General features: G+C 36.6%; 2 protein-coding genes and 1 pseudogene across 7 annotated transcripts in view; all 3 read right to left on the bottom strand.

Annotated features, from left to right (window-relative positions):
• Window positions 1-12,104, bottom strand: part of LOC148940670 (xylosyltransferase Oxt-like) — a 72,210-nt gene extending 60,106 nt beyond the window's left edge. For both annotated transcript variants that reach the window (XM_089104980.1, XM_089104981.1), the window contains exon 1: window positions 12,020-12,104. The gene's annotated coding sequence lies outside the window, so the exon portion shown is untranslated. The remainder of the gene's footprint in view (window positions 1-12,019) is intronic.
• A 14,641-nt stretch (window positions 12,105-26,745) lies between these two features.
• Window positions 26,746-77,402, bottom strand: LOC148940668 (facilitated trehalose transporter Tret1-like). 5 transcript variants are annotated; one of them, XM_089104866.1, is made up of 8 exons: window positions 77,384-77,402; window positions 73,182-73,262; window positions 54,278-54,556; window positions 50,083-50,205; window positions 48,109-48,232; window positions 45,125-45,298; window positions 31,004-31,138; window positions 26,746-27,708 (listed from the first exon to the last, which is right to left on the bottom strand). In XM_089104866.1, exons 3-8 carry the CDS (start codon window positions 54,446-54,448, stop codon window positions 26,819-26,821), a joined length of 1,617 nt encoding a protein of 538 aa, XP_088960992.1. In that variant the 5' UTR covers window positions 54,449-54,556; window positions 73,182-73,262; window positions 77,384-77,402; the 3' UTR covers window positions 26,746-26,818. The 5 variants fall into 5 exon arrangements, with proteins under 5 accessions (XP_088960992.1, XP_088960991.1, XP_088960993.1 ...); XM_089104865.1 differs by having other exon boundaries at window positions 77,324-77,393; XM_089104867.1 differs by lacking the exon at window positions 77,384-77,402 and adding an exon at window positions 76,288-76,306.
• LOC148940669 (protein GVQW3 pseudogene) lies at window positions 59,966-60,268 on the bottom strand (annotated as a pseudogene).
• Window positions 77,403-144,179: the final 66,777 nt, after the last annotated feature.

The following is a 144,179-nucleotide window of genomic DNA, read 5'->3' as shown; positions in this document are numbered from 1 at the left end:
CTCGTACAGGCTTCTATCAATGCCATTAAATCTCGCTCCGTATGTAAAAAATAATAAAAAAACCCACATCTGGCTAATTGATGAATTTTAGACATACAAAATTATAGATAGAATGAAAAATAATAAGTAATCCCTGTTCATCACATTTATAGAACATCCCTCAGTATATTCTTGAAGACTATACCTTTCCACAGAGCTTTTGATCATAGTGTTCTCAACTTTTTTAGGATGTATGGAGCGAGTGGGAGCTCACAGAACGTGAGGAGGAGAATCTTCTAGCTACATGTGCAGAGAACGAGAGCATCGAGATTACACCCGAGGAGGAGGAAGAACTTCTCTGTACATATAGAGCCTTCGAAGGTACCGATGAAGATATAATGGAAGTTCATTATACTGAAGATGGACTTTCATATACGTCAGATGATCTGGTACAGCGGGGGCCTTCAGGTCATCTTTACATAGAAGACGATGAGCGGTTGGCCCCTAGTTTGCCTACAATGAGAGTATGCGGCGATTTATTTGAGGACATGCCCCCTTTAATCGATATAATGGTCAATGATGAAGAAGATGAGGTTCAATTACTTGAACCGGAGGTTGAGTGTATACCACCTCCTCTGGTGAATATAGTGTTAGTAGAAAATAATGCTGATGATGATGATGTTCAAGTAATTGAGTCTGACATCATATATTTAAAGAGTATTATAAATATTGATTTAACGAATAAATTAAGGATTAGAATAATGATTTTATTTAAATAGCATGGACAAAAAATTAAATATTGATTTCTTAAGAAAAAAATTACACAGCTAACTTCTACGACTTTTTTTTATCTTTGATAGAAAACTTGGCTGTGGACTGAGAACACTCTATGGGATGATCTAGTCAATCTGAACTATTCATGTACTGAATTCTGTGCTGGTATTCTTACTCTATACATAACGAGTATGAGAAAATTAAAATATCAGAAACAAATTTATTGCATGATTATGGTATAAAACTTATCAAGCATATCAAAAATGGGATTTATCGTAAAATGGTATATGAGAACACTTCCACCAAGGTTTCCGTTGTTTAAAATCCGTTTCGTAGAATGACCTCTTATGTTGTCTCTTGAAGGGCCACTTTTTCTCTTCTCTTGGAGCATAATCATCATAATAATCCGAGTTATATCTTGCACTATACACATTTTTCTTTGGGTTTTCACTTCTGTCTTTTACGTTATAGAAAAAGCCCTCTTTTACCAGTCTCTTCTTTTGATCTTCCTTTTCTATCATATCAATCCTTCTTTTATCTGAGCTTACTTGCACTTGGTCTAAATTTCTCTCCATGTCACATATAATTTTTCTTCTCGTTTCCTCCTGTTTCTTCTCATCTGTCTCTGCCTCTAAACTGTCTAAACAATCATTAGGTTGATGTGAATACTCAAAATCATGAAAATGTCCCTTACAAAAAAAATAGTTTTAATGAACTGATATTTCTAACTCAACTTGTTCACTCATGTTATTACACTGCTAACTAAAAACTCCTTTGAATTCTATTCACAGACTAATAAAACTATAGCAAAAAAACCCGTTCCTTATATTCCCACCACCACTGATATGTAAGCAGCGCCTCTGATTGGCTGAGAAGGGGGATGTATCCGACTCGCTGATTGGCTGAGAAGGAAACACGTGATCTAACTGTTCCCGGGAAAGTCATAACATTTGGCTCGAGAGCAACAACAACAAATACTATTTCTGGACACCATGACATTTGCGATCGATTACGCAATCATTTTCTTGGAAATTCAGTTCCCCCTCGAGTCCTAGATCAATAACATTGTTTCCCGTTAGAATTCAATGCGCATGTGCAACCTTCGTCCCGGAGTTATTACACATAGAAACATCAAATAAATCGACCTTGGAAAAAGAGGTCATTGACCCCATTAACCACATGTTCTCCCTAGGGAGGCTATACCCATATATGGTGTTAAAAAAAGTTGTAGGTGGCAGCAGGGGTGTCGTCCCGTGTCAATAGGGTCACTTCTACTCAGATGAGCAAAAACTGGCACTTCCGTTGAGTTATTCACCAGCCTTCACGCAGATAGCCATCAAGAAATTGCACCAAACAGCAATAGAACTGTATTTGTTCAGCACTCAGCAGTCGGCGTGAGAGCATCCCGAGGAAAAACATTTCTATCACGTAATAACTATCGATTTGGCTCCACCCCTGGACTTGTGTTGTTTATTAGGGACTGTGACAAGGTTGATGTGATGGTGAGTGGTGAGAAACTGACGAAAAATGCGGTTTGGAACTTTGCTGTTAGTGCGATAAAAGATTTTTTCTGCACAAGTAATTCTCAATGTCAAGGAAGTGTTGTGGCCCTTGACCGGGATAACGAAAAGTGTTGTTGCGTGGTCTAAGAACACAAACGACATTCTCGATATAATTGAAGTACTGAATGGCTGCGAAGGGAAAATATCTCCCTACCGTGCTTTGTTATTTTTGAAGATGAATTCAATCTGACACGGAAATAGAATCAACAGTGCGGAAATTTTAATACCTTTGGGAAACTAACCCAAAGCCTGTTGGAACCGTTTTATCTGCTACTGCAACTAGCACAGTTAACCCGAAACCGTCATATGCCAAGGACGTAAAGAACCCACCGAAAGGTCTTTCGAACCTGAGCTCTCGGAAAACGTATCTTAGACACTGTGTTTGGCCAAACTGTTTCACATATCGTGGATCTAAAGATAGGGAAATCAAAATGGAGAGTAGTCATAATCAACAAGAATGCTGCCGAATCACTTGCAAAGGCAGTGGGTAATAGTGACTCGATCCAACGTGTGAAAGAGAAGATCCCAGCGTTTGTTAAACAATCCGTCACGTTCCCACAGAAACTTCTGCAGACAAACTTGGCTCCACATTATCGAAGTGTGTAAACGCAGAACAAATCGGTAGTAGTGGTTCCTTCAAAATAAATTTTGACAGAAATAGTCATCTGTGCGAAGCTATCAACTCTCCACCAAATTTTGGGTTTGAACAAACTGCCTATTAAGGAGTATAAATTCCTTCCAATCCAATGCTACAACTGTCAGTCATATGAAAACGCCGCAAAATCTTGCACTAATCCACCAAAATGTTCCGAATGTGCTGGCAATCACTCCAGCTCCCAGGAAAATTCATATCAAAACGCTGTGAAATGTGCTATTTGTGGCTCGTCTCGGCACTCGTGCTACAACTATAAATGTCCTGTGGCCCAAAATCTAAGTTCTAAGTAATGACTGCTGACGCTCTGCAAGCGGTCTCTTGTAACTTTAAGTGGCGGAGTAATCAAGAATATCACTATTGGCATTCAAGAGATGGTAGAGCGAAAAGCCAGATTGATTTCATCACCATGTGTCGCCGTTGAAAGTCGATGCTGCTAATAGTAGATCATAAATTGGAAAAGATAAGGGTTCAAAACATGGGTCATATAATCTCCTAGTCAAGCTAGATCTAAAGTTACAACTAGCAGCGAGCACCAAGACGAAACCTCCACGGTTTCGTAGAGACGAAGATTCAAAATCTTCGTCCAAGACGAATATTCGACACCAATCGCTTCGATGATCCTAATAAAAAATAAAATTTCGAAGAAAAGAAGACAACTAGGACAATTAACAGCCAGTGAAAAAATTAAAAATTATGCAAATATTTCGGTCAAGACCTCCGCTTGACCGTCCTCAGTGAAGAATAAAACTGATAAAATATAAAAAACCAACCCTTAAAATAAAAACAAAACTAAAATTGGACGACCCTTTCTCAGTAACGGTGAAAGGGTAGCCCTTTCACCCTTTCACCGTTACTGAGAAAGGGTCGTCCAATTTTAGTTTTGTGTTTTTATTTTAAGGTTTGGTTTTTTATATTTTTATCAGTTTTATTTTGCGCTGAGGACGGTCAAGCGGGGGTCTTGACCGAAATATTTGCATAATTTTTAAATGTTTTCACTGGCTGTTAATTGTCCTCGTTTTGTTCCTTTCTTCGCGATTTTTTGTTATATCGTGATTAGCCAGTGTGGTCTGAGAAATTATTGATGATCCTAATATACGGCAGCTATTCAGCTTAGTTATCTTTAATCGCTTTTAAGCTCTCCAAGTGCAAACGACCAACGAGCGAATCCAGAGGTTGGATGAAGAGTGGGTGACCATACGCAATACAATCCACGAGGCTGCAGGAGCTCCAATAGGATACCGCAAAAGACAATCCAAAAAAAGGATGTCAACACGCACAGTCCAGCTGACTGAGCACAACCAACATATTTCAGACAAAAAGTTGGAGTTGTTCAAGGGTCTGAGAAGACAATGGCACCAGTCGGCTAAGAATGATAAGACCCAGTACTTGGAGAATATCTTCGAAGACATGGATGCCGCTGCCTCCAGATCCGACACCAGGAAGATGTTTCAGCTCCTAAAATCAATTAGGAGTAAATCACTTAATCATAGTAGTATCTCCGTCGATGATGAAAACGGCAAGTCACTCTCGAAAAAATCCGAAACAATCCATCGCTGGAAGGAGTACTTCGACAAACTGCTTAACTAGCACCAACTCTCCACAACAACGGGTCATAAACAGCACAACCATTACCCAAGCCGCAGCCCTGATGACATATAGGAATCCAACCCACCCGGCAGTATCTACAAAGACGTGAACGCGGCTTCTTCCACGTTGGATGAAATCCGAAAGGTGATCAATTGCCTGAAAAGTAATAAAGCCCTTGGTCAAGTAATAAAGCCCCTGGTCCCGGTATCCCGGATAAACTTTACAAGTATGGAGGGACAGCACTTGTCAGAAAACTCCGTAAATAACCTGCCGTATATGGGAAGAACAGATGGTTCCACAGGATTGGGGAGACTCTATCATCCTTCCGGTCCTCAAAAAAGGGCTAAAGACAAAATACAGCAATTATCGTGGGATATCCCTCATCTGCATAGCTGCTAAAATATTTACCATGAGTGCTATATAATCGCTTTCGTATCAAGCGTAACGTCAAGACAAGGCCCAATCAAGCGGGATTCTTTCCAGGCATGGGAACAATCGACCAGCTATTTGTCTTCAGAGAAATCCTTGAACACAGGGCAATACACCAGAAACCGACAGTGTCTATATTCATAGATTTTATTATAAATTTTGACTCTGTTCTAAGTGAAGGAATATGGAAGGTCATGTCGGTAGATAGAGTACCAGACAAGATAGTCAGACTTATTCAAGCATACTACCAGTGTACACGAGCTCAAACTCCGATAGGTGGAGAGCTCTCCTCGATGTTCCAAATTGATTTTGGTGTCTGACAGAGATGTATACTATCTACTGTCTTATTTGATTTCATTATCCACCAGATCACGACCAGACTAATGACGACCTTCTCAGGCATTGAAATAAGTCCTAATTTTGTGATATCTGATCTGGACTAAGCCAACGATAATATCTTATTTGCTAAATCTAGTTGAGAAGCCCAATCCATGCTATCGAAAGTAGCTGAAGAATCCTCTCTGGTGGTTTTGAAGATAAGCTCCTCAAAGACAAGAGTCGTGGTATCTGGTATATCATCTCAAGACCCCCAATCTTGCTAGAACAGTCAACCATAGACGAGATACCTGCATTCAAGTACCTAGGCTATCTGGTAGACCAAAAAGAACATCAGAAATTCAGTCGAGAATTGATTCAGCAACAATTCAGTCTTCACCCAGTTAAACCACTCTCTAAGGAACCAGAAAAAAGTCCTTTTGAAGACAAGAATAAGGATGTATCAGGACCTCGTTCAATCTGTTCTACTATACGGCTGTGAGACATGGGCTCTGAAAGCATCCGATATAAAAGCTTTCAACGCATTCGACCATTCATGTCTAAGGATAATCATTGGCATCAAACTGCGTGATCGAGTCAGCAATGATGAACTCCGCAAAATTTGCCATCAACGCTATGATTTGGCCACTATAATCAAACAAAGCTCCGATGGGTCTGCCATGCACTTCTCTGCCCTCAGCACACCTTCGTCATTAAAGCCCTCAGATGTACGCCTCTTCCGGGATGGAAAAGTGACATTGAGGACAGAAGAAAATATGGCTCACCTGCACGACCTAGACCCACTCGGTGGCTTCAAGAGGTATGGACGAAGATATGATAAGTCCCGGGTCAAATTCATTGAGCCACTCACGAACGACCGAGACTCTTGGCTTACCATAATGGAAAAGCTACTGGACGCCAGGCAGAGCTGAGACGGTTGAGTCTGGCTAAAAGTGCAAGTAGGTAAGTACTATTGGAAGGACTGTTGTGCTGTAAAGATGTGGTCTGTGTACAGGAACATTTTCTTTCGGAACAAGCTGTTAACCTGCTTGAGATAAATGATGGAGTAAAATCATTTTTGGTCCCAGCAAGCCCAGAAAGAAGAGGCTGAAGGTGTTACCTTACTCATCAATAACAGCTTAAACTCCTTCCTTTGTAAAACTGAGGACTTCTTTATTGCTTTTAAGGAACACAGAATGGTTATCTACTAAGTGCATATACCCAAAGATAAGAAACATCTGAATAGGAATTTAGTGAGGCATGTGGGAAATTATTGGACTCGGTGAGCAGCTGTTTTAGCCAAGTCCTGAGCCTATCGTAGCCGGTGATCAAACTTGTGACTATCTGACAGGAATAACACTCCAGCACCAATGTTCCTAGCTTCCTGCGATAGTCTTAGTGTTGCTGCCAATGACCTGTGTTTTACGTACATATACAAGTTGGGCTCGAAATATACCCTCGATTTTATGCAAATCTTAGCCCAAGCCCCAGCCTGTGGCTCATCTCGCATCGATATAAGTGTCTTTGAATACAAGAATTTCCTGATTACGAACGCTTTTTGAGTCAGTCGTGCACGACCCGACAATCTTCCAAGTGGTGGGAAGTGGAGGGTCTAAACTAACTGGAATAAAATTAGTCGGAATGCTTACCATGCAGCATTAGACGGGATTCGTGCCGTCTTTAGAGTACCTTTCAAGTTATTACAGAGGCGTGCACTGATTTCAGAAGAGGAAAAACAAGGATATCTGAACATATATTGTGCCGAGATATCTCATGTTTTAAAATGTGCAATGATAGCTATTGTGCCAAGTTTGTAAGTTATAATCAGTGCGGAAGTTCCGAAGTGGTCTGAAACTCCTGTTCTTGGTGACGCGTGTGCTCGTACAAAATTCTGGAATCAGCTCTGGATCGAGTGTGTTCGTCCTGGACCTGCTGTTGTAAATCAAGTTAATTTACTTGTTAAGCGCAAGTTTGCCAAAGCTCTGTCTAAGCACAAATCTGAAGCTATCGATCAGCCAAGTTAATTAGTGAACATTGATCCAAATGCAGCGTGGAGATTTCTTAAGCATAAAGGAAATCGTAGTGGTTCCGAAGCTCCAATGCCAGAGTGTCAGTGGATTTCTCATTTCACTCCTGAGTTTTCCCCTCCCAATCAGCAGCTTAAAAACATGTTCAGCGAAGAACTAAACGAATGTCCGAAATTACCTGGTTCTGGCGTTGGTTACGTAATAATTATCAATAATCTTGCTGTCGCCATCCGTAAGTTATAATAGAAGAATTACGAGGTGTTGACAGACTTAGTGGTTTGCACCTTATCCATGGAAGTGACAACCATTTACGTCATTTTGAACTTTTGTTTCAGGTTATCCTTAATACCGATATTGTGCCTGATATTTTTGGTACGGGCATTATTACTCCTGTGATTAAAAAAAGGAAAACCCAGCAGAACGTGTGTCTTACCGTCCTATAACTGTTTCACCTATCCCGTGTAAGCTAATGGAAATGCTGGTTATTGATGATTCTTCAAGTAAATGTAGCATTCCTGATAAGCAGCCAGTCTGGCTTAAAAAAAGGGTATTGATGGCGAGCACGTCCATTATACTCTTGCTTACATTCTCATAAAAGCTGGTGAGATGAACGAGCGCAATTTCCTGGCAGGTCAGGACGTTCGGAGGGCATTTGAACCCAGAATATACGCTCAGCTATTACGTCCATTTGCGTTTCAATATTACCTACCCCCCTCCCCCGTGCCTTGTGATCAAATGTTTACCTTGAATTGCATAGGCCTAGCCTATATGCATTGCATTTTTCATGCGTCTCTCTTTTTTGATCAAATTGATTTAACGGTTTACCAAAACAAAAGAAAATTCAATACAAACATACGATTCAGGGTACATATTTGGCCATTAAAACGTGGGGTGTGTCGGGCGGGGGGTTGGGTAAAGTAAATTTGGGACGCAAACGAATGTTGTTTCTGGACTCAGGATGAAATCTCATTTGCCATTTAATCTAGAAATTTACCAAACAAAATTCTTACTTCATAGGCTAATGCGCAGCATATTTATATTAATCAAACCACCCCGTTTTCTTCCATTATCGTTCCCAATTTAACTCATTTCAAATAGCCGAGCATTTTTTATCCAATATTCAACACAACGACTCACATTAAACTGGATACCGTATCGAGTCTACACAGCATAACCGGTTTTTAATGAAATTAAATAAAAAACACAAGTTTTTTTTAACTGAAAGTAAGGGGCGACATTAAAACTTAAAACGAACAGAAATTATTCCGTATATGAAAGGGGCTGTCCCCTCCTCAACGCCTCGCTCTTTACGCTAAAGTTTTTCATTGTTTAAAAAAAATAGAGTTGTGAGAAAGTCAAACTTTAGCGTAAAGAGCGAGGCGTTGAGGAGGGGACAGGCTCTTTCATATACGGAATAATTTCTGTTCGTTTAAGTTTTAATGTTGCTCCTTACTTTCAGTTAAAGAACTTGTTTTTTTTATTTAATTTTGGAACGTTTTTGAAAAAATGCAGGTTTTGATCTTGGCTCACCGTACATGAATAATTAAAACAAAATTTGCTAAAAAAAATAGCAAAGGTGATTAATTTGCAAATTTCAAAATTTGCAAAATTTGCTAAAAAAGTACTAAAAAATCTTTGGCTTAAAGAGCGAGGTATTGACTAGGGGGTGAACCCAATCATAAATGTAATATTTTCTGTTCGTTCAAAGTTTTGAGGTTGCTGCTGTTGCAGTTGAAAAACTTGTTTTTTTTTTAATTTAATTTCTGATCTTTTTTTTAAATAATACTGGGAAGTCCGGGGTCCCCCTTCATTGCAATGTCCAGTTTCCCACTAGAACTTCCTTCTTGGATAGGTCCTCCTACATAACCCCTAATCCCAAGTACGTACGCAGGAATTTGATTGGAGGGGAGGGCAATTTGTTTCGGGGGGGGCCAAATCCTTCAAACCCATTATTCTGTATGAAAAATCAGAAAATTATGGGAAAATGAAAAAAATCGAGAGATTTCAGGGGGGCCCGGAGGCCCCCCTCTTCGTACGTCCCTGCCCGACCCCCCCCCCCACCAGGAAAAATCTCCCCTGAAAACGTCTGTACTGTATACTTCCCAATAACCAATACTATATGTTAACATTGGGTAAGTTCATAACTTTCAGCCCTCCCTCGGGGAACTTTGGGGGATTAAGTCATCCTAAAAGACAGGCTTGTAATATTTTCGAACATGCTGAACAAAATGGCTATCTCAAAATTTTGATCGGATGACTTTGGAAAAAAATGAGCGTGGGAGGGGGCCTAGTTGCCCTCCATTTTTTTTGTCACTTAAAAAGGGCACTAGAACTTTTTATTTTCGTTCCAGGGAGCCCTTCCACGATATTCTAGGACCACTGGGTCGATATGATCACCCCTGGAAAAAAAAACAAACAAACAAATAAACACGCATCCGTGATCTTTCTTCTGGCAAAAAATGCAAAATTTCACATTTTTGTAGATAGGAGCTTGAAACCTCTACAGTAGGGTTCTCTGATACGCTGAATATGATGGTGTGCTTTTCATCAAGGTTCTATAACTCTTAGGGGGTCTTTCCCCTTTTTTCGAAAATCAGCTAAATTTTCTCAGGCACGTAACTTTTGACGAGTAACTTTTGGACTAAACTTGATGAAACTTATATATTTGAAATCAGAATTAAAATCTGATTCTTTTGGTGTATCAGTTTGTATCAAAATACCGTTTTCTAGAGTTTCGGTTACCATTGAGCCGGGTCGCTCCTTACTTACAGTTCGTTACCACGAACTGTTTGATAAAGAACAGAAACAACAACAAACAAACATATTATTAGGGCGATAGGTACTTATCTGTTAGCCAGACACACTCGAGAATTTGGATCTATAAAATCAGACAGTAACTGGTTTATTGTTGTTTGTATACGGAGACAATTAGCTATGGCTGAGTGGAAAACTACATTGTAGCTTTATATAGATAGATATTTAGTTGGCATTTTGGTTAGGTTAAATTTTGCATGCAGCCCCGCTATACTTAACCCCCCCCCCCCTAATGTGCAAACATACAACCCAAATTATATATATCCTATCCATCTCCCAAGCGTCTCAGTTGTTTCAAGGTTTCAACCCCGTACCTGTAGCTCCAGGTTTTTCGAGTGTGTACTGGCTAACAGATAAGCACCGGGCTATATTTGGGTCCTCCAAAGGACTAGGGAAGAGGGGATGCATTGTCGGTGAATTTACAGTGGGTCACATAATTTAGCTAAGGTGAAAGTGAAAACGTCATTTGATGTCTTTTTTTATGTTCTTTCATAATTCAAGAATCGCTTCTGGGGCTAGTTGCATCTTGAGCCCTAAAAGGGGCCCCAAAAGTATTTCATTTTTGTAAGCCGAAATAATTTATGAACACTAGTTAAGTTATTGAAAAGTGGTTAAAAACATATCACTAGTTTATAAATAAGTTGTTCAAGAGTAACATATTCCAAAAACACTTATTTATAACAATTCAAACCTCATTTATTAGGCAACCCAAATATAAAGCATTTTCCCACCGTTTCAAGTTTTTTGAATGCCGTCGACAAAAATGCAGCTGAATTTTGCGATTCAAAACTGCCGTCGACAATTCATGGTATTCCAATTCAGGGTATATTGCAGATTAGGGGGATAGGGGTGGGTAAATTTCATGGTAAATTTGCAGTTGGTCATATAATTTAGCTAGGATGAAAGTGAAAACATCATTTGATGCTTTTTTATGCTCTTTCATCATTCATATAAAATACCGGTACTGGTGCATTATATCCTACACAGCGCTATAGACTTCAAGCAAACCAGAGATGGTGACCCGTCAAACGGGTATTTGCTACCTAAATTGATTGCATTGCGTTTACAATATTTAAACTGTTGTTTTATGGGGTTTAGGGGGGGACGTACCTAGGTTAAGTTACGTATTTAATATATGCTATGCTTTACCCCCCCCCCACACCTAATGTGCAAATATATAGTCCAAATTGTTTTCTAAACTAGTATATATTCATCCTATTTTATTTTATTTCATTAGCATTAACCAAACTTGACTTCTTTCGTGTGTAGGATATAATGCACCAGTACCAAAATACCTTAGGGGCCCCTTTAAGGGCTCAAGATACAACTAGCCCCAGAAGCAATTCTTGAATTATGAAAGAGCATAAAAAAAGGCATCAAATGACGTTTTCACTTTCATCTTAGCTAAATTTTGCGGCCCACTGCAAATTTACCACATTGTCAAGGTAACGACTATTACGATGGAAAGAACATAAAATAAGAAATCTAATTTCCACTTTTATTTTATGCTGTTTCTGTGAATAGACTAGGGCTATATATAGAGCCATCAGGGGGATGGAGGGTAATGTGAATTATCACAAACACGACTTTAACCGTAAAGAGAGCATACAACTGTCAGTCTAAAAATACCTCTCTTCGTGTTTTAGCATGTCTCTTTCTGGAGAGCCGCTACTCTGCGTATTGACCAGCTAGGCGTAGCTTCAGGCAGATGCGAGCGAATTTTTTTTTCTAGGAGGCAATAATTAAATCAAAGGAATTTTTTTTGTGTTTCTCAAAAGAAGTGCCCAAAAGTGACTTTGAGCCCCGCCCCCTCCTTTGAACATCCCCGGGTAGATCATGTACAGCCTAAATTCTAATACAGCTAAATCCTGATCTACCTTAGTATCACACACACATATTCCAAGATGATATTTTGGTAATGCTCAAACAGCATGTCAAATTAAACTGATGGCTACGTTGAACCATTTGGATTATGAAAACAGGTTTTTAACTAAAGTTTGATTGTAAGGACGAAGCTCAAGAATTTTTCAAAGTCGACCGACCACTTAAGCAAAAAAAAAATCTTACAATTATTTTTAGGAAATTATAACTAAGTACTCAAATAAACATCGATTTGTAAATCAGGGAGGGTATCATCCCTTGAACAATTCAAGGACGAACAAATTTTAAATTACAAGTAGAATCCAGATGTAAAGGTCTAAAATGACGTGTTATGGCCGCGCAGAACATATCATATTAAATACCTAACCTCTAATCACCTATATATATTAAATATTTAATTAAAATATCGGTACTTGTCTAGAAACCAGTAGTCACACGAGAATTGTATTGCGAAAATCAGTTAGGCATTACCCGATACTTATATGAGACGCTGTATAAACAAAGAGTTTCTCACTCCGGGAACTATATTCAAACTTTAGTTTTTAGGGGTTTAGGGGGAATAAAAGGTACCTATGTTTGGTTAGATTACGGATTTAATATATGCTATGCTTTACCAGAACTCCCCCCCTAATGTGCAAATATATAGCCCAAATTTGTTTCTGAACTATTATATTTTATCCTATTAGCATTAACGAAACTTCACTTATCGCGTGAGTACTGGATTCTAGATAAGTACCAATCCAAAATATCACTACATCGTAGTTTTTTCTCACTCAAAATAAGCAAATCATAACTGATTACGAAAGTCAAACCGGTTTTTGTAAGATCTTAGAGAGCGAAATTGAGTGTCTTCCGTATAATGAACAAGTGCCTTGTTAGTTACACAAAAAACACCAAAGAAGTGACGTTAGGTTAATCCCAATGAAATATACCAAGATATGATGAAAATGTTATACTTTATTAACAAAATTATGGAAACTACGGCAAAGAATTATGGAAAGCAGGCCGCACAGAACGCATTATATTAAAAACCTAACCTAACCCCTAACCACCTCTATACATTCAATATATGGTATTTGTTAATTATACGGAACACACTATTTTATACACAAATACTGAACACTAATTTGTAATACATAGAGGTGGTTAGGGGTTAGGTGTTTAATATATTGCGATCTGCGCGGCCTGCTTTTCATAATTCTTTGCCGTAGTTTCCATAATTTTGTTTCTAAAGTATTATATTTTCATCATATTTTGGAATATTTTATTAGGATTAAGCTATCTTCACTTCTTTGGTGTGTTCCGTGTATTTAACAAGTATCCTTACTGAATTTGCGATCTGAGATTGAACTTCCTTTTGCCACCGACTCAGGTCTGAATGAGCTAATGGCCCCCTTTCCCGAGGATCAGAGGTGGACAAAACTCATTTGTCTACGTAAGCCTGTGTCTGCGGACTTGATTCATTGAACAAATATATGTTTTGCTTTCGTTCTCTCCTCATCTCCGCACTCCGCAGTCTTTTGCTGAACCGGACGAAGCGTTCTCGTTCAATTTGGCTTTCAGACTGAAATACACCTCGGCTTCTAAAGAACTGTGTACGCGATTAGTAATATCTGAAACTTTTTGGTAATTCTGATATATAAATATGGTAGTTTTTCTTTCATAAACAGGGCATGCAACAAAGCGTTTAGAACTTGAACCTACAATAAAACCCTATTTCAGTCTTGCTTTACATTTTCCTTTTTCTTCCTTTTACTTGTGCATATTTTCAAGTATACAATAATATAACAATAGGTTACATTCAGATAGAAAGTTTTGCAAGCAAAGACTAGTTTAAACGAGGAAGTACTTTCCAACGGTTAGTTCGACCTGGAATTTCTCTCTGTAGGCCTGCCTTCAAGCCAAGTAGGCTTTGCCTCGATCCGGCAAGCGTAGGCTAGACCCAGGACCAGGGGATATTGAATTTGTGAGCCCTTTTCTAAATATTTCTTAGTAGGGTAGCATACATTGTTTTTCATCCCTTCTGGCACGAAATGATAAAAAGTAGAGCTTGAACCCAGATTTAGTGGAAAGTTTCCCTTCAATGGGCTTAAAACTTTCAAGTTTTACCTTCCCTCCTGTATAAATCCGTGGCACCGGATTCAATCCATGCATACACGGGATATTTTCTGGTCGTCCTCAGTATGTTTTTACGTTTCTTCCTCCAATTTTTTCACCATGTTTCCACGTAATAACTTTATGTTTCATTAAGTTTTTCATATATACATACACACATGTATATATATATATATATATATATATATATATATATATATATATATATATATATATATATATATATATATATATATATATATATATATATATATATATATATATATATATATATACAGCCTCCTTGTTTACAGCCCAAACTTTAAACTCCAAAAAACTTTTTTTGCATACTGGCCAATAGTCCGCATAGCGCAGGAACCGATCTCCTGTTTCTCTGCCTTCAACGGGGAGTAAAATATAGGGTCAAATATAGTCATCCGATGTAAAATATTAAAGGAGTAAAATATAATCAAAAATATAAAAGGAGTAAAATATAGTCATCCGATGCTTCCCCCCCCCAGATTTATCCAGTTATTCATTTGGAGCTGGGTCGCCTCTGGTTGAGTTTATATAATCACACCGCTGATAGAAGGACTCAAACCTCAGCCCTTACGGATACAGGATTTCAAGTCTAGCGCGTCAACTACTCGGCTAGTACGGCTTAATACGCTCGATACGATTATCCACAAGCGTAGCCAGAGTTTTGCCTGGGGTAAAAACGCAGAAATGCTTCCAAGCAGGATAGGGCTGTTGCCAGAGGCGTCACTAGCAAAAATATTTGAGGGTGGAACCAATGGATTTTACCGATTGGCTGGATATTGCTGTTAAAATTTTTTCCTTTGTTTTTTGTTTTATTACCGACTGAGAAAAACCTTCTTTCATCGATTTTATGTTATATATTCTCATCAGCCCGTTTAACCTATTAAAAAAAGGAACTGGTAAAATAGTGGCACTTCGCGCCACCATTTAACGACGAGCTGAAAACATTAAGGAGGCCTCCCTTTCCCTCCCGTATGTGATGTCCCTGGATGCTGCTACACATGCTGTACCCATTTGCCTTAAAAGCCGCTGTTGAAAACCATTACACTTCTCTCTTCCTGAATATGTGGGTAGAAAACAATATTAAGAGTGTCGATATATCTTATTTTTATCTTTAATGTTCGATTATAGTAATAATAAAAGTAACAAAAGAAACCTGATGGCGAAAGAGATGATTAAAAGAAATGGGGAGCATGGTTTCGATATCTGAGAATAACTATTAATTCAATAACTCTTGAATTCCTTTTCAACAAAAGCCCGTGTTTCCAACAACGGCTATACATCATTCCGCTGCACATGATTCTGGTAAGTTTTATTAAAAAAAATAACTTACGATTCCTATGAGCAATTCTAGATCCTTTTACTAGCTGTTAAGCACTGCAAAGAGGCTCGAATAGATTTCAAAACTAAAGAAACACAAATATCTGACAAATAAGTTTCATTCATCGTTGCCACCTTTGGGTTAAAAAGAAATGTGAATACCCAGCGAATTTTTCCCTTGCTAGTTCGCAAGAATAAACCTGGACAACAAAATTGAACTTTTTACGACGAATCCAGTTTTTTTGGTTAACTACAGTTATCCAACAATAAGTTTGAAAATTTTTAGTTTATTTTTATGACATTCCGATGTCATAAAAATAAAAGAAAAAAATTTTAAAACACTTACTGTTGAAATGTTATGGACTGAATTTAAAGTATAACCAAATCTTTCTAAAAAGCATAGTCCTTATGTAGTGATGTTTAAAACGTAATTTGTACCTAAGACGCTAATAGTTCAACAGAGAAAATCGACAAAACTTGCGTGAAAACTATCGATACCAGAGAAAGCCCGGTTTGAATTAAGAAAAAAAACGAGCAAGGAAACGTTTTGAGTCATAAAAATTCAATTGTTAAAGCGAAAATACCGAAATTCCACATGAAACGCATTTAAAAAAATGTGCATCTCGGAAACAAAAACAAATCCATGATTTTATAGTATTTGTTTTTTATCCAACAAGGGAGAAAACAAAGACCCACTAATTCGCAAAAAGAAACATTTCCTGAATGAACAGCATAATCTACGTAAAAGACGCGATGAATCCAAGCATGATTCAATTAAAGGATTCGATACATTAAAGGATCATTCGATCTCGTCTGTTATAATTTTTTTTTTGTTAGTGTGGCCAAACTATTCAGAATTGAGTGGGTGGTCTTTCCATAGCTTGCATAGCTCTGAAAAGAGATTCGAATAAACGGCAGACAACTAAAAGCCGAGGCCTACTTTCCGGGAAATCTTAGAAAAACAATTTAACTTCCCTCGTTTTGTGCAAGACATAGAGATATTCAGATTCAATGAAACTTACATCAATAAAAAGCGTGAATTTTGTTTTATCCATTGAACAGAGCAGAATTTTGTTATTAAAGTTCAGGGAAGAGCAGTCTCTAAAAATATTCTAGCATACCTGCTTAGAAAATATTAATCATCAGTTCAAAAGAAGAATCGTTGAATAATTTGACAACTTGGGAAGTTCACTGTTGTGCTAACTACCCAAGGGGAAAGAAAAGTAAGCAGAGGGGGGGGTGGAGAGTTGTGAGCAAGAGCTGTGGTACCCGCTGGGCTCGCCCCTTAAATTGCGGGGACAAGGTAGACAGCCTTCAACGCTTCACCTACTTTTCTCGCAAGGTAACCACCAGAAAAATATTGAATATATAATTCAGCCCTTAAATATCTGCCTAGAATTCGATATTATTAATTATCAAAGAAATTGGTGAATGTATTTTGGACTTAATCCAGATTAACGAAATGAAAACCGTGCTGGTATTGAATCCAGTTTTAAACTTTGTATCTAGATGCATGACAAAGGGTATTAAGACTGATATGTTCGTTAACAAAGGAATAGAGTATTTTGATCATGCCAGTATTATGGAAGCCAAAAAACTGCTGTGGACTTACTATGAGGTTGAACTCGGTTGAACATTAGCGGATGCAGTGCTCAGGCGGAGAAATAAGGAATGGCAACTGTCAGTCTCTTCGAAGCTGGCCGCAGAAAAAGTCTCGGCTGCCCTCAAAAGTAGCCATAAAATTGACAATAAACTTGTTTATTGTCTTGTTTACTTGTTTATTCCCAGTTCATCGGTATAGTGAAACGTCTCCCCAGCAACGTGACGGAGGACCTTCTGAAAAATCTGTCAAAAGACTGTGAAAAAACAATCAAGTGTGGCAATTCGCAAGCGTTTAAAATGTATTACCCCTCTAAAAGTGCTTTGTCCGCTGCTTTAACGAACCCGATTAAAATTGGTTTCGAACTCTTTCGTCTAGAAGAATTCCGCTTTTTGCCTCAAAGGTGTTATAGGTGTCATCATGTGGGGCACATAGCGGCGGACTGTAAGGAAGCTGAAACTTGTAGCCGCTGTGGAGATACTGGCCACACAAGCTCCCCTGAGAACCCTTGTCAAAATCCTACTCGGTGCCTAAATTGCAATTCAACTAGGCACACATGTTATTACTATGCCTGTCCTGATAACAGAAAAAACTTGAAAGATGGATCACGCTCCCAAAATGTGTAGTATTCTGTCTTGGAATATAAATGGGAAAGCACTTGAGAAAACAGTTCTGCTTGATACTATAAGCCTAACAAATGAAGTAATTTGCATACAAGAGCACCTGCTTTCCGAGGACAATACTAACCTGCTCAAGTTCTCAAGTTCACTCCAGTGTTTTATTCGGCCAGCTGAACATGTGAAATCCAGAGGTCGACTATCTGGTGGTTTAGCCACTTTGGTGAGAAAGTCTCCTTCAGGTTGAACTTTTAGCATCAAGTAAACGCTTCCTTGCTGTTAAATTCCGCTATGCTGTGATAATAAACGTCTATATTCCAACTAATTATAGATCTAGCCTCTCTGAAAGCATGTTCACGGCTACATCTACTCAGCTAAGCCCTTACGTCAAGGCTCAAATTCCTCGGAATAAAAAAGTTCTATTAATAGGGGACTTCAACTGTGACCTACTTAATACCGAATCTGAAAGGACTCAAATCGTTATAGGTTCCCTTCCTGATCAGTTAAATGTCGTTGATAAGGACAAAGCTTACACATTTATCAGTATTGCCAATACCGTCTCAAATATTGACCATATGTTAACGAACTTCCCAGTAAGTGACGAAGTAAAAGTTGCAGCTGATGGTTCATACTCTGACCATTTGCCTTTGTCATTGTCAATAACACTGGACTGTCCAAAGTTGTCGGGTCCGTGCAAATCCCAATGGAGAGCATACAGTGACTGGAAACAAGTGTCGAATGATCTCTTTGCGGCTACTTCTGGGGATATCCTGAGTCAAATAAAAGTTCCCTTCCATCTGTTGCAGAGAAATGCAAACTCGCGTTGCAGTGAAAGTGAAATACGTCTTCAGATAAACATGTACTGTGCAGAAATATCGCATGCTCTGAGTGTCGTGGAGAGTGTTGCAGTTCCTGTTAATCGTATCCGTAATAGATCACAGGTGAAAGGGTGGTCTAGAAATCCGGAGCTAGCGGCGGATTGTGCGTCGGCGAAGCTATGGCTGAAAGTTTGGCATGATAGCGGGAAGCCACGAAGTGGAATAGTGAACGAGATTCAAATCCATACTAAACGAAAGTTCAATAAAGCGTTAGATGCCCACCGTGCAACCCTCAAAGAAAATTCTGTTCAAAAGCTCAGTAAGAATCCGAACCTGATTTGTTGGCTTCGGTCTAAGCCTACGTCTAATATTTCTGCTAATCAGTGGAGTGTTTACTTTGAGTCCGAGTTCAAGCGCCTAATCCAATTCTGCAGTCTAATTACGAGAATGAGCTGGCTTCTATGCTTACCGACACCTTCGACGATTTCTCAGTGTCACCGGTCACAATTTGCCAGGCCGTTAAAAAGCTGAAAAAGGTATACGCAAAAGGCTGCGATAGTATTTGTGCTCTACATATTTCTTTAGGAGTTTATGTTCTTTACCATCGCCTTGCCCATCTGTTTCAGAGGATTTTGACACAAGGGATAGTCCCGAGTTGCTATAATCTGGGTATGGTGATCCCGATATTAAAGAGGGGGAAGCCGGCCAAACAGCCTTCTTCGTATCGGCCAGTAACGATATCTTCAGTATGTTGTAAACTATTCGAGATTGTTTTGTTTGATGAGATTTATGATAAGTGTGAGATGCCTCCACACCAGTTTGGTTTTCGAAAAGGCCTCGGGTGCACCCATGTACTTTATCTTCTTGCTAACATATTACTTGATACTCTTCTCTCGCGAGAAACTTTGATCTTAGGTCAGTATGATGTCAGGAGAGCTTTTGACTCTGGGATTCATGCCCAGATTTTGGTTGAGCTGTGTAAGCGCTGCGTGCGTTCTTCTATTGTAAGGTCACTACGTGATATGTATAGGAACCTCAAGCTTCGTGTTCGTTTGCAAGATGGTAAGCTTAGTGGGGAGATATCCGTACATAAGGGAATTAAGCAAGGGGCTATAACGTCTCCTACTTTGTATAATAACAGTGTTAATGATGCACATCAGGTTATCTCTACGAGTTATATTTGCAAGCATATTGACTTGACACTTCTGGGTTTTGCAGATGATCTTTTAAATCTGTCTCGGTTGCTTTCTTCATTAGAAAATAATTTCTCGCGTCTTGAAAAAAGTTATGCTGATATTAGTTTGCAGCATAATGTAGAAAAGTCTGCTGTTTTGTTTTTTAATTGCCGTGAAGATAATGCTACAGTCAGGCTTGGTGGAATTACCGTAACACCGTCTAGTCACATTACGTACCTTGGCCTCCCGATTGGTCGTAATCTTCGAGAGACCCAGTCTTTGCTTATTGAACACTTTTCTAAAAAAGTGCGCATTGCCTATGCGGGTGTTGTCACTAGCCGTCGCAATTCAAGCCGTTAATATTTGGCTCGTCTTTATAATGCAGTAGCTTTGCCTCATGTCTTGTACCTGTCTCCTTTTTGGAAGCTCCTGAGTGCACGAAACAAGAAAGGCATAAGGTCGGTATTTTTCAAGTAAGCCCGATATCTTCTTCAAGCGCCGCCTTTTGTTAGAAACCGCCATATTGTTGCGAAATATGGAATTGTTGAGCTTCTGAGTGCCGTGGTGGAGGTAATTCAGAATTAAGTGAAAAAACTGGAGCTTCTGGATCACGAGTGGGCCCACCTTCTCAAATAGTTATGTTATTATATAGTTCTTTCTGTTTGTATTTGTTTTTCTTGCCAGTTTTTGCTGTTTCTTTCTTTTCTTGTTTGTGCTCTGTCTTTTTCTGTTGATTGTAAGACAGGTTGTTAATAAAATTCATTCATTCATTCATTCATATATATATATATATATATATATATATATATATATATATATATATATATATATATATATATATATATATATATATATATATATATATATATATATATATATATATATATATATATATATATATATATATATATATATATATATATATATATATATATATATATATATATATATATGTATATATTGAATAGTCAGCGTTTGTTAACAATTCGTAAGAGAATACGTTTTCATTGTTCTATACTAGCCTCTCGTTAGCTTTCAAACTGTTGACACATTTAAGATCCTTTATCAATGTTTGCCAAAACTGCTTCAGAAGTCCCCTATAGTATTGGGAAAATTTGCTAATGGGCCCTTTGTCATTGAGACTGTCAGCTGACACTTATACTTGCAAAATGATTTTTGTGGTATGAAATTCTCTTAAAAGCATAGAGATAGACACCTGACCTAATCTGTGTTAAGGGAACAACGAGAAAAAATATCTCCGTTTACGCAATAAAATTTGTGTATTTTTTAGTTTTACTTGCAATGACAGGAGTGCAATCAAAACAGAATTACGTAAGCCTACACAAATTTAACCTGAAAGCCATAGAGGAATGCTCTTAAGTAAATGATTCATCACAAATCACAAATTATTCATCACAAAGGTTCTCACATCATAATCCTATTTAAAAAAAAAAGATAAAGAAATATTGATAAAGGAAATATTTTTGATCGGCATTGTCCTCATCTTCCTAAGAGTTCAATGATATTTGATTTCCCCTCCAGACATTTACACAAGGATTCATTAATTTAGTCCACATTTCATGACAGCTTGTTTTTAGTTGCCAAAACACATCTTTTGAGACGTGGTTGAGTTTGCACGAAAGAACAAAAAAACACATAGATTTACATTAATTATAGAAGTAATATTCGACGTCGCTCTTTTAGGGATTTAATTCGCTTGTTAAGGCCATACGGTTTTCTGTTGCTAGATTTTCACTCTCTTGTCGGTAAATTTGCCAAAAGGCAATGGACCTCTCCAGGGGGCTTAGTTATCAAGATCAATCAAGAATTTGGGGGTTGACAAGTGACAAAAGTTGACATTTGCTAATGAACGAGTGAAAGCACGCTTGTTTTTACAAACGCATCACATCTCGACGGAAGAAAAAAAAAAGTACAAGACAAGGAATTTTGATTGAACTTTTATTTTTTATCAAATGAGCGAAATTTTATACGCAGGGATAATATTTCGAGGGGTAACCGACAAGGGAGGGAATAATCCGGGAGGGGCATTAGCCAGAAAAGTTTTAATGCACAAGCAACGAGGAAAAATCATTTAAAGTGTTTTCTTTGGGTGGGGGAGCGGTGAATTATTGGGACAATATAAATAAACAAACAACTTAGAAATTTTCTTTTAGAGTAAAGTCAACCATTTTTTTTCCTCCGTGTGTACGGGTAAAAATCGTTAAAATAATTTTAGGTAAGATGTAAAGCTATTGGTGGCGAGTAGCTGGAGGCTATCAAAATGTGTAAAAATTTCAACTTTATGGTAAATTTTAATAAAACCAGGGGTGTAGTATGCTATGGGGCAGGGGGGGGGACAGCCCCTTCCTGAGATTGGTCTGCGCGATTAGGCAGCGCGACAGCGCTGCCTAAGTAATGAGTTTGTTTTGTTTTTTTAGATCAGGGCACTTCTTACAAAAAGAAATATCATAGGAACTTCAAAAAGAACTAATGGAGGGCAAAACCAGCTCCCCCTCCCCTACGCCAATCACTTCCCCAAACACACCCAATCAAAAGTGTTTTATTGTTTAAAAAAATAAAGTTATACACAGAGTCGAAATCTAGCGGAAAGAGCGAGGCGTTGAGGAGGGGACAGCCCCTTTCATATACGGAATAATTTCTGTTCGTTTTAAGTTTTAATGTCGCCCCTTGCTTTCAGTTAAAAAAACTTGTTTTTTTAATTTAATTTCTTAATGTTTTTGAATTAATGCAAGATTTGATTTTGACTCACCATACATGAATAATTCAAACGAAATTTGCATATTAATTTTACTTTTTTTGGCTAAATGACTTTCTCGAAATTTCCCAAGTAAATAGTGATGTAGGCACAATATGTTGTTTTGATTTTTTAGACCAGGGCACTTCTTATAAAAAGAAATGTCATAGGAACTTCAAAAAGAACTCATGGAGGACAACCAGCTCCCCCTACCCCACGCCAATCCCTTCCCAAACACACCCAATCAAAATCTTGAGATAACGATTTTGTTTAGCGTAGTTTAAAAGTTCAGAAATTATGACTTTGAGAATGACAGACCACCCCCAAAATCCTCAGAGAAGGATTGTAAGTTATGCCCTGGGGGGGGGGATATACACACTCAATCATAATTTTTGACATAGCCATTTTGTTCAGCGTAGTTGAAAGGTCCGGAAATTATGTCTTTGAGGATGCCCCCCCCACCCATATAGCCCTCAGGGCAAGGGTTGTAAGTTACGCCATGGGGGCATAAAAGGTTTTTATAGAAATGGTGGTCGTATACACATAAACTTCAAAGAGGGCTCATTGGATTGGTAATCAGAAGTTATAGTGCTATTTTTAAGAGTCGAAGTGATCAGAAGGCAAATATCCCTCTCCCACACACAAACACACACGTTGTATTTTCCCGAAACGTATCTGATAGAAATTTTAAGATGGCCATTTGTTGTCGTAGAAACTTCGAAAAGGGCTCAGTCGGTTGGTAATTGAAAGGGCTAGTGCCCTCTTTAATTGTCAAAAGCGATTGGAGGGCAACAATAGACCCCCCCCCACGCCCATCATTTCCCAAAACACTTCCAGTCAAAATTTCGAAATAATTATTTTGTTTGACGTAGTTTAAAAGTCCAGAAATTATGTCTTGGAGGATGAGAACCCCCTCAAAGTCCTCAGGGCAAGAGTTGGAAAGTATGTCCCGAGGGAATTTAAGGTTTTTATGGAAATGGTGTGTCGTATAAACTTCCGAGGGGGCTCATTGGATTGGAAATCGGGAGTTGAAGAGCCATTTTTAAGAGTCAAATTTATCAGAGGGCAACTATACCCCCCCCACGTCATATTTTCCCCAAATGAATCTGATAGAAACTTTAAGATAGCCATTTGTTCAAAAATACTCCAACGATGTCATAACGCGGCATTTGGGGTTGACACAGTCCCCCAGAGTATGGGGGTAAGGGTTTTAAGTTATGCCCCGGGGGGATGCAAGGATTTTATGAAGGAGTGGTCTTTTGAACTTTAAAGAAGGCTCATTTGATTGAAAATGCATAGTTCTAGTTCCATTTTAAGAGTCAAGCGTGATGGAGAGGAAAAAGCCCCCCCCCCCTGATATTCTCTTTTCCCCAAACACATGCCATCAAAATTGTGAGATAGCCATTTTGCAGCCAATAGTCCAAAGAGAATATAACAGTGTCTTCAGTAGTCAAATATAAGAAATATTTATGCGGACGTTGAACTAAATTGAACAAACTATGAGCATGTGGACTTTCAAAAAGATGACATAGCAATATCCTTAAGTTAGATCTTTAAGAGTAAGTTGTGGGGGATTTTCAACTAGCCAGAAGGCACTATGTGTATACTTTTAGTGCTACAACTAAAGTTACTATAACTAATGACACCAAGAGTACTAGGGTGAAACTTTTAGGAAGTGTTTAGGGGGCGTTCCAATTAAACCAAAAAACTGTATGCATGCAGGTTTTCAAAAAGGCATATAAGCAATATCATAAGCAGCACCACTCTATAATAGCTAGAAATATCGTTGAGACATTTAAAGAAGCTAGTTCGATTCAAAATTAAAAGTTCTAGGGTCTGTTCTAAGAGTAAAAAGAGATTGGAGGGCAATCAGGCTGACTCTCGTTCGATTCGATTTATTTCCCAAACACTATTTTGTTCAGCATAGTAGGACGGTCCAGCAACTATGTCTTTAGGGATATTGGGCATGCCAAACCCCCAAAATTATGCAATTGGCCCATTATGCTTTATAACTAAATGCTACTTTAAAACTAAATCAAAAGGCTGTGTGTATTAAAGAACGGCTGGGGGTATTAAGTTGAAGCTTTCGGGGCTACTACTATTACTACTTTTGCTCTTACATTTTAATAGATTGTAAGTGTATCTAGGTTGTTAAAGAGTACAGAAAGAATCCTCTGGGAATGATAATAAGTTTTATTTTTTCAGGTTAAGTTAAGGGGGTATAAAATAAAATTAAGAGATGTTATCTGTGTCAAGTCAAAAATTGTTAAAAGTTTTCTCCAACATACAAATAGCAAGAAAAAATATAATTTTTTTTTTTCATGAAAATGACTTGTATTGAATGTCAATAAAAAGCGAACAGAAATTAATCGAAGAAAATTTTTTCCACAAAATAAGTTTTTCAAAGAAAAGTAAAGAGCTCCACTACGCCAAAAATGGGCAGAAATGAAGTCAAGTAATCACCTAAGCCTAAAACTACCACAAATCACTATCAATAAATAAATGAAACTCAAAATGAAAAGAGATTAGAATAGATAGCCGAGTCAAACTCGAAACGAGCAAAAATTAGTATTAGTAGGGCTGATAACTCCTATGGCTTCTCAAGACCAGAACACAATTTGCGCTTTACTGGAAACAAAATATGTTTAAATTTTTCACTTTTTTTACTTAAATAAGTAAAAAACTTTTTTTACTCACTTTTTTAACCCTTTTTTTATTTTAAGGTCTTTTTTTTCAGTAAAGCCTAAGTTTTGTTCTGTTCTTCAGAAGGCATGGGGGTTTTCAGCCCTAGTAATTCTAATTTTTGCTCGTTTTAAGTTTGACTCGGCGATTTATTATAATTTCTTTTCGTTTTAAGTTTCATTTAATTGTTGATAGTGATTTTTGTTGGTTTTACGATTGGAAGATTATTTGACTATGTTTATGCCCATTTTTGGCTTAAAAGAGCTCTTTACTTTTCTTTGAAAACTTGTTCTGTGGAAAAAGTTTTTTAGATTAATACAAATATATGAAACAATCACTCAGCCAGGGGGGGGGGCTGTCACCCCCCTTATTTCTGTTTCCAATTTTCATATTATTCTGTATACCCTGTCATTGTACATTTACTGTATACGCTGGGTTTTCAATATATTATTATTATTTTATTATTGATGAATATGACCACCTGTAATGGCCGACGGAAAGAAAATTCTCGCCCAAACCTTTGAAACTTCGTTATTTTTGATTTGCCAAAAGGATAAGAAAGATTTACATAAATACAGCATCGAATATCATCCTTTTTATGGAAAGACTCAAATGCAATCAGTAAGCATTTAAACTGAAAAACAAAAATTATTCCATAAAAATAAAGACTAAATTAAAGCTTAAAATGAAAAGAAATTAGCTTATATAGGATATCAAATCCGAGACAAGGAGTAATTTCTATGAACGAAAAATGAGACTGAAATGAAAACAAATTTCACTGAACAGTAAAGTAAACCTAAAACACATAGGAAAAACCACAAATCAATGTGTTAAAAATTCTTGAACCCCCCCCCCCCTCCCCAAAAAAACAAGACTGTTACTTGCATTTTACTGAAAACATTATAAATATTGCAAAGTTTTCCTTTTTTTATCACAACATGAAAAAAAATATACAGCGCTAAAATTTCACTTGTTGTTTCGATATGAGCGCATGTGTAACATATAATTTGATTGTATTGATCTATTATGCAATAAAGCTTTCGTTTTTGATGGAGTTCTTTTTGTAAAGAATTAAAAGCAATTGATTAAATTAAGCTTGCAATTTAAGCTATTTGTTTAGACATTCTAAACTTTTGAAGGGATAGGTCTGAGGGATAGCAAGACCCCACTTAATAGCGAAAACAATTTATCGACGTAAAAAACTTATTCAATTACTCTAGTTTGGGTATTTTGAAAGTATATTTATTTTCGTTACCATTTTCTTCATTTTAAGTCTGTTCCCTTCAAGTGTATGAAAAATTCAGTTGGCTAGAGAAAACTCTGAAATTTAAAATATATATTCAGTTTTCAGTAAAGCAAATTTGACATTCAACCTTTTTAGAGGGTTTGAAGAGTGGCATCCCCAAACTTATTAGTGGTAACCCGTATTTGGTTTAAATTTGGCTTTACATCACAACAATTTCTGTTCGTTTTAAGCTTCATTTTCTTAACCACAGCGATCTCTACTTATTTTAGATTTTTTACACTGGCTAATTTCTGCCAGTTCTAAGTTTTAAATTTAATCTATAATTTTGAATTCAAACTAATTTATTAACTTAACTTCCTTAAAAAATAAGATCCAGAAGGGTCAAACGCTATATTGTCGCAAATAACTTATATAAAAACGTGAATAAAAGGTAATTGGTGAAAAACACACTAATCTGATTCAAGGCTTAAATTATCACATGCAGAAACGATCACTTGGTTGATATGTCCATTTGAGGAACTTTCATTAACAGTCTGACTTGCAGTAGCATTAGGACTATCTGTCCCAGAGAGATCTGTATTCAATTCGTTCTGAATTTCTTCTAAAGTCTTTCCTTTCGTTTCAGGTACAATTAATACAATGATAAAACATCCGAAACTGCAGACTACAGCAAATGACCAAAACATTAAATAGCTACCAAACTTAGCAACGAGGGTAGGAAAAACTTTGGTTACAGTGAAAACACAACTCCAGTTGACTGCTACAGCTACGGCCGAAGCAGATGCCCTAACATCTGATGAAAAAATTTCACTCATCAACAACCAAGGAACTGGGCCTAATCCTAAAGCAAAGCTTCCAACAATGATCATAAGCAAAAGAAGGGGGATCCAGCCTACACGAGCCATATTCACAGGATCATTTTCTTTTAAATAAAAGTAACCACCTAACGACAATAAAGACAGAGACATTATTAGACATGATGTTATTAAAAGAGGTCGTCGACCAACCCTATCAATAAATACGGCCGCTAAGGTTGATGATACTAAGTTAACAACACTGATTATGATGGAGCTGATATTTTCATCTAAGGTCGAGCCAGCATCCTGAAAAATACTAGCACTATAAAATATTACAGCATTAATACCAGAGAGCTGTTGAAATAGCATTAGTAAGATACATATGCCCAGGCATTTGACGTTTTGCGGTTCAATGAGAGATCCATAGTTACAACTGGTCCTGTCAATTGTTGTAGTAATTTCTATACTCATTATTTCTTCGTGAACATTGAAACGTTCTCGCCTCAGTGATGTAAGAACTTCATAGGCTTCGTCACGTCGACCTATAAGATTGCAATAGTCATTTGAGAAATTAAAAAAACGGCGGTATCGGCAACATCGGCCAAACTCGACCTTTTGGCATCAGGCATCTTGGCATCAGGCATCTTGTCCCACTTTCAAGTTTCTGCATAAAATTGTGGTCATTAAATTGTGGCTGAAAAAGGTGATCAACGGTTTTGAAAACCTGAATACACGAACCAGTTAGCCTAGCAAATGTGCTATGATGACGAAAACAACTGGTCTTGAATACATATTTCTGATGTTTACTCATATAAACCCTTCCAAAATATTATTTTTGTCTTCGCACATCAGCGAAACAGAGAGACAATTAACAGGTCCTGTACATTTTAAGAATAAATTCACAAGGCTTTCACCACTAAACCTTTAAAAATCAGTTTATAATGTACCGTGCCGTTGGACAAGTTACATCATTTCTTATCAGTAGGTAAAAGCTCCAATCTATTGTTTAATTAATTAAAAAAAAAGTTTTTTCCTGAAAGTAAAGAATGAATTTAAAACTTAAAACGAATAGAAATTACTAAGTCAAGGTGTATGCAACATATTTTTGAAACACTGCTTCAAACAAACCGGCTCGTGATTTCCCTATATTTTTATAATTCTGAAAAACTAAAGATTTACTGAAAACACAAAACTGACAAAAAATAGAAATAGAAACAAGAAAACCCTTAAGTGGATGACAGAAAATAAAAGGATAATTCATATAGTACTCACCTGTCATTTATTGGCCATGGAATCAAAAACCTTCACGACACATTTTTAACTCCCTACAAAACTAAAAAAAGCTGAGGTTTCAGTAATGCATTGGCTTTTCAGAATTCTACAAATATCAGGGAATATGACGAGCCACTTTGTTTGAAACAGTTTTCAAAAATACGTTGCATAACCACGAATCAGTAATCCTTCTTCGCTTTCAGCTTCAAATACGCTTTTTACTTTCATCAGAAAACTACTTTTCTAAAATTAAGTTTTGTACATTTTTTAGATTTTAAAAACATTCAGAAAAACCTTATAAAAGAATTTTTTTCAACTTAGACAAAGAAATTAATGAAAATATCACGAATTTTTGCTAAAATTGGGCATCAAATATAGGTTTAACTTCCCTTCTCTCTCAAACTTTGCCTTAAAAAATTTGGGATTTGCCACCAAAAGAGTCTTTGGGGTATTTATACTTGACATCTTTAAGGAATAACAAATAAAAAATTGAATTGTCTATAGAATCATGAAAATAATTTAAGATATCCAGTTAAAATAATTTGCAAAATTTCGCGTTTTCATTATATTTGCTTCTTTGACTTTAACATTTTGGGAGAACTGATAATTGAAAATGAATTGACGCTTGAAAAAGAATACACTTTTCAAAAAATCTATGTTATATCTAAGGTTCGAACTTCTGTTACTAAAGTCGCAAGGTCTTATAAATAAATCTTCTTTATACTACTTACTTTTTTCAAACCACGAATCTATTGCTTGGTAGAAATTTAAGACAATGAGGTAGCCTAGACCTCAAAATTTTATCACCGCTTCAACCGGATTTTAATACTTTTTTCTAATAATCTAATATAATCTACAAAAAGTACACTGAAACGATCACTAGCCTATTAAGTTGTAACCCAGTTTAAAAAGCCAAAAACTAAGGTATAACCTATAATATTTTAGCGATTTTTTTTTTATGCAATATTTATGTATAAATCTTGGGATAAAAAGAAATGTGAAGAATCTCCACAAAGGAAATCGAAAAAAACTATCGATAATTCTAGTAGCAAAATTCAGGTTAAAAGATCAGTTTTATCGTTTTATTATAGGTTTCCTAATGGGAACCATTTTATATCAAAACTTGGCAAATTTTCACATAAAATTACTAGAAATTGTTCACTGAGCTTTTCGACTAACATTCTTTTTGGGGCTGTTTACGTGGTGATACCTCGTCCAGCTGGGTCCTTTAATCCATGGACAAACTTCTTTTAATTTTTTGTGCATCTTTCTATAAAAATTTACAGTTGGGACTGAAAACTCAAAAATGTACCCATTCCTTCCTCATTTTCAACAGTTTTCAGCCTAAATTTTCGATCTATAGGAAACCCAGACACAATCTTTGCAAGTTTCTTCGAGACAGCCTTCTTCTGTAAAAAGATGTGTTGTTATTTCTTTGGTTGACAGCGTTTTAAGATTTTGTTCCGAGCATCATATAGGCTCCAGGTTAGATTTTTAATAAGATAATTTACTCTGTAATAGTTTTCCAATTGCAATCGTGTAGTGGATTCTAGAAGGAACAAAAAAGAAAAGAATATAGGCATCTCATTTCAATGGAGAAGGAATAAATCAAACGAGCTAATTTAACGAAACAGGACATGCAGATTGACTAGGTCGAACGCCGTGGATACGATTTATACCCAATATAATGCTCAGAAGTACATTTTCTTTATACTTTGGATTCAATCCCCTTTTGAGAGTGGATAATCACTTTTTATTTGGCTTCTTGAGTTTTTAGTGTTCTTTTTACTGATTTCGAGGGTTCATTGCACTCTTTTACATTCTGGGTTTAGTCTTGCGTCTAGCCTTTGCCGTTTTTACGCTCAGACCATATTGACGAATCTGACATTACATTTTGAAAAGTTGCGTGGATTTCTGGACCAAGGATGTGGTTTCGCTTGTCCCAAGTAGGAGCCTACTCCGCATTTTCTCAAGTTAGAGTTTCCAAGTCCATGTTGGAGAAGAATGCCTCAAGTTGTTCCACCAAGATTTTGTTTCTTCTTTCAAGCGAAAAATCCGTTCAAGCAGGCAAACAGGTAGGCACGAGTTTAATATTGAAGCTAAGACTAAAATCTAGAAATACTTAACATGTCAGACAGTTCTCTGACCCCATCACCGAAATATTCCCTTATAGTAGTAAAAAAAAAATGCCAAAAAAGGAACATTTTCCTACAAATCGAAAAGTGCTACCATCTGCTCTTACCGGACATATCTGTTTGTCATTTGGCTTGAGTTGGTTTTTCATTTTCTGCGATTGAGACTGAGGCATAGCAATGGTATCACATGTGCTTCCTAAGCAATTGAAGTATTACTTCTTTGCATTTCTAGAGAACTGGATTATTAGAACAAATGGTTTCGCTGACTGTTGAGGACTTTTTATATGCAATGCACAGGTTTTTTCCTGTCTATTTTTTTTTATAAAATAACTTTGTTTTCTTTGGTAATTATTTGATAAATGTGCACCTCATTGCCATATTCGTTTGTTGTAATGAACAAATATTACCGTAGAAAACTAGGTAGATTTACCTTTTGTAATAAGCCAGTGGGGAGACTGAGGTAAAAAATGTGCGAAAATGAAGAACACAAAACCAAGTAAAGAAGAAACTGCGGAAAGAGGTCTCCAGCCTATGAAGGTTCCCAATGCATAGCACAACAAAATACCTGAAATAATTATAATTATTAAAAAAGAGCAAGTTCAAAAGAAATTTCGAATCGAAAATGGAGTTATGATGTATCATACAATAAATTCCTCATTCCTCACCCTCTTTTTTCATTTCATATTCAAGATAGACCTTAGGCAATTATTGTCCATCAAGATGAGATAAGAGATAAGATAATACTTTATTGATAAAATAATAAAGAAAAAAAGCTGAATTCGCGTTCCAAGTTAAATAATGTAAAAATCAGAACATTTGGAATAAAAAACAAAATACAAGTCAAAATCATTAAAAATAAGAGAAGCAATCAGAAATATTGATAACTAAAAAAAGGACTGTATAAAAGACTAGATTAAAAGACAGAGCTCAAAACTTGAAACACGCAAAAAAACTTCGCTAATGAGAAAAAACGAAAATGGAAATAGAAAAAGAAAGAATATTTATTGTGACAATGCGTAACCAATTAAAAAGAGACGAAGGAGTTATTTTCGTTCAGGACTAGTTTCAAGAATTATTAAGGTGCTCCAAAAGAGAGGGAATTAAACCTTTTCGAAACCTCTCGGTAAGAGCACGGACCAGGGAGTAGTTTGGGGTTGCTGTGGAGGCTAAGCGGGGGAAGTCGGGATCGATTGAGGTTCTGAAATTCGGCGAAAATGTCCTGAGTGTGGGCATTGGAAGTGGGGGAGTTAGCAAAACAAATGCAGATTTTAACCGTTATTATTTCGATTCTTTTAACAATCCTTGCTTGAAGCTGAATGTTTCTGTTTCTCATAATATCGAAAAAAAAACGTCACAACCAAGATTAATGAAAAAAACAACAACAAATGAAAGTGGATTGACAGTTTAATATACATATACTGTTAATTTCCCCTTTAAGTCTTCATAATTTTGGATTTATTAAAGTGAAAAAGTGAAAAATTTTAAAATATATTATGTATTCTGTAAACTGCACAATGTGTGCAGGTTTTTAAAGGGCACAGGGGGCGTCAGTCCTACTCATCTTAGTTTCTGGTCGCTTTGAGTTTGAGTCGATCATTTCTTGTAATTTCTGTTCGTTTTGGGTTTCATTTATCTATTAATGGCGATTTGTGGTAGTTTTACGCTTAGAAAATTATTTGACTTTATTTCTGCTCGTTTTTGGTTAAATATAGCTCTTTATTTTTTTGTGAAAAACTTATTTTGTGAAAATGTTTCTAAAATTAATTTCTGTTAGTTTTTTATTGACATAGTCCTTTTCATTGAAAAAGAAAAGTATATTTTAAATTTTCTCGTTTTTTTTCTATAAGAATCCATAGTTTGGCTTACTATTTATATGTTGGCGAAAATATTTCAATAATTTTTAAGAGCATACGCCCTTTTGAAAATCTGGGCACACATAGTTTTTTTTTCTATTTATTTTGACACCTCCTCAAGTTTTCCTGAAAAATGAAACTTAATACCATTCCCAAAACATTGTATCTATGGTATGTTGACAGCCTGGATGCAATTACGCTCTTTTGATTTAGTTCAATTGGAAGAGCAGAAGTATTATAATAACAGAATTTTTTTTTCTGTTGTACACAAGTCTCCAAGTGCCAGTTGGACGGATATTTTGCTGGGTTTTGAGAAGCTAATGCGTGGGTGTCTCGTTTGTGACTTTTATTTTATTTGTATGGGTGATTTTAATTTTGATTTGTTCGACTTTAGAGGAGAAAATATATTTTTTTAACCTAATGGTTGCTAATGATCTTTTTCCCTTAGCGTCTGTTCCTACGCGTATAACTAGCCATTCAGCGACATTGATTGCTAATGTTTTTGTCGGTTCTAAGTTTTTGAATTATTGCTATGCTGATGTGGCTGTTAAAAACAGCCACGGGATAAAGACCCGTGTGCTACAAAGCGAAAATTTGGGGAAGAGTTAAGTTCAGTAAGTTTCAAAGAGGTGTTAAATCTAAGGATAATACCTCCACTGCATTTGACCGTATGGTGGCTATTATTCAGCCAATTTATGATAGAACATACCCACTTAAACTTGTAAAGCCAAAAACATGCGAGCCCAGGAAGCTAAGAACCGTTTTAAAGTAGCTAACCATGTGAAAACACCGAGAAGGGAAGCAAAAAAAAAAAGAATATTTTGAAATAAATTATGCCAGAGTAAAGGCGATTCAAAAGAGATGTGAAAGGTGATTAATGAGTATATCAGAAAAAAACAACAAGTTCATGCCAATTCTTTGTCAATACAGAGCGAGATTGTGAACGATGAGTTTCTAATTGCTGACCATTCTGGTAACTGTTTTGCCAATATTGGGAAGGATATTCAAGTTGAAGGGCTGTCAAGCTCCGATGCAGATTTTTCGGATCAGGAATTAACCGACGATAGAGGAGGTGTCGGTGAACTCAAATTTGAGTCATGAACCAGTGAAGAAGTTCTAAAAGGGTCAAAACAATCAAGTGTAATTCGGAAGGCTCTGATGGTATAAATCTAAATTCTTTAAAAGCTGTCATATATTATCTGCTGCATTGCCTTGTCCATATCATCAGTGTTTCACTACAAACGGGTGTTTTTCCTGATGCTTTGAAAAGAGCAAAGATAATTCTGGCCATAAAGGGGGTTCGAAGCCGGATATTGAGAATTACAAGCCCATATATCCATTCTTTCTCTCTTCTCGAAAATCTACGAGAAGATAGCAAATAAAAGATTGTATGATTACCTCACAATGCCGGTCAATTAAGTAAACACAATTTGGTTTTAGACAGGGCTATTCGACATCACATGTTATACATCGCATTAATGACACTGTGAATATGTGCTCACAACGTGGCGAAACTCCTCTGACCGTGTTCGTTGATTTCCGAAAGGCTTTTGAGACAGTTGACTTTAAAATTTTAACTAAATGTATAGAACGCCTTGGTGTAAAGAGTGCTTGCTTGAATTGGTTTAAAAGCTTTTTGAGCGGTAGGTCCATTCAGGTTGTTATTAACAGCGTTGTGTTGTCTCCTTTTGAAGTTAATTGCGGGGTTCTTCAGGGATCTGTTTTAGGAGTACTTTTATATCCAGCTTACGAAGATACTATGTGATTTTATCTGCCAGAGTGTTTCCTTACATCCTTCACGGATGACACTGCTATAGCTGTTTCTAGTCAGATGATGAAGGGATTACTTGTAAAAGCTAATAGGGTTTTGAATTCATTTTATATATTTGCAAATTTGAGTCTTTTATCAATGAATGTGGGGAAAACGAATTTTATTGTGCATAGTAGAGTTGGAAGTGTATCAGTCTATCAGATGTTGATAAAAACGTGTTTTTTAATGGTTAAGCTTTGTCGCAAGTGCAAGCGGTACGTTATTTTTGTTTTTTTCATTCATTGTAAATTACCTTGGAAACATCACAGTGATCTAATCGCAGCAAAAGTTGCAAGAGGCTTAGGAGTGATACGTAGATTGAAAAATGTTGTACCGCTACCGACACTTTTAACTTTATACCATGAAATAGTGAGTCCGTACATTTCTTATAGTTGAGTCATTTGTTCAAATGATTTTTGTGTGAGAATAATGTATGTCCTTCAGTTTTTAGTCAGTTCCTTCGCGTTAATAGAGCCCTCCACGCATATGAAACAAGGAATGTTGATAATTTCGTAGTCGAGTATTGAGACGCCAAACGTAGCGGCTTCACGACTCGTTATTTAGCTCCGGATATTTTTACCAATTAGCATTAGGGAGGCTGAACATACTGATTTGTTTAAAAAGAGATTGAAGAAGTAATTTTTAAATGAGGAAATATAGTGTATTGTTGTTTTTTATTGATTGAGTAATTGGTAGAGAGTCAAAGGGTTACCGCCGTCTATTATCAGGCATATTGGGCCTTCCCTGGGCGGTTCATGTGTTTAATACTTATTGTATGAGTTTCGTAAATAAAAATGGTCAATGGTCAATGGTCAATAGCAATAGTAGGAGCCCTTGAAGTTTCAACTTAATACCCTCTGTCGTCCCTGAGATATTGCTGAGATGTCTTATTAGCAACCATTTTACACATAATGCTGTTTGATTTAGTTTTAATGCAATATAAACATTCCGTGAAAGTTTCTAACTTATATCTTATTCTAGGATACAGAGTATACCCTATACCCCAGCAGAAGTAATAGTAAGAACAACAGGAGTGGTATTAGTGATAGCAGTAACTTAATAGCGTTTTAATACTTTAAGCCGCTTCTGAGATATTTCTGATACGTCCTTACCTGAAAGCACATAATATGTTTTCATTTAGACCAACACCCCCCCCCCCCCGAACAGCCCCTAAAAGTTCCACATTAATACCATTAGTCTTTGTAATATTGATACTAACAGCAGCAGTAGTAGTACTACTACTAGTAGCAGTAGTATGCCTATAGTTAATACCCTTAGCCTTAATAGTAGTAGTAGAAGTCGTAAGGGTAGTATATATATATTTAGTACCTTTTAGTTGGTTCGGAATCTCCCTTAATACGCACTAAAAATTCAACTTAATACTCTAAGCTGTTACGACCTTTTAATAACCTGAATCCACATACCATGTTTCAATTTAGTTCACTATTCTCTTCAAAATTCCTTGAAAGTTTCACTGTAATACCCTTAGATTCAGCAATAGTAGTAGTAGTCGTCGTAGCAGTAACAGCTGTAGTAGCAGCAGTAGTAGCCGTAGTGTAACCAGTTTTAGTAGTATGTACATTTTCAAGTTTGCCTAGTTCAAAATCCCCTTAACACGTTCTAAGAGATTCAACTTAATACCCTAGACCACCCCTGGGATACTGCTGATACGTCCTTTCGGCAACCTGTTTGTACAAAGTATGTTTGTATTTGGTTAAAATTCTCCCTAAACACTCCCAGAAAGTTTCAACTTCCAACTCTCAGCCTCAGTAGTAGTAATCGTAGCAATAATAGTAATAGTAGCAAAAGTAGAAGCAGTAGTAATAGTAGCAGTATGCCCAGATTGTTGTTTGTTTAGTTCAACGTCCCTATCAACACGCCCTGGAAGTTTCAACTTAATACTCTAAGCTATTCCTGATAAATTGCTCATACATCCTTTTGGCAACCTGTGTGAATACACATAGTGTGGTTTGATTTACTTCAACACCCCCCTAAATGTTCCCTGAAAGTTTCCCCTTAATATGGTTAACCTCAGTAGAAGTAGCAGCCATAAGTCGTAATAGTAGTAATAGCAGTAACAAGCACGCAGTTCTTTTGGTTAGTTCAACATGCCCTTGGCCAATTGATCATTTTCCTCATCATTCCCTTAAAGTTCCAACTTAATACCTTGAGTCATTCCTGAGTTTCTCCTTTTGATAACCTATAAACAGATAGTATAACTTCATTTAGTTCAAAACTCCCTGAAAGCTTCACAGTGAGCAAATGGCATAACTTACAGCCCTTGCTCTGAGGACTGTGGAGGGGGAGGGTTGATATCCCCAACATCCCCAGAAACATAGTTGCTGGATTATTCAACTATGCTGAACAAAATGGCTATGTCAAAATTTTGATTGGATGGGTTTGGAGAATTATTGGGCTTGGGGGGGGGGGGGGAGCTGGTTGCCCTCCAATCACTTTGGACTCTTAAAAGGACACTAGAATATTAATTTCCAATCGAAGGAGTTCCTTTATAAGTTTCTATGATAGCGTTGCGCAGACTAGGATACTGCTTGTATACGCTTTTGAAAACCAGCATGCATAGAGTTTTTTTTCGTTTAATTGACAACCCCCCCACCACAAAAAAATCCCTAAAAGTTTCAACTTATATAAATAGCCTCATTAAATACAGCAATCTTGGTATTAGTGCTTGGTAGTAGTATACACACAGTGCCTTTTGGTTAGTTCAAATCTTTCAAAACATACCCTGAAAGTTCCAACTGAATAATGTAAGCCGTTTCCGACATATTACTGTTATACACTTCTTACAATCTACATGCTTATAGTTCGTTTTGATTTAGTTCAATATAATATTCCTTGAAAGCTTCACCTTAATGCCCTTTAGATTCAATTGTAGCAATAGTTGTAGTAGCAATAGAATTAATAGTAGCAGCCTTAGCTTTAGTAGCAGTATTAGAAGTAAAAATAGCAGTAGCAGTAGTAGAAATAGTAGTAGTAGGATGCAAATAACGCCTTTTGGGTAGTTCAACATCCCCTATAACAAGCCCTGTAAGTTTCAACTTCACATAACAAGCCGTTGCCAAGATGTTGCTGATCCGCACTTTTGACAACCTGCATGCAGACAGTGTGTTATGACTCAGTTCAACTTCCCCCTTCAACATTCTCCGAAAAGTTCACCTTCATACCCTTAGCCAAAGTTGTAATAGTAGTAATGGTAGTAACATCACAAGCACTAGCAGCTGCAGTTTATTAACACATTGCTCTTTGGACAGTTGAACTGTTGGACAGTTTCAATTTAATATATTTAGCCGTTGCTATTGTTATTATTATGTATTTATTACCCGTCAAAAAAAGGTACAAAAGACGCAGCATCAGTAATAAAGAAAAAAACACACACAAAAAAAAAAAAAAAAAGCACATCGAACAAATTACAAAGACGAGAAACAAAAACTCAATTTCATCAGTGAATTAAAAAAAAAAATTTAGTAAATAATCATATTAACTAGTCTACATATGAAAAGAGACGGTAAAAAGACTAAATATGACAAGAGACAGGCAAACAAAATTAAACGGACAGCAATTCACTGCCTTAGAAAACGGTACCAAGGAGGTTTTAATTTAGTCCAACTTCCCCTTAGTAGTAGGAACAGTAGCAGCGGTAGTAGCATTAGTAGTAACGTGCAAATATTGCCTTTTGGTCAATTGATTTTCCCCTTTAAGCATTCCCTGAAAGTTCCAACTTTATACCCTTATCCATTTCTGAGATACACCCTTTTGATAATCTGCATGCACTTAGTGCAGGCCTGCCTCAGGTTCAAAATGTCAAAAATAGGGATTTTAGGGACTTTTTCCTAGCGGAAAAACGAACCTTTAGGAACCTTCCTGACACCGAAAACAAGGATCAATAATCAAACCGATCTGTCATAAATCTGAAACCGGGATGGTCGGCAATGTAGCGTCATCATCTTCTCGAAAGACATGGGTAATATCAAGATGATTTGACCCCTTGGCTTTCCATCTAAATTCATCTAATGAAACCTGATAAAGCCCCAGGAGACGATGGGGTACAAACTGAGCACCTCCTATCCGTTACCCCAAATCTTATACAACATTTGTCACTATAATTTCTGGCTTGTATTGCTCAGCAATATGTTCAAACTGTCCTTTCGGAAGAGCAAAAACCCAAAGGTCTGTGAATCTTGAAGACCAATTACTGTTTGCTCCACTGTTGGTAGGTCTTTGAATAGTTGATCTTCCAAGAAATCAACACAAGGTGCAACCATGGAAATAACCAGTTTGGATTCCACAAAGACTTGGGCGTGCAAAACGCACACTCAACTTTTTTGGCTATTTTAGACCGCTATCGGAAGCTGAAAAAAATTTTTGTGTGGGTGTGCGATCGACATTTCAAAGGCATTCCATTCCATTGTCCATTCCCAGGTTATTCTTTCTCTCTTCAGAAGTGGAACAAACTTTTTTCTCTGCCGTCTCTTATAGAATTGGTATGGCAATGCGTCCATACGGGCACGGCTAGATAGCCAGTTAGCAACTCCATCACTGTTCAGGGAGGTGTGAAACAAGGCTCTGTACTTAGTCCCGCTCATTTCAATAATGCCATCTGAAGCATTACGAAAAATATTCCTCCATTCCTGATAGAACATTACATTGATGTCAGCCATATCTGTTACGCAGACGACGTTCTTCTATTATCAGACGATCTCCAAGTTCTCCAAAATGCAGTCGACATAGTCTGGTCTGGTCTCAATAAGGTTGGGTTCCCATTCACATCCTCTAAACTGAGCTTCTCGTTTACGATTCGTCTCAGCAACCTCCCGTTACTATCAATGTTGGCCCAGCAACTACTTCTGCAACGTCTTCTCTGAAATATTTAGGTCTCCCGTTTGGCTAAAACGTTAGAACTGCTAAAACACTTGTTATCTCAACGTTCAAAGAAAAGCTTAGAAAATCATACGGGCTGCATGCTCGAGCTAAAGGCCAGTTTCACAAAATAACCCTGGGCAGACTTTACAAAGCCTTTTTTTCGTCCCACATGTCTTCTTCTTGGCCCCTTTGTGGAGTTTTTTCACAATGTTTGAGCGGAAGAAAATTAGATATCTATTCTTCCGTTTTTGAAAATATCTTCTGCAGTTGCCGCTTTGGACTCGCAACCGGTACATTTGAGTAGGAATTTTTGATATTTTTGAGTAAATATTTCAATATTTTTTTCAAAAATGGACCAGCTTATGGACAGGTTCCGTAAGCGTCGATAAAATATTTTCGACTTTCCACTTAAGTGTATATCTCAATTGTGTTGTCTAAGTAACTGAAATGTTATTTTTCTCGTGGGTTTTTTCTTGTTAGTGTTTTCATTTTTATTTTCCTGTATTTTTGTACTCCCCTAAGTACATTTCATGCTTATAAAGACGGTTGAAATGAATTATTATTATTGTCTTTATACGCATCTTCAAAGGTTTTTTTTCTTGATTTTCAACTAAGAAGGTAAAAAATTCGAAAAATACATGAGTAACTAATTTGATTAATGACCAGAAAATCATTACAAGACCGCGGCATTTCAAAATAACTTGTTTGTTGTTTTCTTTTCGCTGTTTTTCTGGCGTTCGCTTTTCTTCCTTTAGACCTTCAAAAGTGCAGTTATCAGCGACTGAGTTTATTTCTGCAAACCTGAGTACTTTCAACATCTGCTGATTCCTTTTTCTGTTCGATGTGAAAAAAAAGTGACCCATCCAACATGGTTGGGGCGAGCTGAATTTCAATCATTTTAAGCTTCATCTATATCCATTTTAAGCTGATTTCGGGCTTCTCCATACATCTTGTTAGTAGCTTGCTCTTTGTACCCAGCGGCTTATTTTTTTCTTGTAATGACTTTCAAGAGCCTCTATTTTTTGTGAACTTGGAAAAAGTGCATCGAGTGTTTGGTTTTCTTTTTCCGCTTTTTCTGCAAGCTTTCATCGTTTTTCTTCACTCTTTTTATCCAGCTCTATCTGGTTCTCGAGATATCTTTCGTAACTTTAAACGGCCTTCTTGTTTCTCAGTCGTCGTTTTGATTGATGATAGAAAGAGACCTTAACATAGCGCTGCCTATGATTACAGAAAAGCTGCATTTCTATTTTTTCCAGAATTTTTTTTAGACTATTAGCCTCAGTAATAAGCCGTTGTTCAAAAGATTTATCTTTTTCTTATAAGTTTTTCAAAGCCTCATAAGCATAAGGTTCATCATTAGAGCACGTTTTAATTTTTTTTTTTCCTCTGAAAAATGTGATTCAGAATTACTCCTTAATAAACTTTGGAGAGACAAAGCCTAGCAATCAACATCATTTGTTTGATACATAGGAGACCAATTTGTAATGGCAATCCAGAGCCAAAATTTAAGAGTCCTGAGTCAATCAGAATTCCATAGATGGTTTCAGTAATAGTAAAGCATTATAAAACTTTAGGCAGAGGAGATAAGAGAAGGCTAAAGGGGTAAATGCCCCCTCCCCCCTAAGAGGAGATAGAGTGGAGACGAGTATGAAAAACTTGATATATTGGTGCTTATGAAATCAAGAATGGTTTAACTTTTAGTAATTGAGTTTAAAATCTGTTTTAATTCAAAATTATTACAGGTAAAGTTAAGTTTTAAGTTTCTTAAGGCACCTGACAGGATAATTCCAGCGTTTGAGTATTCTGGTAGTACATAGTCAGCATCGGCATATGATTTTTCGATAAAAATTGTTTTGTCTGCAGTTCCCTGTAACAATAAATACAGGACAGGACAATTAGGTTAAGAGGACGGGATAATACTTTAGAACGAATGCACGCCCAAATTATTTCATAAAAGGAAGATAAACCTGGGATCGAGATTTGAGCTGGATACAAATCAATATGGGCGAAAAATAAAATTCCGCTACCTCTTATACCCAGAGGATGGTTTTCAAGCCTCAATTTAATAAATGAGAAAAAGTATTAATATTTAACATTTGTGAGTTTTGAGCCAGTAATTCAGAAATAGCGACTACACCTACACCTGAATGTATATTCCATGTTAAGACCAAGTTTTTCAAGTTAAGACTCTCAGCATTGTTTAGTAAAAGTTTGGGAAATTGGAAACAGGTTGTGAAGGTACCATTTTTACACTTAAGATTTGAAGATCGCAATTGGAATCATTAGCTCTAGTGGGATCCATAGCAAGGGTCACATTAGGGTAGTCGGAACATGGGACTGTTGGAGCACAACAGCACTCCAACAACTTTTTCCGGACAACGATTAGAGTTGATTTGGGTAGTAGAGTTATTGTTGGAGGCTAGACTGGACCTGAAGGGAAATTGGGATGATGAGACACTGCTTGGGATTAAATTATCATGATGATCGGCGTCAACAGGAGCCTGGTGATTACTCTGTGCAAAAAAGAACAAGGGTGCAAAAGGGGGAGGGATTTAGCTGGTGATATGAGTCCCTTGTAGAGAACTCGAGAGAACAAGTCGCATCAATCATGGGGCAACTGAAGCCCTCAACATTTCTAAAACCTGGGTCACATACGAGAGAACTTAGATGAGCAGGCAGTATCGAGAAATTTAAGCAACAGCAACCAAGAAGCGGTGGCGTTTTGGTTAAGGAGGTACAACGTGCCGGTAGAGGGATAGAGGATGAAGATAAGTACAAGCTGCCAGTTTCTTGGCAGCCAAGAAAGGATCGGGGTCGCGGGAGCGGGTATGTCTTGAAGAAATGTGAGTAAAAGAAGGTAGGGGAAGGGTATGAGCGGGTAAAATGACTTATTGAACTTGATGGGATTATTGAAGGGTGCCAATGTAGTTTCACAAAGAACTTCTGTGAGAGCGATGCACTAAAGAAAGGGGGAAACTTGTAATAGTTTTACTGAGACAAAGATGGATGTTTGTTTTGATGGGAAGGTGGGGAAACATACCAGAGAATGTTTTCACCACTAGGGTAAAACTTGGAGGTATTTTGATCCTTATCAGAAGAAAAAGAATTTTTTCCTGGAATTTGGCCCAAATTAGACGACAAAAGAATATAATTCGATTGAAAGCTTCTTGGGGTTCTCTTATGGATGCTAAACGGTAATTTAAAGCGAATTTTAGCGAAGCCACACATCTACTACTAGGATACTTACAGACATCGATATAAGGATATATACACCAAGGATTTATAGAACGGCTAAGAATATAGAATTTCCAAATATGATAATATTTATAACTACTTAACCTACAATTACTGTTTAAAATTAAAAAAAAGACACCCGATGAATGATAATTAGCAGCTCTTCTAAGCTAAACGTCAGAGTTAACTGTCACAATATTTATTTTTTCAATAAAGATATCACTGTCTAGGTTTACAACAAGGCCAACAGGAATAGATAGCTTAATATTTTCGACTTCACTTCTCAATTAATCATTTTCGTCTTCTTTTTCCTGTCCGGTCAATCTCATAGGACAAGTTTTAACTTCAATTATTTTGTCAGGGATCATAGGTTGGACAATATGTCTTGCATAATGGGGAAAACTACAGAATAGGTGGTCAGTTGAGAGAACGTTAACTTTAGGAAGATTAACAAATGGACTATTGGACCTTAAACATTGCACTTCGTCAAAAATAGCTTGCTGATAACTCTTTTTCAGGTTTTCAAGTATGCCCTTAAACTTATAACTTTTTTGGCGATCGTACAACTCAGACAGACTGTCATAGAGTAATTCTAGGTTACGTATCCGTTGATTGAGACTTATTTATTTCCTTGTCTTTTTTGTCCCACTGATCAAAACGTGGAATGTTTTTTAAATCTTTAAAGCCGGCAATAGTAATGACGTGAAGGATTTCATGTGAGATGGTGTTGTTTTCGTGTGCGTCAGAACTTAAAGAGGAAGACTGATCGACAATGGGGGAGGGGGGATGCACGTCTAAGGTTATTTTCTCAGCCCCAACTTGCTGAAGTTATTAGTTACGTTAACTAAGGGTTTGCGTCCACGTTCACTATAAAAAAAAGTCGACGTGTTCATCGTAGTCAATTACCATTAGAAACACAACCAATTATTAAAAAAAAAACAATGATTCTTCAACTAGTCTTGGTTGCCTAAGCCAAGATTAGCACTGGTACTTCCTATCGAAAAGTGCACAAGATTGTCCTCGCGTCTTCACTAAAATACACCTGTACACATGCTTTTCAAAAAGTTAATCCGAGCTACCGGAGTGTGCATAACAAGTACTAGGTGAAGACTGAAATGGCTGGAGTCATCTTTCTAACTGCACATAAACGCTCTATGTTTCAAAGCCATATGCAAGGACCGAAATTGCTAATACAAATCTCCTGCTTTAGCTTCTGAGAGCATTGATTATTTCTCAAAACATTTTAAGGTAATTGAAAGCAGAGCCTGCCAACACTATTTGGCAAAGGATTTATTGGAATCGGAATTAGGATGTTATGTATGAAAGCAGCCAAGATATTTGAACTGTCTGATTTCATCAATTTCTTGCCGTTGGTATAAAGTTCATTTACGTGATCCTGCATATCTTCTGGGCAGTGAGTGAGAATAGCAAAATCATTAGCAAAATTCCCATTATTGAGTTTTCTCAGTGGGCTTAGCTGTAGACTGCCCCTGAGACTGCACCCACAAAGAGGAAAATCGTTCACAATGGCAAAACATAATGGGAATGAAATGCATCCCTCTCTTATCCTTAGCCCTTCCGTTACCAAGAGCCCTTCGGTACCAAGAGCCTTTCCGTTAAGAAACTTTTGTCTGCACTGCGCACATAGTATCATAATACAGGCCATTAAGTATATTTGCAATTTGGTAGAATTCCGATGATGTAATATAACTTCCACAGAGTTCTACGCCGTATTAAGTTGAAGAACTTTAGAAAAATTATACTTTTTAAAGTAGTTGAACTTGCCATTCATTAGTTTTTTTTCCAGCAGGACTCGCAAACCGGTCAACAAGATCTATCCAGACAATATCCATGTTGTTCATCTCTTAAATTTCTTCCCCTCTACTCTGTAACATTCGTCCAAAACATTCAAACTTTGAATTTGAACTGCTTTTTTTTTAGAAGAAACCAGAACACTCGACGCTAAATGATACTTTGTGGAGGACAACAACAAAAAAAATCTAGATACGTCTTAAAGACAAAACTAGCCCCAGGGCTGACACTCTTGGGCTTGGGATTTTCCAGAAGATTTTGGTATTTTTGTCCTTAGCTTGGAAAAGGTATAAATATACATTATTCCCAAAAATTATATTAAGAATACATACTACTTTATATCTAGTGATTTTTTTTTTTACTTTGGGATATTTTGCAATTGGAGTTTGATATCGTGTGGAATTCTCAGTTCTAGCCCTGGCTTGATCAATTAATTCTACTGTGGTACTTAATTTCCTCATAGGTGTTTCAACACTGAACTTGTTATGTTTATAGTAAAGCCTACAAAACAACAGTCGCCCGAAAAGAGGAAATAACTCTCAAGAAAGTGTGGCTCACAGGGATTTACACAGAGAGGGAAGGCGCATTTGGGGCAAAACTCAGAGAGGAAAAAAAAAATCAAGATTTATAAGACTTCCTTGCATTTATCTTTTTTAAATTTACAACCCCCCTCCCCCTTGAAAGGATAATCTATACCCTACATGTATACTTAGTATCTCTTATCATGACTACCACTAAGAACTCACTGCAGCACCAGGCCACATGAGGCCAACAGAGCCACGCACGCTCTTCCTGCATCCCAACTGAAGACCAAAAACTTCAATTTCCCAACTCCTTTGACAAAAATAAACCCTATCGTAAACTTATTACAATAGTGAAAAATATACAGCTTTTTTAGAGCAAAAAAAGGAAAAAACGACAAAAGCATACGGTTACACTGGCAAAACTGAAATGTTTGTATTACCAAGACAGCCAAAAACGGCTGGAAGCATTGCCAACGTTCCTCTTATGGAATTATGGGTTGTTTCAGCTAGGTAAATTGCTATGGCAACTGACAGAGCACCAATTGAAAACCCTTGAAACATTCTTCCCAAATAGATCATTTCTATACGTGGAGCCAAAGCTATCAACAATCCAGCTAGAAATAAAAAGCACAAACGCATTACTATCTAATATTCTAGCATGCCTTCAAAAGCTTGACTTTTGGCCAGAGTCTCGATTTTTGGCCAGCTACTGATTAATTTTTTGTATGTTCATGTATCATAACGTATTACACTACTACTAATAGTAATAAAAAGAGAACTTTAAACCAAACTCTAACCAAAAATATTTATTAAGAATAAAATCGAATAAAGGATAATGATAAAGATCCTCCAGAGCTATTGATAGCACCTAGGGCGTTTTATCGATGATTCAGCTGCTGGGTCTTTTCTATAGGGACAAGTAGCAAACCAGTCGCTCTGACTTGCGGGAGCGGGAATCAAACCTGAGGCTCTTTATTGCCAAGCAGAGCATCAGTCAACTGCACTACCCCAGGGTATAAAATAAGAGAGCTTCTTCGTACATAAAAAAGTGCAGAAATATACTAAAGCAATTCAAAGGATTGTATTTGTTGTTATTACTTATAGCAGGATCAAAAGAATTTCACAGACTATTTTCACTCAGAATTCTTGTAGATTAAAACTGGTAAACTACTATTATCTTTTTTGCCGTGTTGATTTTCCAGTCAAAAAGTAAGGTTGTTAGAAACCTCCTTGCATTTTTTAATAAGAAGTAAATCCTCTTGCATGTAAGAAATTAAAAATTTTCAGATAAAAGAAAAATATAAACTTTAAGACTTAAACAAACAGATTCCTTCACCTTATGTCTCAGGAGGGCTGCCCCTCCATCCACAACCTCCTGCTACCTATACTGAAGTAGTTTTTTTTAAAGCTTGAAGAATGAAAGAGTTCGTTTAGGTGTACTTGATTTTCAGAGAAAACTTGTAAGTCGATTGGGCGGTCTTTGTGCAATCCGTAACCCATCGAAGCACTTAGTTGGTTTTCAGCTTCTGATGATATTCTTCGATCAAGAAGAGCTGTTATCACATACATTAGTTTTCTAGGCCTAATATCTCCGACTCATTGTATGTTCCTTTCTGAATATATTGTATTACGAAAGGTAGGAATCCAATACTAAAACTGCACATCAAAGGAAATTAAACAACCCAAGAAAGCATATTCAAACAAAGAAAAACCATAAAAGCTATGCGTTACATAAAACTCAGTTCAATGCTTAGTCCATAACTTAGCTATAGCTACCTCGAGGGGTGTCTCAGCTCGAGGTCACTATACAAGGCTGCTCGCAGTCACGTTTATGCTTCGACAAAGTATAGCAAGGTCTACCCGAAGCCACATAAGTGGATTTTTTCGTCTCTGAATAGACATAAATAACAAAGCTTCTGCGGAGCAATAGCACATAACACTTAAACAGCTCCGCCATATATCCCCGGTCTGTCATTGTAGGGGTACTGTTGAGTTTGAAATAGGCAGCTAAAACTAAGTAAATATTCTCTACAAATCAGTATCTAGAAAGTTTATTAATCTGAAAGCAAGCCCTACTCCAGAAAGCAGCATTTTATTCTAATTATAAAAGATGACTTGTAGGGGAGACCCATTCAGTTATTTTGCTCTCTTTCTAAATTTCAAATAAGAGAATTAACAGGAAAGGATATGAGTTGCGACGGAAAAGCATGAAAAAGCAAAACATGAAACCTGTTTATTTAAGATGAAACTTAATAAAACAGTTTCGAAATGAAAGTAAAGAGAAACTTTAAAACTTAAACAAACAGAAACTGCATCAAATATAAGGGGAAATGCCATTTATCTCAACCCATTACTTTTGAGAGTTAAGTTAACATTTCATATCAAAATGGTACGAGAATGAAAGGACTCATCTGGGGGTATTTGGTTTATTCAGCAAAATTTTCAGCTCAAGCGACTTGCGATTCACCAATCCTTTTTATTCATTACATTTACATTCTAGTATACTTTCAGAAAAGCACAATTATACTCTAGAGCAAAGAGTGATAAGTTTATGGGGCGCCTATATTCATGCTATTTTCTCAGGTTTTACCATTCAACGTTGTTCTTTATTTTCATATTTTTTTAATTAATACCCACTACTACGACCTACGACTACTACGACCGCTCCAGCCATGAATCTTTTTTTCACCTTTACTTCTACCTCGAACACCATCCCAACTACTATTCCTGCGAAAAACAGTTCTGTCAATATTACAATCATGTTTACTTCTTCATCGATTACTCCTACCATCACCATTGCTCTTGCAACAGCTACTTCTAGCATTGATACTACTACCAATCAAACTGCCAATACTATTCCTACTGCTACTTTTACTAGTTGAGAATGAAAGGACAGGGTATTCAAGAAGATGACAGCAAAGAGGAGGCAGTAACCCTACTCTTGTTTAGCCACGTCTAGCTTTTTTGATGAATGAAAAAAAAGGAAAAGAGAAACGGAGACGCAACAGTGCTAACCATACTAAAAGGTATTTCAGTTTTCACCAGGAGAGCTGTTAACCTCCAGATAAGGCTTTTACACAGTAAGAAATGGGTATGCCATCTCAGAGTTTTCATTCTCTGGCATTTGGGCCAAAATTGAGAAAAACCACAGAGAGCGCCATAATCTAATTTATTACCTAGAAAGACAATATACATTTTTATATCTGTTCAAATAATCTTTCTCCGGACATTCTGGCTTAGCAAGGTCTCCCTTGGGAAAAAAAAAGTTTTGAGCATATGGAGAGCAAGTTTTTGGTGCTTTGAAGAAATGTAATTCAATAAAGCCTGAAAAAAATGTGATTTAAGGCAAATCTTTTTCAGTGATTATGTCATAGGAGACTTAAAAGGTATGATAATCCTGCAGAAAAAAAGAAAAAAGACTTACCAGTGGCAAAAGGCACTGCACTGAATTCTATTGTGGCTTTCCGACCAATTTTCTCAATCATAGAGCCACCCACAAATCCGCCAGGCAATGCCAGCAATGGCAGTAGAGATCCAATCCAGGAGGCCTAAGTGAAATAAGAAATATCAACAAGAATCTTATTTAACAGAGATGGCAGATTGTGTTAATTTATGATGCATTTTGAGACTGTGGTCCTCTTAAATTCTAACTTTTCCATTTTCCTGTGCACCTTCATTCAAAATATATTGATGAATCGATAATCCATCGTAAATAACGTCAATCTCGATCAGATTTACAAGAAAATTTAGAGAAATTTTCAAATCAGCAAATCACGATTAAAAGTCTCTTAATCATTCTCTTAATTTCCTGTCGTATTCGCTCAATCTCTCATCAATTTTAGAGAGTCTATTTTTCAGACGAACAAAATCATTTAACAGTTTGCAGTTAAATCCCGTTTAAAAAGCTGAATTTTTTAAATAAGACTTAAATTATTTGAAATAGATCAATAACAACTTTAATTTTTCAATGTAATACTAGGTTGAAGTATTGTAGATGCTCCATTATCATGGTTGTAGCATTCGCTGCAACCTAGTAAAGAATTAGTTCAGTCCATAGCAACCGAAAATTAAAAAAAACGCTTTGAAAAAATAAACTGTCAAGTGGGAAAAAAATTGTCATTTGTAGTTGATTCAGGAATGGTAACTATGATTTCGGTTAATCCTAATGGTAAAAGTTTGTAATTAACAAAACACTTTATTTAAAATAAAATCCTTTTTTTTACAAAAAAAACTGCATACATTACGCTGCTATATTCGGTATGATATCATATTTGAGTGACCCTGCTACCTCATTCCCTTGGGTTCGTTCTTTACTATCTATCCGGCTGATCAGCTGGTGATCATGGTTGCAATCCCATGGCAATCACCAAGGAACAAGGTGTTGTCATAGAAATTTTGGAAGGGGCTCATTTGATTGGAAATTAAAAGTCCATTACCCATTTTAAGAGTCAGAAGTGATAGGAGGGCAACCAGCCCCCATCCCACGCACGTATTCCTCCCAAATTCATCAGATCGAAATTTCAAGAAATCCAGTTTATTCAGCATAGTTGAAAGGTCTAGTAATTGTGCCTCTTGGGATGTCAACTGACTAAAATGCCATATTTGCACGCTACTACTACTACTACTACTACTACTACTACTACTACTACTATCAAACTACAACTACTACTTCTGTTGTAACTGCTACTAAGACCAAGGATATTAAGGGAGAAATTTCTGGGAAAGTTTAGGGGAAGTTGAACTAAATCAAAACACAATAGGTGCTAAAGGTTTTCAAAAGGGTGTACCAGCAATATCGTAGTAACAACTTGTAGCAACTTTCAAGGCATGAAACTTTCAGGGCATGATGAGGAGGGTGTTCAACTCACCAAAAGGCAATATGTGCATACAACTAATGCTACTCCTACAACTACTAGGCCATGGGTAAGGACTTAAATATTATAGGGACATAGTATGTACACGAAGGTTGCCGAAGGGTGCATCAGCAATATTTCAGGAATGGCTTAGAGTATTAAGTTGAAACTTCCAGAACATTCAAATTTCAAGGCCGTAAGGCCTTGAGGCCTAAGGTAAAGCGTTCTGTTGTGCAATGCCGACATACATGGTTACCCCACTGATGCATTTTTAAAGTATTTAAGGGATTCTGCAATAGCAAATAAAACAAATCCCGTCTAAAAATCCTGTTGATAGAGAATGGTGGAGTTTACATATTGAAATGAAATGAATTATTATCAAATCAATTATACTTTCAAATGAATCATTAAATTACATGATTTCCATTAGCCCAACTCTCTTCAGACTAATTGTGACATATCTCTTTGAACTTTGTAAAAAAAAAAAAAAAAAAAAAAAAAAAAAAAAAAAAAAAAAAAAAAAAACGTAAGCATAGACAACTCACTTCTTCTGATGTAACAGGGAAGTAAGTTGAATTTTCAGACATTGATACCAAAGCAGGAGATGTATATGCCAGACCGTATGACATCATAAAAGTGCCAATGGATACAACCAGTGCAGTTAGAACCTAAAAACAGGGAGAATAAGCAAAGCAATACTGTTGTTAACAGGTTTGGAGGTTGAGCTTTCACTGCTGTTGGTGAATCCAAAAAAAATTATGGGCTTTTGGATATCTAAACTTTGGCTTATCTCCAGAAGAATTGCACAGGAAACCTAATGGTCTAAATTTTCTAAATTCTAATCAAACCCTTGAATGTTCTATCTCTTTACAAACAAAGCCATGGGCACCAACAGCCAAAATTCTAAGTTCAGAAAATCCGGAGACTTGTAGAAGGATATGGAGGGTCTGAATTCCTCTCATAAATTGCCTTTTAGCTCATCTAAATTTAGGGAAATATACAACTCCCCCAGTACTCCATCCTGCTCTCAGTAAATAGGTATGAGACAAATTATAGACGTAATCCCTAAGCAGACTATCATTCTAAAAGCCAAAGGAACACCTCTGTATACAAGTGGGGATGTTTATGACCTGTAATAAAATTAATATTAGCTTTGATACAAAAGCGGGGACCAAAAATGTCCAGTAGGAGACGCATCTCCCCGGAAATGAGATACTAAATGAGGGAAAACTGCAAAACTGAAAATGGCTTAAAGGAGCCCCTAGGCAATGTACCATTCTTGGCTTGAAACATCCTGCTGTGTAAGAGGAATTCGACTTTTATTCAGTTTTTCTTAGTACCTTTTATAGTAATGAAATAGTATTTTTACAAGGCAGTTTTTTGTGACTAAACAACTCATTTTTTTTAAAAGAATGTTTCACCAAAAATAAATCAAAATTGCTTTATTTGTTTTAATAGCATGTGATCAAAGAATTGGGGCATCAAGTGGCACCCATACTATCCTTTTTCAAACAAACAGTTGCTTAAGGAGTAATAAATGTCCTGGACATATGCCTTTTAGCAAGAGTTAACTTTTATATCACTCAGAAACACGCCATGAAGATTACGTTGGATATACAAAGACTGATACGATCATTGGGTCTTTAAAGACCTATTGGTCTTTAAAGACCAATATTGTCAATGTAACTAGAACAACAAAACAAAAAAGCATACAATTCGTAAAAAAATAACCATTTCAAAAATAAATGATCCCATTCAGATGAAACTTTTTTTTCTTCGCTTTTTTGGAGGGTTCTTTTTGCTCACCGGATAAACTAGCAACAACATTTAATTTTTTTTAATATTCAGTAATCTTCTTCTTCTGATGCTAGGAGGTCCTTGAAAGTTCACAAAGATGAAGGAACAACAATGAAGTCTCTGGACTGGTCTGTTCAACAGCTACTGTGGTTGTGATGAACTATCTAAGATTTATCAGGTCATCCTCTTCATTACGGCGTCATTAATTCTTTAAAGATGATTCAGTTAGATCGAAATTATTAAGAACCGAAAAGTGTCTTGAATTTTCGTATCCTGGCTATGGTATTTAAAAGTTATGGAATCTCCTGAAGCAGGTAGACATCCAAATAAAAGATACCGAGTATTTCTTTGGATTGATAGCGATTTCAGCATATGTATATGATGTAGCCCCAAACTGAAAAGGATATAATTTAGAAGAAAAATAATTGGCTTTCAACTGATTACAGATTATGGGCCAATCCCTTGACCAAAATAGACAAGATAACATGGGGAATGACAGACCATGGCTTTATACTTTAATTAAAGCATCCCATTCTACTTTTAAGGACAGTCTTTCTGTGGAAACCTGTTGCATTATTTTCTATTAAGTACGTTGTTTAATTTAACTTGATTCCCTTGTGACAGGGATATGCTGGACCTTGAGCTCATTGCCATTGCTCCTCAGATTGAAAACTGGTTTGCAAATTGCCGTCCGATTTGTATCAGAGGCGGAAAAGTAGATTGGGCTCAGCAGAGACACATCTGACTGGGTTTCAGTCAAAACAAATATATGTTTATTTGCACAGAGACATGGTAATATTGTGGTTTAAAGACCGAATGTAAGAGGGAGCATTTGTACCATGTATTTTACTTGATCCATCAACCAGCTTCAAGATTGTCACGGAAATTATTAGACTTGTTCTCAATTAAATTTTCTTGCACCTCCTTATTTGACGAATACAATTTTTGGCTTGAAGCGGAGGTTACAATATAGGTATGCTCAGAGGAAGCTAGTCCAAACAGAAGCTACGTTAATAGGGACAAAATTATGGCTAAAAATATGTACAAAAACAATATGCCGTCAATCATGACCTTAAAACTTTAAAAAATATCGCTTACTATGTTTTGAGGCTCTTTCATAGAAGGATCAAAGACCAGAAAAAGCTCTTAGTTTGACACAAGGAATATGTTTATGCAGTCTCGTGACAGATAGCGTAATTTTGCAATGTTTCAAGAGATTTGAAGAGAAAAGAAGTAGAATTCACAATAAAAAAAAATTAATGTATTTTCACATTCCATTTTGGGTCTTATACAAACTTCCTGAAAATCCAGAACTTCAGAGAATTTTTAGGGGGATCTCTATTTTGAAGCCAATTTTAATAGGGTATTTCTTCTAAATCCATTCATTCTTAAAGAGCAAATATGTTTCTGGCACTTCCCTCTTAAGTGTAAAACAAGTTCAAGAAACTTGACATCATCCACAGATGGAGTAGGAGTATCCTTTACACAAAGTTGTGGAACAAGTGCATAATCATATTTTTTAAAGACAATCGCACTAGTTGTGGTTATTGCTGCAGGGAGTCTAAAAGAGACAGAGAAAGTAGATCACAGAATAATCTATATAGTTTTTTTTTTTTCATCAACTTTCCAAAGTATTGGGTAAGAGATGTATAGACCAAAAGGTATGTTGATAAAACTCAATTTAGAAATATACGGGTTGGACAGAAGAGGACTCAGGAATGTATCTTGAGCTGAACCTCTTGTTATGGGGTGACTAGTATTATTCTAATTATTATTTTGAGCCTAGAATGACCTACCGGTTAAAAAATGATACTCAAAACTTAATAAAACAACTGGGAACATCTAGAATTAGAATACTTATAAGATTCTTAAATGGAGAACATTCCATAAGATAAGATAATATTTACTTTCAAAAGGCTATCACAAGCTCTAATAGAGCCAAATTCGCTTCATATGTCGAAAAAAACAGAAAAAAACAACAACAAATAATACAGCAAGAAAAGAAACACCAATCAAGCATAAAAACGGTCAATAAAAATTTAACGAAAAAAAAATTCCATAAGGATCCAACCAATTGAACGGCACTACTACTGGAGTTTCTTTAGTGTATATTAACTTTGCAACATCAAAATATAACCTGGCTAGGTTATCCAGAGGATTGTGGCCTCTTCTAAAGCCTGTTTGAACTTTTCGTACCAGGTCCTTAGTCTCAACAAACCAGAAATATGCTTTTCATTTAATAGTTCAAATTTCAAGGGCCAACAGGAGAATTGAAATGGCCTATATGAAAGAGGATTCGACCTAGGCTTACTTGTTTTTTAAGCAAAACAGTAATCTCTCCTTGTGAACAATACTAAAAATAGCCTTCATCTACTTTATAAGAAACTACTTTATAAGAAAACATTCATGAGCTGGTTTTATATATATATATATATATATATATATATATATATATATATATATATATATATATATATATATATATATATATATATATATATATATATATATATATATATATATATATATATATATATATATATATTTAAACTGCTTCTTTTTGAAAGGACGGGATGATTTAGCAATCCATCTAACACGGAATTCATCAAATCCAGATGCTGACTTTATATTATTGATGGCTTCTTAAAGTTCTGGCATAAAGAAAATTTTGGCAATAAATGTTTGGTCGTGGCTTTAAATGTGATGCATATAAAAATAAATTAAACTTCGATAGGAATATCATCTAATATAGGATAAAAAAAAGTTCAATTCGGTTGCGTTTAAGTACTAAAATCAAATTTTCTTTGTTACGATTTGAAGCACAAAGTGTCCCAAAGAAAAAGACACCCGACGAAGAAAAGGGAAAATAAGGGGAAAGTACAGAAAGAGAAAGGTTAGAAATGAGAAAGAATATGCTCAGAAACTAAAGAACAGTAAAATAACCTGTGATAATGTAATATCTGAGATCTTCTTCTCTTTCACGACTACGCTGCTCGACTCTATGACAGGATCTTGGCTTTCAACGCATCCCAAATTTTCACTATCAACCAAGTTGGAGGTGTCTTCACTTTCGCTGGAAAATTGCCATGACATAATCTTTCCAGTCCACGACATTGCTAGTATTTATGAAATGGATGTAATCACAAAGTGCAGACTTTGCTTCGTGTTGAAGTAGTATACCAACAGTAAAGGCTTCTAGAGGCCTTTGAGCTCACCCTATGCCTAGAAAAAAAAAGCTTTGTATTATGCCCACTATTTTTACAATTATTGTGTTTATTTCAACATAGGATGCAAGAAAAATATCAGTAATTCGAAACCTTTAATTATTTTGCAAGAAACATTAGTTTTTTTTTCTGGCCATTCCATTTGCTCCATTTTTTGGTACATTTGTTCCATTTCTCCATTGGCATATCTTGTTCCATGCATTTTTTCTTTTCCATATGGTCATTTGTCCCATCTTTGGCAACGTAATGGAAAAGTGCTTGAATTTCGACTTATACACTAAGCATTTTTGTGATTTTATAAAAAAAAAAACAAGTTTGTTTTTCAACTGAAAGTAACCGCATGGACCGAGGGATTGAGTAGTGGGCAGCCCACCTCCTATATGAAGTAATTTCTGTTTGTTTTAACTTTTAATGTTACTCCTTACTTTCAGTTGCAAAAACTTGCTTTTTTCTCTTTAATCACAAAAAGGCACAGCGGATAAAGCGAAAATGAAGCATCTTTCTGTAAGGTTGCCTAAAATGGAATAAATAACCGGAAATATGTAACCAATTATCTTTTAGAAAAGAGAGCTGACACAAATTTGAAGGATAACTTTCAGAGAACAGTTTTACATTTGCTGCTGGATACTTTCTATGGTTCTAAACTTTTATTCAAAACTCTATATACAAAAAACAGAACTCTACCTACTTATTACTGATATCCAACATATGACCCCAGTCTATTTTCCTCCATGTGGCTGGCTGATAATTACTTTTAATCCATCCTGCATTATATTCAGTTTCGGACCACAGCTTAATTGTTTTTTTCCATTCTGAATCCGGTCATTGCTATTACATATATAATATAGTTTTCATCCCATTCGAACATTAACCTGATTCCTGTTGCCAGTTCTACTACGATGTTTGCTGTTCTCATTTTCACTTTATCCTCTAGTTTTTTAATGCTAAATAGTGTCAAATCCCATCTTTGTTTGTAATATTTAATCGTAGAAATGATATCCTACAAAATGTGTTTTCGAACTGGGAGATTAATCAAATTCCTTCTGATCAGGTTTTCTATACATGATCATGCTATGAATACTTCTCTTTTTGAAGTGCTAAAAAGGTGGCTTTGAGCATTCTAGGTCACTTATAACGCCTTTCTATATTATGAATTGAAGAGCGTGAACTACAAATATCATCATCATATGGACACCTTTCTTTCCTCTGTCTCTTCTTTAAATATTTCTCTTTGTTTTTCTTCATTTTGAACACTTTATCTCTTGATTGACGATGCTTTCGTAAATTTTCTGGCAATGACGTGGGTACTTTTTCTGCTTTGAGCCTGCTGTAATGATAATCGATCTCTTCTATTGTATAAGCTATAAAGTTTAATCTCATTTTGTATAAATCAGGAATGTTTACATTTCGCGTATTTTCTATTCAATGTACGAGGTGCGGTAGAAAAGTAATGCGACTGACTATTTTCTTTAAGTCTTTATTAAATTCAAACATCAATGTTATCCTCTTCAAAGTAGTTCCCTTGGACAGCTATAACACTGATGGAGACTTTGTTCCCGCTCTTCGTATCAGCGCTGGAAGTCTTCAACTGTTTTGGTCTTCAGCATGTGTGTTACAATCTTTTGAATGGTTTCTGAAGTCCCAAAATGATGGTCTTTGAGGACAACTTTCAGTTGAGGAAAAAGGAAGAAGTCACAGTGACTGAAGTCAGGGGAATAAATTCGATGGGGAACTACAAGAATGCCTTTTGAGGTAAAAAATTACGTTATGGAGAGAGCAGTGTGACATCGGGCGTTATGGTGATAGAGCAATCATTTCTCTGCAATGTCTAGTCTCACGCGAATGATTCTTTTTCTGATCCTTTAAAGAGCCGCTTTACAAAACAATTGTTTGACAGTTTGTCCTAAAGGAATGAATCCTTTGTGGACAATTCTCATTCTATCAAGAGAAAAAAAGAAGGAAAAATCAGCATTGATTTGATCTTCGATTTGCTCATTTGAGCTTTCTTTGGTCGAGGAGAGTCTGTAGAGTGCCACTCCGTACTTTGTCTCAGGGTCAAATTAAAAAATTCATGATTTGTCACTGTAACTTACTTGCTTAAGACAAAACACAGGCTATTCAACCCAACTCGGCATCAAGAAAGCTACTGGCCAAAATACTTCCATTGGGTCCTGTCTTCTGTGAGTGGTGGAATAAACTCAAGCCTCGCCTTGTCGCAATTGTGACCATACTTTCGGAATCCCCCAAGCGGTTCGACATCTTTTCTAACGACGTAGTGCCAAGATTTCATCTGACCACCTGTTTTTTTTTTCATGAGGAAGTGAGGCTGTCAGTAGTACCTGGCGTGTCAGGGTCTCTTCTGGGTGCCTCCTTACATGACCTAGCCATTGCAGACGTTTTTTCCTGATCATGTTGAAAACGTCACGCTTTTGTCCGTATACTTTCATCAGCCATTGGTTGCTGATTCTTTGCGCCAGCAGTATGTTGCTAGTGCCCCGTAGACATTTGTAGTCAAAAGTTTCAAGCTGACATTCTTCCTCTGCCTTGAGGGGCCAGGTCTCACATTCATATAACAAAATTAAACGCACACATGTTGCGCAGATCCTAAGCTTCGTCACGAGGTTGATTTCCCTTCTAGTCTAAAGTGGTTTGCAGAGCTGGCCAAAGACGGACCAAGCTTTGCTAATCCTGCCTGGAATCTAAATAGTAGCACCACCTTTGGCATCAATGAATGACCCTAGGAATTTGAACTCTTCCGTCCTCTCAACAGGTTCTCCACCGAGGTATATAAAGTGTTCTCTTTGGTTGAAATATACTTTGTTTTGGGGACACTGATCGCGAGTCCTGTCTCACTAGTTGTATTAGCTCTTTTTTTTTATCATATTTTATGCTTTCTGGACGGAGTCTCCAAGTAGAGTACCATCGTCTACATATTCATTGTCAGCAATTGTTTCTTGTGCTGAAAAGGGAGTTCCATTAGCTCACAATATATTCGCACGTTACTCAGGGTATTCTCATAGTATGCTCTTAGCAAGTCGACTATTTTTGTTGGAACACCGTCTTCGAGCATTAGCAAGGGTCGTAATACCGAGTCAAATACAGCGATGAAGTCAAGAAAGACTGCAAAGGTATCAAATCCGTAAATGAAACGTTGGTGAAGAAGAAGTCTTGGGATAAAGACATGGTCTACACACCCCATTCCAGGGCAAAAACATATCTGGTTCTTCCTTGTCCGTTGCTCTCGCTCTTTTTTAAAGCAATTCACTAAAACTATTGCAAAAATCTTCCCAGCTATGTCTATTAGTGAGACTCCCTGGTAGTTTTTACAGTTTCCTTCATCTCCTTCGTTGAATATGGGGATTATAGTTGCGTTACGCCAGTACTGGGGAACATATTCAGCGTCCCAGACTTTACTAAGTTGGTTCGCTAGGGCTTCAACGAGCACCGGACTTGATTTTTAAAGTTCTGCCGGTAGGGATTCCTCACATGGGGCTTTATATATTTTCGAAGACTTCATGGCGTTTCTGAATACCTCCTTTGAAAGTGGAGATACATCGCAAGAATACTGTTCCACAAGTGATGGTGCTGCTGTTTCCATGTTTTGGCTCGAGTGGATGGAGAAAGTTTGTGGCATAGCCTGGCCTCTCCTATTTAAAAGATCCTTGAAATGTTCTTTCCATCGGTTCATTCTTTCTAGTCACCCTGTGATAATAGTCCTATCTGATCTTTTCACGTTTTCTGTAGCGGTATTCCTTTTCTTTTTCAATTTCAGCTCTTTGAGGATCCCATATTGTTTACGGGTCTGATTTCTTGCTGAAGCCTCTTCTAGGTCTGTGGCCAGCTTTGAGCAGTAGAGATTTTCATCTCTCCTTGCCAGCTTATTAACTTTCTTGCGGAGCTCTCTGAATACCGTCTTATTCGATGCATGATTCTTTTCATGCAGGATAGTTTTTTTTGGTGGTGCACCACTTTTAGTGCCTTTTGTTCTCTTTCCAAGGAATTTGGTAGCTTCATCCTGCGTAATATACTTAATCTTAGACCAAGTTTTCTCTATGACTTCCTCTTCTGGACTCTCATTTTCTTGTTGTGTTTGTTCCAGGGCTAGAAAGTTCCTCAACTCCATGTCAAACTCAGCCCTGACTTTTGGGATTTCGATTTTCTCAGTGTCATATCTAGGGGGTAGTCTAGCTTTCATATGGTTTGATAGCTTCAGTTTTATTGTAGCGGCAGGAAGGAAACGGTCTGAGCCGTTTTTCTACCCGGTGTCAGCTCCTCTATACACTCGACACTTGACAACCGATGATCTCCATCTCTGGCAGGTCAATATGTCATATATGTACGGTCCAATAATAGCATGTTCAGAGGGGTCCACTCGGGGGCCAATCCTGGCGTTAAAGTCTCCTCCAAGTAGTAGCTGATCTCGTTTTGGGCACCTGTCAACTGTATTCTGCAGCTGATCATAAAGAATATCTTTCTGCAGGTCAGTTGAGTCGCGAATGGGTGCGTAAGCAACTATGATTGGTATATTGAAGGGATGCCCAAGCATCCTGATCCGCGCAATGCGGTTTGATATCGGCTCCCATTCGAGCAAAGCTGACGTAGCTTTTTCCTAAAGGAGGAATCCAAACCCATGTAGGCCGGTTCCGTCACTGGATCCAGGGTTGTAGAGATGACATTTCTTGCATGTGGTCGGGTTGTGAATGATCATTTTGCTCTGGTCAATAGTCCTCGTTTCCGTTAACCATAAAACATCCAAGCTATAACGTTGAAATTCTGCGGCTGTTAGAGCTTGCGTTGTCACACTTGACGGAACACACGTTCCAGGTCACTATCTTCAGGCTTTCTTTGAGCCATTTCACTGACGCAGGACCGACTTGCTGATTTTTCACCAAGGTCGCCGGCTTCCTTGGCGCTTCGCCTACCGGGAACGCCGTAACACAGTTTGATCTCTTTTGGTCAAAATTTTGCATGATGTTTCTAAGGGATTTGGTTAACTGATGGTTCCCCAGACCTTCGGTCACTCTAGCGCTTTAGTACCGTTTGAACTGGAGGTAGGCAGTTCGCGAGGAGGTCCAGCCTCCCACCACTTTGAGGTGCACTTAGGAGCATCCCTGTTGGAAGATAGAGACGGGGGAAGGACGCCTGTGTCCAGCCACGTGGTCCACACTCTCAACCTTAGCCAGGAATACGACCTTCCACAAGATCCAACCTGTCTCCGAAGGGTTACAGGTTATTTATCACCTGTGCTTACATGGCTATAGAAATCTTGCTCATTAGCGATTTTGTCCAGGAGATCAAGACACTTTTTTTGCATGTCCTTCTGCTCAATTCAGAGGCTTTTCGGCATCATTTCGGCGCAGACCCGTCGTATGCGCAAACGTTCACTCAATATTTGATGGACTGTAAATTAGTTCAAATTCAATTGTTCACTCATCATTCGTAGTGTTAAACGACGGTCTGATCTCACAAGACTTTTTACAAGTTCATTGTGTTCATCGGTTTTCAAAGCCAAAGGCCTCCCTGAACCTTGTTCATCTTCAGCACTTTCTCTGCCTTCCAAAAAAGCTTTGTACCAGCGCAAAACTTGATTTATGAATAAAGAGTCCTCTCCATGGGCCTGTTTTAACTTTTCAAACTTTACAACCAGCGATTTTCCAAGATTAACACAAAATTCAATAGCACAACATTGCTCCAAATTCCGATTTTCCATGTTGCGTGACACACAACGAAAACACAAATTCACTAATTGCAGTTTCAAAAATCATGAAGTTAATGGAAGGAGTACAAACTTGAACTGAGCTATGAGAGGGTTCCGATGCACGTGCTCTCTCAAGGACTACAGCGCAGGGTTACAAGATCGTTTGCAGTATCGCCAGTCTCGTTACTTTTCTACCGCAGCTTGTAAGCAGTTCAAAGAACTTTTAAAAATTCCTAATATTCTTTACATAGATTAAAGTCACAGTTAAAGAATATTGTTAATTTGGTACTTTGATCACTGTTAACCGTCATTTTATTGTCGTTAACACTTAGTTTCGTTCTATAATTGCAGGATTTTTATTCCATATGTTTTCTTATATAAATATTTAACATATAAATATGTTTAACATATAATTTTTTTTTACTTTTATAACTTTAATAAATCAAATAATATTAACATTTGATTACTAAATATCAGTATATGTATATTAAACTGACAATGCACATTCATTTGTATTTTTTTCAGTAAGGTGCAAATCATGTTCTGGCCTTGGGATGGCATAGGGGTTTTCAGCCCTAGTCATGTTAATGTCTGCTCGTTTTGAGTTTGAATAGGTTATTTGTTGTAATTTCTGTTCGTTTTGGGTTTCATTTATTTATCGATGCTGATTTGTGGTAGTTTCACGCTTGGCAGATTATTTGATTCTATTTTTGCTCATTTTTGGTTTAATGGAGTTCTTTACTTTTTCTTTGAAAATCTTATTTTATGGAAAAAGATTTTTTTAATTAATTTCTGTTCGTCTTACATTGACATAGTCTTTTCAGGGAAATAGAAAATAACTCTTTAAATCTTTTTGTTTGTTTAAGACTTTATAGTTTGGCCTGCTATTTGTATGCTGGAGAAAAATTTTCGGCAACTTTTAACAACATACACCCTTTTAGAAATCTGGACACAAATTGCAGTGTTTCATTTAGTTTCATACCTCCTCTATTTGACCTGAAAGAGAAAACTTGATACCATTCGGAAAAAAAATTGTTTACTTTCTTTGATAGCTTGGACACACTTACGCTATTTTGATTTGGTTAAATATTAAGAGCAGAAGTAGCCTCGACAGTTTTAACATAATACCCTCAGTCGTTCTCGGGATACTGCTGAGATGCCTTATTGCGAATTAGCATTAACACAGTGCATTTTGATTTAATCTTAAGGCAACATTTAGTTTTAAACATAATTAAGTAAAAAAAACAAGTTTTTTTAACTGAAAGTAAAGAACGACGTTAAAACTTAAAACAAACAGAAATTATTCCGTATATTAAAGGGGCTGTCCCCTCCTCAACGCCTCGCTCTTTACGCTAAAGTTTTTTATTGTTTAAAAAAATAGAGTTGTGAGAAAGTCATACTTTAGCGTAAAGAGCGAGGCATTGAGGAGGGGACAGTCCCTTTCATATACGGAATAATTTCTGTTCGTTTTAAATTTTAACGTCGTTCCTTACTTTCAGTTAAAAAAAACTTGTTTTTTTTTATTTAGTTTTCGAATTAATGCATGTTTTGATTTTGGCTCACCGTACATGAATAATTAAAACAAAACTTGCATATTAATTTTACTTTAATTTGGTTAAATGGCTTTCTCGAAACTTGTTTAATTTTATTTGCGAACGTTTTAATTAGTAATAAATATACGTAACTTACGAATTAACTTACGTAATGAACTTCTATATTCATAGATTTTTAATATGTATATTAGGGGGTTCGCCCCCTAGTCAATACCTTGCTCTTTAGGCTAAAGTTCGAATTTTGTTCAAATTCTTTAAAAATGACCCCTTAATCTCAAAGGCCGTTAATTAGAATAAATAGCTCTTATGAAAGTACTAAAAAGTCTTTGGCTTAAAGAGCGAGGAATTGACTAGGAGGTGAACCTAATCATATACGTAATGTTTTCTGTTCGTTTTAAGTTTTGATGTTGCTCCTTAATTTCAGCTGAAAAACTTGTTTTTTTTATTTAATTTCTGATCTTTTTCTTTAATAATGCTGGGAAATCCGGCGCCCGCTTCATAGCAATGTCCCTTCCCCCATGAAAACGTCCGTATACTTCCCAATAACCAATACTATATGTTAACATTGGGTAAAGTTCATAACTTTCAGCCCTTCCCCTGGGGACTTAGGGGGATTAAGTCATCCTAAAAGACATAGTTATTACATTTTCGATCATTCTGAACAAAATGGCTATCTCAAAGTTTTTATCGGATGACTTTGGGGAAAAATGAGCGTGGGAGGGTGCCTAATTGCCCTCCATTTTTGGTCACTTAAAAAGGGCACTAGAACTTTTAATTTCCATTCCAATGAGCCCTCCTACGATATTCTAGGACCTTTGGGTCGATATGATCACTCCTGGAAAAAAAAGAAGAAAACAAATAAACACGCATCCGTGATCTTTCTTCTGGCAAAAAAATGCAAAATTCCACATTTTTGCAGATAGGTGCTTGAAACCTCTAAAAGAGGGTTCTCTGATACGCTGAATATAATGGTGTGATTTTCATTAAGGTTCTATAACTTTTAGGGGGTTTTCCCCCTTTTTTCTAAAATCAGCCAAATTTTCTCAGGCCCGTAACTTTTGATGGATAAGACTAAACTTGATGAAACTTATATATTTGAAATCAGCATTAAAATCTGATTCTTTTGATGTATCTATTGATATCAAAATTCCGTTTTTTAGAGTTTCGGTTACCATTGAGCCAGGTCGCTCCTTACTTATTACGAAGTTTTACTTATTATGAAACAGTTCGTTACCACGAACTGTTTCATAGGCAAATGGGAGGGTGGGCGTGGGAGGGGGACTAGTTGCTCTACAATCACTTTCAAACTATTAGCCCTTTTTTTAGCCCTTTCTATTTTCAATCAAGTGAGCCCTTTTCGAAGTTCCTAAGAAAACTCTTTTGGTACTAAGTGCCCTGTTCTAAACAAAAAAAAAAAAAAAAAAAAAAAAAAAAAAATAATACATTGTAGCCACATCGATTTTTACTATAAAAATGTCAAGCCTTCCAATAACTTTCGACTATTAAAAAGGGCACTAGGCCTTCAGTTTCCAATCGAATGACTCCTTTTTAAGTTTCTACAACAACCCTTTCTATAAACACCTTAGAAGCCCCAAGGGCATGAATTACAAGCCTTGCCTGGAGCTCTGGGAGGGGATTGTCATCCTCAAAGACCTAATTTCCAGAACTTTCAACTACGTTAAACAAAATGGCTATCTCAAAATTTTGATTGGATATCTTTGGGGAAATAGTGGGCGTGAGAGGGAAGCTAGTTGCTCTCCAATCACTTTCAGCTATTAAAAAAGCCACTAGCCCTTTTAATTTCCAATCGAATGAGCCCTTTTGAAGTTTCTACGACAACGCTTTCAATAAAAACCTTATATACCCCCAGGGCATAAGTTCCAATCCTTGCTCAGAGGGCTGGGGGGGGGGGGTTATCATCCACAATGACCTAATTTCAAGACGTTTGAACAATATTGAACAAGATGGATATCGCGAAAATTTTGTAGGATCCACTACGGGACGTGGTAGGCGTAAGAGGAGGACTAGCTACCCTCAAATCGCATTCTACTATTAAAAAGGGTATTAGCCCTCTCAATTTCTAATACAAAGAACCCCTTTTGAAGTTTCTACGACAATACTTTCTATAAGAACCTTATATGTCCCCAGGGCATTACTTACAACCCTTGCTCCGAGGGCTCTGAGGGGGGTTATCATCCTCACAGACCTAATTTCTCAAACTTTTACCTTTTCGAGTTTCTACAACAACCCTTTCTATAAACACCTTATAAACCCCAAGGGCATAAATTACAACCCTTGCCCTGAGGGCTGTGGGGGGAGTGTCGCCCTCAAAATCATAATTTCCAAACTTTTTAACTACGTCGAACAAAATGGCAATCTCAAAATTTTGATTGGATGTGTTTGGCGAAATGCTGGGTGTGAGAGGGGTGTTAGTTATGTTCCAATCACCTTCGACAATTTAAAAGGGCACAAGCCCTTCTAATTTTCAATCGAATGAGCCCTTTTTGACGTTTCTACAACATCACTATCTATAAAAACTTTACATGTCCCCAGGGCATAACTTACAACTACTTGCCCTGAGGGCTCTGGGGGGGGAGGGTATTCATCCTCAAAGACCTAATTTCTAAAACATTTAAATACGTTGAACAAAAGAACTATCTCAAAATTTTGATTCGATGTGTTTGGGGAACAGGTGGGCTTGAGAGGAGGGTTAGTTGACCTCAAATCAATTTTGAATATTGAAAAGAGCGCTAGCCCTGTGAATTTCCAATCCAATGTGACCTTATCAGGTTTCTGCGGCAAAGCACCTGATAAGAATCATCTATGACCCTTGAGTAAACCTTACAACCCTTACCCTGAGGGCTTCAGGAGAGTGTTATCCTCAAAGATATAATTTCCGGACCTATCAACTACATTGAACTAAAATGGCTATCTCAGAATTTTGATTGGATGTGTTTGGATAAATTTTGGGCGTGGAAGGGGCATTAGTTGCCTTCCAATCACTTTCGACTATTAAAAAGGGCACTACCCATTTCAATTTCCAATCAAATGAGCCCTTTTTGAAGTTTTTACGACAACGATTTCTATAAAAAAAACCTTATATACCCCCATGGCATAACTTACAACCTTTGCCCTGGGGGCTTTGGGGGGGATTTTTATCATTAAAAACTTAATTTCCAGAACTTTCAACTACGTTTAGCAAAATGGCTATCTCAAAATTTCGATTGGATGTGTTTGGGGAAAAGGTATGCGTGAGAGGTGGGTTAGTTGCCCTCCAATCACTTCCAACTATTAAAAAGGGCAATAGCCCTTTAAATTTCCAATGGAATGAGCCCTTTTTGAAGTTTCTATGACAACACTTTCTATAGAAACCTTATATGCCCCAGGGCATAACCTAGAACTTTTGACCTGAGCGCTGTCATCCTCAAAGACATAATTTCCGGACCTTTCAACTACGTTGAACAAAATAGCTATCTCAAAATTTTGTTTGGATGTGTTTGGGGAAATGGTGGGCGTGAGAGGGGGGTTACTTGCCATCCAATCACTTTCGACTATTAAAAAGGGCACTAGCGGTTTCAATTTCCAATCGAATGATTCCTTTTTGAAGTTTCTACGACAACGCTTTCTATAAAAAAAAACCTTATATATACCCCCAGGGCATAACATACAAGCCTTGCCCTGAGGGCTCTGGGAGGATTGTAATCCTCAAAAACAATTTCCAGACTTTTTAACTGTGTCGAACAAAATGGTTATCTCAAAATTTTGACCAGATATGTTTGGGGAAATGGTGGGTGTGAGAGGGGTGTTAGTTATCCTCCCATCACTTTCGACTATTAAAAAGGGCACAAGCCCTTCTAATTTCCAATCAAATGAGCCCTTTTTAAAGTTTCTAAAACATCACTATCTATGAAAACCTTATATGCCCCCAGGGCATAACTTACAACCCATGCTCCGAGGGCTCTGAGGGGGGTTATCATCCTCATATACCTAATTTCTAAAACTTAAACAAGTTGAACAAAATGGCTATCTAAAAAATTCGATTCGATGTGTTTGGGGAAAAGGTGGGCGTGAGAGGGGGGTTATTTGACCTTAAATCCCTTTCGACTATTAAAAGCCTTTTCAATTTCCAATCGAATGAGCCCTTTTTGAGTTTCTACAACAACCATTTCTATAAACACCTTATATGCCCCCAGCGTATAACTTACACGCAGGGAACTTTAGGCTGTGGCGGGATTGTATTCCTCAAAAACGCCATTTCAGGACTTCATAACTGTGCTGAACAAATGGTTTATACCACAGCTTATATTGGATGTGTTTGGGGAGAGAATGAGTACGACAGAGATGCTAGTTATCCTCCAACCACTTTCGACTATTAAAAAGGACACAAGCCCTTTTCATTTCCAATTGAATGAGCGCTTTTTGACGTTTCTACAACATCACTATCTATAAAAACCTTATATGTCCCCAGGGCATAACTTACAACCCTTGCCGCGAGGACTCTGAGGGGGGTTATCATCCTCAAAGACCTAATTTCTAAAACTTTTAAATACGTTGAACCAAATAGCTATCTAAAAATTTTGATTCAATGTGTTTGGGGAAAAGGTGGGCGTAAGAGGAAGGTTAGTTGCCCTCAAATCACTTTTGACTATTTAAAAAGGCACTAGCCCTTTTAATCTCCAATTCAATGAGTATTTTTTAACGTTTCTACGGTAAAAAACCTTCAATACAAACCCTATACGCCCACAGTTCATAATTTAAAACCCTTGTCTTGAGGGCTGTGGGGGAGAGTCTTCCTCAAAGATCTAATTTCAGGGCCATTCAACTACTTTGAACAAAATGGCTATCTCCAAATTTTGATTGGATGTGTTTGGATAAATGGTGGGCGTGGAAGGGGTGGTAGTTGCCATCTAATCACTTTCGAGTATTAAAAAGGGCACTAGCCCATTAAATTTCTAATTAAAGGAGCCCTTTTTGAAGTTTCTACGACAACAATTTCTATAAAAAAAAAAACCTTATATGCCTCCAGGTTATAACTTACAACCCTTGCCCTGAGGGCTTTTGGGGAAGTCTCATCCTTATAAACATAATTTCCGGAAATTTTAACTACGTCGAAAAAAAGGCTATCTCAAAATTTTGATTGGATGTGTTTGGGGAAAAGATGGGTGTGAGAGGGGGATTAGTTGCCCTCCAATCACTTTCGACTATTAAAAAGGGCACTAGCCCTTTGAATTTCCAATCGAACGGACCTTTATTGAAGTTTCTACGACAACGCGTTCTATAAACACCTTACATGCCCCCAGGGCATAACTTACAACCCTTGCCCTGAGGGCTGTGGGGGAGTGTCCTCCTCAAAGATATATTTTTATCTGGAAATCAACAACGCTGAAAAAAATGGCTATCTCAAAATTTTGATTCGATATGTTTGGGGAAATGGTGGGTGTGGAAGGGGTGTTAGTTGCCTTCCAATCACTTTCAACTATCAAAAAGGGCACAAGCCACTCCAATTTACAATCGAATAAGCCCTTTTTGAAATTTCTACGACAACTCCTTCGATACGAAGTGTCCTGGTCTAAGAAAAAGAACCAAAAATAAATAATACATTCTGCCAACATCGTTCTTTACTTAGGCAGCGCTATTGCACTGCTTATGAAATGAAGTGAATTACATATATTAGTGCAAGATGTTTTATGATTGTATCTAAACCACTATATTGTGATAGATATGTCATCTGAGATATCTAAAACTGTGATTGACCCATCTGATTTGATAAAATGATGGCTATGAATGTGATCTAAAGAATGTGTATTGTGATACAGTTACCTTACTTCTCATGATTGAGATCTAAGTTCTTTGAACAATTTAATAGAGTGCTAGTGAAAGCAGAATACTTTACGAATACAGATAATGGTGTTATTATAGCTCTGACTTGCTTAATTTTGATTATAAGAGAGTTTGAACATAGAAATGTCTTCAATAAAAGTGTCAGATTAGTTAAATATTTCATATAAAATCCCATTAGACATACTAAAAAGGGATTTACAACAGCTATGATTTGTTAAATGTAATTTGTGAGATCTTCTTATGGCTTTTTTGTTCACTAAAGCATGGTTAATTGTTCTTAATGATTTATTATTATTATGTCAGGTTAATTATGATTCATCATAACTGATCATGTTTCATTTAAACCGTGATTCGGCTACTTGACTAGAATTATTTCTGGCCAAGCAATAAAAAAAAAATGTAGGTTAGTGACATGGAAGTGCAAAGATATTTTTTTATAAGATTGTTCTTAATTATGGTTCATCATGTCTGATCATTCTTGATTAAACTTAACTCATTGAGTATGAAAAATGGTTACTTGACTATAATTAGTTCTGACCATGTAATAAAAAGATGTAGGTCAGAGACATGCAAGTACAAGGACATTATGACATTCTTTTAAATAACAAATATTTTCATGTTAAATAAAATTCGTGAAATCTTCTTATTTCTGTTTTTTTTTGTGCACCCAAGTATGGCTAATAGTTCTCAATAAGGATTCGCCATGTCTGACTTTGTTCGATTAAACTTGACCCTTTAATTATGAAAACCAATTACTGGAATGTAATTATTTCTAACCATGCAAAAAAATGTATGTCAGTGACATGTAAATGCAATGACATTTTTTAAAAGAAAAACGTGTTCCTGTTAGTGTTTATTTCGCTCATTATAAAAAACGGTTACATTATTATAACTAATTCTAGCCATGCAATAAAGAAAAAATATGGGTCAGCAGTAATAAAAAAATCTAAATCTTGAAGTAAAAAAAAATGCCATAAAAATTGATAGTTCTATACACAAAACAGAAAGTTTCAATTCCAAAGATCATATTTATAACGTAATTTTTTTTGGCAGAGAAGGGGGTGTTTTTTGGAGCAGGGAAACTAAAAACTATGTTCAGAATTCAAAACAGATAAGATTTGCCTCAATGGCTATTTTCGTTGAAAGTTTCATCCCAATAGATCCTTCAAGCCTGATATAAAAATGGCAAGTGGGAAATCCCTGTTTGTAAAAACTAAAAACGATATTAAGAAATGAAACTAAATGATATTTCCACAAGAACTAGCTTTGTTGAAAGTTTCATCCCAATCCTAAGACGCAAGAATGGTGGGCGGAGAATCCCCAGACAATCAACAAAAGTTTCACCAAATAGATCCCTCCAAGTCTAAGATAAAGAAATGACAAGCAGAGAATCCCCATTTGTAAAGCTAAAAACAATGTTCAGAAATGAAAATAAATGCGATTAGCCCATAAGCCTAGCTACATTGAAAGTTTCACTTCAATATGCCCTTTCAATCCTAAAATATTTGAAATGGCACATGGGGTACCCCCATTTGTTAAAAAAAATAGTAATACCTGGGGAACTAAAAGTCGTGGATCAAGGTCACTTGTACTAAAGTTCATTGTCCATCCAACAATATATGAATGGGCATGGGCCTGACACATGTTACCTCAATGTCATGGCTATCTGAGTTCCTCATTATACAAGGAGTTTAAAAAGGCCTTGGAACAGAGTAAAGGAACATACACCAGTCATTATCATTGAGCAGTTACTATTTCCCTCCTTGGAAACTCCCCCATGAACAGTTCCTTTGTAAGAATTCCTTTGTAAGAAGTAAGATATCCCCCCCCCCAAAAAAAAAGGTCACTCCAAACAATTCCATCCTCACTGAACAATCCCCCAGAAAATGTTTGCAGACAATTCCACCTAGAAAAATTTCCTTAATTTCACTTCAGATTGTTTATTTAGTTTCTGATCATTATTCAAATCATACTGGAACACCCCACTCTCATGGAAATTTTCCTTGTAAATCCCTAAATGCAAAGTTTCTCCCGCGGAAAATCCTCTGTGGTGGATTTTTTACATGGAAAACACACCCTGCATGAAAAATCGTCCTAACAATTCCAACCCAGCTGAAAATTTTCCCATGAACGATTCCCCCAGGACATCTCTACATGTAAAATTGAGTCGCCAAAGAACAAGTAAGACAAATAAAAAGAATTCCATATATGGATTGTGGCAAATTTCTAAAAACTTCCATCCCCATGAAAAATTTTTCCCATTTGCATACCCCCCCCCCAAAAAAAAACAGCAAAATGTCCGTATATTTGCCAATAATAAATACTATATGTAAACAATATAGTATTTGTTCCTTTCTGCAGGACCTGTGGGGTCATGTTATCCCCAGAGGCATAATCATTGGACCTTTCAACTTTGTTGAACAAGTTAAATTTATAGAAATTTTGATCAGATTTCTTTGGGGGAAAAAAGGTCGTCAGAAGGGGCTAGTTTTCATCCAATCTAGTTGGTCACTTAAAAACGATCCTAAAACCTTTAATTTATGTTGAAGTGAGTCCTTTCCCAATTTTATTGGACCATTGGTTGGATACAATCACCCCTGAGAAGAATTAAAAAGAAAGTGACATGCATCCATTATTGTCCTTCAGGGAAAAATACAAAATTCCACATTTTTACAGATAAAAGCTTTTGCATTTATGCTTAATTTACTTTATAAAAGGGTGTTAAGGCTAATATGAATACGTACATATACATTTTATTAGTATATACTTAAACCAACAACAATTGTATTGAGCAAAACAAATAGGCAAACAATACAAAATTTGAAAACAACACAAAATTAAATTTTACTTGGTGCTGAGAAGCCCAAGATCTTTTCAGTTTGAACTCTTGGTCACATTTCTTGGCTTTTTGACCATTCTGATTTTGACTTTTGTCTTCTGGCTTTTGTTACTTTGGAATTTTATCAGCACTTGTTAAATTATTTAATTATATTTGAGATTAGTTGCAATTAAAACCATCAGTACCAGAGGTACAACAGCAGGTCTATTGTTCATTTCCTGGATTACTCCACAAAATATTACAAGGTGTAAACTAATTTTTGGCAACCTTTGTACTTTCTAAATTTAGAATTTCAGCAGGAGCTCTTTAAAACTTTCATAGTGTCCGTCTTACATATCATACAAAAATCAAAATGACAGTTTTGTTCACATAACAGCAGAACATCTCAAAATTGCTGTTCACCTTCTTCTTTGTCAAAGCAAATATAACAACACAGAAGTCTGTCACAAATCACACCCATATCTTCTGAAATTGTCAGGCACAGCAAATCAGGTTAACAACTGTAGAGAAGTGATTTTTTTTTTCAAAATAATTTATTTTCATGAAAAATAGCATTGATCCGCCAACTACACAGATCATTTTGCTTGTGAACAGGTTAACCTATGAAGGACAGCCTTAAGTACCATCTGTCATTGTTACATATGACTTTTATCTTCTTTAGAATAATAACTGCTCCAATTTTGTTTGAGAGACTATCCCTAGTGGCTTCCACAACAAGTGGCTTTCACTAGATTATAACATGTGATTTCCTATCATTATCACTTGTTTATTCCCCAACTTTCACACAAAAAGGCATTAGCAATGCAGAACATTGTTTAGGCACTTGGTAAAAGGTATTTGACAATCATTTTTGCTTATATGGCTGTGAAATTCTAGCAACAAGAGCAAGAAAGGTATCACTGCTCATAGTGCAGACATAGCAAAATGACAGACTTACAAAATTTGAAGCAAATGATACAGCTCTAGTGGTCATCCATTTATTTCAAGCTAAAACATAAAGGAAATCAATCACCAAAAAGAGGTTTATCACTAGGGTACAGGAGAGGCAGATAATATCAAATAGCTTTTTATTTTATTTAAATGGGTCAAAACCTGCAACCACTGCTGAACCTAGAAATGTAAAGGGCTTTGCTTTTCTATTCCTGGATTGCTTAACAAAATTTTCTGTCTCAAGGTCTCCCTCTTATTATCACTTCATTTTCTAAATGTGCTGTAAATGATTGCTTGTGCAATGTGTTATATCATTTTGTATATCTACATCAAAAATTGCATAATTGAAATTAATTTAAACAGTGGAGTACAAAGAGAAAAAAAAAAATCTCTACAATCTAAAATTTACATCTACAGAGGTAATGTTAAAACACAACCATTAAAAAGATAAGACAGAAGGAATGGAATGAGAAGTATCACAGCCAGCCCAATAGTGCTGTCTAAGTAATGAGAAATATGGGCATAGTGCATTATTTATTTATTTTTCACCAAGGCACTTTGTAAAGAATGAGTTGTTGTAGAAACTTTGTAACAATCACTATAGTAAACAATTACTACTACTACTACAACTAAAAACTCAGTGCAGCACCAAGCTACCTAAGGCCAAAACAGCTATACATGGTCATCCTCCCTCTTAATCTATTCAAAGCCTCTCTCTTTACACCCTCCCAGGAAGTTCTCTTCCACTTAAATCTTTTCATACGACATCCTCCCACCCCAACCAGCAAACTGAAAGTTCCCTTCTTAAGAGTCAAAAGTGAGAAGAGCACAACAAGCCACCCTCCCATTCATCATTTCCCCAAACACATCCAGTAAAGCTTTTTTAGCTTTACTGGATTCATTTCCCCAAACACAACCAGTAAAGCTATACATCCAAGTATAGCTTTTTTGTTCACCATAGTTGAAAGGTCCAGTAATTATGTGTTTAAGGATGTCAACCCCTACCCCCCCAAGCCCTCAGGGCAAAGGCTATAAGTTATGCTAGTTGCCCATTGTTAAGGCATAAGATTTTTATAGAAAGTGTGGTTGTATAAACTTTGGAGGGAGCTCATTCAACTGGAAAATGGAAGTTTGAGTGCCCTTTTTAAGAGTCAAAACTGAACTGTGGGGAAAAGCCATTTTTTATATATACATGTATTGTTACCAATTGTTTTTTCTTTTAGTTCTGGCTGCTATTGGGCCAAGTTGTTTTTTACTTACAGTTTGATACCTTAAGCAAACTGTTTGAAAGACACTCTCAACAATTGAAGTTAATTACAAATTATCTTAGAAACATGACAGCCAAGCAAACAACAACATGATGGGTTGGGGGGTTTGAGCCCCCCCCCTCCAAAAAATTTTAGTTCTAACTTTAAGAGCCTAGGCTATGTAAAAGATTAGATAGTATTTCCAAGTTTTGACTCTAACTTGAAGCATGCATCCAAAATTTGGATCCACTGTTGACTATCAGTGTATTTAAAATTAAGAGTGTTGTATGTGGTCAAAACATTCAAGCTAATCATATATTTATTAAGAAAATTTGAATGGTGAAGCAATCAACTCTCAACAGTGATTTAATTATTAAAGTGGTGATTAGGGTAGAAGATCTCCTTTTGGGAAAGACCACTTTTCTTTGGCACTCTAAAAAAATAGAGATGAGTTTTTGGATTGTTTCTATTTTACTGCAGCATGACACAATGTGACTGTAGTAAGAATATCTCACCTTTTATCTGCCTCCTTGGTGAGATCTTCACTAATAATTTGTCATCTTAAATTTATAGTGTAGTCTCTATTTTGACAAGCACTTGAAAGTAAAAAAATGTATTTAATGTTTCTGATGTATAGAATAAATATCAAGCAATAAAATTTACATTTTTAGAGTCAGAGGACAATCAACCTTCTGTTAATATGTGAATAAAACTGAAACACTGAAAGGATATACCAAAATTAGAATTTGGGATGTCCATTGCCACGCCAGTTAACAAGCTTGACCAATCGATTCTGGAATCGGTGCAGCGGAGAGCAACGAAATGCATAAGGAGTTTTCAAAATTTGCCATATTCTACCAGACTTCAGAGGCTCAAAATACCATCTCTCACATACCGACGTAAGCGAGGAGATGTATTGATGACATTCAAATTGATCTGCAACCACGATATCATCCCTGACTTATTCCAGTTAGATAGTTCGTCAAGAACAAGAGGGCACCCCTAAAGCTCTACCGGAAACGCGCTAATACCAGGCTGCGAAACAAATTTTTCTCCAACCGTGTGGTTGGCTTATGGAATTCCCTTAGCCAGAATGCAGTCATGTCCCCTAATACTGAAGCCTTCAAGTCAGCTGTTGACAGAGATTGGTGCAGCAAGCCATGGCGCACAGTTTGGGATGCGCCCGATGAGCTGAGCCACCATCATCATTGACCGGCGTCTACAGGATTCGTCCTTATCGCTGGCTAGTGCGATTTAAGGTAATTTAAGGTAATATATACACCAAAATAGGATAATTGGTATTTCCAAAAAGAGGTCGTTTTAGGCAGCCCAAGTCAATAAACTAATTATTCCAAGTGTTTGATCATAAATAATTCTAATAATAACCATATTAATGCATAGCTTAGGTTTTTAGCTATTCATTGACATATATTATTCTTCTTGATTCCTATTTGGTAACAACATGTGAGGGTTAGAGTTTTGTATAATCATGCTTAATTGCACACTGGTTTTATACCCTAACTGTCTGACTACAGGGTATCTTAGGCAAAATTCTAGCTTAGCTACTTTTCACTATCTTGGAAGGGATATAGGTTAGAAAAATGAAACTTTCAGTAATGAATCCAGGGCCAAAAATATACTCTGGGAAAGTATTGTCAAGCAGTACTTTCACATTATCCTGGCCTCTCTAAAAAGTCAAGTTTGGTTAATGCTAATGAAATAAAATAGGATGTATATATAATAGTTTAGAAACAAATTTGGGCTACATATGTGCACATTAGGTTGGGGGTAAAGCAATGCATATATTAAATACATAGGTACCTTTTTCCCTCCTAAAATCCAAAAAAACACAGTTTAATATCATATATGCAATGCAAACCATGCTATCACTGCCTAGTCTACAGCAGTTATCATGTCAAAAATGGGTTTAATCATTGCCTTCTCTATAGTGATTAAGCCAAGAGGCCCAGATAATGTGAAAGTACCTGCCAAGCTTCTATGTTAACTATTTCTGATTTCCAAGTCTTAGAAATTTGCCTACTTGACAGGTCTACCTATTGAAATTTTGACTAAACAACACTTTATTTTACTTTTCAGTTATCAGTTTCTTTTTCTCTAGCTTTAGTTCTGAAAATTTGAATTCTTGTTATTTGAGAAGAATTTTAATCCATATCATTGGGTTTTTCCTGGATTTAGAAAATGTATTTGCATATCTTTAAAACCTTATAAATCGGGATTGAGCAAAGTTGTGAAACGGAAAACAGTTTTGTTGTACTTCAGTTAAGCAGGATCTATTTTGCAAGGTTTAGCTTTCATAAGACAAGGGTTTTTAAATGTCATCAATAGTCAGAGCCCTCTACAGAGAAAAGGAGTGGAGGTAAGTACTTCAAAGTACCTTCCCAGGATATAGGCTACTTTAGTCTGTAGACCCATCCCTAAAAGTTCCATTGTCCTAACCTGACTCCTTTCCAAGATAGCAAAAACTAGCTAAGCCAGAATTGGTACTGGTGCATTATGCAGGCACCACAAAGAATTCAAGTTTGGTTAATGCTAACAAAATAAAATAGGATGAATATATAACAATTTAGAAACAAGTTTGGGCAATATATTTTCACATTAGGGGGAGGGGGGATAAACATAGCATATATTAAATACATAACTTAACCTAGGTACCTTCCCCCCCTAAACCCCCCAAAAAATTGTTTAAATATTGTAACTCATTGAGAAACCATGGCTTTACAACCATTTATCTATAGTGGTCTCTTGCAAATAGCCTGTATAATATATTGCAGTGGGCCTACATAATGCACTAGTATCCCAGAATTTTATAATCAAATAAAAAATTTGGTAAATTTTTACCAAATCATATTATTGAGTTAGAAATAAAGTGAATACACCATTTGATACCTTTTTTATGCTGATTACAAATATAATAATCATTTATATTGGAAATGAATTTAAGCCCCCCCCCCTAACCTAACCTAACCTAACCACCAACCCTATATATGCAAATATATATCCTGAATTGACATATAGGTAAAGTTCTACAAAATCATATTATTGAGTTAGGACTAAAGTGAATACACCATTTGATGCCTTTTTTTATGCTGATTACAAATATAATAAGCATTTCTATTAGAAAAAAATTTCAGCCCCCCCTATCCAGGCTCCGTCAGGGTTAGGTTAGGCATAGCCTCGAGAGGGGGGGGGGCTGAAATTCATTTACTATAGAAATGCTTATTATATTTGTAATCAGCATAAAAAAAGGCATCAAATGGTGTATTCACTTTAGTCCTAACTCAATAATATGATTTTGTAGAACTTTACAGACATATATAGGGGGGGAGGCTAAAATTCATTTCCAATAGAAATGATTGTTATATTTGTAATCACCATAAAAAAGGCATTGAATGGAATATTCACTTTATTTGAAACTCAATAATATGATTTGGTAAAAATTTACCAAAATTTGAATGCAATGTAATAACCTTTTTCTAAATCCAAAAAGTACAGAAAATTATCTTCTTCAAGGGTTCAAAAAGGGCTTAAAATTGAATTTATGGAAAAAGCAATTATTATATTCAGAAAGAGCATAAAAAAGGCATTGAGCTGTATGTTCACCTAAGTCATAGGTCACTGGTTTAAGCTCCTTCAAATTTACCATTACTTTTAATCTTAAGTTTTGTATATAGCCTAGGCTAGACTAGGTCTATAGGCCTATATTGTTCTCAGACTGCTGATCAGAGCAGAATGATGAAAGACGTTTGCATAAAAACAGCAAAAGATGTAAGATCTTGATTCAAAGATTTCCCTTTTAAGTGTTTTCTGACAAAAAAATTAAGATCTTAGCATATTGATGAGTGAAAAAACAGGCCTAGTATTTCCTTCAGGAAAGCTCCTCTCCTCTTGTGTTACCATATCCAGGAATTACTGTTTAGGCCTATTTACCGGTAAAGTTCTACAAAATCATATTAGGCCTGTTTTTTTACTCATTAATGTGCTAAGATCTTACATCTTTTGTCAGAAAATGCTTAAAACTGAATTCTTTGAACAAACATTCTACATCCTTGGTTGTTTTTGTGCAAACGTCTTTCATCATTCTGCTCTGATCAGTGGTCTGAGAACAATGATGAGTAGATCATCAAAGTTCTCTCATCATTGTTCTATATGGCAGAAAGATGGCGTCTTTCACGTATTTTGCCAACATCAGCAAGCTGTAAGATTTTAGATAAAAGATGAGTTGAAAAACAATAATCTTTGCAGAAAGATGTAAGATCTTAGATGTAAAATCTTAGTGCTAAAAAACGGGCCTATTATTGAGTTAGGACTAAAGTAAATACACCATTCGATGCCTTTTTGTATGCTGATTACAAATATAGGCCTAATAAGTATTCCTATCGGAAATGAATTTCAGCCCCCCCTATATAGGCTATACCTAACCTAACCATGAATTGGCCTATATAGGGGGGGGGGGGCTGAAATTCATTTCTGATAGAAATGCTTATTATATTCGTAATCAGCATAAACAAAGGCATGGAATCGTGTATTCACTTTAGTCCTAACTCAATAGGCATGATTTCGTAGAACTTTACCTATTTACCAAACAAGACCTACTAGCCAAATTCCAAAGAGAATAGTCTCAAATTTATAAATATACTTAGATAAAGACAAGCAAAATTAACACATCATATTCCCACGGGAATTCTGCTTTATTTACAGGAATTTAAATGTCTCATCTGCTTCTGCCTGTCTGTTGCAGTGTTGCCATTCTCTTGGCGTGCTCAAACCAACGTAGTTACTGACTTCTAACTTTGTTTGGGATCGTGTCTGTTGATTTTAGTCTTCTACGGACTTCTTCATTTGTTGAACAGTCATTATATTTAATCATCACTACCAGGCGTAGGCATCTAATTTCGAATGCAAGAACGGTGCGTTCGTTTTGCCTTTTATTGTCCAAGTTTCACATCTATACAAAGCAAAGGGTATGATCAGAATATTAAAAAGGTGAGTTTTCAGACGGTTCAAAAGGTGGCTGGACTCCCATAAATTTGAGAGTCCTCTAAAACTAGAGCTTCCAAGGGCTACGTGTCGTTTAAAGTCAGCAGTGTGAAAATTATCAGCACTTTAGTTTTGTTTGTGTTAATCTGAATCCCAAATGACTTCGTTGTTTTATAGATGCTATCTGCCTGTCTTCGGAGTTCTTGTGGGGTCGTAGCTAGCTGGTCAATATCATCAGCGCACGTTATTTTGTCGAGTAGGATCCTATTTATTTTCGCCCCATACCCAGCTAGTATCAGATATAGGATGGCTTGTAGGAATAGATTGAACAGATTCGGGAATAGGATGCATCCTTGGAGGACTCCGGAAGTTGTCGATACCCCATCAGAGAGGCGATCTGTAAACCAAATTTGGCCTTTGATCTTGGTTTACACGTCCTCGAAAATTTTTACAACAATGTTTGGGGCATCGTAGTTATTTTAGAATATTCCAAACCCTTCCATCCATGTGAGGTGAAAGGCCTTTCGGAATTCAATGAATAGTTGATAGAGCTCTCTTACAAACGCGTTGTACCATTTCTTCAGTAGGCGCACAGTAAAGATATCGTCAATAGTAGATCGTTTTTGTCAAAACCAAGCTTCATACTCGTCGACAGCATGAGCGATGATTGTTTGTATTCTATGAAGAAGGTCTTAGTCAGGATTCTGGTTCGGTGGCTTGCCAAGCTTATAGGTCGGTAGTTTTCACATTCTTTTTTCGAAACCATTTTTGTGAATTAGGATTATTGCAGCCTTATGCCACTGTCATGGGACATATCCTGTGGCCCAAGTGGCTGTTTTAATACTGTGGTATAGGTCAACAACATCTTTTGAGTCGACATTTATTAGTTCCACAGAGACACTGTCTGGTCCTGGAGCTTTGCCTCTCTTCAGAGATTCATGGCCGCTTTGGTCTTGGATTTTATTGGAAGTGGTGGTTTGTCACTCTTTGTGATTGGGAAATAGTTTAGGACGTTTGGTTCTGTCACTACTTTTGCTTTTTATTTCTCTTCAAAATAATCTTTCCATTGAGTGAGCTTTATTTTCGGATCATTGATATCTTTCCCCTGTTTGTCCAAGATCACAGACCTTCTGGGATCTCTCCTGGTGGATAATTCTCTGACTGGTTTGAAGACTTCGTGACTGTTGTTTTTCTTGAACTGGGTTTCACTGTCTTTACACTTCTTGGTGATGCGGCTTTGGAGTGCATTAAGTTCCGCAAACACACTCTCTGGTCCTGGACTTTGCCTCGCTTCAGAGATTCATGGCCGCTTTGGTCTCGAGTTTTTATTGGAAGCGCCGGTTTGTCACGCTTTGTGATTAGGAGGCAGTTTAGGACGTTTGGTTCCGTCACCATTTTTGCGCTTAGTTTCTTTTCAAAATAATCTTTCCATTGAGTGAGCTTAATTTTTTAGATCGTTAATATCTTTCCCCTGTTTGTCCAAGATCACAGACGTTTTAGGATTTCTCCTGGTTGATAATTTTCTGACTGGTTTGAAGATTTTGTGACTGTTGCTTTTCATGAACTGGGTTTCACTGTCCTTACATTTCTTAGTGATGTGGTTCTGGAGTGCCTTTCGGACTTCTCGTTCGATTTTTCTTTTGAGATGCCTGTAGGTCTCTCGGCTACTTTGGTCAAATTTGCTGCTGCATAAGCATTTCTGGTCACATAGTCGTGTTATTTCTTCGGCGATCCAAGTTTTTTTTTAATCTTTGGTCTTTCTACCAAGTGTGTTATTTGCAGTCTCTATTATTGCGGAATTAGCATGTTTGGTCAATATCTTCAGGAGTTTTGAGGGGTGTGGATATACTCGTTGTGTCCTGAAGCCTTGTAGAGAGACTAGTGGTATAAGCGCCATTTTTTGTTAGGGTCGCGGAGAAGTTTTATTCAGAATTTTGGAATCTTTGTCGTCTTCGCAAGTCGTCAGCGAGGTGCGTCTCAGCCAGACCAACTATATCCCATTTGTATTTGTTAATTTCTCTCAATAGGAAATCGATTTTCCCAGGTTTTACTAAAGTTCGGGTGCTAAGTATGTTTTCGGTTACCCCGGACGCGGTAGCCGGTTCAGCATCATAAAGAGTTTTGTTGGTTACCCCAGACGCGGAAGTACTTTGATCTTCCGAGTTTCTGGTCATATTCTTATTTAGAAAGGAGAAGGTTTCTTGGCTGATTCGTTGACGGTGATGAGCCACTTCTCTCCATCAACTTACAGAGGCCGTTGTTCATATCTGGATCTCCCGCCCTTTCGTAGTGGTCCTCCTATAGAGGATCCTGCCAAAATGATAATCTGTGTCACCATGCAATTTAACCCATTGTTGGGAAAAGGTTTGTAACTCACGGGACGCCTCCACACGACGTCAGAACCTGCAGAGTGTACACTCAAGGGGGCTTTTCCTTCTCCACCTAAATTTAGAGGCCCTCGGGTGAGGATGCCCCAGTTTCTAGTATAGACCTTCAGGGACTAGGTCCCCCCTTGTCTGCACCTCCGATGGAGGCCCCTACTGAGAAGAAAAATAATTTAAATACATATAAAATTGGAAAAAAACAAGGATATATTCATCGATGCTTGGTGCACAATATAAAATAAGAATTCCATATTTTTTTGGTTATTATTTTTGTATAGTCTAGGGCAGTGTGAGACCAATAGAGGGGGGATGTTTTATTAAGTGGGCAACCAGTGGAGCTAGCTCCTGTTTTTGTGCTGTATGTGACTCTAAGCACCCCATAAGTAGAAACTTTCTGAATGTAGTGAATTAAGATTTCTTTTACGACAGTGTTCAGAACAGACAAGAAATGCTCAAACAAATTGCCAAATTTAGCGATACCAACCATTTACCAGCCTTTCCCTCCTAATTCCTCCGACCAAATTTGAAGATAGTCATATATGAGTATAAAACCCGGATATGGCTCATTTAATTAGAAATCATAAGTCTTAGTGTTGTTTTTAAAAGTCAAAAGTGATAGGAGGGCATACAGGCTATTTATAGAATTAATTTAAAAAAACTCTTTCCACAAAGATAAGTTCTTCAAAAAAAAGTAAAGAACTCCCTTAAACTAAAAACGAACAAAATAGAATCAAATAATCTACCAAGATTAAAATTACCACAAATCAGTATCAATAAAAAATGAAACCCAAAAACAAGCAGAAATTAAAGTAAATGTGAGAGTCAAACTCAAAACGAGCAGAAATTAATATGAGTAGGGTTCTAAACTCCTATGCTTTCTAAAAGCCAGAATATAATTTGTACTTTAATGAAAAAAATTCAAATGAATTTATTGAAAAAAATGTACATTGTCAGTTTAATATACATTTGCTGATATTTATTCCTTAAAATTTCTTAAAGTTATAAAAATGAAAAAATTTAAAAGAATTTTTGTCAGTAAAACACAAATTATAATCTGGCTTTTAGAAAGCATAAGGATTTAGAACCTACTCATATTAATTTCTGCTCGTTTTGAGTTTGACTCTGTTATTTACTTTAATTTCTGTTTGTTTTGGGTTTCATTTATTTATAGATAATGATTAGTCGAAGTTGTTTGCTTTGTACATTATTTGATTCTATTTTTGTTCATTTCTGATTTAATTGAGTTCTTCTCTTTTTTTGAAAAACTTATTTTGTGGAAAAAGTTTTTTTGAATAATTTCTGTTTGCTTTATATTGACATTAAATAAAAAAAACAAGTTTTTTAAACTGAAAGTAAGGAGCGACATTAAAACTTGAAACGAACAGAAATTATTCCGTATATGAAAGGGGCTACCCCCTCCTCAACGCCTCGCTCTTTACGCTAAAGTTTTTTATTGTTTTAAAAAATAAATTTGTGAGACAGAGTCAAACTTTAGCGTAAAGAGCGAGGCGTTGAGGAGGGGACAGCCCCTTTCATATACGGAATAATTTCTGTTCGTTTTAAGTTTTAATGTCGCTCCTTACTTTCAGTTTAAAAAACTTGTTTTTTTATTTAATTTCTGATCGTTTTTTTAGTTAATGCAGCTTTTATTTTGGCTCACCATCATGAATAAGTAAACAAAATTTGGATGAAAATTTTACTCTTCTTTTGGTAAATGGCTGTCTCTAAATTTGGTTCTGACGTAATTTACAAATTAACTTACGTAACGAACTTCTATATTCGTATATTTTTCTTCTGGCAAAAAAATACATTGCAGATATAGTTGCAGATTTTTGCAGATATGAGCTTGAAACCTATGTAATAGGGTTTTCTGATACGCTGAATCTGACGGTGGAATTTTCATTAAAATCCTTTCACTTGTAGGGGATGTTTCCTCCCTCTTTAAAAAATCAGGTAAATTTTCTCAGGCTCGTAGCCTTTGATGAGTAATACTAAACTTAATAAAATTTATATATTTAGAATCAGCATTATAAGCCCATTCTTTTGGTACATTTATTGACGTCAAACTTCGGTTTTAAAAAGTTTCGAATACTATTGAGCCGTATCGCTTGTTTTTTTTTATTACTTATATGTTATTACGTATATGAGGGGGTTCTCCCCTTAGTCAATACCACGCTATTTAAATTAAAAGTTAAAAAAAATTTTAATTCACAAACCCCTGAATCACAAAAGCCGTTTAATTAGAATTGATAGCTATTTTGAAAGCACTAAAAAAATTGTAGTGTAAAGAGCGAGGTATTGACTTGGGGGCTAACCCCCTCATATACGTAATAATATCTGTTCGTTTTAAGTTTTAATGTTGCTCCTTACTTTCAGTTGAAAAAACTTGTTTTTTTATTTAATTTCTGATCGTTTTTTAAATAAAGCTCGGAAATCCGGCACACCCTTCATAGAAATGTCCCTTACCCCAAAGAAACATCCTCCACGGAAAGATTCTCCCGAGTAACCCCCTCCTCCAGCCCTCCCCCCACTAGAAAAAAATCCTTCCTGAAAATGTCTGTATACTTCCCAATCACCAATACAACATATAAGCAATGGGCAAAGTTCATATCTTGCAGCCCTTCCCCTGGGAACTGTGGGGGATTAAGTCATCCTAAAAGACATATTTATAGTATTTTCGACTATGCTGAACAAAATGGCTATCTCAAAATTTTAATTGGGTGACTTTGAGAAAAAAATGAGTGTGGGAGGGGGCCTAGTTGCCCTCAATTTTTGGAGGGCACGCATCGTGATCTTTCTTCGAGAAAAAAATGCAAATTTTTACCTTTTTGCAGATAGGAGTGTGAAACTTCTTTAATAGGGTTCTCTGATAAGCTGAATGTGATGATGTAATTTTCGTTAAAGTTAAATAAAATTGCAAAATTCCACATTTTTGCAGATAGGAGTTTGAAGCTTCTTTAATAATGTTCGTTGATAACCTGAATCTGATGGTGTGAATTTCGTTAAAGTTAATTAAAAAAATTTGTAATTAAAACAAAATTTTATTGTTTAAAAAAAATTGTGTTGTGAGAAAGTCAAACTTTAGCGTAAAGAACGAGGCGTTGAGGAGGGGACAGCCCCTTTCATATACGGAATAATTTCTGTTCGTTTTAAGTTCTAACGTCGTTCCTTACTTTCAGTTAAAAAAAACTTGTTTTTTTTATTTAAATTGTTAACGTTTTTTAATTAATTCAGGTTTTTATTTTTGCTCACTGTGCATGAATAATTAAAAATAAATTTGCATATTAATTTTACTTTTATTTGGTTAAAAGGCTTTCTCGAAACTTGTTGAATTTTATTTACGAACGTTTTTATTAGTACTAAATATACGTAAATTACGAATTAACTTACGTAACGAACTTCTATATTCATATATTTTTAATACGTATATTAGTTTGCCCCTAGTCAATACCTTGCTCTTTAAGCTAAAGTTTGAATTTTGTTCTAATTCTTTAAAAATGACCCCTTAATCAGAAAGGCCGTTAATTAGAATAAATAGCTCTTATGAAAGTACTAAAACATCTTTGGCTTAAAGAGCGAGGTATTGACTAGAAGGTGAACCCAATCATATAGCTAGTATTTTTGTTAGTTTTAAGTTTTAATGTTGCTCCTTACTTTCAGTTGAAAAAATCCATTTTTTTTTTTATTTAATTTATGATTTATTTTTTTTAAAATAATTATGGGAAATCCGGCGCCCCCTTCATAGCAATATCCCTTCCCCCATGAAAACTTCTTTCATGAAAAGATCCTCCCATACAACCCCCGACCCACCCCCACCCCCAACAACCAGAAAAAAATACCCCAGAAAACGTCTGTATAGTTCCCAAAAGCCAAAACTATATGTTAAAATTGGGTAAAGTTCATAACTTTCAGCCCACCCCCTGGGGGCTTCGAGGGATTAAGTCATCCTAAAAGACACAGTTATAATATTTTCGACCATGCTGAACAAAATGGCTATCTCAAAATTTTGATTGGGTGACTTTGGGAAAAAATGAGCGCGGGAGGGGGCCTAGTTGCCCTCCATTTTTTTTGGTCACTTAAAAAGGGCACTAGAACTTTTAATTTCCGTTCGAATGAGCCCTCCCACGATATTCTAGGACCACTGGGTCGATACTGTCACCCCTGGGGAAAAAAAAAAAACAAAAAAAAACAAACAAAAAAAAACAAATAAACACGCATCCGTGATCTTTCTTCTGGCTAAAAATGGAAAATTCCACATTTTTGTATATAGGAGCTTGAAACCTCTACAGTAGGGTTCTCTGATACGCTAAATATGATAGTGTGATTTTCATTAAGGTTCTATAACTTTTAGGGGGTCTTTCCCCCTTTTTGCGAAAATCAGCCAAATGTTCTCAGGTGCGTAACTTTTGAAAGGTAGAACGAAATTTAATGAAACACATACTTGAAATCAATAGCAAAATCTGGTTATTTTGATGTATCTATTAGTATCAAAATTCCGTTACCTAGAGTTTCGGCTACCATCGAGCCGGGTCGCTCCTTACAGTTAGTTACCACGAACAGTTTGATAGTCCTTTTCATAGGCAGCGGAGTCGCTCTGCCTATGTAAAGAACAATGTTGGCACAATGTATTATTTATTTATTTTTTTTTTCTTTAGGCCAGGTCACTTTGTATCGAAGGAGTTGTGGCAAAAACTTCGAAAAGTGCTCATTAGATTGGAAATTGGAGTGGCTTGTGCCCTTTTTAATGCTCAAAAGTGATTGGAAGGCAACTAACACCCCTTTCAAGCCCACCATCTCCCCAAAGACATCCAGTCAAAATTTTGAAATAGCCATTTTGTTCAGCGTAGTTGATTTCCAGATATAAAATATGTTTTTGAGGATGACACTCCCCCACAACCCTCAGGGCAAGGGCTGTAAGTTATGCCCTGGGGGCATGTAAGATTTTTACAAAGAGCGTTGTCGTAGAAACTTCAAAAAAGACTCTTTCGATTGGAAATTCAAAAGGCTAGTGCCCTTTTTAATAGTCAAAAGTGATTGGAGGGCAACTACCCCCCTCTCAAGACCACCCTTTTCCAAACACATCCAATCAAAATTTTGAGATAGTCATTTTGTTCAGCGTAGTTGAAAATTGCGGAAATTAGGTCTTTGATGAAAAAAAAAACCCACAGCCCTCAGGGCAAGGGTTGTAAGTTATGCCCTGGGGGCATATAAGGTTTTCTATAGAAAGTGTTGTCGTAGAAACTTCAAAAAGGGCTTATTTGATTAAAAGTTGAAACGGCTAGTGCCTTTTTTAATATTCGAAAGTTATTGGAAGGCCACTAACACCCCTTCCACGCCTACCATTTATCCAAACACATCAAACAAAATTTTGGGGTAGCCATTTTCTTCAAAGTATTTAAAAGGCCCGGAAATTATATCTTTGAGGATGACACTCCCCCCACAGCACTCTGGGTAAGGGTTGTAAGTTATGCCCTAGGGGCATATAATGTTTTTACTGAAAGCTTTGTCGTTGAAACTTGAAAAAGGGCGCATTCGATTGTAAATTCAAAGGGCTAATGCCCCTTTTAATAATCACAAGTTATTTGAGGGCAACTAACCCCCCTCTCACGCCCACCTTTTCCCCGAACACATCCAATCAAAATTTTTAGATAGCCATTTTGTTCAACGTAGTTAAAAGTTTAAGAAACTAGGTCTTTGAGGATGATAACCCCCTCAGAGCCCTCGGGGCAAGGGTTGTAAGTTATGTCCTGGGGGCATATAAGGTTTTTATAGATAGTAATGCTGTAGAAACTTCAAAAAGGGGTCATTAGATCTGAAATAAGAAAGGATTGTGCCCTTTTTAATAGTCGAAAGTGATTAGAAGATAACTAACACCCCTCTCACACCCACCATTTCCCCAGATACATCCAAGCAAAATTTTGAGATAGTCATTTTGTTCGACGTAGTTAAAATATCTGGAAATTATATTTTTGAGGATAAAACTCCCCCCAGAGCTCTCAGGGCAAGGGTTGTAATTTGTGCCTTGGGGCATATAAGGTTTTTTTTTTATAGAAAGTGTTGTCGTAGAAGCTTCAAAAAGGTATCATTCGACTGGAAATTGAAACGGCTAGTACCATTTTTAATAGTCAAAACTGATTGGATGGCAAGTAACCCCCCTCTCATGGCCACCATTTCCCCAAACACATCCAATCAAAATTTTGAGATAGCCATTTTGTTCAACGTAATTGGAAGGTCTGGAAATTATGTATTTGAGGATGACTACCCCCTCAAAGCCCTCAGGTCAAGCATTGTAAGTTATGCCCTGGGGCACATAAGGTTTATATAGAAAGCGTTTCAGTAAACTTTACTGAATAAAATACAAATGAATGTGCATTGTAAGTTTATTGTACATGTACTGATATTTAGTAATCAAAATGTCAATATTATTTGATTATTAAAGTTATAAAAGTAAACACACTTATATTTTTTCTGTAAAGTGCAAATTATGTTCTGTCATTGGGAAGGCATAGGGATTTTGAGCCCTACTCATGTTAATTTCTGCTCGTTTTGAGTTTGACTCGGTTTTTTATTTATTAATCTATGTTCGTTTTGGGTTTCATTTATTTATCGATGTTGATTTGTGGTAGTTTCAGGCTTGGTAGATTATTTGATTTTATTTTTGCTCATTTTTGGTTTAATGGAATTCTTTAATTTTCTTTGAAAAACTCATTTTGTGGAAAACGTTTTTTTTAGTTAATCTGGGAAAAAGACTGAGCCTCTTCTAAAGTTAAGAACCATCCATTCCATAAAAACCTTCAATAACCCCTGGGCATAACTTAAAACCCTTGCCCCTAATCTCTGTGGTTTGTTTCCCGAAAGCTTTGTTATATGATATTTAGACTATTTTGAATAGAATGGCTATCTCAAAATTTCTATCGGATGCATTACGGGACAATATGACGTGTTTGTGTGTATGAGTACGGGAGGGGGGGGGGGTAGCTGCCCTCTGATCACTTTGACCCTTAATAGGGGCACAAGAGTATCTACTTACCAATCCAATGAGCTCCCCCCAAAGTTTATATGACCATGCTTTCTTTAAAAAACAACCTTATATACCCCCAGGGGATAACTTACAACTCTTGCCCTGAGGGCTGGGGGGATTTGTAATCCTCACAGACATAATTTCCAGACCTTTCAAATACGTTGAACAAAATGGTAATCTCAAAATTTTGATCGGAAGTGTTTTGGGAAATGATGGGCGTGGGGGGGGGGCATGTGCCTTCTGATCACTTTTAACTAATAAAAAAGGGACTACTCATCTCAATTTCCCATCGAATGATTCTTTTTTGAAGCTTGAAATGACAAAAATCTCTATAAGAACCTTATATGCCCCAAGGCCATAACCTACGACTCTTGTCCTGAGGGCATTAGGGGGAGGGTTGTCATTTTCAAAGACATAATTTTCAGACCTTTCAACTGCGTTGAACAAAATAGCCATATCAAAATGTTGATCGTGAACGTTTGTGAAATGATAGGCGGGGGGGGGGTGATTTTACCTCCGATTACTTTTCACTGTTTAAAGCAAAAAGAGCCCTTTCAATTTCCAATCGAATGAGCTCTTTTTGAAGTTTTTAGAAACACGCTTTCTATAAAAACCTTATATGCACCCAGGGCATAACTTACAACCTTAGCCCTGAGGACTGCGGGGGTTGTCATACATAATTTCCAGACACTTGAACTACGTTCAAAAAAATTGCTATATTGAAATGTTGATCGAAAGTGTTTAAAGGAAATGATTGACGATGGGGGGGGGGGGGGCATTCACCCTCCGATCGCTTTTGACTATAAATAAGGCACTAAACCTCTCAATTTTCAATTGAATGAGCCTTTTTCAAAGTTTGAACGACGATGCTTTCTATTAAAACCTCATATGCCCCCAGGGAATAACTTATAACCTTTGCCCTGAGGGCTGTGGGGGGGATTTGTAATCCTCAAAGACATAATTTCCGGACGTTTCAACTACATTGAACAAAATGACTATCTCAAAATTTTGATTGAATGTGTTCGGGGGAATGGTGGGCTTCATAGGAGGGTTAGTTACCCTCCAATCACTTTCGACTATTAAAAGGGCACTAGCCCTTTCAATTTCCAATCGAATCAGCATTTTTGAGGGTTCTACAACAACAATTTCTATAAAAACCTTAAATGCCCACAGGGCACAACTTACAAGACCCTTGCCTCGCATAACTTACAACTACGTTGTAAGTTATGGCCTGGGGGCATATAAGGTTTTTATTGAAAGCTTTGTCGTTGGAACTTGAAAAAGGGCGCATTCGATTGGAAATTCAAAGGGCTAATGCCCTTTTTAATAGTCAAAAGTTATTTTAGGGCAACAAACCCCACTCTCACGCCCACCTTATCCCCAAACACATCCAATCAAAATTTTTAGATAGCCATTTTGTTCAACGTAGTTAAAAGTTTAAGAAACTAGGTCTTTTAGGATGATAACCCCCTCAGAACCCTTGGGGCAAGGATTGTAAGTTATGTACTGGGGGCATATAAGGTTTTTATAGATAGTAATGTTGTAGAAACTTCAAAAAGGGGTCATTAGATCGGAAATTAGAAGGTATTGTCCCCTTTTTAATAGTCGAAAGTGATTAGAAGATAACTAACACCCCTCTCACACCCACCATTTACCCAAATACATCGAATCAAAATTTTGAGATAGCCATTTTGTTCAACATAGTTAAATAGTCTGGAAATTATATTTTTGAGGATGAAACTCCCACCAGAGCTCTCAGGGCAAGGGTTGTAATTTGTGCCCTGGGGCATATAAGGTTTTCTTTTTTTATAGAAGGTGTTGTCGTAAAAACTTCAGAAAGGAATCATTCGACGGGAAATTGAAACAGCTAGTGCCCTGTTTAATAGTCGAAAGTGATTGGATCGCAAGTAACTCCCCTCTCACGCCCACCATTACCCCGAACACATCCAATCAACATTTTTAAATAGCCATTTTGTTCAACGCAGTTGGAAGGTCCAGAAATTATGTATTTGAGGATGACAACCCCTTCACAGCCCTCAGGTCAAGGGTTGTAAGTTATGCCCTGGGGCATTTAGGGTTTATATAGAAAGCGTTTCAGTAAACTTTACTGAAAAAAATACAAATGAATGTGCATTGGAAATTTATTATACATATACTGATATTTAGTAGTCAAAATGTTAATATTATTTGATTATTAAAGTTATAAAAGTAAAAACATTTATATTATTTCTGTAAAGTGCAAATTATGTTCTGTCATTGGGAAGGCATAGGGATTTTGAGCCCTACTCATATTAATTTCTGCTCGTTTTGAATTTGACTCGGTTATTTATTGTGATTTATGTTCGTTTTGGGTTTCATTTATTTATCGATGCTGATTTGTGGTAGTTTCACGCTTGGTAGACAATTTGATTTTATTTATGATCATTTTTGGTTTAATGGAATTCTTTACTTTTCTTTGAAAAAACTTATTTTGTGGAAAAAGTTTTTTAATTAATCAGGGAAAAAGACTGAGCCTCTTCTAAAGTTAATAACCATCCCTTCTATAAAAACCTTAAATACCCCCTGGACATAACTTAAAACCCTTGCCCCTAATCTCTGTGGTCTGTTTCCCGAAAGCTTTGTTATATGATATTTAGGCTATTTTGAATAGAATGGATATCTCAAAGTTTCTATCAGATGCATTACAGGAAAAAATGACGGGTGTGTGTGTGTGTTTGTGTGTGTGAGTACGGGATGGGGGGGGGGTAGCTTCCCTCCGATCACTTTGAATCTTAATAGGGGCACTAGAGTATCTACTTACCAATCCAATGAACCCCTCCAAAGTTTATATGACCATGCTTTCTTTAAAAAAAGCTTATATACCCTCAGGGCATAACTTACAACCCTTGCCCTGAGGGCTGGGAGGATTTTTAATCCTCAAAGACATAATTTCCAGACCTTTCAAATTGTTTGAACAAAATGGCAATCCCAACATTTTGATCGGAAGTGTTTGAGGAAATTATGGGCGTGGGGGGGGGCATTTGCCCTCTGATCACTTTTGACTAACAAAAAAGGGTCTAGTCCTCTCAATTTCCAATTGAATGAATCTTTTTTGAAGCTTGAAATGACAAAAATCTCTATAAGAACCTTATATGCCCCAAGGCCATAGCCTACGACTCTTGTGCTGAGGGCGTTAGGGGGAGGGTTGTCATCCTCAAAGACATAATTTTCAGACCTTTCAACTGCGTTGAACAAAATAGCCATATCAAAATGTTGATCGGGAATGTTTGGGAAATGATGGGTGTGGGGGGGATGATTTTCCCTCCGATTACTTTTCACTATTAAAAGCAAAAATAGCCCTTTCAATTTCCAATCGAATGAGCCCTTTTTGAAGTTTTTAGGAACACGCTTTCTATAAAAACCTTATATGCACCCAGGGCACAACTTACAACCTTAGCCCTGAGGGCTGTGTGGGTTGTCATACATAATTTCCAGACACTTCAACTACCTTCAACAAAAATTGCTATATTAAAATGTTGATCGAAAGTGTTTAAGGAAATGATTGGCGATGGGGGGACATTCGCCCTCCGATCGCTTTTGACTATAAATAAGGCACTAAACCTGTCAATTCTAAATTGAATGAGCCCTTTTCAAAGTTTGAACGACGACACTTTCTATTAAAACCTCATATGCCCCCAGGGCATAATTTATAACCTTTGTCCTGGGGGCTGTGGGGGGTTTGTAATCCTCAAAGACATAATTTCCGGACATTTCAACTACGTTGAACAAAATGGCTATCTCAAAATGTTGATTGAATGTGTTTGGGAGAATGGTGGGTGTCATAGGAGGGTTAGTTGCCCTCCAATCACTTTGGACTATTAAAAGGGCACTAGCCCTTTCAATTTCCAATCGAATTAGCCTTTTTGAAGGTTCTACAACAACACTTTCTATAAAAACCTTAATTGCCCCCAGGGCACAACTTACAAGACCCTTGCCTTGAGGGTTGTGGGGGGGAGGCTTCATCCTCAAAGACCTAATTTTCAGAACTTTATACTACGTTGAACAAAATGGCTATCTCAAACTTTTGATTTGATGTGTTTGGGAAAATGGTGGACGTGAGATGGGGGTTAGTTGCCCTCCAATCACTTTTGACAATTGAAAAAGGCAGTAGTACTTTCAATTTCCAATCGAGTGAGCCCTTTTTAAATTTCTATAACAACGCTTTCTATAAAAACCTTATATGCCCCCAGGGCATAACTTACAAAGTTCACCTTGAGGGCTGTTGGGGCTTGTCATCATCAAAGACCTAATTTCCAGAACTTTTGACTACGTTGAACAAAGGGCTATCTCAAAATTTTGACTGGATGTGTGTGGGGAAATGTTGGGCGTCAGAGGGGGTTAGTTGCTTCCAATAGCTTTTGACTATTAAAAAGGATACTAGCTCTTTCAATTTATAATCGAATGAGCCCTTTTTGAAGCTTCTACAGAAACACTTTCTACCTTACATGCTCCCAGTGCATAAATTACAACCCTTGCCCTGAGGATTGTTTGGGGGGGGGGGTTGTCATCCTCAAAGACCTAATTTCCAGAAGAGTAAACTACTTTGAAATAAATAGCTATCTCAAAATTTTGATTGGATATGTTTGGGGAAATGCTGGACGTGAGAGAGATGCTGGACGTTAGTTGCCCTCCAATCACTTTCGACTATTAAAGAGGCACTAGCCCTTTCAATTTCCAATCGAATGAGCCCTTTTTGCAGTTTCTATGACAATACTTTCTATAAGAACTTTATATGCCCCTATTGCATAAATTAAAACCCTTTTTCTGAGGGCTGTGGGGGGGGGGTTGTAATACTAAAAAGACCTAATTTCCAGAATTTTCGACTAGGTTGAACATAATATCTATCTCAAAATTTTAATTGGATACGTTTGGGGAAATGGTGGGCGTGAGAGGAGGGTTAGTTGCCCTCCAATCACTTTTGACTATTAAAAAAGACACTAGCCCTTTCAATTTCCAATCGAATGAGCCCTTTTTGAAGTTTCTACAACAAAACTTTCTATAAAAACCTTATATGCCCGCAGGGCATAACTTACAACGTTTACCTTGAGGACTGTGGGGGCTTGTCATCCTCAAAGGCCCAATTTCCATAAATTTCTACAACGTTGAACAAAGGGCTATCTCAAAATTTGGATTGGATGTGTTTGGGGAAATGGTGGGCTACAGAGGGGGGTTAGTTGCCTCTAATAACTTTCGACTATTAAGAAGGACACTAGCCCTTTCAATTTCCAGTCGAATGAGTCCTTTTTGAAGTTTCTACGACAACACTTTCTATAAAAACCTTATATGCTCCCAGGGCTTAACCTACAACCCTTGCCCTGAGGGTTGTACGGGGGGTGTCATCCTCAAAGACCTAATTTCCAGAACCTTAAACTACGTTAATCAAAGTAGCAAAGTAGTATGATTTTGGAAATGGTAGACGTGAGAGGGGAGTTAGTTGCCCTCCAATATCTGTAACTATTAAAAAGGGTTCTAGCCCTTTCATATTCCAATTGAATGAGCCTTTTTTGAAGCTTCTAAGAAAACGCTATCTATAAAAACCTTATATACCCCTTGGGTATAACTTACAACCCTTGGCCTAAGGCGTGTGGGGGGTTTTTCATCCTCAAAGACATAATTTCCAGTGTTTTGCGAAAAGGAGGGTGTGAAAGTAAGGTTAGTTGCCCTCCTATCATTTCCATCTCTTAAAAAGGGCACTACCCTTTCAATTTCCAATCGAATGAGCCCTTTTTAAAGTTTCTATGACAACTCTTTCTGTAAGAATCTTATATGCCCCTAGTGCATAACTTACAACCCTTTTCCTGAGGGCTGTGGGGGGGGAGGGTTGTCATACTCAAAAGACCTAATTTACAGAACTTTCGACTAAGTTGAACATAACATCTATCTCAAAATTTTAATTGGATGCGTTTCGGGAAATGGTGGGCGTGAGAGAGTCTTAGTTGCCCTCCATTCACTTTCGACTATTAAAAAATGCACTAGCCCTTTCAATTTAGAATCGAATGATTCCTTATTGAAGTGTCTACAACAAAATCCTCTATAAAAACCTTATATGCCCCCAGGAAGTAACTTACAACGTTTACCTTCGGGGCTGTGTGGGCTTGCCATCCTCAAAGGCCTAATTTCCATAACTTTCGACTAAGTTGAACAAAGGGCTATCTCAAAATTTTGATTGGATGTGTTTGGGGAAATGGTGGGCGTCAGAGATGGGTTAGTAGGCTCCAATAACTTTCGGCTATTAAAAAGGGCACAAGCCTTTCTAATTTCCAATCGAACGAGCCCTTTTTGAAGTTTCTACGACAACTTCTTCGATAGGAAGTACCCTGGTCTAAAAGAAATAAACAAAGAAAAACCTCCGAATTTTAAACGATTACCCTTTCTATGTATACCTTATATGTCCCAGGTCATAACTTACAACCCTGAAGGCTGTGGGAGGGGGTGTTGTCATCCTCAAAGACGAAATTTCTGGATCTTTCAACTACGTTGAACAAAGATTTGCCCTCCAATCACTTGTGACTGTTAAAAAGGGCACTAGCCCTTTCAATTTCCAATCGAAAGAACCCTTTTCGAAGTTTCTACGACATTTCCTTCAATTTGAAGTACCCTGGTCTGAAAAAAAAATACATGGTCCCCACATTGCTCTTTACTAAGGCAGCGCTATCGTGCTGCCTATGATAAGATAATATGTATGGCTAGCCAAGAGGATCGAAATATTCAACATATATCGTAGTTTAAAACTATAAAGCCAATGACCGATCTTTACATCCTATGTGCTACTATTAACTATAATGTTGGCATTATCACTTAGAATATGTCCAACAGTTCGTGGTAACAAACTGAAATTAATGATCGACCCGGCTCACTAGTAACCAAAACTCTAAAAAACAGAATTTTAATGCAAATAGATACATCCAAAGAATTATATTTTTATGCTGATTTCAAATATATAAGTTTTATCAAGTTTAGTTAACGTTCCAAAAGTTACGTTACGTTCAAAAGTTACGTTCCTGAGAAAATTTGCCTTATTTTCAAAAAAGGGGAAACACCCCTAAAGGTCCTAGAACGTTAATGAAAATCACACAATAAGATTCAGCGTATCAGAGAACTCTACAATAGAAGTTTCAAGCTACTATCTGCAAAAATGAGGAATTTTGAATTTTTTCCCAGAAGAAAGATCACGTATGCGTGTTTATTTTTTTATTTTATTTTTTTCCCCAGGGGTGATCGTATTGACCCAGTGGTCCTAGAATATCGCGTGAGGGCTCATTCAAACGGAAACTAAAAAATTCTAGTGCCCTTTTTAAGTGACCAAAAAATGGAGGGTAACAATGCCCCCTCCCACGCTCTTTTCTTCTAAGGTAACCCGATTAAAATTTTTAGATAGTCATTTTGTTCAGCATACGTAACGAACTTCTATATTCGTACATTTTTATTAAGTATATTAGGGGTTTCGCCCCCTAGTCAATACCTCGCTCTTTACGCCAAAGTTCAAATTTTTTTTCAATTCTTTAAAAATGGCCCTTTAATCGTAAAGACCCTTAATTAGAATAAATAGCTCTGATGAAAGTACAAAAAAAACTTTAGTGTAAAGAGGTAATGACTAGGGGGCGAACCCAATTATAAACGTAATAATTTCGGTTCGTTTTAAGTTTTGATGTTGCTCCTTACTTTCAGTTGATAAAATTGATTTTTTTTTATTTTTGATATTTTTTTTTAATAATGCTGGGAAATCCGGCACCCCCTTTATATCAATGTCCCTTTCCCCCATTAAAACTTCCTCCATGAAAAGATACTCCCACGTTATCCCCGACTCACTCCCCTGCCAACTACCAGAAGAAATCCCCACTGAAAACTTCTGTATATTTCCTAATAACCAATACTAGGCCTATATGTAAACATTAGGCTAAGTTCATAACTTTCAGACCTTCCCCCGGGAACTGTGGGGGATTACGTAATCCTCAAAGATATAGTTATTGTATTTTTGATCTAGTGTTTTTTACACTAGATCAATATTTCGAGAAAACCATTTAGCCGAAAAAAAGTAAAATTAATGTGCAAATTTTGTTGTAATTATTCATGCACGGTGAGCCAAAATCAAAGCTACATCAATTCAAAAACGAGCGACATTAAAACTTAAAACGAACAGAAATTATTCCGTATATGAAAGGGGCTGTCCACTCCTCAACGCCTCGCACTTTCCGCTAAAGTTTGACTCTGTCTACAACTTTATTTTTTGAAACAATAGAAAACCTTAGCATAAAGAGCGAGGCGTTGAGGAGGGATAGCTCCTTTCATATACTGAATAATTCCTGTTCGTTTTAAGTTTTAATGTCGCTTCTTACTTTCAGTTAAAATAAACTTGTTTTTTTTTATATTTAATTCAGTAAGATTTGGTGGTATTACAATAGGAGTTGTATTTGGCCATATATGGATTCCTTTGGAACAACTTAATTATTTGACCAATATTCATGAAACTGGGTCCAGTAGAACGCTACTGCTGGGAGTTATTTCCCAATAAGTTTCAAATTAACTTCGGGAAAATATGCCGATTTTTATATATCCTGATATCTCAAATACAATGGATTTCATATTTGAAAAAAGGAAAATAGAAAAGAACAACCAAGACGAACTGAATCTCTAAAAGAAATTAATATATTTATAGGAATGGAGTACAATCAACAGAAAAGGCAAGAAAAGAAAAAATTCTGATTTATATATAATAAGCTTAAACTTTACAATTTATGCAATGGAAGAGAGGGATAATCATTACAAGAAACTTAAAGTAGGATTGACACCAACGCTATCATGGTTGCAGCGGCAGCTGCAACCTAGTAAAGAGCAAACCACAGCCCATAGTAATAAAAAGTGAAACACCTGCTTAAAAAACAAACTGTCTTGTGAGAAAAAATGGCCATCTGACACTGAATCAGGAATGGTAACTATTTTTTCGGTTGATTTTAGAAGTAAAAGTCTATTGCGAAAAGAAATTTATGGTGATTTCGAAAAAGAGCCTGAAACCTCTCAAAATTTGGTGTCAGATTGAAATGATAAGTACAGCATTGGAATCAGCATGATTGAAAACCTCAGACAGGGAAATTACAGTCCCCCTCCTTGAACAACAAAAAAAATCGTTTTTTTGCATCGGTAGCACTGATCTGTCTTCCCCTTTTTTTCTCCTTTTTTTTCCAGGGCTTGCGGTTTACCAGAACATCATAGAGAGATGCTTAATAGCTAATTAGAAAGCTGTTTCTCACACCTACGTGCTTTTTATAAATTCAGCCATCTGCAAGTGCCATATGGTACAAAAATGGCATATTGTGTGCAATTTCTCAAGGAGTGGGGCTAGCGGGCTACAAACACATCGTACACAGATGTTTAATAGCTCACATTAAAGCTATCTGTCATATCTATGTTTTATTTATAAACTCCACCACCTGCAACTGCCAAAAGGCACTAAAAATGGCACTATTGATGCCATGTCTTAAGTGGAAAAGCTAGAGGCTAGTGGGCTGCCAGAACTTCTTAGAGAGATGTTTAATGGTTGATTTGAAAGCTATTGCTCATATCTAGGTGATTTTAATCAGTTTTGCCATCCATAAGTGCCAAGTAGCAAAAAATGGCACCTTTTCTGCCACTTCTTAAGTTGAAAAGCTTCGAAATATTAAATGGTACCATTATAATAATTATGATCCAAAACCCTTAATTGGAGATATACATGGGACCCTCACCGTATACTCCCTCTCCCAGTCCTCTTAGTAAGTCTCATTAGTCCGTTGGAAGAATTCACTATGAACTCTTTAAGGCGGTCAGAAACAAAAGTAAAAAAACATGTTTAGGAAAAAACAGCCTAGTAAAAAAAAATACCATCTGTCACTGACTCAGGAACTATAACTATTATTTTGGTTCGTCTTAAAAGTAAAAGTTAATTGCGAAAAGGAATTTATGGTGATTTCGAAAAAAAAGCCTCAAACTACTCGAAAATGGCGTCAGATCAAAATGGAAACTGTACCATTGAAATCAAAATGGTCAAAACCTTGTACAGGGAAGTTACAGTCCCCCTCCCTGAACAACAAGGAAAATCACTTTTTTTGCATCGGTAGCACTGATCTGTCTCCCGTTTTCCTGTTTTTTTCTTCTTTTTTTTCAACAGGTCTAGTGGTGTCCCCCAACATCATAGATAGATTCTTAATGGCTCATTCTCAAGCTATTTGTCATATCTACGTGCTTTTTATAAATTCTGCCATATGTAAGTGCCATGTGGCACTAAAATGTCACTTTTTGGGCTATTTCTCAAAGGCTTTCACCGTAAATAGGTTATATCGATCAACACGGTTTGAATTTCAAGAGTAGTGTGAAGTTTCTTGAATATCATTTTAAATTTGAGTATAGGACCATTGAAAGTAATTTGTTCAGCATAAGTTCAATTCAAATATTTGAGCTATAGCAGAAAAAGGGGAATACTAATTGAATTTTGAGTATAAAAAGATAATTCTAAAAACAAGGAAATATATTTTTATTTTAAAATAAGTTGAGCTTTCTTGTCTGCAAAATGAACACGCAGAAATTTATGTACAAAAATTATCTTTTAACTTTTACAATCACTTTTTTTAAATACATTTTTTGTGAGTTTCTCTAGGTAAAAAATTTCTTAAGATACTACCATAATCTTAACAGTACTAACGGTGAAAATATACTGCTTTCTGAATTCAATTTTCTCTAATTAATACCGATAATCCTTTTGTGGGAGCAACTTTTGTTTTTGCAATGATAGTGTAGATAATTTCGGAGACCACACTGCCTTTCCATGACGATAAATAAAAGTATATGTGACCGTATATGTATCACTGTATATGTGACCGAAATATCTGGTATTTTTGTGAATTTCTATCACTGTTATCATCATCGCTGTCTATTAAAAGGATTTTATCCCTATTTGAACTTTTATTTATCGCGATGATGGTGATTTTTGTAACGAGACGCAAGAAGCATTTTAAAAAAAATTCTACCCTGGATTTGCCATAAATTTGCTGCTTACGCTGAATAGCCAAGTAAGCATATATATCGAAGAAAAGAAGACGCCTGTAAGGGTATTTCAGTCTTTTACGTACACGTAAAGGAACCAAAAGCTTTCCCCCAAAAGAGAATTTTCTAAAATAGTGAACATTTCAACTGGACTCAGAAATACTACACTTTTACTAGCATGAATCGTGCTTCAAAAACTCCGGTTTGCTACAGGATTATTCAAAAAGTAGAACGTTAGCCCAATAAGTTTTATCAAACAGTTCATAGCGTTAAAACTGTAATTAATGAGCGACTCATCTAACTTGAAACCAAAACTCAAAAACTGAATTTTGATAACAATTGATAAGAATTGGGTTTTTATGCAGATTGCAAATATCTAAATTTCATTACGTTTAATATCTGCTCACCAAAGGCTCCAAGCCTCAGAAGAAAAAGGAATTTTGATGGATTAAGAGATTTTGAAAACAGGGAGCCTGATTTTCGAAAAAGGGAGAAACACCCCCAAAAAGTCAATAAATCTTAATTTAAATCAGACCTTCAGATTCAGCGTATCAGAAAATGTTATTGTTGGGGTTATGATCTCCTATCTGCACAAACGTGGAATTTATGTTTTTGCCAGAAGACTGATCACGGATGCGTTTATTTTTTTTTTTTTTTTTTTGTTCTAGTGTCCTTTATAAGCGACCGTAAAGATTGGAGCGCAACTAAACAACTTATAATACAGAAGTAGATTTAGTGTTTAGACCTTTAAATGACCAAGCTGCGATTTTTCCTAGGGGGCATTCAGTTGAGAGAGAGAAGACATTCTGATTCGGAGAGATCAGAGAGAGAGGACAGTCTGATTGTGATGGTAAGTATTCAGTTTAGTTTATTAATATTGATAACTTGTGTCTTATGTTTCCCGAAATGTTTAATATGGTTTATTTTTATAAATAAAAGAAGTTTGGTAAAATTCTACGGTACTGTTCTATTAGCTGTAAACAATGCAAGAAGTGAAGTTTGGTCAATGCTAATGAAATAAAACAAAATACAATAAAAGTTTAATAATTTAGCAACAAAATTCGGTTAGATATTTGCACATTGGGAGGGGGGGGGGAAAAGCATAGCATATATTAAATACGGAACCTAACCTTGGTACCTTTCCCCCCTAAACCCCAAAAAACTGAAGTTTAAATATTGTAAACGCAGTGAGAAACCACTGTTTGCAATCCAATTCTCTGTTGAAAGAATCTGTTTGACTAGTTTCTTCTATAATATATCTTGCTTGGCCTACAGCTAACAAAACAGTACCAATTCTACTTTAGCTACTTTTGGCTATCTTGGAAAGGGGTTAGGTTAGGAAAATGAAACTTGCAGGGATGGGTCTAACAGGCTAAAGTATGAGTACTTATATACTATCTGGAACACATGTGAAAAATGAAGTTTGGTTGACGCTAATGAAGTAAACCAAAATAGGATAAAAATATAATAGTTTATAAACAAATTTCGGCTATATATTTGCACATTATGGGGGAGGGGAGATAGGGGGTAAAGCATAGCATATATTAAATACCTAACCAAACCTAGGTACCTCCCCCCCCCCTAAACACCCAAAAACAATAGTGCAAATATTGTAAACCCAATAACAAACCGTACTTTACAATCCATTTCTCTATTGAAAGAAACCCGTTTCGAAAGAAACCCACATCTTCCCTATATAATATAGTGCGTGGGTTCCAGATGTGTTCCAGGTTCTTAAAAGGACATGTCATGATTAGTTTGTACACAAGTTCGAAGTAAGGCCATCTTGATAGTAAGGCCTCAGGACTAAAGACTAGCTTTAGAATTTGTATCATAGCTTGAAATTCACTCTTGTATAGAGAGAAATGATCGGATTTCCAGGGTTCATGTTATGTCTTATTTTATCTTCATTTCAAGTGATACTAAAGCATATTTCTTACAATTTAAAATTGTATATTGCTCGCTATTTGTATTATAGCTGGTGAGAGGAAAAGGATGCTTGATAAATCGATCCAATATTTGTGTATGCTGTTCAATTACTTCGTGGTTATTAAAAAATATTTAGTTTTACGCTTATGTTTTTAAGATAGTTTTGATTGATACTGAAAGTTACTAATGTCACAAATGGTGTAAGACTATGAAAAGCTTTATAGATTCGTTTAGTGTTGTCAGGCTACACACTCAATTTTGACGCTTAAATCCGTAATCCTGTTTTTTATATACTTGCCTTTTGTGTTTTCAGTAAAGCGCTTGTTTTGTATAATCATAAAAGCATAGGAAAACAAAATTAGTACGTTCATTTGGACTAGTTTTATTGATATACATTAGATAGGCTGTGGAGTAATAATTTTTGTCCGTTTCAACTTCGCTCTTTACTTTCCTCGGAAAAACTTTGTTTTTAAAAAATCAATTTCAACAAAGTTCATGGACACAACGACAACCGATGCACAAAATCGGAACTGATCCGTACAAAAGTCTGACGAAAAATAGATCTCAGTATGATAATAGCTCATAATTTTGACGATATAAAATAGGAAGTCTTATGAGAGACTTCCAAAATTTCAAAAGAGTAAACTTGACAAGGAAGTTAAATTTAATATCAATTTTTTTAATTGTTAAGTCGCTATGTCTAAAATAAAGGTTCCCTGGTTCATGATAAGTATTTTGAACAGGAGGATTAGTTCTTATGGATCTGTTACTTCACCTTATGCCCCCATAGATATCGCTATAAAAATCTCGAGAAGCCTTCTTAAAACGAGCAGAAATAAAAGTGTGACTTCATTAGTGAAGGGTCCCAAATTATGAGTGCTTATGATGCATGAAATAAGTTTTGAAGTTAAATATAGCTTAATTTTTGGTAACAACATTATTGTAGCGTGTAAGTTTTAGCTGAAAACATCTAAAGACTGCAGGTGTGTTTTGGTAACTTGATTCAAAGTAATATTTATTGTTCTCGGCACTTTTAAGAGCTAATATAGGGCCTAAAATATCAATGTTTTTTCCAGAATATTTAGTGATATCCCAAAAAACCTTTTGTTGTACAATCATGGTCGCAGTAGCAGTTAAAACCTATTAAAGAGTAAACCTTGGCTCATAGTAACCGAATTAGAAGTAGGCATTTAAAAATCAAACCGTCTAGTGATAAAATGTTTAGTTAATACTGATTCAGAAATGATACTTTTTATTCAGATTAAATAAAAAATCAAGTTTTTTAACTGAAAGTAAGGAACAACGTTAAAACTTAAAACGAACAGAAATTATTCCGTATATGAAGGGGGCTGTCCCCTCTTCAACGCCTCGCTCTTTACGCTAAAGTTCTTTTATTGTTTAAAAAAATGGAGTTGTGAGAAAGTCAAACTTTAGCGTAAAGAGCGAGGCGTTGAGGAGGGGACAGCCCCTTCATATACGGAATAATTTCTGTTCGTTTTAAGTTTTAACGTCGTTCCTTACTTTCAGATGAAATAACTTGTTTTTTTTATTGAATTTATGAACGTTTTTAAATTAATGCATCTTTTATTTTGGCTGACCGTAAATGAATAATTAAAACAAAGTTTGCATAATGATTTTACTTTTATTTGGTTAAATGGCTTTCTCGAAGCTTGTTTAATTTTATTTACGAACGTTTTTATTAGTAATAAATATACGTAACTTACGAATTAACTTACGTAACGAACTTCTATATTTATAATTTTTTAATTCACAATCAGTTGATCAGTTGAAATCAGTTGAAAAACTTATTGTTTTTTTTTAATTTAATTTCTGATCTTTTTCTTTAATAATGCTGGGAAATCCGGCGCCCCCTTCATAGCAATGTCCCTTCTCCCATAAAAACTCCCTTCATGGAAAGATCCTCCCATATAACCTCCGACCCACCCCTCCCCCCACCTACTAGAAAAAATGCCCCCTGAAAACGTCTGTATACTTCCCAATAACCAATACTATATGTTAACATTGAGTAAAGTTCATATGTTTCAGCCCTCCCCCCGGGGACTTTGGGGGATTAAGTTATCCTAAAAGACATTTGTATCATATTTTCGACCATGCTGAACAAAATGGCTATCTCAAAATTTTGATTGGGTGACAATGGGGAAAAAATGAGAAAAATGAGAACAATGGGAAAAATGGGAGGGGGCCTAAGTGCCCTCCATTTTTTTGGTCACTTAAAAAAGGCACTAGAAATTTTAATTTTCGTTCCAATGAGCCCTCCCACGATAATTTAGGACCACTGGGTCGATACGATCACCCCTGGGGAAAAAAACAAGAACAAAACAAGTAAACACGCATCCGTAATCTTTCTTCTGGCGAAAAATGCAAAATTCCACATTTTTGTAGATAGGAGCTTGAAACCTGTACAGTAGGGTTCTCTGATACTCTGAATATGATGGTGTGATTTTCTTTAAAGTTCTATAGCTTTTAGGGGGTCTTTCCCCCTTTTTTCAAAAATCAGCCAAATTTTCTCAGGCGCGTAACTTTTGATGGGCTGGGATAAACTTGATAAAAGTTATATATTTCAATTCAGCATTGAAATCTGATTCTTTTCATATATCTATTGCTATCAAAAACCTGTTTTCTAGAGTTTCGGTTACCATTGAGCCGGGTCGCTCCTTACTTACAGTTCATTACCACGAACTGTTTGATACAATTCACACTTGCCATATTTTCCAGGAAGTCAGAAAAACACCCTGAAATCACTCAAAAATTATGTCAAATCAAAATAGAAATATATAAATGAAATCCTTAGGCTATAGTCAGAAACCCATAACAAGAGATCTTATCTTGAAAAGCAAGGGAAGTCGGATTTTTTGTGTGCTAGTTTCGCTCAAATTTAAAAATAGATGGAAATATTATCAGTAAATTTTTTGTGCTAGTTTTATAAGTTTATATCGCACAGGCAGACAATGACTTCCTTTAGCTTAAAGTTTGAATTTGGCACTTTATTTCCATAAAAAAATTAGTTTTTCAAAATTACAAAATTGTGCTAGCCTTGAAAACTGGGCATAGCATAAAGCTGCAATAACATTTCAGTTGCAACATTACCCAAAAGCTAAATAGAATATAGTATTGTGATCTGAAAAATCCTTGTGTTAATAATGAAAGTTTATCTGTGATGTCTTTATAGCTTTATCTTTCTGAAGTATGAGGAGTCTTTGGAAAGGAGATCCCAGGAATCAAGGATCAATTTAGTGGCGCAAAAAGAAAAAAAGGTCAAGCAAAGTTGCTTTTCATAAGAATCGAAGCATGATGGACTAGGTCTTTTGTTGGATCTTAGATGAAAGAAAACTCTGATAAAAGAAAACCTACTAAATGAGAATGTATTGGGAAATATCCTTATTTGGATCAAGAAGGAAACTTCTGAGCTTTTAGTACGAACCTTGCATTATGAGGAACCTCATAGATTCTGATAGCTTATCATTGATTAATTTCTCAATCGGACGATTTTTGAATCATTCAGGAGAAAAACTAATTTAGTTTAGGAAAACAGCAATGGAGAAAATTAGAAAAAAAAAATTGTTAGCTTTGGTTCATCTGGTAGAAAATATTTTTCTTCCAGTCATGCAATAATGGCTCATGATTAGCCTGCATGCCTTAGAATGTACCTTAATTTTAATAAAAATAATAATAACAACAATAATAATTATAATAATAATAAAAAAAATATATCACACAGGAGAAACACTTTGGCTTTTTCTTAGTTAGAACCTAGTAAAGAACGAACTTAATTGTCATAATATTTATGCTGACTAATAGTTTTTTGTCAAAAGTATACTTAAATTTAAAATAATACAAGTTAGTTGGTTAATTCTTTTCGTTGTTGCTAAATAATTGGCTTCATTGAAATAGTAAACGTAGTCACAGTCGCAAATAGTTAAAGCTGCAAGTAGTCGCAATAGTGGTACTGAACGTTCAAAGCTAATATCCCTAACTGCTCCTAATATAAAACGGATGTATCCTCTTGATAACCTGGATGCACATAGTGGCTTGTGATTTAGTTTAACACCCCCCTCAGCATTCGCTCAAGGTGCAAGCACTGTTCAACATACCCTACTAGTTTCAACGTAATGCCCTAAGCTGCTCCTGAGATATTGCTGATGCGTCATTTTGACAATAAGCATGGATATAGTGTGTTGTGCTTTTGTTCAGAATCCCCTTCAAAAGTACCTAAAAATAGTAAAAAAATATATGTAATACCGGTTTCAACAAGTCACAGTCATAGTCGCAAGTTTTTGCAGTTGGAAGTAGTCACAGTAGCTGTTGCAACCAGTTGCATTTATAGACGCCGTAATAGTACTAGCAGTGGCACTGGGAGTTTCAATTTAATACCACCACTTGTTCCTGAAATATTGCTGTTGTGCTCTTTTGAAAACCCGCCTGTGTATACTATGTTTTGGTTTTGTTTGACAGTCTCCTCGACATTCTCTAAAAGTTTGGCCTTAATACACCTAGACTCTTTGGAGACTCAGGATCAAACATACCCCATCCTCTCGATAACCAACATTTTATGCAAACAATGGCAACCTACGTGACGTAGAACCCTTAGCCCAGGGGTTGTGAGGGTCATTTGTCATCCCTGGAGGTATAGTAATTTAACTTTTCGATTATTTTGAATAAGATGGCTATTTCAACATTTTAATCAGATATCTTTTGGGGAGGGCAGCTAAAAAGGGATTGGAAAGGGGCTACTTACCCCTCAACCACTTTTTAATATACTCTTCAAAATAAACTGAAAGCTTAAACTTATTGCCATCGGCCGTTCCTGAAATATTGCAGATGTGCCTTTTTGATAAACTGGATGCACATTGTATCTTTGGATTTAGTTTCAAATTCCCCTACTCATTGTTTGAAGTTAAATTTAATATCCTTAACCTTTCTGAATATACCAAGAATCAAACATCCCCCCTTTTCCTAATGATAAACCCTGCATGCAAAAAAGGGCGAATTGCATAATTTACCTTTCTTGATCTGGGGGCTGCGGTAGGCATTGCATTCTAGGATGCACAATTACTGGACATTTTTGACTGTTTTCAGCAAAATCGTTTTTCCAAATTTTTTGATCAAGGATGAGGGAAGGAAGAATATAAAAAGGGCAATAGGACTGGTTGCCCTCCAATAGCTCGTCAACCTTCCCCTCAACATCCCCTACAAGTTTTAACTAGACACCCTCAGCCAACCCTTAGATATTGCTGAGCTTCCCTTTTGGTTTTTATTTCTGCTCATCTTAGGTTTTACTACTGCACTTTACTTTTCTTTAACATTTTTGAAATCATTTTAAACATTTCATACATCATTTAAATAATTTCATACAAGGCGACGAATTTTATTTTTAAGATAACCCTGTTTGTCGCATGGCTGGGGTATCGAGCTGAAAGTTCTGGATTTCTTAGGAGGGGGGGGACAATGGGACTTCAAACTTTGTGTTTAGGAGAAAGGCTCAAGCTTGTTTTCTTTTGTCCACAGAAAATAGCAGTATGCGCTTCGGTTTATTTTCTTTTCTATGCCTGTCGTCCAAAATGTCCAACATTCCCCTGTTCAAGCTCTTCAGCATTCCCCTCAACATCCCCTGAAAGTTTCAACTAAACACCCTCAGTCATTCCTTAGATATTGCTGATATTCCCTTTTGGTTTTTATTTCTGTCCGTCTTAGGTTTTACTACTGCACTTTACTTTTCTTTGACATTTTTGAAATCATTTTAAACATTAATTTCGTGCAAGCCAACAAATGTTTTTTTAAGTTAACCCTGTTTTATCGCATGGCTGGGGTATCAAGCTGAAAGTTCTTGATTTCTTAGGGGGGGGGGGCGAATGGGACTTCAAATTTAGTGCTTAAGAGAAAGGCTCAAGTTTGTTTTCTTTTGTCCAAAGAAAAAAGCAGCATGTGCTACGGTTTATTTTATTTTTTTATGCCTGTCGTCCAAAATGTTCTTTAGTAAATCTTTGCATTATTATTTGCATCTTTAGTTTTATTATCTAGGAGCTCTATATTATTTTATATATTTTTAAGGAGCTTGCTGCCTTCCGTGGTTATCTCTTTAAGTTTTTAAGGTCAATGTAGCTGTTTCATTGGGACAGCCTTTCAGATGACAAAGTCACAGCCCAAAAACTGGAACAGTATCACCTGTCAATAGTAAACACCTGGTATCATAATAAAAAAAAAAAACTACGTCTTCAGAGATAATAATACAGGGGATTAACACTTGTCAAATCAGCAGGCAAAAGACAAGCTTCGAGGAGATATCAAATCTTGTCTTGGACAAGATATCTTGTCTTGAATGAACTTCGCGGCTACAGACATATAGTTCTCCGCAAGATTGGTTGTCGAATCCATGCGGAGCATGTCTACTTTCCTGCAAACGATTTCCATACCAGCCTGTATGTCTTAAAAAACTTCTTTCTATACGCTTCTCCACCTATCCTCTGCTAAGCTCCCTTTTGGTAATCCAGCTTTATTTGGACAAGCATCCTCACATTCTAAATGATTCCCGAAAACATGCTGGGGGCCTCTTTGGAGCAGGTATCTTAGCTACTCAGTTGTACCGTGGTCTTCTGAGTTTTTCTTTATTGCTCCCCGAAGGTTTTTGTAAGTTTTTGGATCGTTTTATTTGGTAAAACTTTAGCATATATTCCTTTTTTTTTGCTTTGACAAGGCCGTGGAGGTATTTCGTATAGTTTTTTGCAACATGATTTGCATATTCTTCTTTTTCAATAAGTTAGCCATATGGGACGCTTTGCTATAGTCTATAAAAAACTCTAGAATCTCCGTCACCAATATACCGAAGATACTGTAAACCGTGCATCTCTTCACTAATGCGAAAACCTTCAACAAGAATGTCTGTCTCCATACTTTTAGATGGACCCTTATAGTTCATAAAGCATACATGAATGATGGGATTTTCCCCCTTTTTCACAGCTCTGAAGCAAATATAACAATATTTTTTTTATCCCCACATATAGTAGTTTTTTAGTGAAATCGTCAATAATGACCCCTACACATCCTTTGGCTGTGCATACATGGCCCTTGCTGCGTTTGTTCCATCCCCCGTCACAAGCTACTGTAGTCCAATAGGAACTATTCAGAAACCCGTCTTCGTGAACTGACATTTTCAGTGACTCTTATGTTATTAAGGGGATGTAGTGGTAGATGCCTTTATTCTCCTTTTATAGGAGATATAAACTATGGCCCTAAGGTAATTAAACTTTGGTAGCGTGCCTTAGGCTATGGCCGGACTAATGAGGCGTACCAGCTGGGTATTCTCGAGGGACTAAATATAGATTGAAGAGAGGTTGGCTATAACACACTACTTTTATTCAGTTAACATATACTGATACAAGGATTGATAATACATATATATTCTACTGGGACTGGTTGTCCCGTGTAGACCACAAGTCCCAGAAAACTATAATAAGATATAATAAGATACTTAGACACTTACAATAATCCGATAATATTCCAAAGTATTTCTAATAAGATAATAAACGGGCAGAGGTTCGCCTTGCAAGTCAAGAGTTCCGCCTCAGTCTAAAAAAATCTGAGTATATATATATGGAAAACTAACCGCGTCCATCCGGTTCATTGGCGTACTTAGCCAGGAATATGGTTATTGAGCAAGTTCCCTCCAAGCTTACACATTCCAGGATGTGTATCTTTATCTTAATAAAAAGTGGTATTGCGCAACTTTGTATTTCCGTCTTAATATTTTTACTAAATTCCAAATTGACTTAATTAGAAAGCTTTAAAACAATACTCCCTATTTAAAGAAGAGTTGTCCCAACTCTCAATATTTTACTTTTAAAACAACTTAATTTTTGTTTACAGCTATTATGCTGCCATCTTTGGGTCATTATGTGCATATACCCTCAATGGGTTTCTTTAGGGTCATGTTTATGGTCAAATATAGGCCATGTTCTTTTTTTTTCGAAGGATTTCAATTTTGAAATTCATCCTTGCTTCTCTTTTTCTCTGTCTCTAGGACTGAAAAATACTCTTTTTACCCTTTTTCATATGCATCTTCTGTTTTAGCTTGACCCCAAGCGGCTTAAAGATTATATTAGTAGTTCTGCTTAAATCCGATATCAAGTTATATTAGGAACGTTTATGAATTATTTGAGATTAAATTTTCCCGTTAATAATTTAATTTATATGTGTGATGTGGTTGATATACCGTTTATTTTTCAGGTTTAGAAATTACACATAACAATTTTGGGTTTTAAATTTTCACATATTTTTCCAGCACAAAGCATTTTCACATATTTCAATAATATAAAGCCTTGAGGCTATATAGCACAATCTCTAGGCCTAAATTAAGTTCTGATTTTTATCTCACTTTACGATGAGCTGTTAGCAAAGTCAGTAATACTGCATACAGTTTCCAAAATATCAGTTGACCAGGTCTGGTTTGGTTTCTGATGGTATGAGATGTTAGTATCAGGATACATTTGTAGTGGCTTCGAAATTTGTTACTTTCCAAAAATGCGTCAATAAAATGGTTGAAAAATGGATTTGAAAGAATGTTACAAAATTTTCATTTCCAAAAAAACTAGGCTGTATCTAAAATAAATATTCACATTAGAATACACATAAAGCATAAAGTTTTACATATATAGTAGAAAGATACACTCAGTTTCGTAAAGTTTAATTACTTTTAATTACTTTTCTCTCTTTTAGTTACTCTACACATAACGCTGCTTAAATAGAAACCTTATGTTTGTTTTTGGCTCATTCTTTTCAAAGTTACTACTTAACGGATTATTTCATAATAAAAATATTTATACGTTGACTCGAAGTCAAACATTTATATATAACATTAAATCACTAGTTAAGACTTAAAGTAAATAAAAACATAGTAAATACACAAGCATTGTGTAATAAACTTACACAAGTATTTTTTTAAGTCGCAAAAGTAGATAGGATATTTAACTACTTGTTAAAATTTAAAGCATTTAAAAAAATAAAACACGGTATAGACTAGCATTGGAATTAATTCTAATTAGTGTTTTGTTAATTGCTTATAAAGTATTAATGTAGAATACTTCTTGAGTGACATGAAAAGCAAAATAAAAAACAAAAAACTCAACATATTAATTCACTATATTTACACGGATAGTTTAGGCTATATATATTATCACTATATTTACACGGATAGTTATATGTATATATATATATATATATATATATATATATATATATATATATATATATATATATATATATATATATATATATATATATATATATAGTAACAGAAATTATGTTAATACATAACTTAATTGTTAAAAACAAATAATAATTATGTACCTTAATAATTTATTTAATCACTGCAATATTTTTTGTTTTTACAACTTTAAAGTAAGTCTGTCAAGACTTTTATCTGATAAGTCTTAACTGCAATTGAAATATTTCCAAAAAAATCAACTCCAACACATAGATTTATACACTATAATTGAGAACTGTGATTAGCCTCGATATAAAGACTTTGCAATAGTTCATATAACATGCTTTTACTATTAAATATACATATTTACAATTTTTTATATGATAACAGTTCCATATTTAAAAAAGATTTTCAAAATATCTTTATAACTGTATATATTTTCTCAACAACATTTGTTACCCTATATAACTTTTCCATATACGACTGTATACACTTTCTTATCTTTGTTTTAATACTTTGGTTCTACTTCGAACCAACTTGTGTCATTAACTGTCATTAGCTTACTTTATGCCTGTTTGTTTATTCAAACTTTTGAGCTTTTTAATTTTTTTTTGAATTTTCAGGTGATTGAGACAGTTACAAAAAATGTATTTGTCTGTTATCTCTTTTTTTCAGCTTTAATGTCCTTTTGAGACAATGCTCCATTTACAGCTTAGATCTGATATGCTAAAAAATTAGCTATTCGTCTTTTTACCTGTTATGGCACTATCAATTGACTCATGCCTGCATCCTGAAGGTTTGCTTACCAGGGCTGCCCTCTGGTAGCTCGTTACAACGTTTCTAGGATCTCTGTCATCGGCTACAGCTAAAATGACTATTACGAACCTCCAAACACAATAATTAATTATTTATAGTATTGCCACTCTTTTTGATTTGTGGCCATAGTTTTCTTTTGGCTATTCTGTTCTCAAACAAAGTGGCCCTTCTGCAGAACATATATCTTGCCTTCATGGCACACAGTAATTTGTTTTTTGACATACAAATGATAATCAATATTTTCACTTTAACTTTCCAGCTCTTAGCGGTTTTGTATTAACTTTAAAATACAACTTTGGTCGTTTAGGATAATAAGGTGTATTATTTTAATTGTTTAGGCCTTGGTATTCATTTTTTCTAAAAACGACTCTCACATAAGAGAGAATATATTATCCTGTCTTCTTGGAGCATTTCTCCAATATTTTTAATAGTCTCGGCCCGAGTTAACCACTGTAACGGTGGCTCCGAAGTATTAATGCTACTTATTTTGTACTTATTTAGAACAATTTTCGTACTAGCCTCGTTCGGTCAGTTCAATATGCGCGTATAACAGAGTTTAACTGACTCCGTTGAATTTTTTCCTTTAATTTTGTTTGGCTATGTTTTCAACTTGAACCCTTCCCTTTTTTTTCTTTTTTTTGATTATTTACTTCAATGAAGCCTAAGGGTTTTTTTAAAGTCTTTTAGTCCACCTTTTCAGTACAATAGGTCTTTTTTAAGTCTATATTTATATTTTTAATGTGTTATTCAATAACTCTTAAAAGTTTTTACGCTGATTGCCATTCCTTAGTCAAATTCATTATCTCCTTATTTTTAAGGGGTGGGGGGGGGTCTTTTGTCGCAACCTGTATTTTTTTTTAATTATTTAAATTTCGCCGTCCGAAAGTGTTTCTGTTAGAAAAGTACTGTATTTTTAAGCTGAGTTTTAGACCACTTTTAATTAAGTTTTGCCCCGCATTTGCTAGTTCTCATTTCTTCATAAAAATGCAATTTCTATGACATACTGGTTACAGATTTTATTTTAGTTTTAATTACGGTCTTATTTTATTCACCAAAGAGAGACAACAAATCCCTTTGCAAGGCTACATAGCTTTGAATGCGATTTTTACTATCTGTGGTTTATTGATAAGCTTAAATCTGGGAAATTTGTATGAATGAATTTCTGTTCATTACTGCAAGTTTTTTTCGTTGTGTAATGTTATATTTTATTTTCAAAGAAAAAGTGGATACGTTTAGTTTGTGTTAGGGTTCAACGAATCGGGATTCAGGTGTTTGGGTTGGCACAGGTGAAAACCAATTTTTTAAACTAGGGATCTCCTGTGCCAGTTCATTTTCTCAGATCCAATTCATCGCTTGAGTTAAAATTATTACCTTGAACTACTGTGGTTTGTTTGTGATGATGAGATTTATTTTTAGCTTATTTTTAATGGATTTTATCGTTGGCTTTTACCTCCTGGTAAGTTTGTAGGTTATAACTTATTTTTCATTGCTTTTTTTACCTAGCACTTTCTTTTGCTTTCTAAGTTTATCCTAATTGTTGCTTAAATCTTTATAGCGCTTCTTTAAATTTTTTTTCTTTTTACCATTTGTAACTAATAAAAAATATTACATTACACTATAACTAATTATAATAAGATTACAGCCAGCTTGTACATGTAGTCGACTTAATATAAACTCTTGCTGTTTTTCCCATTATAATTATTTTAAGATTCTTCAAAAACAATTTTTTTTCCAAATTCGACTGAGAGTGCCACCTCAGAGAGTCAAAGGTCAAAAGATGCTTCGCATTTACTTAACAACGAGAGACCAGCAGTGACTGAGCTCAACTCCAAATTTGCTAGCTTCCAATGACCTTATTTCAATAGACTACCCTCCTTCTTTTTTTTATTACGCCCCAAAATGATTTTTTTTTCAATATACATATCAAAATAATTGCCTTTTAATGTTGATTCTAAATATGTATAATTCAATTAGTTTCACTACACCAATTAAAAGTTACGAGTCACCTATAAATGCCCTGTGTTATTTTTCCCGTGATAAGGTTTCTGTTGGCTTCCTAGGCACAATCTTTTTGTAGACTAATTGGGATATAAGGGACTTTTGGCTTCACTCTATTGGATTTCTACTATCAGACCGTGTTTTATCTGATGTACACTCTACCTGATATTAGACTAAACTCTACTGATTTATAATCAGACTAGACTTGAGGATGTTTCGTCATTGAGTAACCGTAAGAGCGGACCAGAATTATCAATATTAGCTATCCCAAAATTTCCTCTTTTGACAAATCCATTTCTGTTTCATTCTACAATTTTTATCTAGCCCTCTCGGCCCAGTTTTTCCAACGGCCACCAGTTGTGGTAATGTGGTTCTTATGTTATTAAGGTAATGTAGTGTCTTTATTCTCTCTTCATAGGGGATATAAACTATGGCCCTAAGGTAATTAAACTTTGGTAGCGTGCCTTAGGCTATGGCCAGACTAATGAGGCGCACCAGCTGGGTATTTTCAAGGGACGAAATGTATATTGAAGAGAGGTTGGCTATAACACAATACTTTTATGCAGTTAACATATACTGATACAAGCTTTGATAATACATATATATTCTACTGGGACTGGTCGTCCCAAGTAGACCACAAGTCTCAGAAAACTATAATAATATATAATACGATACTTAGACACTTACAACAATCCGACAATATTCCAAGCTATTTCTAATAAGATAACAAACGGGCAGAGGTTCGCCCTGCAAGTCAAAGATTTCCGCCTCAGTCTAAAAAATCTGAGTCTATATATGGAAAACCAACCGCGTCCATCCGGTTTATCGACGTTCTTAGCCAGGAAATTGGTTATTGAGCAAGTTTCCTCCAAGCTTACACATTCCGGGATGTGAGATTAGTACAATATTTTCCTTCAATGGATTGGTAACGGTACACTCTAACCGCACATTACCCGTTGCGATAATACTTATATCTTGAGCACCAGACAAATCCAGTACAGTGATGATATGAGTTTTCGCTAACATTTCTTCAATTACACCATTTTCAAATAATTGAGAATCTCGATCTAGGGATTACATTGTCAATTCACATAGAGTCCTGTAGGTTTATCAAAGGATAAATTGTAGAGTGGAATTTCAGTTACTTTACATACAAGCGATGAAAGTCCAAACAGTTCAAATTTATGCGGGGAATCTGTCCATGATCCATCAGCGCTAGTACATTTTACTAAGGCCAATGCCAATTTTGAAAAAAAAAATCGCCATTGATAAATGATGAATTGGTATAGGTAAGCGTACCTGTAGCAATATGGCGTTGATTCTTGATTGTATGAGGAACGAGCAATTTTATATTATTTCCAGAAGCTCTTATATTTTTCAATTGCCAAGGCGACAAAACTCATAACTTGCTGTTCTCGTACATGAAGCATTGCCGACGTAATAGAGACTGTTACATCGCGTGCAGCGTCCAGTACTTTTCGCATAATATAATTAGACGGCGCAAATAGTAGTTTTATATCAAACTTTACATTGGGAAGCAGCCATTGAAGTGTATTAAGTATCTCATGATTTAGTTTCCCAACTAAATGCAAATCTTTAGTTGTAACATCTCTAAGAATATTAGTGTCGTCTGTATCTGTTTACTATTCATAACCCAGTGCTTGTCCCCTCAACAGCCTATAAGATATTGGAGTCATCAACATGAATTGTATGTAACTTGCATAATTTGAAAGATTATTGCTCGCGCTCATCAATGTTCCATTTATGTAGACACTTATTTGTCGAAATAAATTGTGTAGTACACAATTTTCGTAGGATAACCCCTCGACTGCAGCTGGTTTTTCATGGTTAGATTTCTAACAATGACATTTAAGTCAGTAAATCTCGAAGTCAAATCTATGAAGTAGTCTTCATTGGAATAAATTTGAAAGTGAAAATTTTCAGGGAGCGGTTGTTGCGGGTAAAATTGGTTATAGTATCCATTTCTTACACTGATATCTACATTTTCCGTATTGAAAATATTTAGAGACGAGGTGACTAAGGGATGAGAATCTTTTTGTGGTGGGTATTCCTTTTTCTAGGAAAAGAAATCCTTTTTAAATCTTTTTATTTTCTTCTTCTTTGATGCTTTACGCTTCCGGGCTGACTTGAGACTGATGAGTAATGAGGTCTTTCGCACCATTTTAAAACCTTTTCCGCGTTGTTTCAATTGCTGGCCAAGGGACCGTGCGCTCTACCTGAGATTCTGCGAAACACTTTCATGAATATCCTTCTCAGAGTCATGTAATGACTAATGAGTCATGTAATCATGTAATGTAGAGGATGCAAAATCCGCTGCAAACGGTGCAATATATTTTTTAGCCAAGGGTAGTGTAGAGCGAAACAGCTTAGCTAACCAATTGTCGAGACCAAACTCGGTCACTGACGAACGTCCCCTGTAATAATTGATTCCATGAACCAACTGTCGTTGTCCAAGAGTAGCAACATATTAATGAATATCAGGACGTACAGACTGTGTTCTATTAGTCATTTCAGTGAATATAATAATAAATTATTTATTACCCACTATAAAAAAGAAGTGGAGTACATCAAGAAAAAAAAAACAAAAAAGCAAACTCGCAAACTTAATAATTATTTGCATAAAACGATGTAAATTATGGTGCGCAGTAAGACCTGCAGATAACGACAGCTATTCCGCAAGCACAGTCACTTTTTCCCGTAAATCAGGGAGGCGGAATAGCGATATTAGATGCCGGTTCTGGAACCATGGAGGGAGGCACAAAAGGTACCTAGAAAATTTAAAATAATAAGTCCGGATAGAATTCAGATCTTTAGGCTTCAGAATTGGAAGAAAACCAGATAAGAAAATAATAGAATGATCGCAAAATGAAGAATATAATTTTCCAAGCGCTGGTCTATTGTACCTCCCTCTATTTGCAATAATTTTTGAATATCCTATCTGATTTTTTTTGCATTAGAAACTGTTAGAGCCCGAAGTGTTTTGAGATAGTTAGTAATGTGAAGACTATGCCACCAAAAAGAAGAGACACAGGGAATAGAGAAAAAACCACAGTTAAGAGGGAGACTCGCACTCGAATTAAATGAAGTATATTCGCACTTATCAACGTTCAACATAAGCCCAATCTGTCTGAACTGGTCTGAGTTCCAGCTGACAAAATGTGAGAGCCCAGACCTAGAATGACTGACAAGGAGAACATCGTCCAGATAAGCAAGGTACGAGACATCAATTCCATCAGAAATGAAAGTCGAAGGCAAGGATGAAAGTATAGGAGCAATACATAAATTAAAAATATTTTGATAAAGCACACCACATTTACGGACCCCACGTCGAAGAAAAAGCTTTTAATCAGAAACTACTCCATTACATTTTACCCGAATAAAAGAGTTAGAATACCAGTACCGCAACAAAACAACAACAGAAAGGTTAATATTATTAGAAAAAAGGGAATAGAGTGCATGTGAGTGGACTATACTATCGAAAGATTTCGAAAGATCAAGAGCACAGATATGGAGAGGAGCTTTATCATTAACAGATTGCAACAGGAGGGAAGCTAGAACACGATGGGCGTGCTGACATCCCAGCCTTTTTTGAATTCCAAATTGGTTTTCACCAAAATTGACATTTTCTGAAATGAAAGGGAGAAGAATATATTCAAAAATTTTGCTAAGAGTGCACGAAACAGTAATTGGTCGATAAAAACTACAATCTGACGAAGTTTTTCCACACTTCAAAACCGAGGTGACTGTGCCACAGAGAAAACTGTCGGGAACCATAGAAGTAGATAAACACATCTGAAACAGTAGCTGAAGGTGAGCTATCAAAGTTGGGCAAACTACTTTTAGATGATAAGAAGAAATTCCGACTTGATCAACAGAGCTAGATTGCATGTTCTTAATAGCTTGACCAATATCAACAGTAGACACTGGTAATACATTACTCTGAGAAATACGATTAGGCAAACACAACTCAAGAAGGTTACTAAAAAGATTTTCAACTTCCCGGTTCACCTTGCCGAAAATATCATTATAATACGCCACTCAAGTATTAACTGCTATAGGACTTCCAGAAAAATCACTACTAAGCTTATAAAATGGGTCAAAAATGACATGTAATTACAGCCAATCCGTCCGTTTTTGCTAGAGGATCACCCATTTCACTTTTTAATGATAACTGACAGAGATCCAAATACGAAGTGTTGACTGGAATGTATTGAAGGTGTTTTATATTGTAATGATGAATGTGGTCATTAGTCGTTTTTCGTTCAAGAAAACGTAAGAGGGGGACATTGGTATTACCGACTCTTGATCTCTCAACAAAGGAAGCGTAAAGAATAAACAACTTTCCGAGGGTAATGCGGGTGGATACTCTGCGAAAATGACACGATTCATTCAACTAGCTCCTTCTGCACTTTTACCATTGATTATATTATGTTTAAAACCAAACACTTCTCTTAGATTATCGTTGAAAATAACCTTTTCATTGTCAATGGGTGAAATAATATAGATTTTACCCTCTTCCACTGAATTATTGAACTGAAAGGCACCATATGAAATTTTTTGTTGATAGAACGACACTATTCCTTCATAGTCCCAAACTCCTTATAAGATAATGTGACAAAGGATATTCACATGAATTGATATTTTCAATTACATGTTGATCGTTAACGATTGACCAATCAAGTCTAATGTTTATATCATATATACGATCATTTCTTAGGGTATCATATGTATCTATGAGAATACAATCTACAAGAGCAACTTCATACATTCCCTCAAAGTTAATGGCAGGGGAGTGTTTTGTCCAAAAATTGCTCTTTTATTCAAACCGTCATAAAGAGTCTTGGAAACATTGGACATTAATGTCACATAAAACCTTCAGACAGTATGAACGTCTTCAGCGCGTTTCCACGAGTCAAAATCAGAGTTGTATCCTAGCCAGTGAATAAGCAACTGTCGCTTACCCTTGCGAGTAGAGTCTTTAATACCTTTTTAATTTGATAGATTTCACTATTTCCAACTTTTTGGAATTCATAGTCATAAAAACCACCAAGAATCTCTTCATCTTTCATATCACGAAGACGATACGTTATAGGTTTTGTGTCCAAAACTTGATACTTTAAAAAGTTCAATGGACAACAAGTAATTTCCTTTTTCATAAATACTTCTTGTACGATTGATTCGAACAGTCCAGCAACATTAAATTTTTTCCCCTCCTTTTCATTAAAATATTGTTTAAGGAAATGTACATTGTCACTATGATGAACTTCCTGAGGGTTAGCTTTGAACAAGAATCAATTAGGATGTTCGTTTTAAATAAGCATAATTTTATCTATCATGAATAAAAACATCTGTATTTTTCAATGTACAATACCTTGAAATTAAAAGTCGAATTGTTCGTATTAAATGTTCAGCCAATGCTGCCTTTAAAGGATTATGACTATGACAGAGTATTGTATTATATTTCAATAAAAACTTTTTTATATGTGGATTAACAAGCTCATTTCCATAGTCTGTTTGAATTTTTTTTATATGAATCTTGTTCAAAGATGAATTCAAGGGCCTTAGTAGCTTCATTACCTCTTTTGGACTGCAATGGAACTGCATATGCATAGCGACTAAAGACTCTGATTAGAAATAGAATATATGTGTAGGATTTATTATGATGTCTCTGAATCGCGTCTAGAGTCAAAAAATCTGCTTGTAATATATTCAAAGGGTAAAAGGCTTTAGTTTTTCTATAGTCACGACCTCTAGTCCTATGATTCCGATGAAGAGTATAACTGGGTACCTTCTTCAAAAAAAATTCTGCTAACTTCTTTTTAATTCTGGTAACCTAAGAAAGTGTATTCGGAGAACATAAGCTTCCTGGTTCTTCAATATTTTCATAAGCACCTTCTAAAACTTGACCCGTTTTGAGCGTAAACGAAGTGTGAAGCGCCCGCTACTCTTTTGCATACTACCGGATGATGATGAGGCAATATGTCTTCGCTTTTGTCTAGCTACCGAAGTCTAGCTGGTTGATGGACTATGTTCTTTTAATTTCTTTAGAATTTGCTAATTGCTAATAAGCCTCTTTTGGGAAATTTGACGACTTTAAAAAATTATATAAATGACTATCAATAGAATAAACTCTTTTACGATTTGCAATCAGATCTGATTACAAATCAATTAAATTTGTAACTCTTGTACTAGATTATAACTTCTTTCTTTTTCTCATCAATTTGTTCATTTTCAGCAAGGTAGGTCAAGAATCTTTTACTTTGTTCACGAAGGATGGAGGCAACAACACTTGTTAATTATTCTTCTTTTTTCAAAGTGTCAAAACTTTTAGTATTTTCAGAAGGTTGATCAATGACATTTACTTTGAGTGGTTTTTCGCGATAAGGTATACGTATGTTGACACGTCGAAGGGAATTTTGAAGCAAAATTAATTTTTCGTCATCGGCAATTGTTTCATTGTTAATAAATGTATCAAGATTATTTTCAAAGTGCTCTTTTGGTGAAAGAGCAAGTTCAATTGGCGTTAATTTATAGGGTTTAGCTATTTTTAGAGAATAGTGTATACAAGTCCAGCGATTATCGGTAGTAACCATGAAAAGAAATTACCACTCGCTTGAACAAAACGTTTTCTTTTACAATTTGCTTTCTTTTTATAAGCAAGAGCGCGTACAAGTAAGCAATGTAGCTTGTCCTTTTGTCTAGCACCTTCTGACAGTTTAATATTGCCTCCCCTTAAACTTAAACAAAATATCGACAAGGGATTGATCAATTCCTCGTCAATGCCATGTTTGAGCATTGCTTTCCTAAGCCGCGGTATTAAATTGGGTAGCACGGAAAATAAACGCCATTGTTCATGTAGCTTCTTCAATGTTATGATATTGACTAATGACCTTTTTCACTATTCACGGGTAGATATACAGTAATTTAAATATCGAAAATATCAGTGACTACACGCAAATCTTCGGGCGTGTTTTGATTCAGTTCCAATAGAATGTATCCATAAGGTTTATTATTAGCTTGAATGTACGCCAAAACTGAATATTTTTGTTCGCCAGGGTAGATTTGTTTGTTTAGACTAATAAGAGAACTTGAATCGCGAACAATTTTACAGATAATATAGTAAGTGCAATTTAAAATAAGTGTTCTCATACATTTACTCTGATGAAAAAGATTATGGAGCACAACAGTTACAACATTTTTTCGTGATGGAACCACACCGTAAATAATTGTAACATTCCCGCAACCTTTCTTCAACAGATTCAGCTAAACCGTCAATAATCAACCACGAGTTTGTTACAATGCTAGTAAACACATCAAGTCCTCGTATGAATTTTACGCTTGGACGAATCTTCTTTATTTTGTCATAAGATTCTTGCCATACATTATAACAACAAGAGATATTTTTCGGATTCTCTAAAATTATTTTTTCACGATTTTGAATCATTTCGGTTAAAAGTTTTGTTTTACCGGACATGGACGGTTCGCAAAGAAAAGATCTGAAAAGATCGCAAAGAAAAGATCGCTTGGAGGGCCGGGCACTCCTCCGGAGGACAAGGTGGCCAGGCGGGGTGACCAGCGGGGTTTGCCGCGGTGGGCACTGCGGTGGCCGGCAAAGAGGCTGAAAAAGGCTGAGGTTCCGCTGGCTAGTAATAAACACTTTACGCATTATAAATAAATAGACAGTTAATAAATACTTGAAAATTAGCGCTTTGTGCAACGAAAAAGAATTTATAAATATTATAACACTGGGAAAATTGAATAGATAACAAAGGCAGTGCTGAGATGGCGACGGAAAAAACAGCCCTCCTCCCCCCCCGCCGGCGCCCCTCCCCCTCACACAACTATAGAGCTCTCTCCAGACCAAGTAGTTCTCTAAAATTTACGCATTCAACTCGATCTGAAGTAAGGTAGTGGCTGTATGGTAGTACCTTCATACAACCTCCGAGTACATCGACTTTGTCCGATATGGTGAACATGGAACTGTAAGTTTTTATATTTTAAAGAGCGAATGGCCATGAACCTCCCTCTTGGAACTAAATTATTCTCTACACAGTTCCTATAAACACTCATGGTGAAATTTTCCTTTACATAGTGCGACGGCACTCCCTTGCAGATTTTTTTGGTAGTCTCATTGTGTTTTTCCACGCAGTACACCTTCGGACCAGGAAATACACCATGCAATACCAAGTCACTCCCCGTCTCGGATTTTAATTTAAGTAATTGATTCGGGCTTGATGCTTCGCCATCCCTGAATAGAGAGGCTCTTCCCAGTTTGTAATCCACCCGAGAGCTAATGTACTCTCCATTTTCCAAATCATGCAACAGATTATCTGTTTTAATTTTCAACAAGAGTGAATTGGTGTCATCATAATACACCTGAACTTGTCCCATACCCGGCCATTGGCGCTAACACACATTGTAATAAAACTCTATCATGAGTTTTTTTGAAATTTCTAAAATTCCACTGCCAGTGGCAATGTTTTTATTTAAAACTACAATTTCTTTTCAATGTAAAAGGACCCTATTGGAGTCTAAGATCGTTAATGATGTGAAGTTTGGATCTGCAAAGATTCGGATAAATTCTTTTGGGTCGGTTACAACCACAATGACACCTGTTACGCACACTCAATCATTTTACCAAATACCAAATTTAAAATGAGTTTAAAAATTTCCTTTTCGACCTTTGTTTCGCTTGAGAGCGTTTATTGACACAAGTGTCAACAAACGCCTTCATGTACGGTTTTTGATCAAACTGGAGGGCTCTATGGATCTTTGTGGCGTTGGAAACGTTGGCTAGCATCCCCCGCAAAAGAACGTGGTGTACAACAATATTCTGTTTCGGTCCCCACCCCCCTGCTTCAAATTGATAGTGACCACTTAAAAAGGGACCAATTACATTTTCCATATGAAAATATTTAACAGAACCAACGCCAGCCCCAGTGCAAATCAAAAATTTATTTTAGACAAATATGTCGTTAATTTGACTGGAAAAAAGTATCTTTTTGTGTGACCATTTGATATGTTTAAGCGCAAATTTACAAGATTTACCAGACAGGATACGTATTTGACGGGTGCCAATAATTGCCCCTATATACCTGTTTACGGAAATGATTAAGCCATGTTGAATCGAGCTTTTAGCGGTTATTAGGGGTTAACATAAAAATGGTGGAACATATGGTGATTCCTGCCGAAGTTCAAGGAATTGACGGATGTTAGTTTACCCTTTTAGCTAGAATACATAAAGGTGCGTTGAAAATGTAAAAACGAGAAAATTGCACGTATTTGGCTAAAGGAATTATTTGCTTTGAAAGGATACATTGTTATCGGTTGCGGGAGGGGGTTTTTATATAGTAAAAAAGGCTATTATAAGTTTTAAAAGAAGTATAAACAATGTGTGATGTTTTTTTTGGTATGATTGAGACAATGTTCGCTTTTTTAGAGAGATACTTCTAGCACGTTTGAGAACCAAATGAGTATTGATGTTGTTTCCTCTTTCCCCCGGGTATTTATACAATTCCTAGAACATACAGGGACCTTTTATTCTCAATGGGACACCGGGGTTCTGGGGGAAAAGAATAGGGGGATATAAAGGCATCTGAATTCTAGGAAATACGTCTAGACATGCATAGGGGGAAAAAACATGGCTGCTACCACCTGGGGAGGCATGTTTAGACATGATTCCTTATAAAATGATCATTTAGACACCTCTTGGGGGGAAATGTCTGGGAATTTTGCCTAGAAAAAGGGCAAACACTCGGAATCTTGCCAGCCGCCCGCTAAAAACAGGGATGCAGTGACGTCAGAGGGCATGAATTTAAAATTCAATGCTATTTTTCCTGTGGCTGCCGTCACTCAGAGGGCTGTCACAGAAAAACGAAGGGGTGTGCCGCGTGACGCAACAGGGCTTGCCACAGAAACACATTGAGGTATGTCGCGTGACGTAGCCTAGCTTGTCACCGAAATTCTGTGGCAAAAGGGAGGGATGTCACGGGAATCTTGCCAGCTGACCGCTAGAAACAGGGGTGCCGTGAGGTCAGAGGGCTCCGGTAGAAATCAAGTGATAATTTACCTATCTGACTCACAGAATCAATGGAGGGGATACTACTAAAAGTACTAACCTTGCTTTTAGAAGTACAGCTAATACCAGTAAAAACAAAAAAAAAGGAAAAAAAGGAAAATAAGAAAGCCAATCGTTCTTCTGCATAAGTTAATTGGCAAAGGCAAGGACACGATCAAAATAACTTTAAAAACTCTAAAACTCGCTTTGTAGGAGTAGAGATACCAGAGAAACAAAAACCTGTTCGAGTAAACCATTCATAGTAAGTGTAGAATAACAACATTTAATCACATAATGTAATTTTTAACTATTTGATTTTCACTTAGAGACACATGCATAACCCAGGAACAAGTGGAATGAATTTCATTTTTCTGTCTTTTGTGTGTATTTTTCTTATAATTTTTAACAAAATTAAGTTGAAATTGGTTATCAAGAGCTAATATCCAATAGTAAATATATATTGTTAAAAATAAAAGGTAAAATTATTGTATTATCTCTAAAAAATAGAGAAAAACCTACAAGAATTATAGAGCTCTTGATATCATTTGTACAATCAAACCCAAAGTATCCAAGAACCGAGAAAATGTTTTAGCTTTCCTAAACTAATAGAATTTTTTCAAAAACAAAAGTTTATTGTAAGAAAAGTAAAGAGCAATATTAAATTCTAAATGAGCAGACACTAAGTTATATAATAATTTAAACTTATAACAGGCATAATTTACTGCAAACGAAGCATGAAACCTCAAAGATTAGATATTAAAATGAATAACTAAATTAAATTTATTTAAGACAAATAGAGGAGCCGGGCTATCACCTGTACTTGGCCTCCATTGAAAACGATTCCATTTTAGGCAGTAGATCTTTGCATGCCATAATATTAAAAATAATAAATAAATGAAAGTTATAATAGGGATAGATCCTTTTAATAGACAGTGATAATTCACAAAAAATACTGGGTATTTTGGTCACATGTGCAGTGACCGAGATATCACGTGTTTTTGTTAACTATCACTGTCTATTAAAAAGATTTATCCCTATTTCAACTTTCATTTATCGTCATGGAAAGACAGTGTGGTCTTCGAAATATTGAAAACAATATGACAACAAAGTAAAATCTTCAAAGCAAAAAAATAAACAAAAATGTACTTTGTTGTTGCGTCTTCGTTAATATTATGATTATTAAAGACATAGAGCTCAAAATAAAATTTTGGATTAGCTAACAAAAATTTAGTAGCTGTCAAAAATAGGAGCGGTGTTACAACCCCCTCACATCAAAATATTTAGAAGGCAGGAGTGTCGTATGTGTGTTATATATGATATGTATTATATGAATATAATATGTAATTCAATATTGGTTTTATTCTACAAAATATTAACAAAAAAGAGAAGAAAATCAGAAAAAAAAATCAATATTACAGGAAAGAAAGTTAATTCTTATAGAATGAATACATTTGTGACTTTCATTTTTATTTTGTTATTTTAAAAGAATATTTTTGGGGAACTTTCCCTTTTGACTTAATTTCATAAAAATATATAGTGGAGGAAAGATACAGAAAAAAATGGTCAAACCTTGGGGTAATTGCAACAAAAATTCTTTTTACACCAAAATATTCAGAAAAATCAGCTTAATCACACAAAAAATCCCTCCAAATCTCCCCTGCGCAAGTATCCCAAATTCGCCCTTGAAGGGGGAAATCGATTTTTTGTGGTTATAAATATTCTGGAGCTTAAATAGTTGTTTCCTATCACATCAAGCATGCTGAATCCAAATATGAGTCCAGATTTTAATTTTTCGGTACCCTAATGCCCATTTCCACTCATAAAGGGCGGAGGGGGGGGGGGGGTAAAACTTGAAATTAAGAGGCTGCTGGATTATCTGGTCGTCTACTATGAAATCAATGGCAGCGAATTCGAAAATGAAGTTACAAACTTGATTTTATGTGGTTAAGTACCTCACCTTACCTAAAATAGCTGTGAAAGTTGACCAGCATGAACTAGTTATTTTAATCACTTGTCGGTTGATTCACCATTTCCAATCAAGCTAGGAATGGCACCTTAGAATACGAGTCTCGAACAGTTTAATTTCTAACTAGTATTCCAGACTCCCCCCCCCAGTTTGCGATTTCCATTCCTTAGTGTCATTCCTATCAGTGGAGCCATCTACCGTAGTACTTGCTAGAAGACTGGCGTGTTCAAGGCTATATACAAGGTTTGTGCCGCTTTTTTTTTTACTTCCGAAAAAAAAAGACAAAAGAATAAACTGGGATCCGCGAGCGTTGAGTAGAAGTATTTAGTGAGGTAGTGTTTAGGATTATGCTTCTGATTTTTGAAAAGACCGGATAATCATTTCTGCTTTTCAACTTCATTTGTGCAATGCCATCTACTGTGTATTTTTCAAGCTGAGTTTGTTCTTCTAGGTGGCGATGGGTTGAATTCTGATTTGATTGTACCTAGATTGACTGAACAAACAAGTGGTATGAATTAATGGAAAAACTGTTTGGTTCGGGATTATACCGAATTCCTTTTGTTTGGATTCATGGTGGGACGGCCTCCCATGCCCCTCTTACTCAGAATTTCTTTCCTGTCTGGCATTTCTTTTCTCCCTTCTTTTCTTTTAATCCTTGTTTTCTAAGTTTTCGTTGTTATTGTTTTTTTTTTGTTAATTAAGTTAATTTTGCTATTATTATTATGAAAAAAAGTTTTATTTTGTATATGTCCCATTATTTACGCACTCAATCTTACGAGCTCTGCTCTCTGTTGGGGGTTAATTTTTTTTATTTTTATGTATATTAAATAAATAAAATAAATAAATTAAGTAGTCTCTTTTTCTTCTAGAACCGTCAATGAAGAAAACATGGTCCGTCCGATATGCCAAAGAAACATCAAACCCAGTGAATACACTGCCATATTATCCGAAAAAGGAGCCGTTGCCGTGAATAACGCAAGCAAAGAAAGAGGTAGTAGCATGACTCTGACGACCAGAAATGAAGTCCACACCGCGTGTCGTCGTAACTTCTGTGACAAACATCGGATCGACAGAGAAAAGAACGCTCAAAGGAAACTTGAGCAGAAAGAACCGGTTGCAGCTTCACCGACCAGATCTTCAGCTCCAAGCTTTGATTTTTCGAAGAACTGCCTATTCTGTGGCCAAGCAGTGAGATTATGCAAGATAACAAGTCACAAATTCGCTGAAACTTATGCAGTACGAACTCATAACTTCGACTGCTCGTTTAGTTAAATATGTAAGTGAAGGAACGATCACTGTAAGAGCAGGAACGTGGGCCAAACAGTACTTGGTCGGATAAATTCAAAGACTTCTGACCTCTATACAGAGGATGCCGTTTATCATCAAATATGCTCAGTAAACTTCAGGACAGGAAAAGAGATTCCAGAAAAATTCTGTGGTCAAGAAGAAGTGAGTGACGTACCTCCACCAAAGAAACAGAGGGGAAGACCGTGCAACAGTGCAAGGAAAGCCACTCTCGAAGAAGCGCTTCAGTGCTTTACCAACAGTGAAGAACCGGTACATCTGACGATCATTTTAATAAAGATGGCTCATATTCTCTCTGAAACTGACTGTGATAGTTTGGCCTACAGCTTTAGTCAAGACAAGGATTTGCTAGTCACTGAGTATGGCGAACTAGTGGTTGTGTCCGATTTAAACGGGAAAGAGACACTCGTAACATTTAGAGATACGGTTGAAAAGATATTACGAGAATACCATCAAGAGGTGAAAGCAGATAGTGAAAACGGAGAAAGGGATCAGCTCATCAAAGTTGTTAAAAGAATAATAAGAAGTGAAATCAAATCCATTACGACAAGGAAGGATTCCTACGAATTTCTTAAGGAAATATCGTCAGTAGAGAATTGTTTGAACTTCGTGTGCCCATCTGTTCGTATACCACTTTCATCGATAGGTGTCGACACGCCTCGCCTAATATCTTCTATTGGACAGGCTATAATACAGGCATGCAGACCACGGGGTTTAATGTCTCCTGTACAAATAGGACTGGCTTCGAAGCTGTATCACCATTTTTCATCCCGACTTTTAATTGACACGCTGCACAATCTCGGCTTCTGCTCTTCGTACTCAGAGGTACAAAAATTGGAGAGATGTGCAGCAGTAGATCAAACTTTGTTGGAAGACTCCAAAGAGAAAGCACATTTTCTTCAATATGTAGGAGACAACGTCGATTATGATATTGCTACTATCGACGGCCTAAATAACTTTCATGGAATGGGTCTTATTGAACTGTCTACACCTGAGTTGCCGGAAACGGAGCTTTTAGTGCCAAAAAAGAAGTAAATGGAGATGAGATGAAGTCAATGGGCACCGTGCCATTCTACATTTACCAAAAACCCGCCATGTCGCAACCAAGGACTTTTGTTTGCTTGACAAAAAATGATGACACTTATGACAATGATTGGGAGGTTGAAACGCTCTGGCGCATCTCTGGCTTTTTCAAAAGCCTATACATGAGTTGGTCGGCCTTTATGTGGTAAACACACCAAAAACTACCTCATCCGGGAAAATGGAATATTTGTTTATTGCCAATGATTAACTACAACCTAAGCGATATATCCTGTATTTATTCTACACTTATGCATGCTAACGAGCGCGCTAATCAAGCTGAAAAAACTCTAGTCATTATCCTTGACCAACCACTTTACTGGAAGGCAAAGTGTATCGTCGATGCAGAGCCTGCCACAAGTGCTTTAAGAAATACTATTGTTGTCTTGGGTGGTTTTCACACACGCATGATTTTCCTAGGGGCCATTGGCTTCCTTATAGCTGACTCGGGACTTTTGGAAATCCTTAGTCAAGTATACGCGCCTAACACTGGGCGTAGTATGTATGTCAAGGCAAAGCTGTCTCTCGTGCAGTGCGAGGCCATGGTCTGTTGGAGGTAGCCCTTTATGCGAACCTTTTATCAACAAAACTGGGTAACAGAGCGTTTAAAGGCAATGACATGCTACCAGAGCCCCTTGAAAAGACAAAACAGGCGTACGAGTCGCTCCTTGAAGGAGATGACATCGACGAAGCGTAGGTGTCGGAAGCAGCAGAGCTTATCTATGAAATAGTTCGAAGTACAAAAGAACGATTATTCGAGTCCAGAACTGCCCGTCTTCGGTTTCAGTATCTGGAACTGCTTGGAGCCCTGAGAAAGAACCTGATAACTGAACGAAGTGGCAACATTGAGCTTTACTTCTGGCCACAGTCTTTACCCGAAGTCTACTTGGCTGTTCGTGTAGTTGATGTTTCCGTTGAGAAAAGACAACCCAGAGTAGTACAGAACGTTAAAGGAGTACCTGTTCATCCGAAGAACTGCCAACTTCTGGGCAGCACTTTCTCCTGATTTGGTGATCGAACAGACATTAATGAGAAGTATGAAAACGAGTGGCGGTCTGACGAGAGATAGAGGTATGACTGAATTACAGCGGACAATTTCGACATCTGCTATGCCTACTTTGGTTGTGGTTAACGAACGCATGCAGAAACTTACTGGCCTCGCGGAGTTGACTATTGAAAATCACGAAGAAGCAATATCTTCGAGGAGAGCTAGAGACATAACGGGCATCGAAAAGATAGTTCGATACATTGAGCCCCTAGAACCCTTCAGGCAGGAATCACAGCTGTTGAACATGGTTACTGGTGTCCGCGCTTCATTATCTGTAAGCGCAGACGATGCCAAATCTGTTGGAGAAACGATTCAGAAGGATATGGAAGCGAAAGACATTGACGAATATGTTTTCAGGAGAAAGGAGAAAGCTTTAACTATGGCTTAGAAGTCATCTATGGTGATAGATAGCGAGAGGGTAATGGTCGACCCTGCTCTAATCTTTCAACGGCTAGTTGCAGTGACTAGCACCAGTGGTTCTGAATTGAATGAGATTCTGTCGTTCGAGCTCTGTACTTTTCCACCATCGTTCTTTAATTCGTTCGAGGTGATGAGGACAGCCAACAAAGCCTCTCTAACAAATGCACTGATGAAAATTAAGGGACTCGATGGTCCAGTGACATTGCCAACCTTCCAGAAATTTTTGGACGTTGGGTGGCTAGTCCACAAAATCCCATGGACTGCCGGATCCACATATTCTGAGGTGGCAGGATCTTACATAGATTATGTCACAAGACATTTAGGCCAGGCAGTGGTAGTTTTTGACTCTTACATTGATACACCGACGACGAAAAATTGCACACACCTGAAGAGAACCAAAGGTTTGTCGTGTGCAACGATTGAATTCTCTCCTAACATGAAGATCGTCAAAAGTAAGTAGGAATTTCTGAGAAAGGCCAAAAATAAACAACGCTTCATCGACCTACTTACTTAGAGGCTGGCGAACTCAGGATAGAAAGTTCTACATGCTCAGGTTGATGCCGATGTCTTGGTTGTACAAACTGCAGTCAATTGCGCTGAAACTTCATTGACCACTTTGATTGGGAATGATACCGACCTATTAGTCCTTTTGCTGTACCATGCCAAGCTTGATGCATGTGATATCTTTATGCAGACAGACATACATGGAAATACATGGAAACTAGGAACCGAAGCAGCAGAAAATCTACTCGTTTGCCGCGCAATGTCTGGCTGCGATACAACATAGGTTTCACAGCGTAGGGAAACCAGCAGTGGTTTCTTTGTCACTTAAAAATGAGATTTTTAAGGATGCTTTGAAGATCTTCAAGACATCAGGATCCAACCACCAGAAGATTGCCGAAGCTGGAGAGAAAGCTTTGCTCCGCATATACAAAGAGAAAAGCAATGAGAAGACCATGAAGGATGTCCGGGTGCGAGTATTTACAATGCGGGTTGCAAGTGAAAATACTTTTGTTCAGGCAGAGCGGCTTCCACCGACTTTGGCTGCTACAAAGTATTACTTTTACAGGTGCTATTTTCAAATAATGAAGTGGCAAGACACGTCAAAATAACTAAAGCCTGAAGAGTGGGGTTGGAGCCTTTCTTCGTCACGGAATATGTATCTTCCCATTATGACAGATGCTTCAGCAGCACCGGAGAACCTACTAAAGATGGTGCGGTGCCAGTGCACCAGCGGGTGCGGGTTGCTCAGATGCAGCTGCCGTCGGAACTGTTTGCCCTGCAGCTGTGCCTGCGGGGGGGGGGCGGGTGTAAAGATGCGTTATGCATTAACGCTGCAGCAAGACAGGATGAGAACGATAACGAAGACGAGCAGGAAGAAGAATTAGCTTTAGGTTGTGCTTTAAATCAAAATGTTCTTTTGATTAATTTACCTGAGTTCTAAAGTTTTTTTTTTTTTAATTGGTTGATCTGAAGTTTTGATCTCGATTATAGAAGTGGTTTTTCAAGACATGATACTTAGCAACCCCTCATTTTACAGGTCCCTTAGAGGTGGAAATAGGGTAAATAGTAAAAAATACTTCTTTTTGGCCTCATTTTTGGAAAAACGGTACTTTATTTGATATAAAATGATCCTTTAGCCGCAGGAATCCGGCAAATAATTATCTGCGTACTTAACCCCCCCCCCTTCCCCCCTTCCGTGAAGGTGAATATTGATATTGGGGTACGTAAAACTTGATTTCTGACGTCGGATTCAGATTCTTTATGCTTGATTTGATAGAAAACGACCACTTCAACCCAAAAATACATCCAAATAGAAATTCTGATTTCCCCCCTTTAAGGGGGATTTCCGGTAGTTGTGCAAGGGGGATTTGTTTTTTTTAATGTGATTAAGCTGATTTTTCTAAACATTTTTGGTGTCAAAAAAATTCTGTTGCAATTTACCCGAGTTCAAACCGTATTTTTCCTCCACTAATATAGAAAATTGACGCCTAAACAAATCTTTTAATACAGAAATTGGAAATTTTGAAGCAGTCTGTTTAGTTCAATAAACTAATATTTTAAATCAGCGAATGAATAAATGATGTACCGATTGATTTGCAATACTTTTCACAGGTAAAGCATTGCATATATTAAATACGTAACCTAACCTAGGTACCTCTCCCCCTAAACCCCCCAAAACAACAGTTTAAATACCGCATACGCAATGAAAACTACACTATGAATTGCATTACTCTGAAAACATCTATTGAATTAACCCGTCACAAACGGGTTTTTTGTCACTGGTTTCCTTGTATAATTGGTGTTATTACATTATTTTAGTAAACTGAGTTCGCAAAGGGAATTTTGATTAACGTGATGACTTCATCATGCATATATTAGTTTAAAAATTTTTGAAGGGTTGAAGATAAAAAGGTTTTGCACTACTGTCCACCTACTGTCTCCAAATCAAAATTTAAGGTAGACTTGGGCCCTCCGATACTGACTAAAATCGAAAACTTGATCACCCAAGTCGTTCAAGGGATATTGCAGACACGCTGGTGATAACTTTGGGACGCATAGTATCCTTCTGATTTACCGTCGTCTTCCCAAAGGCCAAAATTTAAGATTCACCTGACCCATGAGTAATCCCTGAGAGTTTTAAAGTGATTCCACTAGCTCTTCCCGAGATATTACTGTCGTGCTATTTACATGTATCACGATTTACCTCACTGCTGTATAGTATATACATTAAGTGGGGCAAATAATAGAAATATTGATTCAAAATTGCAACATAAATTATTCCCACCTTCATATCCTTCTCTAAACAAAAATTTGAAGTTCTCTCTATTCCTGCTTTTTCCTTTCCCCACACTCTGAGACTTTCAACTGGTAACGTCATTTGCACTACTGAAGACTATTCTTATTTTGAGCTATAATTTTTATTTGTAATAAAACAAAAACATCAACAAAAGCAAAGAAAGAAAATCGTCATATTAACCAAGATTAATGAAAAGATGTAACGAAAATCCTTGTGACAGTTTAATTGGGTGTATCCCATTTGAGCGCTTTCCCATTTGAGCGCCATGGCGCGCAAATGAAATTTCCCATTTGCGCGCCGTATTTTAATTAGTTCAGTTGTGTCCCATTTGAGCGCCAGATAATATTTTGCGTATGTTAGGTGATATAGCTAAGTGATCAGGTAAATTTTTCGCAAATCATATTATTGACTTACGAATAAAGTAAACACACCACTCGATGCCTTTTTTAGCTCTTTCCAAATATAATAATCATTTTTGTCGGAAATGAATTTTACCCCCACCCCTATGTATACCAATCCAGGGTATATATTTGCACATTAGGGGGGTGGGGGTAAATTTTAAACTTACCTCCCATTAACATCAGAAATAAAATTTACCCCCCTAATGTGCAAATATATACCCTGAATTGGTATATATAGGGTGAGGTAAAATTCATATCAGAAAAAATGATTATTCTATTTGGAAAGAGCATAAAAAAGGTATCGAGTGGTATGTTTACTTTATTCTTATGTCAATAATATCAACTGCGAAAAATTTACCGACAGGTCTTCATGTCTGTTTTCCTCATACAGTATATAGCGGTGGATACCGCATAATGCATAAGTACCTGTATATATCTTTAGTAGTAAATATATATGGTATACATAAATACTATATATATTTACTTAGTTTATAATACTATAAATGGAAGTTATTTTCACAACCATTGACCCAATAAAATCCTCAGTTTTGTTCGTTGTCTTCGTGGCAATAAATATTTCTACAGGTCAATGTGGCAGCAAACCACGCTTCATCCACCGCAAAATCGCAATTTTGGGTTTGGCGCTCAAATGGTACTCCGTGGCGCTCAAATGGGAACAAAATTCCATGGCGCTCAAATGGAACAAAATTCCGTGGCGCTCAAATGGGAAAGCGCTCAAATGGGAACACCCCGTTTAATTTATATTGATATTCATTCCTGAAAGTCTCAGCAATCTTGTATTTAACATTATAAAAGTGAAAACATTATGTTTGTTTTCGGTTTTACTTATTTATTGGCATCGATTTATGTTTGTTTTACGCTTGAATGGCTATTTGAATTTATCTCTACTCGTCTTAGGTTTAATTTAGCTCTTTACTTTCTTTGAAAAATGCCTTTTGTGGAGAAACTTTTTATAATTAATTTCTGTTCGTTTGTAATTAACTTTTTTTTATTGGCTAATAAAATGAATATTTGTAAAACTTTTTTCTCTCCTTACGAGACAAGATTTTGGCTTGCTATGTTAGAATATTTTTTCTGTTTCAGGAGCAAAATGCCCTACAATTTTCAACTTAATACCGGCTGGCATTCCTGAGATATCGTAGATAACTTTTTAACAGCCTTGAATGTCCACATTGTATTTTGATTTTTTTCAGCACCCCCTTCACTATGCCCTGGAATTCTTAACTTAATGCTCTTAATCGTTCCTGAGATATTCCAGATACGTCCTTTTAACCATCTGGACCATCTTTATTCAGCTCGACATCCTCAACATGACCTGAAATTTCCAGCTTAATACCCTTGAACATTTATAAGATAATGTAGATGCGCCTTTTTGACAACCTGGATGGACGCAGTTTCTCTATTTTGTTCATCCTCCCCACCAACAGGCTCCTGAAGTTTCAGCTCAATAAAGTTAGCCATTCCTTAGATATTGCAGACACGCCCTTTAACAACGCTGGATGAACGTTTTGCCTTTTGATCTAGTTGAGCATCCCAAAAAACATACCCTGAAAATTCGAAAGTATTACTCTTAGCTGTCCCTAGGATATAGCAGAAACGTCCTTTTGACAATATGGATGCACATAGTGCATTTCGATTTAGTTTTTACACCCCCCTTAACTTTTCCAAAGAGTTTTAACTTAAAATTCTATTCTGTTACTGAGATATTACATTTATGTGCCATTTTCCGCAATCTGGATGCACTTAAACTCTTTTGACGTTGTCGAATGGTTAGTTGTTGTAGCATCAACAGTACCATTAGTCATAGCAGTGGACGTAGCGGTAGCAGTCACAGTCATAGTCGCACACTCATATTAGTGGTAGCAGTAGTCACAGGCGCAAGCAGTCGCAGCTGTAGTCCACAGTAGTTGCACTCGCAGTTACAATCAGTCGTGGTTACAGTCACAAGCAGTTGCAATTGCAGTTATTCGCAGTCACAAGTAGTCACAGTCGAAAGTATTTGCAGTTACGAGTAGCAGCAGTCTTAAGTAGTTACAGTTGCAAGTAGTTTCAGTCCCAAGTATTTGCAGTCGTAGCTGCAAGTAGTCACAGTTTCAGTTGCAAGTAGTCAAAGTTGCGAGTAGTTGCAGTTGCAAGTAGTTGCAGCCGTAATCACAGTCCCAAATAGTTGCATTCACGGTAAAAAAAAGCAGTCACAGTTGTTGGCAGTCGGATTCGCAAGTTGTTTCGATCGTAAGTTTTACAGTCGCAATCGCAAATAATCGCTGTCGCAGAAAATAGTCACACTCACACTAAAAATTCACAGTCACACTAACACACTCACACTCACAGTCATAACTTACTGCAGTAAGAGTCATAAGTAGTCACCGTCGCAAGTAGACACAATCGCAGGGAGTCGGAGTTCAAAGTAGGCAGCGTCAAAGTCAATAGCTTTTGTAGTCACAAGTCGGCTAGTTACAGTCACAAGTAGTCAAATTATTAGTAGTCGCAACCACAAGTAGTCTTAGTTGCAGGTAATTGCAGACACAGTCACTGTCGCAATTAGTCGCAGTTGCAAGTAGTCAAAGTTGAAAGTACCCACAGTCGTATGTTGTCGCAGTCGCTAGTACTTGTAGCTCCAGTCAATTGTACTCACAATCAAAAGTAGTACCGGTCAGAGTTACAGTCATTGTAACTATTGAGGTAATTGTATTTGCAGTAGTAGTACCTGTGGCAGTAAGAATAGTAGCAGTTGTAGTAGTAGTAGCATGCATATGCTATCTTTTAGTTAGTTTAGCATCCTCCTCAACATATCCTGAAAGTTTCAACTTAGTGCTTTAAGTCGTTTCAGACATATTGGTTATACACGCTTTTGACGATCTGCATGCACACAGTGTATTTTAATTTAGTTTCCACTTTAAAATTCCCCTAAGAAATCATTCAAAGTTTCATATTTATACCAGCTGCCTCAATGTTAGCAGTACAAACAGTAGTAGCAGTAGCAATAAAACTGATAGTTCTAGTAGTAGTATGAACACAGTTCATTTTTACTGGTTCAGCACCCTCTCAACATGCCCTGAAAGTTTCAAGCTAAGACTCTAAGCAGTTCCTGAGATATTTCTGATATGCCTTTTTCACAGCCTGCTTACACATACTGTGTTTCACTTAGTTCAACATCCCCTCAACATTCCCTGAAAGTTTCACCCTTGTAAACTTAACCTTACTAGTAGAAGTAAGCCTCCTCAAAAGTTTATACGGCCACCTTGTCCTTAAAAACCTTATATACCCCCATGGCATAACTTACAGCCCTTACCCCAAGGCACTAGGGCTCAACCTTGTAGGCATTGCTATGTAATCTTTGGATTTTTTTTAACACAAAGGCTATCTCAAATTTTTGATCGAATACATTTTGGGAAAAGAGGGCGTCTGGGGGCCAGTTGTCCTCTGATCACTTTTGGCTCTTAAAATGGGGAGTTAGAACTTTTAATATCCAATCAGATAAACCTCCTCCAAAGTTTATACGACCATTTCCTTCCATAGGACCCTATAGGTCCCAGGGGAAAAACTTACAACCCTTGACCCAAGAGGCACTGTTATATGATGCATAGGTCATTTTGAAGAAAGGACTATTTCAAAATTTTGATCGAATTCATTTGGGGAAAAAGGACGTGGGGATTGGGGAGGGGGTGGGGGTCTAGTTGCCCTCCGATCACTTGTGACTCTTAAAAAAGAACTAGAATTTTCAATTTCTAAATATTTAAGCCCCCTCCAAATTTTATGTGATCACCCCTTCCATAAAAACCTAATATGCCCCTTTCAACACTTACCCCCGGGCTCTGGTAGGTTGTGTTGACCTTGAAGTTTCGCTATCTGATGTTTGGACTACTTTTAATAAAATATTGTCTCAAAATTTGGATCGGATGCATTTGGGAAAAGAAAAGTGGGGGGGGGGGGGTCTAGATGCCCTGCGATCACTATTGACTCATAAAAAGGGAACTAGAAATTTCAATTTCCGATTAAATAAACCCCTTCTGAAGTTAATACGACCTCCTCTTCCATTAAAATTTTGTATGCCCCTGGGGTCACATAACTTACAACACTTGCCCTGGGATTCGGAGGGGTTGTGTCAACACCGGAGCTATTTTTTCTTACCTTTGAACTATTTAACAAAATGGTTATCTTAAAATTTTGATCGGGTAAAAAAGAGCTAGGGGAGGGTAGTTGCCCTCCGATCACTTTTGACTCTTAAAAAGGGTTCTACAACTTTCGATTTTCGATCAAATGAGCCCTCTATGAAATTTGTATGACCATTCTTCCATACAAACCTTATATGCACCCTGGGCATAATTTACAACACCCGAACCAAGACTCTGCGGGTTTTGTCGACCCTGGAGTTTTTGTTATCTGATCTTTGACACATTTTGAACAAATCTGCTATCTCAAAATTTGACCAGATATATTTGGGAAAAAGAGGGCATAGGGCAACACTAGCCCCAGCCTCTGGAGGGTTCGTCGAACCTGGTGTTTTGTTATCTGATCTTTCAACTCTTTTTTAACAAAATGACAGTCTCAAAATTTTTATCGGACGCAGTTAGCGAAAACAATACCCTGGGGGCATTTAAGATTTTTATGAAAATGATGATCATATAAACTTCGGAAGGGGCTTATTCGATTGAAAATGAGAATCTCTACTGCCCTTTTAAAAGTCAAAAGTGATTGGAAGGCAACTAGCCCCCCATGCCCTCTTTTCCCTTAATGCTTCCGAACAAATTTTTAGATACCGATTTTGTTCAAAATACCTCAAAGATCAGATAAGAAAACTCCGGCGTCGACAAACCCCCGTGGAGCCTGGAGTCAAGTGTTGGAAGTTATGCCACGGGGGAATTTAAGGTTTTATTAATGGAGTGATCGTATAAACTTCCGAGAGGGCTTATTCGATTGGAAATTGGAAGTTCTAGTGCTCTTTTTAAGAGTCAAAAGAGATCCGAGGATAACCATACCCCCTTGTCCTATTTTCCCCAAATGCATCCTATCAAAATTTACGCTAAAGCTTATAGAAATTTCAAAAAAGCTTTCTATTCTAATTTAATGGCCCCTTGTGTTTCAGAAGCCAAGCTTCATAAATTGGGACAAATAATCAAACTTTAGCGTAAGGAGCAAGGTATTGAGGAGGGGGACAACCCCTTCATATACGGAATAATTTCTGTTCGTTTCGACTGTTAATGTTGCTTCTCACTTCAGGTTAAAAAATAGGTTTTTTATTTCATTTCTAATCGTTTTTCAAATAATGCCAGTAAATCTGACTAACCCTACATGAAATATTCCCCCTATCCTGACGTAAAACTCCTCCGTAGAAATTTACTCTCACGTAAAATACAGCCCCCCGTAAAATTCCCTCTGGATGGATCCATTCTTGCTGAAAATCCTCTCCCCCTTCCGTAAAATTTCTTTCAGATGATCCAGCCTGAAAATTCGGTATTTTTCTGTTAAACGGAACGCACTCAATAAGTGAAGTTGGGTTACTACTAATGAAATACACCAAAACATGACAATAATATAATACTTTAGAAACAAAATTATGGAAACTACGACAAAGTATTGTTGAATGCCGGTGGCACAGAGCGGATTATATTAAATACTTAACCTAACCCAACCTTAAACTAACCTAACCCTAACCACTTCCATATATTAAATATTTAATAATAAATATACATGCATCGTAGTTTTGCTCACTCAAAATAAGCAAATCATAATTGATCTAGGAAGAGATTAAATAAAAAATAAACAAGTTTTTTTAACCGAAAGTAAGAGTATATAACAAGGTACCATTTCTACGAGGCTCCCGTACCAAACAGTTTTTTCTGTTAATTTTGCAGGTCATTACACTCTTTGCCGGAGAATAACGTAATTTCAAAAGTTCAGCGTAACTTCAAAGTTCAGTGTCCTTTTTTAGTGGTAAACCAGAAAACCGATGACTCTTTTTACCCGCCAATTATTTTTGTACATATTCAGATTTCAAATTTGATTCTCCATCAGTTTTGAATAGCTTATATTTGAGATAGCATTACAGGCATTTTTTGTAAAAACCATTTACATAGAAAAATGGATAAGAAATTTTTGGTGAGTAAAAAATATTCTCATTATTATATTAAAAAGAAAATGTTTTGCCATTAAGTTAAGGAAGAAATTCTTTCCTTACACTAGAACTAAGGGTACTTATCTACTTAGACGCCTGTTGTTTTTAAGAGCTGAAAAAACTTCTAATTCTCTTATCGGTTGAAATTTACGGTGTGATTTTTTTTTTATCGAGATCAAAGAGTATTTTAGATGTTTTTTTGAAAAAAGTGATCAGATTTCGATCAGCAATTTGGGATTTGAATAAAATGTGGATTTTTTAATTTATTGATTGTTACAAAATATTCCTTTTTATCAAGATAAATGACGCTTTTTTTTATGGGTGTTTTTTAAAATACTTCCAGGCCATTCTGCAAAAAAAAAAAATTTTATTTTAATTAAGTTAAGGAAGAAATTCTTTCCTTAAACGGTGTGTGTTTACCTCTTTTAAAAATTGATTAATTGTTAAAAAAGCTTCCTTTTTTTTTATAAAGATCAGTGGCTTTTTTTTATGAATGTTTTTTAAAATAATTAAAGGCCAGTCTGCCTTTAAGGTGTGATTTTTTATAAATATAAGTGGCCTTTTTTAGGGAATGTTTTTGAAAAAATTTCTTATCTTTATATAATTTATTTGGGATTTTAATAAAATTTTTTTTATTTTCATGTTTTTATTTTTAAAAATTCTTCCATTTTTTTTATGTGTGATTTTTTTTTTTTTTATAGATAACAGTGTTTTTTTTTTTTTTTATGGATTTTTGTTTTAAAAAATTAACGGCACGGATTCTTTTTATAAAATATTACTTAAATTTAATTAGTTAAAAACCCTCACCCCCCCCCATTACCACAAAAAAAAAATTTTTTAACTTATAACCCTATTTAATAAATAACATTGTTAGCTTAGCGATTCTTTTTATTTAACGGACCTTATTATCTCATAGGGGGGGAGGGGGTTGACTGAGCCATGCTAATTAACTTTTCCACTTCTTAAATTTCTATTTATGTCTACATTTGATTGAAATCTGATAGTTTTACTTGACTGTCACATGCAATTCTTCTCCATATTGTTTAATAAGGAACGCAAATACTGCTTTTTAAGTTTGAATTTACAAATACAGTCACGGAAGCATGGACGTAGGAGGGGGAGGGTGGAGGAGGGAGGAGCAGTTTATAAAAGGTCCTCCATCTCACTATCAAAACCCCTGATTTTGAAATCAAGATGTTTTTTACACTACTTTAGATGTCTAACATAAACTGAATTATTTTCCAAAAACTCAAAATGTATTTTTGCTACATGCTAAATTTTTGTCTTTTTTTTTTTAAGGAAGAAGAGACGTGCAATAATCCCCCTTCCGAGAAGAAAACGACATATGGCGAACCTTCATTAATACAGACCGCAAGGGCGTTTGTTATCACATTCGCTGGAAAAGTTACACGTGATCTGGACCATCCATCGAGCACCCAACTTATAGTGACAGCGCCCTCTGACCCCCGCGTTAGCTCCATGGCAACTGGAAGGAAGTTGAAAAGAGAATGGACTACTTTATACCCTGTCTCAACTCAGCCTACAGAAGATTGTGAAGAATGTGAGCTCAACTCCCTTCAAGTTTTGAAAAGGAGTTCAGGTATAGAAGTCCAGTCATAATTTGTAAGCATATACATAATTTTTTTTCTCTCCATATTTTCAAAAAATAATACAACATTTTCTCCGACACATAGCTTTTGATGAGTTAAAAAAAACTTAAAATTTGTTTATAAGCTATTTAATTTTATTTCATTAACCAAATTAGCAATATATATATATATATAAGGAGTGCTTATATGCATATTCTATATAAAAAAAAAACAAAAAAAAACTTACATTTTAAATTATAACCAAGATACATTATAATGCAATAATTCCTTTTAAACAAAAAAAACGATTTGGTATTTCACGCTTGGCAAGTCACCCTTAAACTGATATTATTACACTACAAGCATTTGCATTGTATCAGATCGTTTCATCACTTTGAATTGTAAAATGAGTTTCCTGTGACAGGAAGAAGGTTTTTAGTAATCTCCAATTATGGGTTTCACATACAAAGAAAATATTATTATTTTTAACAAACTCAGGCAATTATTCTCGCTTTTGAAAGGTTCAAGAAAAAGAATTTGAAACTGTTCTAGTTGAACAGTGTTGTGAAGTCCGAAACCCCCTCAACTCGGAAAGGGTTTCAATCCTCCTACCTCGGAGGAAGCTCCCGGTTCCCCAGGGTTCTCCCTGGGCGGGGTGTGGGGAGGGGCGGGGGTCTCTAAAAAGGACCATCCAACGTTTTAATTGTTGATATGGATGGAGAAAAAGTTCTTCTCTCTTACAAAACATTTATTTAGCCCAGGTCGAAAAAATCCGTTGGCAAAACACAGAGGAAAATACGGATTATTGAGAAAGTAACAACACCACCACCAACCGCCGACATATGGAGTTCGTGTCCTTTAACTGAAGCCGAGGAGCATGTGTTCGTACAGCATACGGCGTCAGTCAAACAATGGTCAAGTTTCATTAACAGTTATAATGAAGAGGCTCAAACAATCGAATTGGACTCATATTTTGCGTTTTTATTTAAAAAAAAAAAATTTTGGAATAAAAACATTAATTTTTTATATAATTCTCTTGTTCTAACTTACCCTTATAAGAATAAGAATACATTTTCCCAACTAAAAAAAAATATATTTTTTTTTAACATGTTAAGTTGACATTATGAAAGACATAAGGCAATGTAATTTTTTTTTTCTTCTTCTTTTAATTGTTCAGGTGGTGGTGGGGGTACAATGACTATGAGAAATTGACAAAGTTTATTAACTATAAAAAAATGATTATTTTACATAAGAAATAAAACTTTTTTTTTCTGCAGATTAAAAATATAGAATTCCCAGTGGCACCATCGACTGATGAAGCAGGTATCTTTATAGTACCAATTCTGTCACCATCAGTAGAGTTCAGGGATGAACCAACACTGGTTCTAGAGACTATGAAGTGGCATGAGGGTGTCCTGAATTAGGATTGTGGTGAAATGGCCAGCCTTTATTACTTAATCTGTTATTTTGACATTCTTGAGGACCCAGATCGGTCGAATAGTTTTATGTGTGAATATTTAAATGATTCCACATGTCAATCTGACCCGGTTCATTATAATGAATTTCTCTCAGAGGACAATGCAGGCTGGCTCGATCAATTGTCCCCAACCACCATAGAATATGTACTATGGGATCTCATGTCACATCCCCCCAATGCGATTAAACAGACTGGGAGTGGTGTTATTGACAATTCCCTGTCACCCTCCTCCACCATTCCAATTAATAGTAGTAGTAGTAATACAACATCAGCTCATTTTTCCGGGGACATTTTTAATGAGAACTTTATAATTAGTGAATTGAGTCCTGAACAAACAGGGTCAGGACATGAAAACAGTACTACGTCCCCGGAATTGCCTGATTTTTATCTTTTAGAATCTGCTCTAAGCCATTTGAAAACATACAGGGTAGATTTTAGCCTTCCCGAGGAAAACGCTGGCATTATTTTAACTGACCCCGTGAAAAATCTCCATAGCTATATCGACAGAATTCGAGCACTTATTGATATTCAGATCCAGAATTGGGGGGGTCGGGGGGGAATTAAAGCATCAGTGAACCAAAAAGTTTATTTACAAAAGGGGACATCCGGGGACGTTTTTTATTTTCATTTTTCGACAGGCAACCAGACTTTTTATCCAGGTCTAAACGAATTTGAAGACAATTTTTTCAACTGGGTGAATAAACTAATTTGAACTTTGGATACATTTAATGAGAGGGGTAGTGGTTCCACCATTTTATACATTGAATGCATGGATCTGAATCTCAGTAGATTTAAAAAAAACTTTATTTTAAGGGGTGGGAGGGGTAAAAGAATAAAATGCCACCCGGATTTGTCGACTACAGGAGGAGTTCAGAGTTTCGTATTTTGACACAGGACTACAATGCTTTAAATATGCGTTTTTAGCAGCAGCCCATAAGACATTATACATTCTTTTAATGTATTAATTGTTACAAAAGCTTCCTTTTTATTACAGTGTGATTTTTATTTTATCAAGATCAGTGTTTTTTTTTTTTTTAGGTATGTTTTTTTAAAATTTTTCCAGGCCAGTATTCTTTTAAGAAAATGTTACTTAAATTTAATGGGTTAAAAACCCCCCCCCCCCCCCCATTTCCTCAAAAATAAAATTTGTTACCTTATAACCCTATTTAATAAATAACATTGTTAGCTTAGCTACACTCACACACAGAGACGACAGACACAAAGAGACGAATCACACACAGAGAGGACAAACACACAGAAACAACACATGCACAGAGACGATACACACACACAGAGTCAACACACACAGAGAGACGAGACACACACACACACACACACAGACAAGACAAATACACATAGAGATGACACACACAAATAGACGTCACACACACACACACACAGAGACGAAACACACAAAGTTACGACATCCACATAGAGACAACACACACACACACACACACACAGACAACATCCACACAGAGACGACACAAACACACACACAGAGATGACACACACACACACACACGAGATGACACACTCAAAGTGACAACACACTCAAGTGACGACTTACACACAGAGACGACAAGCACACAGAAACGACACACACACACACAGACACACAGACGACACACACACACAGAGACGACACGCACACAGAGACGACAAACACACAGAGACAACACACACACAGATACGAAACACCCACAGAGAGGACACATGCACAGAGACGACACACACACACAAAGACGACACGCACACAGAGACGACAAACACACAGAGACAACACACACCACAGATACGAAACACCCACAGAGAGGACACATGCACAGAGACGACACACACACACACAGAGAGACAACACAAAAATAGAGACTACAAGCACACACACACGACACACACACACACACACACACATATATAAACACACACACACACACACACAGACGGCACAGAGACGACACAGAGACAGAGACAACACACACACACAGAGACGACAACACAGAGAGACGACACGCACACAGAGACGACAAACACACAGAGACAACACACACACAGATACGAAACACCACAGAGAGACACATGCACAGAGACGACACACACACAAGAGTCCACTCAAACAGAGAGAGACAAACACACAGAGACGACAGACACAAAGAGACGAATCACTTGCCTTTCCTGGCACCTTTCCAAACGAGGGGATTCCTCACTGATTCCTACACATTGCAAAAAGTGACCAGCACGAAAACTCCACGTTTTCAACCAGACTGGTTTTTGACACGACACACAAACAGAGTCATAGTGAGAGAGATATCCAAAAAGTTGGGGTTAATCTAGGTTCACGTCGAGTGGCGCGCCACTCTAAGTGAACCTAGATTAACCCCAACATTTTTGAGATCTCTATCACAATGACTCGGGTTGTGTGTCGTGTCAAAAAACCAGTCGGGTTGAAAACGTGGAGTTTTCGTGCTGGTCACTTTTTTGCAATGTGTAGGAATCAGTGGGGAATCCCCGCTCTGTTTGGAAAGGTGCCAAGGAAAGGCAAGTGATTCGTCTCTTTGTGTCTGTCGTCTCTGTGTGTTTGTCCTCTCTCTGTTTGAGTGGTCTCTGTGTGTGTGTGTGTGTCGTCTCTGTGCATGTGTCGTCTCTGTGGGTGTGTCGTATCTGTGTGTGTGTTTTATCTGTGTTTTTTTCTTCTGTGTTTGCGCGTTGTCTCTCTATTTGTTGTCGTCTCTGTGTGTGTGTCATCTCTGTGGGTGTGTTGTCTCTATGTGTGTGTCGTCTGTGTGTATGTGTGTGTGTGTGTGTGTGTGTGTCGTTTCTTTGTACTTGTCGTCTGTCTGTTTTAGTGTAATCTGTGTGTGTGTGTTTGTCGTCTCTGTGAATGTGTACTCTATGTGTGTGTTTAGTATCTGTGTGTGTGTTGTCTATGTGTGTTTGTCGTCTCTGTGTGCGTGTCGTCTCTGTGTGTGTGTGTCGTCTCTGTGCATGTGTCCTCTCTGTGGGTGTTTCGTATCTGTGTGTGTGTTTTGTCTGTGTGTTTGTCGTCTCTGTGTGAGTGTCGTCTCTGTGTGTGTGTGTCGTCTGTGTGTGTGTGTGTGTGTGTGTCGTTTCTGTGTGATTGTCGTCTCTATGTGTAAGTCGTCAGTTTGAGTGTGTTTTCACTTTGAGTGTGTCATGTCTGTGTGTGTGTGTGTGTGTGTGTCATCTCTGTGTGTGTGTTTTTGTCGTCTCTGTGTGGTTGTTGTCTGTGTGTGTGTGTGTGTGTGTGTTGTCTCTGTGTGGATGTCGTCCCTTTGTGTGTTTCGTATCTGTGTGTGTGTGTGTGTGTCGTCTCTTTGTGTGTGTGTCATCTCTATGTGTATTTGTCATTTCTGTGTGTGTGTGTGTGTGTGTGTGTCTCGTCTCTCTGCGTGTGTTGAATCTGTGTGTGTGTATCGTCTCTGTGCATGTGTTGTTTCTGTGTGTTTGTCCTCTCTGTGTGTGATTCGTCTCTTTGTGTCTGTCGTCTCTGTGTGTGAGGATAGCTAAGCTAACAATGTTATTTATTAAATTCCTCACACACAGAGACGACAGACACAAAGAGACAGAATCACACACAGAGAGGACAAAACACACAGAGAACAACACACACACAGAGACGATACACACACACAGAGTCAACACACACATAGAGAGACAGAGACACACACACACACACACACACACAGAAATGACAAATACACATAGAGATGACACACACAAAGACGACGTCACACACACACACACACAGATACAGAAACACACATAGGGACGACC

The sequence above is a fragment of the Artemia sp. Qi Xiang Cuo genome, chromosome 19 (genome assembly GCF_049724085.1).
Source record: "Artemia sp. Qi Xiang Cuo chromosome 19, ASM4972408v1, whole genome shotgun sequence".
NCBI lineage: Eukaryota > Metazoa > Arthropoda > Branchiopoda > Anostraca > Artemiidae > Artemia > Artemia sp. Qi Xiang Cuo.
The sequence above is the reverse complement of the archived record's forward strand: the minus strand, read 5'-3'. Positions and strand labels throughout refer to the sequence as shown.

Excerpts from the sequence above, each read along its gene's own strand:
- LOC148940668 (XM_089104866.1), bottom strand. The coding sequence starts at position 54,448 with ATGTCGTGGACTGGAAAGATTATGTCATGGCAATTTTCCAGCGAAAGT. Across the intron at positions 48,233-50,082 it reads TCCCTGTTACATCAGAAGAA|GCCTCCTGGATTGGATCTCT; the intron begins GTGAGTTGTCTA and ends TATTTCACTTAG. Across the intron at positions 27,709-31,003 it reads CCACTGGCTTATTACAAAAG|GTCGACGTGACGAAGCCTAT; the intron begins GTAAATCTACCT and ends GCAATCTTATAG.